This window comes from Prunus avium, chromosome 6, assembly GCF_965620075.1.
Source record: "Prunus avium chromosome 6, drPruAviu1.hap1.1, whole genome shotgun sequence".
Lineage (NCBI taxonomy): Eukaryota > Viridiplantae > Streptophyta > Magnoliopsida > Rosales > Rosaceae > Prunus > Prunus avium.
Window position 1 is genome coordinate 4820042 of NC_142289.1, and position 139697 is coordinate 4959738.

General features: G+C 39.6%; 16 protein-coding genes, 1 long non-coding RNA gene, 1 other non-coding gene and 3 pseudogenes across 32 annotated transcripts; 15 read left to right on the plus strand and 6 right to left on the minus strand.

Annotated features, from left to right (window-relative positions):
- The first annotated feature begins 6277 nt into the window (after positions 1-6277).
- LOC148293520 (uncharacterized) lies at positions 6278-12307 on the plus strand. The gene is made up of 3 exons (XM_088254406.1): positions 6278-6457; positions 9098-11748; positions 11826-12307. The coding sequence occupies exons 2-3, from the start codon at positions 9109-9111 to the stop codon at positions 12048-12050; spliced, it is 2865 nt and encodes a 954-aa protein (XP_088110532.1). The 5' UTR covers positions 6278-6457; positions 9098-9108; the 3' UTR covers positions 12051-12307.
- A 14881-nt stretch (positions 12308-27188) lies between these two features.
- On the minus strand, positions 27189-28519 carry SDR2 (NAD(P)-binding Rossmann-fold superfamily protein). Its single transcript, XM_021970813.2, has 2 exons — positions 28366-28519; positions 27189-28164 (listed from the first exon to the last, which is right to left on the minus strand). The coding sequence occupies exons 1-2, from the start codon at positions 28452-28454 to the stop codon at positions 27330-27332; spliced, it is 924 nt and encodes a 307-aa protein (XP_021826505.1). The 5' UTR covers positions 28455-28519; the 3' UTR covers positions 27189-27329.
- A 5391-nt stretch (positions 28520-33910) lies between these two features.
- Positions 33911-41411, plus strand: SCAR2 (SCAR homolog 2). 3 transcript variants are annotated; one of them, XM_021970764.2, is made up of 10 exons: positions 33911-34355; positions 34988-35151; positions 35367-35490; positions 35597-35723; positions 36316-36380; positions 36494-37992; positions 38080-40373; positions 40455-40541; positions 40657-40776; positions 40893-41411. In XM_021970764.2, exons 1-10 carry the CDS (start codon positions 34201-34203, stop codon positions 40941-40943), a joined length of 4686 nt encoding a protein of 1561 aa, XP_021826456.2. In that variant the 5' UTR covers positions 33911-34200; the 3' UTR covers positions 40944-41411. The 3 variants fall into 3 exon arrangements, with proteins under 3 accessions (XP_021826456.2, XP_021826454.2, XP_021826455.2); XM_021970762.2 differs by having other exon boundaries at positions 36494-40373; XM_021970763.2 differs by having other exon boundaries at positions 36319-36380; positions 36494-40373.
- Positions 41412-41820: 409 nt separating this feature from the next.
- Positions 41821-43988, plus strand: LOC110767260 (putative pentatricopeptide repeat-containing protein At3g08820). The gene has a single exon (XM_021970749.2). It carries the CDS (start codon positions 41891-41893, stop codon positions 43955-43957), a length of 2067 nt encoding a protein of 688 aa, XP_021826441.2. The 5' UTR covers positions 41821-41890; the 3' UTR covers positions 43958-43988.
- Positions 43989-44682: 694 nt separating this feature from the next.
- LOC110767323 (Sel1 repeat protein) lies at positions 44683-47340 on the plus strand. Of its 2 annotated transcripts, XM_021970836.2 has the most exons (5): positions 44683-44862; positions 44960-45283; positions 45699-45768; positions 45858-45949; positions 47191-47340. In XM_021970836.2, the coding sequence occupies exons 2-4, from the start codon at positions 45095-45097 to the stop codon at positions 45905-45907; spliced, it is 309 nt and encodes a 102-aa protein (XP_021826528.1). In that variant the 5' UTR covers positions 44683-44862; positions 44960-45094; the 3' UTR covers positions 45908-45949; positions 47191-47340. The 2 variants fall into 2 exon arrangements, with proteins under 2 accessions (XP_021826528.1, XP_021826527.1); XM_021970835.2 differs by lacking the exon at positions 44683-44862 and having other exon boundaries at positions 44869-45283.
- Positions 47341-54910: 7570 nt separating this feature from the next.
- On the plus strand, positions 54911-58640 carry LOC110767259 (solute carrier family 40 member 2-like). The gene is made up of 8 exons (XM_021970748.2): positions 54911-55268; positions 55849-55999; positions 56098-56294; positions 56468-56959; positions 57043-57214; positions 57349-57486; positions 57610-57720; positions 58185-58640. Exons 1-8 carry the CDS (start codon positions 55135-55137, stop codon positions 58329-58331), a joined length of 1542 nt encoding a protein of 513 aa, XP_021826440.1. The 5' UTR covers positions 54911-55134; the 3' UTR covers positions 58332-58640.
- A 4397-nt stretch (positions 58641-63037) lies between these two features.
- LOC110767256 (RNI-like superfamily protein) lies at positions 63038-66902 on the plus strand. Its single transcript, XM_021970744.2, has 8 exons — positions 63038-63888; positions 64240-64365; positions 64703-64816; positions 64905-65298; positions 65385-65514; positions 65864-66158; positions 66252-66503; positions 66606-66902. The coding sequence occupies exons 1-8, from the start codon at positions 63223-63225 to the stop codon at positions 66663-66665; spliced, it is 2037 nt and encodes a 678-aa protein (XP_021826436.2). The 5' UTR covers positions 63038-63222; the 3' UTR covers positions 66666-66902.
- Positions 66903-67063: 161 nt separating this feature from the next.
- Positions 67064-67135, minus strand: TRNAQ-UUG (transfer RNA glutamine (anticodon UUG)). Its single transcript has one exon. It is a non-coding gene; the product is annotated as a tRNA-Gln (tRNA).
- Positions 67136-69174: 2039 nt separating this feature from the next.
- LOC110767257 (WRKY transcription factor WRKY24) lies at positions 69175-71556 on the plus strand. The gene is made up of 5 exons (XM_021970745.2): positions 69175-69526; positions 69622-69816; positions 69927-70552; positions 70647-70811; positions 70923-71556. The coding sequence occupies exons 1-5, from the start codon at positions 69254-69256 to the stop codon at positions 71272-71274; spliced, it is 1611 nt and encodes a 536-aa protein (XP_021826437.2). The 5' UTR covers positions 69175-69253; the 3' UTR covers positions 71275-71556.
- A 572-nt stretch (positions 71557-72128) lies between these two features.
- Positions 72129-73581, minus strand: LOC110767258 (CASP-like protein 4B1). Its single transcript, XM_021970747.2, has 3 exons — positions 73079-73581; positions 72857-72992; positions 72129-72590 (listed from the first exon to the last, which is right to left on the minus strand). The coding sequence occupies exons 1-3, from the start codon at positions 73381-73383 to the stop codon at positions 72399-72401; spliced, it is 633 nt and encodes a 210-aa protein (XP_021826439.1). The 5' UTR covers positions 73384-73581; the 3' UTR covers positions 72129-72398.
- Positions 73582-77069: 3488 nt separating this feature from the next.
- Positions 77070-80693, minus strand: LOC110767311 (uncharacterized). Of its 3 annotated transcripts, none has more exons than XR_015836662.1 (2): positions 77936-80693; positions 77070-77285 (listed from the first exon to the last, which is right to left on the minus strand). It is a non-coding gene; the product is annotated as an uncharacterized LOC110767311 (long non-coding RNA). The 3 variants fall into 3 exon arrangements; XR_015836664.1 differs by having other exon boundaries at positions 77070-77775; XR_015836663.1 differs by having other exon boundaries at positions 77070-77799.
- A 76-nt stretch (positions 80694-80769) lies between these two features.
- Positions 80770-84530, minus strand: LOC110767286 (CASP-like protein 4B1; annotated as a pseudogene).
- Positions 84531-91286: 6756 nt separating this feature from the next.
- LOC110767296 (methyltransferase) lies at positions 91287-93456 on the plus strand. The gene has a single exon (XM_021970800.2). The coding sequence runs from the start codon at positions 91721-91723 to the stop codon at positions 93281-93283; it is 1563 nt and encodes a 520-aa protein (XP_021826492.2). The 5' UTR covers positions 91287-91720; the 3' UTR covers positions 93284-93456.
- A 1500-nt stretch (positions 93457-94956) lies between these two features.
- On the plus strand, positions 94957-98044 carry LOC110767297 (putative protein phosphatase 2C 65). Its single transcript, XM_021970801.2, has 5 exons — positions 94957-95602; positions 95998-96342; positions 96454-96574; positions 96669-96892; positions 97101-98044. Exons 1-5 carry the CDS (start codon positions 95375-95377, stop codon positions 97602-97604), a joined length of 1422 nt encoding a protein of 473 aa, XP_021826493.1. The 5' UTR covers positions 94957-95374; the 3' UTR covers positions 97605-98044.
- Positions 98045-98051: 7 nt separating this feature from the next.
- Positions 98052-99365, plus strand: LOC110767285 (putative F-box protein At4g17565). Its single transcript, XM_021970787.1, has one exon. The coding sequence runs from the start codon at positions 98052-98054 to the stop codon at positions 99363-99365; it is 1314 nt and encodes a 437-aa protein (XP_021826479.1).
- Positions 99366-100254: 889 nt separating this feature from the next.
- LOC110767291 (putative F-box protein At3g25750) lies at positions 100255-102366 on the plus strand. Of its 2 annotated transcripts, none has more exons than XR_015836274.1 (2): positions 100255-102001; positions 102113-102366. XR_015836274.1 is itself a non-coding variant. In XM_021970795.2 (2 exons), exon 1 carries the CDS (start codon positions 100406-100408, stop codon positions 101576-101578), a length of 1173 nt encoding a protein of 390 aa, XP_021826487.1. In that variant the 5' UTR covers positions 100255-100405; the 3' UTR covers positions 101579-101586; positions 101762-102366. The 2 variants fall into 2 exon arrangements, 1 of the variants encoding a protein (XP_021826487.1); XM_021970795.2 differs by having other exon boundaries at positions 100255-101586; positions 101762-102366.
- A 2502-nt stretch (positions 102367-104868) lies between these two features.
- LOC110767292 (F-box protein At2g26160-like) lies at positions 104869-107708 on the plus strand. 2 transcript variants are annotated; one of them, XM_088253982.1, is made up of 2 exons: positions 104869-106884; positions 107094-107708. In XM_088253982.1, exon 1 carries the CDS (start codon positions 104963-104965, stop codon positions 106133-106135), a length of 1173 nt encoding a protein of 390 aa, XP_088110108.1. In that variant the 5' UTR covers positions 104869-104962; the 3' UTR covers positions 106136-106884; positions 107094-107708. The 2 variants fall into 2 exon arrangements, with proteins under 2 accessions (XP_088110108.1, XP_088110109.1); XM_088253983.1 differs by having other exon boundaries at positions 107099-107708.
- A 3217-nt stretch (positions 107709-110925) lies between these two features.
- On the plus strand, positions 110926-111805 carry LOC148293521 (putative F-box protein At1g44080; annotated as a pseudogene).
- Positions 111806-112610: 805 nt separating this feature from the next.
- On the plus strand, positions 112611-113128 carry LOC148293522 (uncharacterized; annotated as a pseudogene).
- A 494-nt stretch (positions 113129-113622) lies between these two features.
- Positions 113623-116012, minus strand: LOC110767322 (SEC14 cytosolic factor family protein / phosphoglyceride transfer family protein). Its single transcript, XM_021970834.2, has 4 exons — positions 114990-116012; positions 114692-114816; positions 114215-114356; positions 113623-114102 (listed from the first exon to the last, which is right to left on the minus strand). The coding sequence occupies exons 1-4, from the start codon at positions 115695-115697 to the stop codon at positions 113842-113844; spliced, it is 1236 nt and encodes a 411-aa protein (XP_021826526.1). The 5' UTR covers positions 115698-116012; the 3' UTR covers positions 113623-113841.
- A 6305-nt stretch (positions 116013-122317) lies between these two features.
- On the plus strand, positions 122318-125187 carry LOC110767261 (uncharacterized). 8 transcript variants are annotated; one of them, XM_088254156.1, is made up of 8 exons: positions 122318-122437; positions 122545-122620; positions 122703-122780; positions 122992-123190; positions 123470-123651; positions 123774-124526; positions 124635-124712; positions 124871-125187. In XM_088254156.1, exons 4-8 carry the CDS (start codon positions 123028-123030, stop codon positions 124919-124921), a joined length of 1227 nt encoding a protein of 408 aa, XP_088110282.1. In that variant the 5' UTR covers positions 122318-122437; positions 122545-122620; positions 122703-122780; positions 122992-123027; the 3' UTR covers positions 124922-125187. The 8 variants fall into 8 exon arrangements, with proteins under 8 accessions (XP_088110282.1, XP_088110281.1, XP_021826446.1 ...); XM_088254155.1 differs by having other exon boundaries at positions 122707-122780; XM_021970751.2 differs by having other exon boundaries at positions 122319-122437; positions 122703-122765.
- The last annotated feature ends 14510 nt before the right edge of the window (positions 125188-139697 follow it).

The following is a 139697-nucleotide window of genomic DNA, read 5'->3' on the forward strand; positions in this document are numbered from 1 at the left end:
AGTATTATAAATTGTATTTTTATTAGTATGTTTTTATTACGGTACTACCGGCGTACCGACCCGTTCCGAACCGAATGTTAGGTTAACCGATCCGAAGTTTACCGAAGTCTTTGGTTTGGTTAACGGAAGAGAAAATGGTCTACCGAAGTCTTTGGTTTGGTTAACGGAAGAGCCCTCTACCGTTCCAAACCGATCCGCGCCCAGGCCTAGTTCCTTTCATGACATTGAAGATCCAATGGTCAGGATTTGCTCCAACCACTTAGATATATTTACTGTTTAATATGACTACATGAAGTATTCTTCTTTCGGCTCATAAATAATTAATGTATCAACAGGAAAAGCATGCACTTAAGTCAGATTAGATATTTGAATGGATGTATTAAATAATCATAAAACTCTAAGCTTTCCTGGGGACAAACGAGAACGACAAGGGGCTATTGTAGGTATAGAAGTGCCGATGAACACTAAAACTTACTATGGCTTGAATCTAAAAAGTTGGGTTATGTCACTTTACTTGTGCATCATCCTAGAACAATTTTATTTTTATTTTCTTGGTATATTTGTGCTAAAATTGACCCCTTTGAACTCTCATATCTGGATTCTTTTGAATTGGTCATACTCGACCGACTTAATTAATCCAACACCTTCCAAAAACTTGGAGAATCATGAAACATGAACAAAATGATTGCATAGTGAAAGCTAGGATAGGAGGATTTGTGTCGAATATTTGATTAATCTTAATAGGACCTATTTGATTGTTTGTTCGAGATAAACTCAAACTAATCTGACATGTTTATTTTGAGTCATATTTCATATATCTTATGAACTAGAAAACTTGGTATTAGGATGCTCCTATTTCTAAACTAAATATATTATTCACAAAATAAAAACCATATGGTATATAATTCTTCACAAAATGTGATTTGAATTTTCATAACATAATGAAAATTCTCACCCTAACTAGCATATATTAAAAGAAAAGAAAAATATAGGGGGAAAAATAGATCATAAGGATTGAGATTTTTCCGAAAACCCGCAGAAGAAGTTGTTGATTAATGTTTGAATGTATGGGATATACCGTTCGCAATTTGACATACAATAACGTGTGAACGTCCGCATAGGAGAATAACTATGTGTATATATAATATATAATATATAATATAACATATTTATTATCTAACATCGTCTCCTTTTTCCTTTCTTTATAGATGAAAATGAAGGTAGCCAAAAACAGCTCCATGACACATCAATAGTACTGAACATCCCTCTCCTAAAGTGTAAAAGAAGTCATGGACTTAGACGAAAAGATTGCATGTAGCTGATTCAAAAAATTCCTCCCTTGCAATTTGCCTAGTTGTCTTGAAAACGAATTATTTGTTGTCTTTTCACGAGAAATAAAACAAAACAGTGCCTAAGCACAATACTATAATAGAAAGAAATGATGGAGGGAGACTTTTGTAATTTAGAAAGTTAAAATGGGAAACTAGTTGACGGTGGCGGCTCAGGAGATGCCAAGCTGTATGAGTCCGACCGCTTTGACTCCGTTGTGTCGTCGTTTTTTAAGGAAACTATTAACCGGTGAAGGTAGAAACGCCGTAACTTTCAGCGTGAATGTGTCATTGAAATTCCCCAAATACCTTTTCTGTCTTAATTCTCTTGGCTGGACCCCTAACCTTTCAATAATGGAGTTGTGTGTTTTCTTTTTCTTCCATGCACAGTCCCACTCCCCACCCACCCACCTAGCATTGCATGATCTTATTTATGCAATTTGGTAATTAATTTGTGTTCAACAACAAAATTAAGATCACCTAAAACAAAATTAAGGTCAACTTGGTGAATTAGGAGGAGTCATGTTGTATTGTAATCATGTTATTTTTCACTTTTCGAAAAATATATGAAACATTAACACATTTTTCCATTCTATTTACCTTATATATATATATATATACAAACAATATTAGAGAAGAGGGATTCAAATACAGGACTTTGAGTGCAAGGCTTAACCACTTGAGCTACAAGTGAAGCCAATCGACATAAATTTTGCAGCTAGCTAGCACAACCCTTAAATTAAATCCTGTGAATTTTATAGCCCCATATACGGAGGAGAGCCCTCCGTTTCTTCATTTTTAGATCAAACCTAACCCTAACTTGTAAGACAACACAAAAAACAAAAAACAAAAATGTGACAATGATATTGAGTGGCCAAACATTTATGAAGACCAGTTGGATCCAACCCAGAACCCCTCGTGCACAAGAGGATAGAGATTCTTGTAATTTAATCCGAGTGAAGCCCACATAACCAGAATTATTGAATGTACAATGAATTGAGAAACTCATATGGATAGGAAACTGAACCAACCATGCATTATTGTTTTTTTCATTAATGTCTTCGATCCACCACTTCTAATTTTCTAGATTCTAGAATCTCTCTGTCTGATGACTCTGATCATAGAATGTTTGGCAAAGTCGCTTAAATGGGATTTGCATTGATTGTTTTTTATCGTTTTTTTGCATCTGCAAATATAATCCACAAGAACTTCTCATCCACGAAATCCATGTTATCTGATCTTCTTGACAGGTAGGAGGAGGTCCATTTTTGAAGCTTAATGAAGCTTATTCCTTGCTTATTAAGCTTAATTAAATCCGCATTCAAATCAGGGAGACTTAATTAGGCTACAAAAGTTGGGCATCACGTTAAGGGCATTTTTGGATCAAATAATTAGGCTGACAAACTAATTATCTTAAAAGTGGACAATGAACAGAAGTTTACGGTACCTAAAATGTGTATCAAGCTGCTTAACTTAACCTAAATATGGTTTTAGGCTTTTGTGTTTGTTGAATGATTAATGTGTCATTATGGTTTTTGATGGGTTTAAGTTTGGTGTCTCAATCATTAATCCACATTAAGGTTAATGTCTTGTTGACTATTATTATTCTCTTCCACATGAATGGAAATTTGTACTATTTCTGTGTGTGGTAGAGTTTTAGCAATTATAGATGGGCCAACTAGGCTGCTAAAACTATGTGGTGCATGTTCTTAGACTTGGCTCTTCAGAATTTTGTTATTGGGTTGAGATCCTGGTATGTGGTACCCCAACAATCAACATTGAGATGAGGTACTTTCGAAACAATTAAAAGAGGATTGATTGATTGATTGATTGGGATCCAATGTGAGTTAGAATTCTTCAAGCATCAATCGCGCTGAAGTACGTGTGTGTGAAATCTAATGGTTGATGCATTGTGAATTCTATGTAAACTAATAGTTAATAAACATCAAAATGCATGTGCGCTAGTGTCAATTGCTCACACACATAAGTGAAACCTTACCATTGATGCATTGTGAACTACACCGGTATCAACTAGTTAAGAATTAACTACACACGTGAACCGGAGCGAGGTTTAGTAGCAAGTGAGATGGCAAGAGAGTGATCATAGAGTGTGTTAGGTGACGAGTGACAATCCAATTTAGTTGCTCAGTCACACAGTCACACAGAGGCTGTTGGCCATTCTCATTCAGGTTCGATTGGTGAATGGTCAAATAGGTCGCATGCATTGTCACCTTCACCAGTAGACCCTTATGCAGGTGGCAATGGCATTCACGTTAGCTGCTTGTTTGGTTGGCAGTGACAAGTTAAGACAGCTACATGCATATACGGCCCCCTTACAATAGATTGGATGTTAGAAATCACTCTGTAATCTGTATTTGATTTGCTTTCATAATTTATGTTTTTCTATTTTTCTTTTTGTTTCTTTGTTCATTCTATTGTGAAATCAGGGCTTGAGCCTTGAGGCCCAGTAGAAATGAAAAAACCAAACCCACTAACATATATAAATGTGGCCTAACTTGTTTCACCAAACAAAAATGTGACCTAACTTGCAGCACGAGCTTTCTTTCTAAGAGATTTTTTCGCTAAACAGAGCAGACAATGAATGCGTTTCTTCCACGCCAAGCTTAGGCTAAATTGAAACAAAGGCCCACAGCCCAGCTTTCAGTCTCTGATGCCTTCCCAAAAATGGCAATAAAACCAGTAACCTTTTCACTGTTTCCAAACTCCAAATTTGAATGCACTGCAGGACTACCATTAATTGATTCGACCGTTTGAAACGGTCAATGAGCTTTTTTCAACTACTACTATTAAGATTTAAGACCAAGCCACTCTTCTTCAAGTTGAGAGATGGATTGGATTTTACCCTACTTCAGGAAAAGTTTCCGCACTGGATTCACTGTGTAAGGCAAATGTCACATCGAAAAGATACAGGATTTGATTTACCACTCAGCTGTTAGAATTTTCAGAGTTAAATCTGCTCAAAAATAAACCAAATTCAACTGAATTTTCCTTTCATTCAACAAACTAGTAGTAAATTTTTTTAAGGGTACCTTAAATAGTAGCTTAATCCATCAGTCTTTATCCTCTTAGTATGAAGTTAATCACAATAATAATGATCATATTTATGAAGTTAATTACTTAGTGTTTCTAACTAAACCAGTTTATATGAGTTTTATCAGTGTTTTTTTAATATTGGATGGTCAGACCGAATTGTATTTGATACACGATACTTAACATAAATTAGAGCACTAAAAGGAAACAAATACAACATCATCCTCATCATCTAATCTAAGCAGAATATGAAACAGATAGTTGAGGATGAAATACTAGATGTTAAGCTATATATCTATATCCAAATTCCCAAGCTTAGGGAATTTCAACCTCACCCTCATCTTCTGTAGTTGGTAGCATCAACCATTCATCTGGAGAAGGGCTCAGATCATTTGCATCAACCAAAGATGGCTCTTGATCAAGTGCTTTACAACTGTTCTGGTTCTGACCAAACAACCAATTAGAACTTCCCAGTGGCAAAGGATACTTTGATTTTTCAGCACTGTTACTATCCAAGGTATTCAGAAAAGATAACCACCAAGAATAGGAAGAAGCTTGGTTCTCTCCCCACTCAAATTCTAAGGCTTCCATGGTTGCTGCCGCTGCAGATGGTGCATGAGCCAAAACTGATGGTGCAGTTGTAGACCAAACAGGTCCAGGCAGAGGCATGGACTCCACCAATGAATTAAATTGTGAACCAACAACAACATGTGATGAAGATGCTGATGATGATGATGATGATGAAGATGAAGATGAAGATGATGATGATGATGATGATGATGATGCTCTATGGAGTTGCAAGGCTTGAAAAATCTGCCTCCTAATTTCAACAGCATTAATGTCACAAAGCTGGGAAGCCCTTCTGTTTGCCCTTCTTCTCACTGGCTTGGCTGGAGAATTGGATTTCTCAGAGGAAGAGCTCATGTTGGTTTTCAACTGAAATAAAATGAAATTCAAGCAGGCTTTTCTGTGGCAATAAAATATATGGGGAGATAAAGAAGTGAATTGAAGTATAGGGTAGGGGTTGAACTTGAAAGTGTTTGATAAGAGTTGAATTAATGGGAAGGCCAGAGAGGAATAAGTGGCGGAGTTAAGTGAAAAGAAAAGATGGGTCAGAAGTCACTCAGAAGCAATGACATGTATGCTGACACGTAATGGATGCAATGGGACACATCAAATTTAAAAGCTTGGGAGCCTTGGAAGTCACTGTCTCTCAGTCACTCTGTCTGCAAAAGTCTACCCCCTCTTTCCCTATTTCGTACTTTCCTGCTAACATCTTTAAGGCCTTGGATTTTCCTCTAGGCAAAACAGTGTTCGCTTTTGCTAAATTGCAATATTTTCCCTAGAATCCTGCCACAGTAGATGTTTTGACCAAAAACAATTTGCACAGTGGATGTGTATGTTTGTATGTGGCTTTGAGACTAGTGAGGTTGGGAGGAGAAGCAACAAACCGAGCTCCATTTCAAAGTTTTGCATTATTGTTCATATCTGGTCCGATTCCAAAGTGGAAGCAAGCACAGTCCAACTAAATTCTTCCGACTACCTTGAACAGTTGCCATCATGCATGGTCCAAAATGGGTTCACATTTGTCCCTCGCTAACTCGCACAACACGCCTAAAAATTATTGATGTATGTTGAATCTCATAATGCCTTATTGCCTGATGATTATGTGAATTTCACAATGCCTCATTCACTAATAATTATTAAGGGCTCTTAGATATGGGTCCAATTTCAGCAATACAATTTGATTGCATGACAGTAATTGTTACCTATTAATTCCAGTCCTAAAGTCCAGTCGTGCAGCCACCCTAAGCAAATAGTGTGCCCACTAATTTTAATGTTGCATTATATACAAACGGAAAGTAAAGGAGGTAGATCCAAATCGCATATCTAACAGCCCCCAAATCGTAGAAATCCCAAAAGTCATGCTCCATCTTTGCCAATTTTCACTGATTTTTTGGTTCCTTACTGGGAAGATTTTTGGGTTTCTACTTATGATTCACTTTTACATATGGAATAACCTCGAATTTTTTGGATTATCATCAATTGTGGCATCAGTTGAAGTTCTTGTATCCCAGGTAAGCATACGTTCATACTTTTCTGTTACGGTTTGTTCCTGATGCTTTTCGAGAGTATGTTTGGTGTTGCTTTCTTCAATTATTGGTGAATGATTTTCCTGCAAATTTGTTATGGCATATCCAACTTTATTTGTTGGCTTATGAATCTCTAATAGACAAATATCATAACTGGGTTTTCCTCAACTAGAACCCGTTGTATAGCTAATCTCTGAAACTGTACTTATGCTATAAGTACGTTGCAGAACATGAACATCACATCCCACGAAATATATTAGAGAGAGAAATAGAGAGCTGATGAAAATGGGGAAGTTAATGTTAATGGTGGTGGTGTTACTGATTTGTGTTGTTGTGATTTTGGGTGGTGCCAGTGGCCAAAGTGAGAGCAACGTCAGGGCCACGTCCCATAGCTACAACCCAACGCAAATAAATTGGGATTTGAAAGCAGCAGGGGTTTATTGCTCCACTATATCCAACTTCATTTGCTGGCTTATGAATCTCTAATAGACAAATATCATAACTGGGTTTTCCTCAATTAGAACCTGTTGTATAGGTAATCTCTGAAATTGTACCTATGCTATAGTTTTTCTACCACGATCTATCAATGGTAAGAACTATCACTTTGTGACTTGATATGGCACTTCACGTAGAACCTAACCGACAGGTAACCTCTTAAGTGTGTACCTATGGCACAGGTAACTGTTTGGCATATACATGTGATATAGGTATAGTGTTGGCGATTACCTATACGACATGAGGTTACATATACGATAGGTGTTGTAGGTATATAATTGATTGTGGAAGGTATGATTTTTGCGATTTTTTATGTTCTTGCCGTCTGAAGATTGTTTAACGTGATTTTTGCGATTTTTCTGTTTTTAAGGTTACCTGATTTATATCTTAGGGGCAAAATTGGAAGTACAACATAAATTAAAAAATTAAGAAAATAAAATATATACCTCATAAATTAAAAAAAGGTAAGTAATCCTACGTGACACAAAAGTCAAAGGACTTGAATTACTAACAACAATTGTGTAGATTGCACCCAAATTCTGAATTTTGTAGTTTTTTTTATAGATCTTTTTTTAAATTTTAATTTTTTTTTATTGATGATGTCAGCAAACGCATGCAACAGCTCAAACTGTTCTTGCCTTTGGGCTGACCTGATTTGGTGGGGACCCATGTGCTGCCAGGGCTGTAGAAGCCCGCTTGAACTACAATTTGGGGCTTGGGCCTTCTGTTGCTCAGGCTGGGGGGCACCGGTGGAAGTGCCCTTAGGTGCCCCAATCTCCGGATAAACAGTTGGATTAGGCTACCGATTTATGATGCTGATTTTGGATGGGGTCGACCCATTTTCATGGGGCCTGCTGCAATATTTGACGGGATGTGTTTGTTGTTTTAGCAAGTGCAAGTAATGATGGGAGTTTATCTCTCATGATTTCTCTGCCATCTGAGCACATGAAATCATTTTCCAACTTCTTGTATCACATACAGGGGCACAATTTTAAGAATGCCCCCAAATTATAACCTTGTTTTATTATATGATGTTATTTATTTATTTGGCTAAATTGTAGTAATAGTTCTTGAATTATAATCCGGAGTTACAATTCCATCCTTAAACACCAATAATAGTTGTTGTAATCCTCAAATTAGTTTCCCCTCCTTTCTCAGTCACTCACTTTGTCTGCAAAAGTCTACCCTTATCTCCATAGAATCATAGCACAGTGGATGTGTGTGTTTGTATGTGGCTTTGAGACTTGTGAAGTTGTGAGGTTGGGAGGATAAGCATAAAACCGAACCCCATTTTCAAAATTTTGCATAATTGTTCATATTTGGTCCAATTCCAAAGTGGATGCACAGTCGAACTAAATTCTTCCAAGGGTAAATGGCGGAAAACCCCCCTGGACTATTCGGCTTGTCGAAATGTCCACCCTGAATTTTTTTTTTCAGCCAATTTAGCCTTCGTATTAAATTTAATCGCCAATTTCACCCCCGCCGTTAGGTTTTCCCCAATTCCATCCAAATGCCCGTCAAAAAAACCACGTGAGAGGCACGTGAGTCGTCTGTTGAGGGTAATATCGTCCTTTCGCTGCTCAGCCTCACCTCATCCCCTTTTGACCCTTCCTTCGTATGGTCAATTCCCAAAATCAGAGTTAGGGTTCGTTCACTTTTTCGAAAAAGGCTGAGTGAAAGAGAGAAAGCGACTGATTCGAAAAAGGGTGAGAGAGAAAGATAGAGTACGGCGACTGAGAGATTTGAATTGGGAGAAAGAGTACGAGTTCGACAAGGGTGATTTGGTAAACAAACACAATGAAAATCAGAGATGGTGGGAAGCTCCAAAATAATTGTTGTCGGATTTCATTGGTGGACTTCATAAAAAAGCATAAGAAAATTCGAAGAAAGTGGTCCCTATGGATGTTGTTTGTTGACTGAGACTTAGCTTGGGTTGTGAATGTGGTCCCTATGCATGTTATTTGTTTATTGTTTGTCGGGTTCTGTATGAGTTTTGTCTGAGTTTGTATTGTATGGTATTGTATATGGTAATTAGTAAACATATAGTGTACTGTATATGGTAGATAGTAAATATTTATTGTACTGTATAGGGTGCATAGTAAATGAATGAGAAAATTAATTATTTTGCAGCTAATCCTGACATGTTCACACTTGAAGTACACCACGGTGGGTATTTTGCTGATGGTTTATATATGGGAGGTATTGTACAATGGATTGATGGGCAAGATGCAGATGAAGTTTCAATGCTTGAGTTATTTGAAATGGTTAAACACCTTGGGTATGATGAGCAGAACATTCAATACTATTACAAGCACAGGACAAATGGCTGGGTAGAAATTAGGACAGATAAGGATTATTTTGGAGCATTGAAGCTGATGAAACCGAGGCAGCTGTTCGTGTTATACATAACTGCAAATCCAGCACCTAGGCCTCTAAATGTTGAGTCCCCAGTATTCTCTGCAAATGCTGAACATCACGAAGACACTGTTCCTGGGTATGATGCTGATGAAGAAAATGTGCAATATGAGTTCGTGGATGTTGAGATAGAGGAAGAATTTGGTGAGGCAGAGGAAGGTGGGGAGGCAGAGGAAGTTGAGGTAGAAAGTGATGAAGCTGAAGGTGGGGAGGATGACGAAGAAGATGGTGATTTCATAGACAGTGAGTTTGAGCAAAGTGATGAAGAGGACAACATGAATTTTCAGAGGTATGTTGTAAGTGAAGAGCAAGATGATGGAAATCAAGAACCAGGTGAGGGTGACACTGGTGGTTATAATACATCAGACTTAGAGAGTTTGCATGAAGATAGTGAAGGTGAAGATGTCAAGAAAAAAGGTTTGAGGCAGCCAAAATTCAAACAGTATAATAAACATCATGACCTTTTAGATCCGAAATTCCACTTGGGTTTGGAGTTCCCTAATATGCAAGAATGTAGAGAGGCCATAAAGTACTATGCATGCAAGTGTGCTAGAAGAATAAGATATGTGAAGAATAAGCCTAATAGAGTGAGGCTGGTATGTGATGGTAAGGGTGAAAAGGCAAAGAAGCAGAGTGATAAGAGTAAGAGGACTGGTAAGGGTGAAGAGGGTGAAGATGAATCTGCAGATAAACTTGAAGATTGTCCTTGGTTATTGTATGCTGCACATGTTGGGAAAGGACCCACTGTTAGAGTGAAGACATTCCATCCAATTCATACATGCGGCAGATCTCAAAGAACTAAGTTTGCCACTTCACATTGGTTGGCTAAAAGGTTTGATGAGGATCTGAGAACCAATCCTAACATGTCAGTTGCTGACTTCATGGCATTGGTGAGGAAACATTACAGTATAGATGTTACTAGGGACCAATGCTACAAGGCAAAGAATTTCGCAAGGGAGAGGATTCAAGGAAGCATTGAAGAACAATATGCAAAGTTGTGGGATTATTGTGAGGAGCTTAAGAGACAAAACCCAGGAAGCACAGTTTTAGTGAAAACATCATTGCGGGGAGATGGTCCAGTGTTTGAGAGGCTTTATATATGTTTTGCTCAACTGAGGAAGGGGTTTATTGAAGGATGTAGAACCATGGTTGGTTTTGATGGGGCTTTCATCAAAGGACAACATCCAGGACAACTTTTAAGTGCTGTTGGGATTGATGCCAATAATGGCATGTTCCCAATAGCTTTTGCTGTTGTGGAGATAGAAAACAGAGACACATGGACATGGTTTTTAGATATATTCTTCAATGATGTTGGGGTAAGAGGCACTGGAAATGGGTGGGTTTTTATCACTGACAAACAAAAAGGATTGGGGCAGACAATTGAGGCTTTAAAGCCGGATGCTGAACATAGGCATTGTGTAAGGCATCTGCACAATAATTTCAAAGTTGCTGGGCATGGTAGTTTGTCACTTAAACAGAAGCTATGGGCTGCTGCTAGAAGTACAACACTTCCTTGGTGGGAAGCTGAGATGGACAATATTATGGAAATATCTGCCCCAGCTCATGCATGGCTTAAGGATAGGCCTGCAATTCATTGGAGCAGGTCTCACTTTACTACTGGGAGCAAGTGTGATATACTACTGAACAATTTATGTGAATGCTTCAATTCAGCCATTTTGGAGGCAAGAGATAAACCAATCATCACGATGGTGGAAAGGATAAGAACCTATTTGATGTTGAGAGTTGCACGACAAAAGGAAGTGAAATGCCCTCAAAGAGTTGGGCCAAGGATCTTTCAGATTATTGAATTTTTTTTGAAAGAGAGTGGCTCATGCATTGCACAGAATGCAGGTGGAAACAAGTTTCAAGTCACCTATATGCTTGATGGGCAATATGCAGTAGATCTAAATACTCACTCTTGCTCTTGTCGAAAATGGGATCTCTGTGGTATCCCATGTTGCCATGCCATGGCTGCAATATCAAGGCAACAGAGAAGCCCAATGAGTTATGTCAATAAGGTGTATAAAAGAGAAGCTTATGATAGGGCTTATAGCAATTACATTTCACCAATGCCAAGCCAAACCTTATGGAGGAAATCAGGTCATGCGCCAATCAAACCCCCACTGTATCACAAACAGAGTGGTAGGCCAAAGAAGGCAAGGACTAGACCCGTGGATGATATCCCAAAGGGTGCCACCAAGCTTAGGAGATATGGAATTGTAATCCATTGCTCAATCTGTGGAGGAGAGGGCCATAATGCTACTAATTGTGGAAGGGCAGATGGCAGAAGAGGCAGAGGGAGAGGAAGAGGGACAGGAAGAAGAAAATGCGTGGGAAGAGGAACTGGAGCCACAGCTACATTACAGGTAAAGGATGTCAAATTATGATTCAATGTTTTAATTGGACTCATTTCAGTTTTAATTGTGATTATTTTCATTTGTAGGAAATTAGAGGAGGGTTGACAAGGACTGCAGCCACTGCAAGCCAAACAGCTCCAACCAATGTTGCTAGCCAAGCAAGTGGAACCAATCTTGCTTCACAACCAGGTCCAAGCTCACAACCACGTCCAAGCTCACAACCTGAGTCTGCTATTACCACTCAAAACAGTTCCAGGCCAGGAGGGAAAAGGTTCAAATCCCCTGCAAAAAGGGCAAGGCCATGGAGGTAAAAGAGATGATGGCTTTCATGGGTATTTTGAACGGATGCCTTGGTAGTTTGGCTTGAACAGATGGGCTAGTAGATGTTGGAATGTGTATTTTGAACAGATGTGTCTTCTGGATGATGTTTAAGCAATGTTGGAATGTATATTTTATGGTAGAATGTGTATTTTGAACTGATGGCTATTTTTGAAGTTGGAATCTGTATTTTGAACTGATGGCTATTTTTGGGATGTATATCAACAGTTGGAATGTATATTTTGAAGTTTTTGATGTATTGCAGATGATGGAATGTATATTTTTGGCTGTTTTAGGTATATTTTTCAACTGTAAAGGGTATTTCATGGATTTCAAATGTTGGATTTTGAAGTGTTTCACAGATTAAGCTCTGCTTGGATTAGTGTAGGCTTTATGCCTTGCTTTTGTTGTACTGCTTGCAGTTTCTGGGTATTTTGCCTTGGCTTGGGCCAAATGGTAAGTTTCAGTTACCCAAAATACAAACAACCCTTGCATTCAACCAAATTCATTCAGCCAAACCTACATTGAACCTCCAAATCTGCCACAGCCAAAATAATGCACAAGCCACTACATTCAACCAAATGAAAACCTACATTCAACCAAATAAAAAGCTAACTAATACAGTCAACAACAACAAAATTACAACAAAACAACTCAGCAGCCAAAGTCGAAATTTTTTCTCTTTGTCTCTTAGCTCTTGCACAATCTTCTTCTCTTTAGCTCTTTTCTCTTCCAATGACTTGATTCGTCTCAACAATCGACATATGACATGTTTGGCCTGCTCAGACATTATCGGGTCCTTCCAAGCCTTCCAACCACAGCCACCACCATACTTCTCTCTACAACACACATATAACCTCCTCCCTACATTTTCATCAGATCAACAAACAATCGTTTCAGCCTCAAATCCACACCGGCAGATACACACCATATCATCCTCCGTAATAAAAGTGGTTGAACTTGATTCGGTAGAAGCTGCACGTCTGTTCCAATGCATCGTATCTTCGACTGCAATTTCTTCTCTTGTTCTTGAAAAGTGAGGCTGAAACGAAGTAGAAGTGGTGGTTTCAAACACTACAAGTGGTGGTTTCGAAAAGGGGTGGTTTCGAAAAAGCTATCTGTCGAATCTCCATGGCTGCAACCAACAGCCAAAAGGGTTTGATTTTTGTCGAATCCCCTTGGCTGCAACGAAGGAAGGGTCAAAAGGGGATGAGGTGAGGCTGAGCAGCGAAAGGACGATATTACCCTCAGCAGACGACTCACGTGCCTCTCACGTGGTTTTTTTGACGGGCATTTAGATGAAATTGGGAAAAACCTAACGGCGGGGGTGAAATTGGCGATTAAATTTAATACGAAGGCTAAATTGGCTGAAAAAAAAAATTCAGGGTGGACATTTCGACAAGCCGAATAATCCAGGGGGGTTTTCCGCCATTTACCCTTCTTCCAACTACCTTGTACAGTTGCCTTCATGCACGGTCCAAAATGAGTTCACATTTGTCCCAATGCTTTATCAATGGATGGTTATCAATTATTTCATCGATTAATGATTATTAATTATTGATGCATGTAAATCTCACAATATTTCATTAGATAATGAAAACCGTCTCCTAAATGTAAATATGTTTACCTTATCTATTTGTCATTTGAGAAGCAATTGTTTGATTATTTCTCACATCATCAATAGTCTGTCAATAGACATGGACAAGGTAGATTTTGTTCCCTGAGAATTTGAAACGTGCCCAAATTCAGCCCAGTATACTCCCCCATCCTTGGTGAATGTATGTATGTATGTACTGAGCTAGTTGAGGCCTAGTTATTTGCTATACATTGAGCTAAGTTTGAGTTGACTTTTGCATCAACTAGGTCATAAATAAATCATCCATCACATTTCTTCAAGCTCTTCATTTTTTGTGGTGTAAATTTGTGTCCTTTAAGCAAAAGCTATGCCCGGGTAGATTTAAAAATATTGAACTGAATTTGTGTCCTTTAAGCAAAAGCAGCCCATTTCTGTCCAGTCCACGGCCTCTCCGGCTGTCCTCCATAATTTCAGACCCAAAGCAGATCTCCTGTTGTAAATTGTAATTATAGTTTTTGTCTTTCTGGTCAAATAATAATATTTTTTTTGTTGAAATTTCAGTATTATTTAATTTTGGAAATAATGTTTTTAGTTTGTTTGTACCATATCTGACCCTCCACTCGTACAACGACACGTGGATCTCATAAACTCGCCCAAGCACCCAAGGCCTCGGACAATCGGCATAGGCTACTGATGATATTGTCTCAAAGCAGCAAAAGATCATTACAGGGCCCAACACAGCCTACAATCGGTATCCCCTACCGATTCTGCAGAATCAACCTCGAAGCACCCGCCTGAAATATCTAAGGACTCGTGTCAACCTCATAGGGCCCTCCCACGAGTCCCACATCGAAAATGAGCGCTAAGAGCATACTAAATGCCCTCTATAAGTATGCCCCTCCCACTACAATACAGGGGTAAGACTTTTCAGCTTGACTTTCATACTTCTATATGGTCAACAGCAAGAGCTCTTAAAACAACAAACTTACTTCGGCATCGGAGGGTCTTAGGCTGGTTCCACACCGGTTCCATAGACCTTACGAGTCTCGACTTCTTTCTATTCAGGATCAGCATCCAAGGACAGGAAGAATCGGCATCCAATATTCAATCGATCTCTCGATCGTCCATCCCATTTGTAAGTTGCACTCATCTCTATCTGTTCAGATTTAGCGCCAACAGATTGGCGCCGTCTGTGGGAATCGCTTATCGATCAACCCATATCTCAAAACAAAGAACTCTGAGACCAAAAAATGAATCCATCTTCGGCCCTCCCTACCGATGGCCCCATCCTCGGCCTCGTTGGCGAGCCGAATCCAACTCCCTTGCTTCAGACACCTGCTCGACCGACCACCCTGGAGGCTCGGATGGAGACCCTACAGCAGGATATGGCAAGAATGCAGGAGCACAACAATGTTCTCGCTTCCAAACTGGATGACACCCAGAGGCAACTGCATCAACAACAAACACTCTCCGCCCAGTTGCAGAACGATCGGGAACCAGCCACACAGCTTCGGCAGGAGAAATCGTTTAAAAGCGTACGAAAGCCCACTTTCCAGGATAGAGGGAAGCAGCAGGCCGCGAACGGACCAACTGTCTCCCGAAGACTGTTCGTGCCCACTCCGAAGGAACGCCATCCCGAATATCGCGTTTATTCTGATTGCCGCGAGAGGATCAACGATCGGCGCAGGGAACGGCAGTCATCGCCCATCCAGGTCCGGGCGAAGCTAGACGATCCACGCCTGGAGGTACTTGGACCAAAATCCCCCTTACGCCAGAGGTACGGCGCGATCGGCCTGGAAGAGACGGACGAATCAGATTATGTTCCAACATCCCCAGGAACCACAATCTCATCGGCAGGGCCCTCTGCACGACGCCACAGCCACCGATCAAACCAAGACAACGATCGGCGAAAAGGAAATTACGAGAGAAGCCCCAGCCGAACGGCAGACCAAGGAAGGCGAGGTCACAATACTGACCAACGCACAGGGAACCGAGCGATCGAACCCTTTGGTGACGATCTTCCATCTACCGATCCGACTATTCGTCTCCTCCTACAGAAGATGACTCGCATCGAGAAGGAACAAGACCAGGCTCGGACACCAACATGGGGAACGGTACAGCCAGGGCCGTTCACCAATCGAATCCGGACATTCAGACACGAGAAGGAGGTCCAAGCACTCCGCATATCGTTTTATTCGGGGGTCGAAGATCCCGTTACCCACATTCATACCTTCCAATCAGCGCTGGGTTGCAAAGGACTGACGGACGAAGGCCAATGTTTGCTATTCCCCTCCACCCTGACCGGAGCCGCTCTGAATTGGTTCTATCGGATGGAGCCAGACACGGTCGACAATTTCAATCAGTTGAAGCAAACCTTCCTCAACCATTTTATGATTCAGACCGATCGCCTATATTCCGCCGATGATCTATATACCGTTCGGCAGCAAGACGATGAGCCGTTGAGGGAATATGCGGTTAGGTTCAGCCATGAGTACTCCAGATGTCCGGAAACTGACGACAGGGCGGCCTTCGGTGCCTTCAAAAGCGGCCTTCGGTCGTCTCAGTTTCGTTATTTGGTCCACAGCAGCAACTGGACCACCTACTCCGAATTAATGAAACAGGCGGCTATCCACGCCAAGGCTGAGCATTTCAACTCCAAGGGATCGGCTTCGACCCCAATAAACAAAACGGCGTTGACCGATCAGCCTCCAACGCAGAACTACGACCGATTCCCGGTCGACCGATCGGCAAACCAGGCCCCCTACCGAACGGCACCCCCTGTCCCTGCTTTTTCCACTCAGCGAAACAAGCGGAAGGACAACTTCCGGGAACGGCAGGACAACAACAAGAAGGGCAACCACAAGGGGAATCGGCCAGACGAAATCTTCACTTTGCTCAACACCACTTATGAGCAAGTTCTCCTGACCGAAGGGGATATGATACCGAAGCCGAACAATCGGAAACTCCCTCGCCAGAGCGAAAAAGACACCGGTGTCTTCTGCCGGTACCACCAATACAACGGCCATGATACGGAATCATGCATCGCGCTGCGCAAAATCGTTGAACGCCTCATCAATGACGGAAAGCTGGATCAGTATTTAAACACCAAGCCAGCAACGGATAACTCATTGAATCGGCAGATCAATATGATCAGTGGAGGGGCGCCTATTGCCGAAGCCAGCAACCGATCCGTTAAAAACTACGTTCGTGCCGTACGGCATCCACAAATCCTCAGCGTGGCGGGAGGACGCAATGACAAAATTCAACGCAACGGTTGGGAACCTATCACCTTTTCTGAAGAAGAAGAGCGAGGCATCATCTTCCCCCACTCTGATCCTATGATCATACGGGCTGATATATCGGATTTCGACGTAGGCCGAATCCTCATCGACACCGGCAGTTCGGTCAACGTGCTATTCGCCGACGCTTTCAACGCCCTCGGCGTGGACCCTCGGCATCTGAACAAGGATATCACCCCTCTCCTGAGCTTCTCTGGCGACGTGGTTGAACCAATCGGCAGTGTCCAGCTCCCGTTCGCTGTCGGTACCATCCCCAGACGAACGGTCCTCTACACCCATTTTCTAGTGGTCGACTGCCCAACGGCATACAACGCTATCATCGGCAGGACGGCGCTCACAAAAATGAAGGCCATGCTGTCACCACACATGCTCCTCCTCAAGTTCCCCACACACGCTGGCGTCGGCCAAGTGCGAGGGGACCAATTGAGTGCACGGACGTGTTACGTTTCGGCAACCAAGGAATCGGCAAGGGCTGCGCTTCGCGAAACATACTCGGTCGCCACCAGCTTGGGCGTACCGAACGGCAGGGGGACGGACAAACCAGATGACCCCCGAGATGAGACTGTAACCCCGCAAGCGCAACCCGCCGAAGATTTAGAACCAGTCACCCTCTCCGAAGCACAACCGGACAGACAAGTTCGAATCGGTACAACCTTGAGTCCGGCACTCAGGGCCGATTTTATCACCTTCCTGCAAACCAATGCAGAAGTCTTCGCCTGGTCATACGACGATATGCCCGGCATCGCCCCGAGTGTCATCAGCCACAAGCTCAGCATCTGCTCCACTTTCAAACCCATCAGGCAGAAACGGCGGGCCTACGATGCCGAACGGTATGAGGCAATGAGGCTCGAAGTAGACAAACTGAAGACCATCGGCTTCATCCATGAAGTAACCTACCCAATTTGGCTGGCAAATTCGGTTTTAGTCAAAAAATCAAACGGCGCCTGGAGAATGTGTCAAGACTATACCGATTTAAACAAGGCTTGCCCAAAGGACAGCTTTCCTCTGCCACGGATCGATCAGATGGTGGATGCCACGGCAGGCCATGAACTTCTCAGCTTCATGGATGCATACTCAGGCTACAACCAAATATTCATGAGCCCTACCGATCGCGAACACACGGCATTCATCACCGACAAGGGAGTTTACTGCTACAACGTCATGCCGTTCGGCCTGAAGAACGCTGGGGCGACATACCAGCGATTGGTCAACAAAATTTTTTCCGACCTCATTGGCACCTCGATGGAAGTCTATGTGGACGATATGCTGGTCAAGAGCAGAACGGCCGATTCTCATCTCCACAACCTTTCGCTCATGTTCGGCGTCTTAAAAAAGTACAACATGCGCCTCAACCCGAGCAAGTGTGCCTTCGGCGTTTCCTCGGGCAAATTTCTCGGCTTCATGATCAGCCAACGAGGAATCGAGGCCAACCCTGAAAAAATCAAGGCATTACTCGACATGCAGGTCCCGAAGACACAAAAGGACATTCAGAGTCTGACTGGGCGTGTCGCCGCTCTAGCCCGGTTCATCTCCAAGGCTACCGATCGGTGCGCTCCATTCTTCAAAGCCCTCAAAGGAAGCAAACGGCAGATTGTCTGGACTGCCGAATGCGATCGCGCTTTCCAAGATCTTAAGGCCTACATGAGCAGAGCACCCCTATTATCCACTCCTCTCCCCGGCGAAGAACTCATCCTCTACCTCTCGGTTTCGGCAACGGCACTTAGCTCTGTGCTCATTCGCAAGCCGAACGGCATCGAACTCCCCATTTTCTACATTAGCCATGCTTTGCAAGACGCTGAGATTCGGTACCCCGAGCTCGAAAAACTCGCCTACGCTCTCGTCCTTTCAGCACGCAAGCTTCGGCCATACTTTCAGGCTCACAGTGTTACCGTCCTCACCAATCAGCCTCTGCGCCAGATACTCCAGAGACCGGAGACATCCGGCCGGCTAGTCAAATGGGCCATCGAGCTCGGCGAATTCGACATCCGCTACCACCCTCGTCCTGCCGAGAAGGGACAGGCTGTAGCCGATTTCATCTCTGAGTTAACCGCGTCCGAGGGGCCAGTTTCGAAGGACGCCGCATCCGATTCATCTTCGACGGTACCAGTCGCCCACCCGACCGAAGGAATCTTTAATCCGTCAATTCCACTTTGGACTCTCTACGTGGACGGTTCGTCCAACCGACAGGGCAGCGGAGCCGGCTTGGTACTCAAGGCCCCTGACCAGACAACCATCGAATATGCCATCCGATTCCAATTCCGGACTTCCAACAACGAAGCCGAATATGAAGCTCTGTTGGCCGGCCTTCGGCTCGCTAAAGAAATGGGCGCTCAGCAACTCAGGATCTGTAGCGACTCACAACTTGTCGTGAACCAGATACTGACTGAATTTGAAGCCAAGGACACTTCGATGGTTGCCTACTTGACACACGCTCGCCGATTGCTGCACCACTTCACTGCGTACCAAGTTCAACAGATCCCCAGATCCGAGAACAGCCACGCCGATGCTCTATCACGCCTTGCATCAGCGATCGACGACAACATAGGGCGCCGTGTGCCGATCGAGGTCCTCACTCGGCGCAGTACCACCGACCTCGAAGTACATGCCGTTCGGCAGGATCCAAGTTGGATGGATCCTATCCACGCCTACCTCGCCAACGGCACGTTGCCTGGCCCCAAACCTGAAGCAACGACTATCCGCCGCCGATCGGCACGATACCTCCTTCTGAATCAGATTCTCTATCGGCGTGGTCACTCCTTACCATTGCTTCGGTGCATGACCCCGCAGCAGGGAAACTACGTCCTACGAGAGATTCACGAGGGGGCCTGTGGGGACCATTCTGGGGCTAGATCATTGGCTTTCAAGACCATTCGGCAAGGGTACTACTGGCCGACTCTCCATGCCGATGCCACCACCCTGGTCCAGAAGTGCGATCAATGCCAGCGTTTCGGCTCCGTTCCAAAGCTGCCTGCCGAACCACTCTCTCCGATTGTTAGCCCATGGCCCTTTGCCCAATGGGGTTTAGACCTCATCGGCCCTATGCCCCAGGGCAAGGGACAGGTCAAATTCGCCATCGTCGCCGTCGACTACTTTACCAAGTGGACCGAAGCCGAAGCTTTGGCAACAATCACTGCAGCCAGGGTTGAACATTTCGTATGGAAGAATATCATTTGTCGATTCGGCCTCCCGAACGCAATAATCACCGACAACGGAAAACAATTCGACTCCTCTCAGTTCCGGCACCTATGCCACCGATTTGGCATCAACCTGTTCTTCGCCTCCCCAGCACATCCGCAGTCGAACGGCCAAGTCGAAGCAATCAACAAGATCATCAAGAAGACGCTGAAGAAAAAGCTTGGGACAGCTAAAGGAGCTTGGCCCGATCTCCTTCCGGAAGCGCTATGGGCCATTAATACCTCCTATCGACGGTCGACTGGCGAGACGCCATTTTCCCTTGCCTTCGGTTCCGAAGCCGTTGTTCCAGTCGAGATCAACGCACCATCGTGCCGAACGGCATCTTACGAGCCAGAGCAAAACGAAGCCCAGCTCACTCTCAACCTGGACCTCATTGAGGAACACCGTTCCCAGGCTCAGCTTCGGAATGCCGCCTACAAACAACGGACTTCCCGCTACTACGACTCGCGCGTCAGACGCCGATCGTTTAAAGTAGGGGACTGGGTACTACGCAAAATCTCCCTCGCCACCAAGGACTCCAACGACGGCACCCTTGGTCCATCTTGGGAAGGTCCTTACGAAGTTGTCACCATCTGCCGCCCAGGCACTTACCGTTTGCGTGGTACCGATGGTCAAACCCTCGGCCACCCTTGGAATATAGAACATCTCAAATATTACTACAAGTGAACGCCCCTTCGGTCATCACCTCTGTATCATACCTTCGGTCGTCACCTTCGGTCATCAACTTTTGTAATCGGTTTAATTTGGAACTCCCTATTCTATACATACGGCACTACCATTCAGCAATATTATGTCAAACATACTCTACATACGACATGCGCACATACAGAATTAAGGGACATGGCACATTAACCCGAAACAAACTGAACATTGATAAATAAGGGGCCACAGAAGGGCCATCTGTCTTTACAATACGCCGTTCGGCACGCTCAAAAATGTTAAAAACAAAAAGTCTACGAGGTGGGTGGATCGGCTTCGGTCGCTACAACATCGACATCAGCTGATGCAGGCACAGGATCAGTCGACGGCTCGGCAGTAGACGTAACGGCAGCCCTCGGCCCGGGATGACCTTCCTCCCCACTGCTTGAATCGGTGTCGTCGGTTTCCTCGGCCTCGGCATCCTCGCCCTTGTAGGCCTCCACCATCTCTTCGGTCACCCCTTCCGGCAGCGGTGGTGGATCCCGGAGGAAGTTCAGGTTCAGCTTCTTGTCAGCATTATACCGTTTGACTCGATAGAGAAAGTCGTCACATTGCTCCATGACCTCTCTATCCACCAAACGTGTAAACTCCTCCGACGATCGGTAGTCCGCAACAGCCTTCGCCTTCTCCTCTACTAGCTCCTTGGCATGCGACCGCTCGGCCGCATCCATCGCCACCTCTACCGCTGCCTTCGCCTCATGGGCAGCCATCACGTCCAGCTCGGTCGCCGCCAGCTTCGACGCCAGCTCAGCAATTTTCGCCGCATTCTCCTCGGCACGCTGGTCCGCCTCCTGCAGCATCTTTCCGGCATCAGCGATCTTCGAACGGCCCTCTTCAAATCTCTTTTGGTACCGTTCGGCAGCATTCACAGCTCGCTTCGCGCAGAGCCACATGTCCATATTAGCCTGCCACACCAACGGACACATTAATACATGCCGAATCAAAGTATCCTTAAGCTACAAATCCTACACTTACCGCTGCTTGGAGACGGAAGGCCCGACCGGTTTGTTCACGCAACGTCTTCGTTGACAGTTGCTCCAGCTCAGCCAGCTCCATCTGAGCACCGTCAATCATACAGTTGATGAACGGCACAGCCTTCCGAGGACACGCGATGTTAACCGGTCCCTCCTCTCCCTCCACCTCATCATCAGGGATCAACACCGATGTCCCCTCGTTCGGGCCCCTTGGCCATTTCGGCAACGGCGTCACATCGATGGGACCCTCGATCTGCCGTTTGCCCGTCATTTGGAGGTGGGCCTCCCGAACGACCTCTGCCTCCGCCGCCCTCTTCTCCCTCCGGCGGTCAGCCACCGTCTGCTCATCAGCCGACGTCCCTCCCGCTGGCCCTGCCGTCTTTCTCTTCTTCGGCCCGGGGGACTGAACCTTCTTCGTCTTTGGCGCCCCTTGCCCCTCCAGACGCCTCCTCGTCGCCTCGCTCATAGGCCTCCCTCCTGCCACTGCAAAACAGGAAAAGCACGAAGTCAAAAAGGAAACGGCAGCATAGAAAAAAACACCGACCCTGCCGAACGGCATCTCTTACTTTGCCTTTTTTCTTCTTCCTCTTCCTCCTTCACCCTCCGATCGTGTTCGGCCCTACCGATCAGGCCTGCCTTGAACAGATTCCGGAAGTAGAGCAGCTCCTTACAAAACCGATCTTCTTCGGCAATCTTCGCTCTCACCCTCTCGATTGCTTCAATCTCTCTGATCGGTGCGGCCGGCCGTTTCAAGGACACTGAAACCAAAATACCAACGGTCAGTACTCAAAAAAAAAAAAAAAAAAAAAAAAAAAAAAAAAACAACACTATTAACCCTGCCGAACGGCAGGTTCTACCCTACCGACTGTCTGGAAGGACGTAGGAATCCTCCTCTCAACGATAACTCCGGGTGCCGATTCCCAATCACCGGAGACAATCACTCGACGCTTGCGCCACGTCTTTTGAGAGCTCGGCACCCCCACCACAAAGTGCCCACGCTGCCCTGCCGAGAGACAGTTGGACTGAACCCACCCTCCATGATCGGCACTCTTCGCCCTCGTCACACTGTACAGCTGGGCGAACTGTTCGTAGCTTGGCTCCCCCTCACCGGCCAAGCTGAACGCCGTGATCGTCCCGAGCAGCGTAATCCAAAAATTTGGGTTATACTGCCCTGGCGCATAACCGATCGCCGCCAGGATCTTCTGCACCGAATGCTTTAACGGCAGCCGAAGGCCATGCTTAAACACATCTGTGAAGAAGACCACCCCCTTGTCATTGTCACTTAGCGACTCTAAGGGCTCCGGAATTCGCATCCCTACCGATTCCGGAATGTTGTACTCCGACCGAATCTTCGCCAACTCGGATTCGGTCAGTGTGTTCGGCTCTAAGTCATCTACTCCGAACACAGGTTCCGTGGGCTTCGCCATCGGGATCCGTTGCCTACCCCTGACGACCCTCAGCACCCCTTCCCCGGGAACGGCAACAGAGACACCACCCCCATCGGCCTCACGACCCGAGGTCGAAGGCTCATCACCCCCAGGCACCCTCGTTGAAGTACCCCCAGCCTCGGCACGCCCTCCTGCCCCCTCCACTATCTCACAGCTCGAAGAGCTCGCAGATTCAGAACTCCCACTCTCTTCGGCAGAACTCCCCGAGGACGACTCATCCTCGTATGCCCTCGGACTACGCCTACGCTCGGATTCGGTATCTGACATCTACAAACAACACACGAACGTACACTAAGGGCTGTGCTAGAATCCAAATCCTATTCTACCTCCTAAAAACACTACGTTCATACGTGTTCATGCGTGTTCATGCTTGTTCATACATTGTTCAAACATAAATTCTTGCAATTCAACACTTTGATCCATGGGAATACGAAAACACGGCAACATACCTTGTTTGCACGGTGGCTCAAGTTCGTCGGAAATCGCCTCCGCCTTGTTCAAACTTGCCGGAAATCGCCTGCTCAGCCTCAGCACGGTTGCCGGAAATCGCCTCTCACAAGCTCTCTTTGCTCTCAAAATTTCCAAGTATTTGTACTCTCGTCTTCTCCTCACATTTATAAGGCCGATTTAGCATCGGGAAGCGAAGCGACGCATCGGGATACGAAACGACGCGGCTCTTCACAGCCATGCCGACACGTGTCACGCATGCATGGGAGAGACCAAACGTCAGTTGCAACGCTTCCAATCCTCGGAGACGCTTCAACTTCCCGAACGTGGCAGATCTAGCCACCTTCGAGCACAACTCCACTAACCAACGGCAGGCGCACATTGATGAGTTCTCACTCACCTCTCGTGCCGAACGGCAGGCGCACATTGACGAGTTCTCACTCACCTCTCGTGCCGAACGGCAGGCGCACATTGATGAGTTCTCACTCACCTCTCGTGCCGAACGGCAGGCGCACATTGACGAGTTCTCACTCACCTCTCGTGCCGAACGGCAGGCGCACATTGACGAGTTCTCACTCACCTCTCGTGCCGAACGGCAGGCGCACATTGATGAGTTCTCACTCACCTCTCGTGCCGAACGGCAGGCGCACATTGATGAGTTCTCACTCACCTCTCGTGCCGAACGGCAGGCGCACATTGACGAGTTCTCACTCACCTCTCGTGCCGAACGGCAGGCGCACATTGATGAGTTCTCACTCACCTCTCGTGCCGAACGGCAGACGCACATTGATGAGTTCTCACTCACCTCTCGTGCCGAACGGCAGCCGCATATTCATGAGTTTTCACTCGCCCCTTTGCAACAACCGGCACATCATGCCGTCTCCTATCCAAGCTCACTCCCTTGGGCACTTGGGGGACTACATACCACCATCGGCAATTATGGGACCATTGTGTCCGGGTCAGAATGCCGAATACACATTCAAGTCCCCAACCGAGAAGCTTCTCAATCGGCAACTTGGGGGACTACTGTTTGTACCATATCTGACCCTCCACTCGTACAACGACACGTGGATCTCATAAACTCGCCCAAGCACCCAAGGCCTCGGACAATCGGCATAGGCTACTGATGATATTGTCTCAAAGCAGCAAAAGATCATTACAGGGCCCAACACAGCCTACAATCGGTATCCCCTACCGATTCTGCAGAATCAACCTCGAAGCACCCGCCTGAAATATCTAAGGACTCGTGTCAACCTCATAGGGCCCTCCCACGAGTCCCACATCGAAAATGAGCGCTAAGAGCATACTAAATGCCCTCTATAAGTATGCCCCTCCCACTACAATACAGGGGTAAGACTTTTCAGCTTGACTTTCATACTTCTATATGGTCAACAGCAAGAGCTCTTAAAACAACAAACTTACTTCGGCATCGGAGGGTCTTAGGCTGGTTCCACACCGGTTCCATAGACCTTACGAGTCTCGACTTCTTTCTATTCAGGATCAGCATCCAAGGACAGGAAGAATCGGCATCCAATATTCAATCGATCTCTCGATCGTCCATCCCATTTGTAAGTTGCACTCATCTCTATCTGTTCAGATTTAGCGCCAACATAGTTGACGAATATTCTCATGTGAATTTATATCAAATTGGAACACTGGATTAAATTAGAGAACATATATATATATATATATATATATATATATATATATATATATTTGCTGGATAAGGATTAGGAGACTACACATTTAAACAAAAGACCTCTGCCAATGTTCGGTTCAATTTCTGTACTATTTTAGCATAGTTTATGTAGATCATATATGTACATTATATATTGGTGACATGCCACTCCAAGATGCTAGGGGAAATGCATCAGTCTCCCTCCTACCTTTGTACATAATTAATTAAGATGACTAAAAACTTATAATTATAATTAATTAAACACAAGTTGTGGGTTAGAACTTTTACAATGGATAGGCAGGCACTCACCTATTCAGTGGTTGCATCTCATTACCTATCAACTCTTTTTCTTTTTTCTTTTTTCTTTTTTTTTTTTGGTTGAGAGAAAAAATAAAGAAACAAGCGGGAGGCCACTGGGTTTAATTTAGTCCTAGATAGTTGAACAAAGGAAGAAGACAGAAATTGACAACTCATTATGCCGTAATGTTTGAACATTGACAGCTTCCAAAATCTAATTTTTCTGATCAAATGTTGATTTCCAAGGTTTGATTGAGCTGTACAGAATCACCTTTCGGGAATTTATTATTTCTCTATAGCTCTGAAAGGAAGCTATTTTTGAGAGAGAGAGAGAGAGAGAGAGAGAGAGAGAGGCAGTGTTTCTTTCCGAAATGGGTCTATGTGCAGATGCTGAGTATGCTCCTTTATATAGCATGCACGTGGATTCCGTGGAGTATCAAACCCTAGTGGGAATGGGAATCCGGCAAAGGAATTCCAATTATCCTTCAATACTTCTAATTATTCTCATTACTCATTTGTTTGTTTCGATAAATAAGTTAGGTCAATTGGTTAATGCAGTGTGTTCGGCTCTTTTAAGTACAAAATCTTCTTTGTATAACTTGGATTAGAAGAATTAGAATATCGTTTTGTAAAAGTAAAAAAATTGTTTCTATTTTTTGATCGAACTCCAAGTCATTTATTTTCATCAATCGTTTACTTCTAATTATTCCCTAACAAAGTAACTTGTCGTCGTCGGTAGAGAAAGAGAAGAAATAGCAACATTAGGGTCATAGTTTTCTTAAACAAACATTTGATATCGAACTTTGGGCTAAAGCATAGATAGAGGCTACAGATTTCATGTACTTAGTCAAACTTTCCTGCCCGTCTCTTTTCTCCTACTTGCTCTTTCAGAATCAACGACCTTGATTTTTTAATTTGCGTGGGGTTAGTGTTTTTTTTTTTTTTTGAACGAAAGGAATGAACCTTCATTTCCAAAACGAAGATACAAAATACAAGGGGTTAGTTTCATTGGGTCAAATGTGCAGCTCTTCTTTAGATGTCAAAACCATGCCCACATAGCTTTTGATACACCAATGTGCATCTTCCCCTTAAGGCTTTAACCCATATTCTTCATATTCAAATCCTAAAAAGTAATGCTAGTGGATGGCTAGTCTACAATAAGCGAACCCTATTCCATTAGCAGACTTATAGAGTTAATGATGCTTAATTGTTTTAATATAGTTGAGAGTTTTGTTTGGAGAATTGGTGATTCACAAAATTTGTTATGCTAGACTCTTTGTATTCAAAATTTACATTTCTGCATTTAGGCATTTTAGACTAAAATTTATATCAATAAACAGTTATCAGTTATGCATACACATGTAAACAGGTAAATTTCACTTTCATTCTCATCGAAAAGAAAGTTGAAAAATGCATTATAGTGTTGAAGATTAAAAGGGTTCTATTTTGTAAAAACTATATATCTCTACTTAACTAATAGATACCTACCGACACATTAACTTGACACCAGAAGAAAAATTTACACTTGAAAATTCGGATGAATATTTAATTGATAAACGAAACCTATTACAAACCCAAACACAAATGGCAAACCTTTTGGTGATCTATGCATGTACAAAATACCAACACCATGGAATGGGAAAAGCGAAAAAAAAACACTTACAAGCCAACACAATTTCTTGAGGTGGTAATTCCACCATCCACAACAAGGTTATGGCCACTAACATATTTGGATTCATCACTAGCAAGATAAAGAGCAGCCTCAGCTATGTCTTTAGCCCTTAGGGTTTGACCTTTCAAATTAGCAAGCCCTCTCACAAAGTCCTCCATTTTCTCTACTTCTTGCTCACATGGCATCCCCAAATCCATGCACTCTTCTTCTTCTTCTTCATCACCACTCTTCCTCCAAGCGTTCACAAGCATTGACGTGGCAACCCCAAATGGAGAAATGCAATTTACCCTAATCCCATACCGGCCCAATTCACAAGCTGCGTTCTTTGTGAGCCCAACAATGGCATGCTTTGAGGCTGTATAGGCATGCGGCCCAAGCCCACCTGCCACCCCAGCTACACTTGATGTTGAAATTATGCACCCTCCATTTCCTCTAGGCACCATTACTCTTGCAGCATGCTTCATCCCCAATGCTGCTCCTCTCACATTCACCCGCATCACCTGGTCGAATTCGTCGGTGTCAAAATCCATGATGCTCTTGTGTTTCGACTGGTTTCCGAGGATCCCGGCATTGTTGAACATAATGTCGAGCTGCCCGTAACGGGAAATTGTTGATTCAACTAAGTTCTCAATGTCTTCTTCCAAGCTAACATCACAATGAACAAAAGTGACTGAAGGGCTCAAGGAATTGGCTAGGACTACGCCAACTGCGTCCTCCACGTCGGCAATGATTACTTTGGCACCATGCCTTGTAAAAAGCCTCACTGTTGCTTCTCCAATGCCTCTAGCACCACCTGTCACTATAGCAACTTTTCCATCCAACCTGAATATTTTTTTTTCATCAAACAGTTTAATTGGTTTTCTGGTGTGAATCTTGTAATGTATTTGAACAGTGGATATAATGAATTTTTGCATTTTGGCACTGTTCTCATGCAAACTAGGAGATTTTAAAAGGTTCCACATTTATGCATTTTGGGTAATATATTAGTAAAATTGAGAAAAATTGAGTTAAAGGAGAAAGTACCTTTTAGGAGGAGGAGCAGTAGTATTGTTGTCCCTTCCCAACCCATGAATTCCATGGAGGGCTTTTTCAGGCATAACTTGGGCAGGCATGGTTAGTTGGTAGCTAGCTCTAAAGTCTACCTAAACAAAATGTAGAAGAGAGAGAGAGAGAGAGAGAGAGACTTAAGGATGGATGTTGAATGAAGAAGGAAAGGGTTTTATAGACAAGTAGAAGTAGAGACATACACATGCATGCGGTGAGTGGGTTCCAAGAGAGGGCTGTTTGTCTTATTGCAAGGTAGGTTCCTTAGAAATAGATGTCCCTTATCTTTTGTACCTCCTCCTTGGCCTTGCCTTCAATTTGGAATTTAAGAATGGCAACAGATCTGTATAAATTAAAGAAAACATTAATCTTAAAAAACTTACAGCTAGTCTAGCTAACTAAGCCACCAATTATATAATAAAACCTCCCTAGATGATGGAGAAGAAGACATTGTATATTCATGAAATAATCATTTATGTCACTTGTAACACATAGGTGCTGTGAAGATAGAAAACTTTACAAATGTTGTATTTACATTGCCGGATGTGAGACACTCGAAATTTCGAATACTACTATTATTCCGCAAACAACGACATCCTTTCTTAAAAGACATGTATATGAAAGGAAAGTGTATAGTTTTACCACACTTTCTGCGTGCATTTGTCAACTGATTTTGAAATATTAGGTGAATCTACACAAATGGTCAAAAATGTCACAGCTAATAGCACCCGTTAGGTGAATGTGCCCCTATCTGCTCCTTTTCATTGTATAAAGTTAGTCAAACAGTCCATCATCCTTGGTACACATGCACCGTATTCAATCTCCAAATTCTGGTCTCTATGATTGTGACTAAAATTCGACCAAAGAAAGATTGTGACTGAAACATGAATTTACAGTCTTAATTTCAATTTTTGATGTGAAGCAATTGTAACTTAAGTTGTTATAAGCATTTAACCTACGCTCGAGATTCTGTATTCGAATTCCTTGCTCTAATATTATTTGTGTTATAAAAATAAAGAAAAAAACAATTTTGGATTGAAGCAACAATTTGACTTATGAAAGAACCAAAAATAAGAAATAAAATGCTGGTTAAGTTGAACCAGTTGGCAGATGATACCAAGCTTTACACATGGTCCCAGGTCCGAAGTAATGGGTGGGGCCCTGCGGGGCTCTCTGTGCTGGCCTGTGATTAATTACTAGCAAAGATTGATTATGTGCATACCAAACGGAGATTAAAGATAATAAACAAAACCTAAACGCAGAACACAAGCTGCACAAGATCTCATGATTTAAGCAGCGAAGATTTTGATTCTAGCAAAGCCAATCAAGTTTTTTTTGAGGTGAAAAAGCAATAAATTAAATTAAAGGGTCGAAGATGACGTGATTTAAGTAATAAGATTTAGATTTGATCGTTCTATTTTCTGGACCTCGGTCTTCTTTTTGAGCAGCTACCGACTGTACGTGTTCTTGGAGTTTTAACTTTTAGCCTTTAAAATATTTAAATTTTGATAGATATGTAAGCCACTCTGATAATTCTTCACGTCAAGCTTTTGCTTCGATTAGAAAAATGGGGTTTTAATAAAACACCCCATAATACTTTAATGATTTTGGCGTACCTAGTTTGACTGGTTTTTTCACACAGAATTTGAAAGTGGTGGTCACGATGAAGAGAGAAGAGCCCTCAAGTTTATGACCAAAGACTGCAGCTTTCTTCAAGAGTAGTAGGATTTCTTCGATTTCGTATTATGAAAATTTAATCATCATTTAAAATATATTGATATCATACAAAGAGTGTTTTCGTGTCCGATTGCAAGTCTGACTGATGACTTCTGTGGTAGCTAGTAGCTAGACCATCACACCATATGGGGAGGCATAAGATATTTTGATCAATTCAAGACGATCTCGAGTCAGAAAAAAAAGTCAGAAAATTTTGGGGGTTGGTAGGTATACATTGATATCAGGAATTAATACTATATTCTATAATCTCCGTTTTACATACAACATTAAAAAAAATGTTTGTGGATTTGGCTTCTTAATCTCAGCTCAGGAGCTGTGTTTTGCAGCCAAATCAAGAGATTAAACAAACCCTATTTGAAATACCTGATTATTTATTCCTAATTATGATTATGTTGTGGGTCTATGGAAACTTTTGTAGCCAACAAGCAGAGCAAGATAAGATGCTATGGCCCTATGGGCCCATTGTCTTGTTATAAATAGCCTCACTTATTTGCAGTCTCTTTTGGGCCGGCCCTTGACTGTTGTTTAAATGCTATTTCTTTTTGTAAACTAATGTTATTATATTTGGTCCGTCGAAATTAATGGAACAAATCTTCAAGCGACTTTGCATTGTATACATAATTAGTGGGTGCTTGAAGCTACACTTTATGAGTAATCGCTCCTAATAATTGTGTATCTAATGGAAATGGACCACCATTAGTGATTTGTATAAGTTCCCATAAACCAAAAGGAAAAAAGAGGAAGGGATCATTGACTCCATTTGGACATTATGTTACTTTTTTGTAAAGAAAATACGATATTATTTTGAATTATTAACTTGCCATAAAACAAAGATTCACAAAATTATTTGTTGGTATACTTTGGGATTTGGACATCATGATTTGTATGTGAGAATAATGTTCTTTAAATATGTTAATACAATTTCTTCTAGGAGTGGATTCGGTTCAGGAACTGTAAATTTTCCATCCACATACACCAAAGGATAAAAAGAAAAAGGAAAAAAAAAGCCAATTCCAAATGCATCACAAGATTTGTTTTTGTCTGGGTTATGGGGTGTTGGAGGTTTTAGGCCTAAATTAGAGTAATTGGGCTCAAGAAAAGTTTGGGCCAAAAATAAATTTGTTCTTTTTAATTCAACAACTATGATTACGAGATTTGAACTTACGAACTTCGACAAAATAATCTTAAGATTGAGTGCCACTTTACCAATTGATCATTGGCAAATCAAAATAGTTGAAAATGAAACATGTTATTTTTATGGGTACAAGATTGGGTGCCAGTTAACAAATCGTTGGTTGGCAAATCAAAATAGTTCAAAACGAAACTTGTTGTTTTCTTTTCCCATACATGAGTGAGAAGAACCATGTGCTAGCAATTTGTCCCATAATGAGATATAGTTGAGGTAACAAATAAGCGAAGGGCATGGACCATGGTGGGTCTGCCTTTTTTAGGCACGTATGGTGGGTCAAGAACAGCAACCACTAGTCTAATGTTAGCTAGAAATACTATTGTAAGAAAATGGTGGGATATCAGTGCATAAAAGCATAGTTGCAGCATTAAGAAAATACAGTTGTTGGAGTCTTAGAGAGATGTTCTTGTTGGGGAAGTGTATATATTTTTATCTATGCACAGTTGAAAGCGTATCATATGCATCCCACTAAATGAATCAAAACTTTTAAGCAAAGGTTGCATGATTGTAGTTACTCGCCTACTATATGGTTATGCAATACTTAACTCCATTACATTCATAATTTGACAATGAAATATAAAACCTGGGAAATTGATATCGATCTTGATATGCCACGGTTGTGGACCCCAATTCTTTTAATGTTATTTTATTATTTTGTATCTTGACACTTGCAAACGTCAGTCTAGCGTAACCGTAGCCCTTCTTTATTATGTGTCGAAAAACAAAGGAAGTAGTAGTTTTATAGCAGAGGAGAGAGGTGAATGAGAAAGAGAGGCCCAAGAAGAGGAGGACCAAAAGCTAACAACTACTGGTACATCTCATGGAAAATGTTAAAAGGCTTTACCAGAAAGCAAAGACACCTTGAAAACGAGACCCCTTTTACTTTGGTTAAACAACTTCCACACACACCACCAACTTTAACCTTCTCTATCTATCTGTCTCTTTGAAATCAGAAAAAGGCTCCATTTCAAAAGACCGGAAGAATCTGTATATAAGATAAAAAGACTCACGAAGCTTCCATATTCCCATTCATTATATTTTCAGACTGAAAAAGGAAGCAGGAAAAAAAAAACACAGTAATCAGGTGCATCCAAAAGTACAGGAACCCTAAGTCACATCAAAATAGTCATTGGATCACAATCGAACATAAATTCTGGTTCCTTTGATTCCCTTGTGGCTGTGGGCCTTGTGATATGACACTCCGAGTCCTCCCTTTCGTGGCCCCCACCTTGGCTGGTTGCATTTGGTTGGAGGTGCTGCTGCTTGATACAATCGAATCCAGAGTTATCTCATGGAGTCATCAAGGGAGGGAGGAGAGAGGGACAAGACTACTGAATGAGGTTACCTAAAACCTTAAATTTGTCTTTATTTTCTCTATTTTTTCATTTCTTAATATTAACTTTTTTGTTTTTTTCTTCTTCTACGTTTTTTCTTTTTCTACGAAATCATGAATTGTAGTCTGTAACAAGCAATAAGAAATAAAATTTATACTTGTCCTCTGGTATTTAATAACCTCACAATTTGGTGAAGGGTATACTCAATACTCTTATAATTTAGCATCGTGGTAGTGTGTGTGTGAGAAACCTCATTCTCCTGTAATTTAGACTATCGATTGTACTAAAAAAAAAACACAATTAGTGCCATAGCTCATCATAAAAATACGCCATAGCTCCTCTTGTACCCTAATGTGATAAGAACTTAAGCTCATTATTCTTAATCAAGCAGTTAAGATCTTCAAATAATCACAAATATTTTTTTTCCTTTCTATTTTTCAATTTTTGTGTTCGCAATTGTATCACTTTTTTCTTATGAACATGGGAGACTTGTTTGGCAAGCACTACTAAGCAGTAAGTCTGAATGATCTACCAGCCAAAGAAATAAAAAAGCATACTGATTTCGGGGAGGAAAAGCATAATGATTAAGACAAGAATGTGATGTATTTTATTACTCAATGTTGCCAACAAAGAAATTAAAATTGTGTATTTTAAAATATAAACTTTATTGCTCTAGCCCTTTTTGTAGAAAAAACCATATACAAATCGAACCCTAGAGTTGCCTCTCTTGATGTCATCATTCAATGGGGTGTAATCTCATGAATGGTTTGAATTTGCACAATCACTATCATTTTGTCTTAAAACTTTAGAGCTGAATTTGATTCTCAAGGATTTGAATTTCTTCTATTTATTTTATCGGTGCGCAAAATATTAATCGCAAATTCGAATAATAAAACTACTCTAATTTACGGAGTAAAGGATTCGAATATGATTGCAAGAAGGTTAACATAGTCCAGATCAACTGATCTATAATTTTATTTTTGATAAAAAAAATTTGTGAAAGGGTTCGTGGTTATTAAAATTCAGTATAAAAAGTTGAAGAGCCTAATTACCCCCCCAAAAAAATAAAAGAGAAAAGAGCAGCGTAATTTCCAAGCCAATTGTTTCATCATTGGCTAGCTCTCTCTTGAAAGAAGACAAACTTTGGATAGGGAGCATTAAGATGATGTGGTCTGAAAGGCAGGCGATTCCAACCTGAACAAACAAAGATATTGTATTACAGCATAAATAGCATGATCTAATACAACGAGCCCATTATAAGCGGCATGATGCGCGCGCCGAGCAACTCAACTCACTGACTCGCACCGTTGCTTTCATTCCAAAATTCTCAGTTAAAAAAATAATTAATTCCTTCTCTCTCCCTTACTCTCTCTGTCTGTCTCACTCCCTTCACGTCTTTCTGACCACCGCATATTCATTCATTTACTCACTCTCCCTCTCTTCCGCTCTCTGCCTTCTGGAAATGTGAAATCGAGGAGCAGAGGCCAGAGCGATACATAATTATAGCATACGGTTTTTGAAAGATTAGGGTTTCTCGGAGGCGAGAAGTGAAGAATGCCGTTGACGAGGTATCAGATAAGGAACGAGTACGGCTTGGCCGATCCGGAACTCTACGGAGCAGCCGATAGAGATGATCCAGAGGCTCTCTTGGAAGGCGTGGCCATGGCTGGCCTCGTCGGCGTTCTGCGCCAGCTCGGCGACCTTGCTGAGTGAGCCTCTTTGTTCTTTTTACTGTTTTTATGTGGTTTTTTATTTGAATTGTGTTGAAAATCGTGGCCGGGACCAGAATGCTGAACCTTTAGGGTTCGATTTTTGGACTTTTGGAGTTGATGATTGGATAGAATCACTAACTTTATTCCGAATTTTTGGTGTAGATTTAGACTTATTACTTGATTGACCGCGAGTTTTATTTATTTACTTCATTGTGTTGCTGTTTAGGCTCGAGTGCCGAATTATGCTTACTGTCTGGGTTTAAATATGTAGTTCTTGGAGATTACCATTGGATTAGGCTGATTGAAGTGCACTTTAATTGGGAGTATTTGAGGAATTTTGAGTCTGCTATGTGTAATGAATTTTGGCTATACGATCATATTAAATTCAAATGTTCTAGAATTGGGAATTAATTTTGCCACTGCAAATCTAGGCATGTATAAACAAGTAATGCTCTATTCAGGAAATCATGTTTAAAGCCTTTTCGCCTGATATGTAATTTTGCTCTTCTTTTTTTTCAGTTGAATTATATCCCTATATTGTATAATTGAAATTTTATTGTGGAGTTTTAAATAGTTTAATTAGTAGGTTATTGAAAAAAAAAAGTTTATTTGGTTATTTTTGCTTGTAGGTTTGCTGCTGAAATATTTCATGACTTGCATGAAGAAGTAATGGCAACCGCAACAAGAGGCCACGGTCTCGTGGTTCGTGTCCAACAGCTTGAAGCAGACTTTCCTTCAATCGAGAAGGCATTTCTATCTCAAACTAATCATTCATCATTCTTTTCCAATTCAGGTTTGAGTACTTTTTATGTAACTGTTTCTGTTATGCACCTTCATAACAGTTAGATGACAATTGATTGGATCTTTCTGTCATAGTTATTTGTAGCATGATTCATGTGAGTGCTACAAAATTATGATGCATTGATAGCAGACATTTTTCTTTTGGTCATAATTGATACTTGACATTTAATTACAGTGTAGTTATGTAAGTGCATAATTCTGTTGCAGGGGTTGACTGGCATCCTAATCTGCGTTCTGAACAGAATATGATCACCCGTGGGGACTTACCTCGCTTTGTAATGGATTCTTATGAAGAATGCCGTGGTCCTCCTCGGTTATTCCTTTTGGACAAGTATGATTAACTAATTTGTGCTTACTTATGCTACTTTGACCTAAAAACTAAAGGGAATTGATTTTGAAAACTTGGGAAATGAATGGTATCTCTGTGATTCTAACAGGTTCGATGTTGCTGGGGCTGGGGCATGTTTAAAGAGGTACACTGATCCGTCATTCTTTAAAGTGGAACCAGCATCCTCAATAGCGACAGTAGAGATGCAGAGAGAAAAGAAAATCCGTAAAGTGAAGGTATTGCAATGGAATGTTGATTGCCTCATAAACAACTTATACTTTGTGGCGATGGTTAGAATTATACATATTCATGCTCATTAAAATCTATGTCTTTAGGACCAGCCACACATACCTTTTTGTTGAAATATGCAGCCATATGGCTGCATCCCTCAGTTATTTACTATTTTATAAAATTACTTAAAGGTATAAATCTTGAAAGAAAAAAAAAAACCACATGTCACTGCTCCTGTGAGAGGCTCGCTGCAACCCATGGGCAGCGACCATGATTGTTGTGCATGGTCTTGTGTTACCTAGTTCTTTATGACGATCTTACTTAAAAATATGCCACCTGATCTCTTTGAGATCAAAATTATAAACCTGCGCCTTGAGTTCTTTATATGCTACTCCTTTGACTGGAAGTATGTACTAGGCATCCCCTAATCTTGATTTGGAGGGTGTGCCTGCATGCATATTTGTGTGGAACCCATGGAATTTTGCTTTTTTGGACTTCAAGATTTGCAAACTAGGTTCTCTTTTTGCTGTTGGAAAGTCACTTATGTACTATAAAACTTAAGCCATTATAATATTTATATTGTTCTTTTATGTGTAGCAGAAGAAGGGATCACGCTGGAGGAATGGAGAAACCCCAGAAGCTGCACTGACATCACATGCCAAGTGAGAACTCTTTTTTGATATCACTGCATTATCATCATTCAAGTTATTGTTAAATCTGCGTGTTTAAAGGATAGATGGTTGAGTGGTGACTGTTTACTTTTCAAATAATACAGATTGCATGAGTTGTTCCTGGAGGAGCGTATTGAGAATGGTCACAGTGACCCTGCACGTCTTGTGAAATTGAAGAAAAGGCATTTGAATGGATCCATGGTTGACTCAAAAACTGGGAAAAGTTACATGGAGAAATTTCTGGAAACTCCTTCACCAGAGCGTAAACTTGTTTGTGAAACTTCTGTTACTCCACCACTCTTGAGATTGACCTCAGATAATACTGGTGAGCCAGAGCTTAGAATACTTGACATCAGTATTGTGAGTCCTGCTGCAATGTCCCCAGAAACCAAAAGCACTAGCTCTTCACCTAACTCCCAAGAAGCTATATTAGAACTATCCGTGGATGGCTTTAATGGGGAGGCTTATGATGAAGAAGTTGCAAAGGGGTCTGAACCAAACTCTGATGTTGAGACTAATAAAAGTTATTCCAACCTACAGAAGGTGGCAGTTGATAAGCGATTAGCAGGTGATGGAGAACACAAAACTGGAGGCAGCGTAGAGGGGTCCACCCCCTCCAGTTCTGATGATATGACCAGTGAGGTAGACAATTACATGGATGCTCTTGCTACAATGGATTCAGAAATGGAAACTGACAATGAGTATAAACCTAAGAACAATCTGCAGTTCCTGAATGTTGAAAAATACAGGACAGACTCCGATGCAAATGAGGACGGACATCGGGATCTTCCAACTCGATTTTCAGATTCTCAGTCGATTGGGAATTCCTCTACATCAGATGATGGGAAGAATTCGTTCGAAAAAGATAGGGCCAGTATTTCGCACTCTGATACTTTAAGCAATTTGGTTGAGAGTACACCATCGGAGTGTAATGGAGCAGCTAAAGAATTCCCTTCTACTGAAACTTGTGGAGCTGATTATTTTGAGATGTCATCCGACCAGAACTCTGAAATTTTGGAGTCTTTAGAAGCCACATCCCAGGAGCATGTGGTGTCTCAAAATGCATGCATTAAGGAAGAAGTACTTCCTGATAGTGGAGATACATCTTGCAGTGCATTTGTTAGGGAAACAAGTCCTACACTACAACATTCAGACCCTGGAGCAAACTCACAAGTGGTATCATTGGCGGGACTTGTGTTAGATGAAACACCCTCGGATGAAATTAATGTTGGTCATAAATCATTAGACATCAATGAAAATGGGACACATCTGGATGATTCTCTGGCTGTTGTCCCTGACGATTCCTCCCAGACTAAGGATGAATTCACAAATACTTCTTCAAGCCATCCTGTTGATGAATCAGATGATGAAGATTTAGGTGTCAGTTCTGATGCTTTGCTGCATTTGTCAAATGTTGAAGGGCTTGCTTCTGAAGATCAAAGTGGAAATAATGCTGTGAATGAAATGTCTCAGACCCAGTGTGCTAATGAAGATTCTATAGAAAGCTTCGCCAGAAGAAAGAGTGATTCACCATTTTTAAGTATTTCACCCACAGAAGAGCAGGTCTCTTCCTCAGCACTGCCAGAAGTACAAACATCTTCAGGTAATATGGTACGGCCTTATTATAGAGATATTATAAATCCTGATAACATGGCTTCCAAACTTGATGATCCTGTCACACCAACTGCAGTCAATTCTGAAGTTATACCATTTGTTGTGGATGCTGCATGGAGCACAGAAGAGTTATATCCTGTAGTAGATGCTCCACAAACACATGGCCTAATGGAGCAGCAGGATGCTCCACAGACACATGGCCTAACAGAGCAGCAGGATGCCCCGCAGACACATGTCCTAATAGAGCTGCAGGATGCCCTGCAGACACATGGCCTATTAGAGCAGCAATTCTCTGATTTAAGTGAGGATGTTCCCCAACTTGAATCCATCTCAGCAGAAGCGGTTGCTCCACATTATAAGCAGAAACTCGATGTCGAAGAGACATCTGGGACCATGGATGGTGAGGAGTTACGGTTAGTCACCAGTGGTGCTGATGTGGAGGGTGGCGATACAGTTTCTGTGGAACTGCCATCTAATTGTCCCACTTATTCAAGCCATGAGGATCATGCAAAGTCAGATGATGTGGTACCTGAAACACTTCATGTAGAAACTGTGGCTGTGCCCTATACTGCTGTTGCCCAACCTGATGATCATGTCAATGATGTTAGTCATTCATCTCCAAATGCAGTTTCTTCTCCACCATCGAATTTTATAAATTTGCATGAATCTCTTCCTGGATTCGGGGATTCCCATAAGAAAGAATCGGAATTGGATGAGGTAGTTTTTCCAGAATCTGTCACATACTCAGAAGTGCAAAAGGAGGCAAGTAAAAAAGAAGTTTCTCCAGATTCAGAATCAAACTCAAGCAAATCAGTTGCTTATGACCTTTCCAGTTCTACCAATGGTGGTCATCTGGATGAACTGACTGAGAACAGTTTGGCTGTCTGTGATGTCACCGCAGAATCAAACCCAAGCAAATCAACAACTTATGACCATTCCAGTTCAAAAATATCTGATAATGGTCATAATTTTTCCCCGGATCAACAGTCTGAAAACAGTTTGGCTGTCCATGATGTGACCACAGCCTCAACATCTTTAGAAATGAGCCATCCAGAGTCCGAATCACAATCTCTGGATCAGAGTGATAAGGAAGATGTTGTATCTTCACCCACCTGCCACCTCCCAGAGCCTGAAACTAGTTCAGAAAAATCATTGGAGTTGCAAGCTAATCAAGTTGATATGGAATATTTGCCAAGAGATGGAGCAAGGGATTGGCCAGAAGCTGCCTTAGAGCAGTCGCTGGTGTTCCAATCTGATCAACTTGATGTGGAGTGTTTGCAAGAAGATCGAGCAAGTATTAACTCATCAAGTCCTCAATCTACACAGACAGGGGCTCCAAATCACATGGATGAGGTGAGATCCAAAGAGTTACCATCTACAGAAAACATCAATCAGGACGTAGGCTTGGATGCTTCCTCGCAGTCTTGTCCTCGAGACCTCCCAAGTCAACCTTTAACATCAGTGGTCTTACCAGAATCAGCAGTTCAGGAAGTTGATGTCATGAAGCAAACAATGGAACCATTAGAATCTACCCTTCCTAGGTTAGTCCCTGAAGCAACTGCGGTCAGTCTGGAGGACATGCCACCATTGCCACCTCTACCACCTATGCAATGGAGGATAGGAAAGCAACATCTCTCCCTACCCTCATTCCTGCCAATACAGCCATCAGAAGCTGATGAGAAAGCTCAATTTGATATACCAGCACCGCAGAGAGAGGTGCTGCAGCCTCAGAACCCATTTTTGCCTCTCACATATGTGGAAGATGGGAAGTCCCAACATGTTTCTGAACCTTTGATGGGCAATGTGGTGCATCCTGCCCCGTATTCATTGCATTTACCAGCCATGGTTAATGATGCTAATTATCAATACAGTTTCCCTGATTTAGGGGGAACGCAATTCCCAAACCCATTTTTATCATCGTCAGAGATATCTGATGACAGGTCTGGACATAATCACTGTGCTTTAGAGGGAGAAAAAGTTCAGTCTAGTACAAATCCATTCACGGTACCACATACTGAATGTACAACTTTTAGACATGAGCCTGAATCTTCTGATGGAGCAATTATCCTACCTCTGCAGCAGTTAACACCGGAAACAGATTTAGAGTCTAAGGTACTTGAACATTCATTGAAAAATTCAGAATGGGAACACGGAAAACCCCCTCCCACATCTGTGACAGCACCAACAATGGTAGATGAGCAGCCTCAGCATAGTTTGACAACATCAGAGGGAGAAACGACTTGGTCTTCAAATAATTCTGCTGCAGTGTCTGACTATGAAGTTGGAAGGTCCAATGGAATTCCAGTTAGTAAGCTCCCTCGTCCAAGAAATCCCCTGATTGATGCTGTTACTGCTCATGGCCAAAGCAAGGTAAATGATTATCATTTTATGGTGTCTATCTTTCAGAATATGCTCTACAACATACCTTTGTAACATGTTGACATTTTGCAGTTGAGAAAGGTAACTGAACGAATTCGGCCTCAGGTTGAACCTAAGGTAGATGAAAGAGATTCATTGTTGCAACAGATAAGAACTAAGGTTAGAGCTGCCTATTTTTGTTGTATTTTTGCTTTTGCATCACCCACCTTTTCCTGGTCCGGGTTCTATCTATTTTCATGTAGGAAATTATTGAGTGAATATTTTCTTGCCTTAGTCCTTCAACTTGAAGCCTGCATCCGTGACAAGACAAACAGTGACAAGACCCAGCGTTCAGGGTCCGACAACCAACTTGAGGGTTGCTGCCATCTTAGAGAAAGCAAATGCAATTCGCCAGGTCTCTATCTATTTATCTCTCTCTCTCTTTCTCTCTCTCTCTCTCTCTCTCTCTCTCTCTCTCTCAATATTTCCTTGTCAGTTAATAAATTTAATACCATGAGAATTTTGTTACAGGCATTGACAGGAAGCGATGAAGATGATGACGATAGTTGGAGTGATTCTTAAAAGGAATTATTCTACTATAGCCCTTCACCAGTGCCGTTAATGGCTTTGACTGGTGGTGGATGCTCTTTCTTACAGAAATCTGGAATTTTCTGTAGTTTGGTGTATTCTCCTCTTTACTCAAGATTCATGTGTATTATACGACCCCCTTTCTCTTTTTCTCTCTCCTCCCCCCAATGAAAATCTATTTGTTGAAATGTCGCTCAGCTCTATCGACGGAAATCTAGTGTGAGGCAAATGCTTTATACAAGAATGACAGCCGTGGCGCAGCGTGCAAGCGCAGTTCCAATCTACTTCCGCTTATAATCATTTTTAAGATATTGGCAGGTGTAAATTGTTGGAGTGATATAAATGTAGTATGTAGTGAAATTTTGTAATCCTGTATGTAATGGTTCTTACAATGCATATATATATGTATCCATATACTCCATTTTCTGGCTCATATTTCAGTGGCCATTGTTTTTCTGTTCATATGGTTTTGTCGACGTGCGGAACTTCTGCAAGAGTACAAATATTTAGATTCAGTGTTTTTTATTCTTCCATGGCCTCGCATTTTACCTATCCTTTCAAATGTTCTTCTGCAATTTAAAATTCAGGAGAAATATAGCGAAAAAGAAATTTTAGATTGATGCTGCTGTCACCGTTATTTTTCTACCCCTCAGTTTTCCCTATAAGAAAATTTAAGTCAGTCAATTAAAAGAAATACTCGTAACCTAAAAAATTATCCCAAAAGAAAAAGTACCATGTTAATTAAAAAAATTTAATTTTTGTTTTAAAATTTTAATTATTTTTAAAGTAATTTTACACAGACTTTTGGATTTGTAATATAATAATAAGATATTACTGGTGGGAAAATAAGAGCATATTTAACACGACCGCCATTAGCATAACAGCAGCACGACCGTAGAGTCGTTGCTCTCCAAACTTTGCTCCACAGTTGAAACCTGGTTATGACAGTCTTGCCCAACAGAGCCTCCCCTGTACTTTCCAAAGCTTTGGAGACCAAGCAATGCCTTCTTCAAGGTTTCAACTCCTTCAAGCACCTCAAGCATGCCCACGCTCGGCTTCTCCGCCTTGGTCTCGACCAAGACAACTATCTTCTCAACATGGTCTTGCGCTCCGGGTTCGATTTTGGGCACGCCAGCTACTCTCGCCTCGTCTTCCGCCAAACGACGCAACCCAATATATTTCTTTGGAACACCATGATTCGTGGCCTGGTTTCCGAGGACTGCTTCGACGATGCTATCGAATTCTTTAGTTCCATGCGAATAGGGGGGTTCTTGCCCAATAGCTTCACCTTCCCTTTTGTTTTGAAAGCTTGTGCTAGGCGTTCGGATTTTCAATTGGGTTTAAACATTCATACCCTTGTGGTGAAAACGGGGTTCGATTTTGATGTTTATGTTAAAACTAGTTTGCTGTGCTTGTATGCAAAGTGCGGCTATTTGGAACATGCCCATAAGGTTTTCGATGATATTCCCGACAAGAATGTGGTTTCTTGGACTGCCATCATTTGTGGGTACATTGGAGCTGGTCAGTTTAGAGAAGCTATTGATACGTTTCGCAGGTTGCTGGAGATGGGTTTGAGGCCTGATAGTTTTAGCCTTGTTCGGGTTTTATCCGCATGCGGCAAGTTAGGGGATTTAAGCAGTGGGGAGTGGATAGATAGATACATAACTGAGATTGGCATGGGAAAGAATGTATTTGTGGCCACCTCTTTAGTTGATTTGTATGCCAAGTGTGGACAAATGGAGAAGGCGCGGGTTGTCTTCGATGGAATGCTTGAGAAGGATATAGTATCTTGGAGTAGTATGATTCAGGGATATGCATCAAATGGACTTCCAAAAGAAGCAATAGACCTCTTCTTTCAAATGCAAAAGGAAAATTTGAAACCTGATTGTTATGCCATGGTTGGGGTGCTTTCTGCCTGTGCAAGATTAGGAGCCCTGGAGCTAGGGGAGTGGGCTAGCAATTTGATGGATAGACATGAATTTTTTGTGAACCCTGTTCTTGGTACAGCTCTGATTGACATGTATGCCAAATGTGGGAGCATGGTTCAAGCTTGGGAAGTCTTTAAAGGAATGAAGAAAAGAGACCATGTGGTTTGGAATGCTGCAATGTCTGGGCTTGCCATGAATGGACATGTCAAAACTGTGTTCGGACTCTTCGGTCAAGTTGAGAAAAATGGAATTCGACCTGATGGGAACACATTCATGGGGCTGCTTTGTGGGTGTTCTCATGCTGGTCTCGTTGACGAGGGTCGTAGGTATTTCAACAACATGACTAGTGTCTTTTCTTTGGCTCATACAATTGAGCATTATGGATGCATAGTGGATCTTCTTGGTCGTGCTGGCTTGTTGGATGAAGCTTATAACTTAATCAAAACTATGCCGATGAAGGCTAATTCAGTTGTTTGGGGAGCGTTGTTGGGTGGATGCAGGCTACACCGGCAAACCCAATTGGCTGAACTCGTACTGAAACAACTCATTGAGCTAGAACCATGGAACTCAGCACACTATGTTCTCCTATCAAATATTTACTCTGCAAGCCATAAATGGGATGAGGCAGCATACACTAGGTCAAGAATGAATGAGCAAGGGATGAAGAAAATCCCCGGTTGCAGTTGGATCGAAGTAAATGGGGTTGTTCACGAATTCCTTGTCGGAGACAAGTCCCACGCATTGTCACAGAAGATATACGCAAAGTTTGACGAGTTGGCTAAGGAACTGAAAGCAGCAGGTTATGTTCCAACCACAGAGTTTGTGTTGTTTGACATAGAAGAGGAGGAGAAGGAGCACTTCCTTGGTTATCACAGTGAGAAGCTGGCCATTGCATTTGGTCTCATAAGCACTGGTCCAAGAGATACAATTCGAGTTGTGAAGAACCTTCGTGTATGTGGCGATTGCCATGAGGCCATCAAGCTCATATCAAAGATTACAGAGAGACAGATCATTGTCCGGGATAACAACAGATTTCATTGTTTCATTGATGGTTCTTGTTCATGTAAAGATTATTGGTGAAGTTTGATTAAAAAACCCAATTTTGATACCAGCCCCTTGGTGCCAATAATCTAACATGTTTACTTGTATGCTTAACCAGTGTGAAGTGCCGTCCTAATTTAACCCACGTATGCTATTAATCAGAGGTTAAATCAAACTCAAAATCCGATATTTGAGTTGCTAATGACAAAACTTAAACTAGAAAAAGACTGAACATTTCAATGTCGTAGGCGTAAGCTCATCACACACGTCGTGTAAGTTGACAGCTGAGGGGCCACACACGACAATGGAAACGCTGCTATTAGCACAGCGAATTTTTTTTTTTTTTTGGTCTGAATCAGGAGATAGTCCTGGATGGGCCCCAACTATGGGTGTCACCTTTAAGCCTTAACCACAACCCAGACTAATCCCCACTCACACCGGTCGACCCGTAAGGGGTAAAGTGTTGGCCAAAGTGGTGACTCCGTACGAGAGCAGGGATCGAACCCCTGACCTCTCTTAAGGAATGAGTGTGCCAAACCACTCACACCAACCACCTTGGTTGCACAGCGATTTCTTATTAGTGACTGATGAATGATGGTGATAAGATCAAAATCAAATAGCGCCAGAAACCACCACATCTATATAATAAAGACCTCACCCAAAGGAAAAGTCTTTGAAAACAAAACAAAGACCACTCCAAGTCAGCCAGAAACGACGTCGGTCTACTAAGACAAGGCAACGATATAATCGGATGTCATTTTCTCTCTCCTCTTCTGGCTTAACACACACGCTCGCGCAGTCACGAATGGTTGTGTCTTCTGAAAGCTGGCTTGCAATTTCCGCTCCACTTTCTTTAAACAGTTTTTCTCAGTAACCAAACAGAGATAACATGCTATATAGATAATATTCACTATTATCTATTCACTGTATCAAAAAAAATTAAGGTAAGCAAATTCAAAAACCCAAAAGCCCTAAACTTTTCCAATATTTATTAGTTACAAATTACAAGTTCTCTTTGTTTGCAATATTTATATGGGAAAGTCGCTTCCCTCGACGGCCAGGCTGTACCAAGTCGCCAAAACGACGTCGCAGAGTCTCATAACTCCAAAGCATACGAGGTCCGCATCGCCGAACCCAGAAATAGGCCAAAAGTCGAAGCGGCCGCGGTTGAAGGAGATGGAGACTGAGAGCAGCTCAAAGAAGGAGACCAACCATCGTCTGCCGCTCTCGGAGGTCGTATCGGATTGCATAAAGCGGTGGTTTAAAGACACGCTTAAAGAGGCCAAAGCCGGCGATATTAACATGCAGGTCTTGGTGGGTCAGATGTATTATAACGGTTATGGTGTTCCCAGAGATGCCCATATGGTATGCTTTATTGGGTTTGTTTTAATTTCTCGGGTTTTGTTGGTTTCTCGGTGGGGTTTGGGGTTTAGGCTTAAAATTATGAGCTTTTTGTTTTCTGATCTTGCTTTCATGCTCTTATCAAAATTAGATTAGACAGAGTTGTAAGCGTTTTGTTTTAATCTTGTTATGCTAAAGTTGCAAGCTTGTGTTTGGTATCATCTTGACCATATAGTTTTTGTTGGCCAAGTAAGCACCAAGGGCATTACAAATTGGAGTTTGAAAATTTAGAATATGGATTACAATAAGTATATGGTTGTTTTACAAAAGTTTAGAATATTGATTGCAAATTGGACTTGTCTCCCATAATTAAAGCTTTAGTTGTGATTGTATTGTGATTTGTACTTCTACTAATAATTTTTGGACTTTGTGAATGCAGGGAAGAATTTGGATCACAAGAGCGTCAAGGACGCGATCTTCAGTTTGGAAAGTTAGTGATAAGCAGCCAGGTTGACTTCTCTCTTTGCATTTACCATTGTCTCAATCATCGTTTCCATTATTGAATGTGCCTCTGTTTGGTCTTCTGCACCTGTGGCAGGTTATAATGCAAGTGATTCAGATTCAGATGAATTGAAGGGTGATTCTTAGCTGGACCATGTCCGCCTTCATGTCCAATTAAAGTTTGAGCTGGTATATTCTTGGCCTTCTTGTACTTGTTTTGCTTCATCCTGCAAATTGAATAATATACCATCCAGTAAGAGCTAACAATGAGTATGTGATCCAGCATGTCAAAAATTTCAAAATTTTTATAAATCCTATGAACTCTGAAGATGCTGGATTTGTTTCCTTCAACTGGGTCTGCACTTTCTATGCTTTCTTTGCCTTCGTTTGTTTGGAAAACTCCATTTTATGTGTATGTGCATAATTGATCTTACTTGATAGTTAGTATTTTAATTTTGATCGGCACACCATATTCATTGTTGTTTTTCTGCATTATTACTGTTGACACATACAGAATATTGTTTGTTATCCTAGACTTTCAAGCATAGAATTTGCCTCTTCTTTCTCAAGTCTTTTGGGAGTGGAAATAATAAACATATATGATAGAGGGGGAGGATTGATGTCTGCTGTTTTATTGGACGTAGCTTTGTTTTTCCTTCCTCCATACTTCCCTCCTCTTCTAGCCATCAAGAGGAGGGAGAATCACATATTTCCTTCCCTTTATCCTTCATGATTTACCCTTGACTTCCTTCTACTCTTCCATCTTCCCGAATTTCTCTTCAACCACTCACAGGAGGAGTGCCAGATGACATAATATGAGTGATGAAATAGCAGTGCCCTTTCAAAATCCCTTATTGTCGACTTAATATTGATAATGAGTTTATGTTGGCTAGGCTTTTCATTTATTTGCCTCTGGTAAAAATTGTTTGATTTAATCTGTTCAAATTGAATTCTGAAGAAGAGAGAAGTTCAAACTATGCAGTAAGAATGACCTTTCAAGCTCTGTATGCTAAATGCGTGTATGTGTGTGTGTGTGGATTGATGTGTGTGTTAGCTGTCTCACAGAAGATTTGCAATAATCTTTGGTTCTGCCTGTTTACTGATAGATAGTTTAGCATCATGTTTGTATCGGCCTAAAAAACTTGAAATTGATTCAGCACTGTCATCCTTCTTTACCCCTCCACTTATGGCTGTTCATTGATGATCCTCATGAGACTGGGTACATGAAATCGCATAGGAACCATTCCTATGGTGCATGTGCTGGCCGCCAACGAGTGGCAACAAAGGCCTAGAATGATAAATGAATTTCATTTCAACTCAAGACATAACTGTAGTGCTTTGCCAAATAATGTATGGCAAGAAGTAATGCTCTCTTTCTTCAACTTAGCTTATTCGGATAACTTGATCTAATGTCGTGCTTATCGTGGCAGGATGTGCTTGGAAACGTGCCCGACCTCAGTCATTGATGTGCCTGTATCAAGTCTTTATACTTTCTTCTGTTTCCTTGTCGTAATTTTTTTTTTTTGGACCTATCAATGTACCTAAACCTTTATTTTCATGGTAAAACAAGTATTTGTTAATTGCACTTTCATCTCCCAAAGTTCCTTTGGGTTATTGTGAAGAATTGCCAACATGATACTTACATTAAGGGCTCGTTTGGTACTTCGGATTATACTGATTAATTTCTGTCGGATAATATAAATCTGTTTCGGAGAGGACCGACTGTTTATCCATAAAATTATAAGGCGTTTGGTGATGTTCTTGATAAATAGTTTGATTAAGTTATACTGTGTTTGATGCTCTGTCAAATTATTATTTTTATAATTTTTTGGCAAGATTCGTATGACCTTTGTTTTTTTCCTTTTGTTTTTGCCAAGATCTATAAGAAAAGATTACATGAACTAACCCATTATCATAATTGTAGAAATTAGGATTATAAGTTACATATTATATAAGCACACCTTAAAAAAAATCACATCTTGATATAAAAAACTTCTTTTCTTGATATATATATATATATCACATACAAGACATGAAGCATGTCGAACATCATCAATATTTTCTCTCGCGTTCTTATGGAAGTGAAGCATGAAGCGTGTCTGATATCAGACAAAAATAAAGGGGTTAAACGTACGAGAGAACTCTCTAATTTTGCTTGGTTGATGTGCATGAATCGATTTACCCATGGTCATTCTAGTTTTTGCCATCCTAGCTTGCCTTTGTAATTATATTAGTTTTTCCAATACGTGAAAAATTGAAGGATCGATGTGATGGTTATTGCATCTGGACTGGAAAAAAGTTATCACTTCATTTGTTTGAGAACCCAACATGCTTATTTACTCCTATCAAACAGGATTATCTGAAATTCCTTTTTGAGTTTGCTACAGCGGATTCTATTGATCACCAACGGAGACAAAAAACAAATATATTTGAGCTCCTGATCTGTAAGTCCGGATGGGCCTTAAATACATGATTTCTATGCCCCAAATTCATGATCCTATATGAAATTCAAAATTTTTAAAAACTGAGCTCAATTGATAGGAAGCACCACCATCCTATTCATCATCCTAAGGGCTTAGATAAGGCCCTCACTCATGAGGAACTTTGATTGCAATTTCTACGTTGACAGTGAAAAAACATTTATTCCGCTGCCGGGAGTCGAACCCGGATTAACTAATATCCTTTAGTGAGTTTGCTACAGCGGATTCTATTTAGTGTAGGAAAAACAGCTATATATTTTGGTGCACCTGATCTGTAAGTGAGGATACTGTTAGCAATATTGGCTTCTTGTGTGATTGTCCTTTGTGGAACACAAAGACATGAAACACAAGACACCCCTTGTCTCATGGCACTTGTCTCATTCCTTGTTTTAGGGAATACTTTTCTTGAGCAATGTAATCCTTGTTTTAGGGAATGTTTCATGGAATGTCTTAGGGAATGTTTCATGGAATGTTTTAGGGTTATTACATGTATATATGTTTTGATGTGTAATAGAATGAACATATGTTGAAATCAGAAAATATGCATAGCTCCCAAAATTTTCTACACTCTCCATTATCTCTACTCAACCTTCAATATTTCTCCTTAATTTGACATGGTATCAGAGCAGCGATCTTGCTGACTCTAGTCTCGAATCGTTGTTGCAATCATGGGAGAAAACGATTTCTTTCCCACTGAAAGTAGCACCACCGATCCGGCTACTCCTTATCAACCTACCTTCACAGAATTTGCTACTCAAATGGCTGAGTTGATGAAGACACAAGCATCAACATCGACTACGACTCCGACTCCGACAATTACCTACGAAACCTCCTCTGTACAAATTGGCATTAAATTGGATGGCTCCAACTATGCCTTATGGTCTCAAGTTATTGAGATGTATGTTGCTGGCAAAGACAAGCTGGGATATCTCACGGGTGAGCTCCCAGCACCTCCTCAGACAGACTCTACATTCAACCGATGGCGGACAGAAAATGCAATTGTGAAAGGGTGGCTAATCAACTCCATGGAGCCAAGGTTGATTGGCAACTTCATTAGATTCCCGACGGCCAAAGGAGTATGGGATGCAATTACCACAACTTACTTTGATGGCACTGACACCTCCCAGGTGTATGATCTTAAAAGGCGAATCTCCCGTATGCGATAAGGGGGAGGTTCGATTGAAACTTACTACAATGATCTCCAAGGCTTATGGAGAGAAGTCGATTTTCGTCGTCCAAATGAAATGAAGTGTGAGCTGGATATCAAGAAATACTATGATATCATCCAAGAAGATCGAGTTTATATTTTCTTGGATGGTTTGGATGACCGACTTGACAAAGCCCGAAGTGATGTGCTCCAAATGAGTCCATTCCCTACAGTAGAGCAAGCCTATGCTCATGTTCGACGAGAAGATATTCGACAAGCTGTGATGTTAGGAGCTCCAACACCAACCGGAGTAGGATTGGCAACAAAAGGAACATACCGACCCTCTCGCCCAACTACAACCCCAGTTGCTGCTTCTCTCCAACTACAGACCACTACCAACAAGTCGATTACTCCACCATCCTCTCGACCCAAGGCTCCCACAAATGGGAATGGTTGCACTCACTGCGGGAATCCAAAACACACTCGAGAAACCTGTTTTAAACTACATGGCTATCCATAATGGTGGGAGGGTCTCAAGGCTCGTAAACTTGCTACTGGAGGAATGGGTCGTGCTGCCCTTGTCACCATGGACTCTCCGGTAACATTAATTCCTCATGAAGAATCTACCTCAGCACCAGAAAAGAACTCTCCATCTTTTAGTGACTCAGGTAACTGTGGATATGTATTTCATACATCATATACAAGTGACTCCACATGTTGGATTATTGATTCAGGAGCCACAGATCATATGACGTTCGATCCAACTGATTTTCTAAGTACAACTACACCACAACGAACAAGTATTGCCAACGCAAATGGTGTTACCTCTCCCGTGGTCGGTGCTGGAACCATTGGCCTCTCTCCATCCCTTACTCTTCAAAATACTTTGCTTGTCCCATCGTTGTCTAATAAATTGATGTCTGTTGGCCAAGCTACTGAGCAACTAAATTGTTGTGTACTCATGTATCCCGATTTCTGTCTATTTCAGGATATTCTCACGAAGGAGATCATTGGTCGTGGTACTAAGAGAGGGGGGTTGTACTATGCGGATGATTTCAGTATGGGAAAGGCACATAGTGTGAAGCACTCATCGACTTGGAAGGATCGACAACTTTGGCTATGGCACCGACGTTTGGGGCATCCGTCTTTTGGCTATATGAGACATCTATTTCCTGATTTGTTTTCAAATTCCTGTACCACTGATTTCCAATGTGATACTTGTATCTTGGCCAAGAGCCACAGAGCCTCTTATCCATTAAGTACAAATAAAAGTGGTGCTCCATTTGCTTTGATACATTCTGATGTTTGGGGTCCTTCACCTATCTCCACAACTTCTGGCTTCCGATGGTTTATTACCTTTGTGGATGATTGTACTCGCATGACTTGGCTCTTCATGATGAAAAATAAAACTGATGTGTTCCCTATATTTCAGTCATTTCATAAGCAAATTGACACTCAATTCTCTACCAAGATTCAAGTCCTCCGTTCTGACAATGGAGGTGAATATATCAACCATGATTTTCAGACCTACTTCCAAATGCATGGCATCATTCATGAGACCACTTGTCCTCAAACTCCTCAACAGAATGGTGTTGCGGAAAGAAAAAATCGACACCTCCTTGAAACAGCACGAGCTCTTTTGATTGGAGCTCATGTTCCTCGCCATCATTGGGATGATGCTATAGTCACTGCAGTCTACCTCATCAACCGAATGCCTTCCAAAGTTTTAGACTTCCGGACTCCATTACAAGCACTTGCCCAACATGGGCCCTTGCCCTCTGTTCAGATGCTTCCGCCCCGAGTCTTTGGTTGTGTGGCATTCGTACACCTCCATAAGAATCAACGTGGCAAGCTTGATCCATGTGCTATCAGATGTGTCTTTGTAGGCTATGCTGCCCATCAGAAGGGATATCGATGTTATCACCCCTCCAGTCGTCGTACATATGTCACTTTGGATGTCACTTTTATGGAATCGGAAATGTTTTTTCATGATCCGATGTCCAACTCTCCGCCTCACAGAGACATACAAAGAGAACCACTAGGCAAGGAGGCCCTGGAAATTCAAGAACTTGAAGATTGGAGCAAAACGGATCCCAAAAGTCCAGAAGAAAATGTAACCTGCCCAAAAGCGACCGGTCGCCAGGAGCCTAGCGACCGGTCGCTTAGAAGTTCTGAAGGAGTAAATCGAATCTGTACAAAAACGACCGGTCGCCAGGAGCCCAGCGACCGGTCGCCTCCAAGCGCTGAAGCTGAAATACGAACCTGTACAAAAACGACCGGTCGCCAGGAGCCCAGCGACCGGTCGCTTCCAAGAGCTGAAGATGAGTTTCGAATCTGTACAGAAACGACCGGTCGCCAGGAGCCCAGCGACCGGTCGCTTCCAAGCGCTGAAGCTGAGTTTCGAATCTGTCCAGAAACGACCGGTCGCCAGGAGCCCAGCGACCGGTCGCTTCCAAGCGCTGAAGATGAGTTTCGAATCTGTACAAAAGCGACCAGTCGCCAGGAGCCCAGCGACCGGTCGCTCCACAGCAGAGAGCACAATATTTTTTCCTACTTCGCCGACGATAATGATGAAGACCCCCCTCACATCTCAGTACCAGCTGATCAATCTCCTGAGAATACTCCTGAGGTACGTGATTCTACTACATCTAATGTTTTAGTTGATAACACTGTTAGCTATCAATTACCCAATAGACAGAACCGTGGAAAACCACCAATTCGGTATTCACCGGATAATGGCAAAGCATCGAAGTATCCAATTGCAAACTATGTTTCTGCTGAAAAATTATCTGCACCTCTCCAAGGCTTTGTGCACCAATTATCTGCAATTTATATTCCAACCAAAGTGAGTGAGGCATTGAAGGATCCAAAATGGGTTCACGCAATGAAGGAAGAGATGCATGCTCTGGAGAAAAATCACACATGGACACTGGAGAGTTTACCTCGGGGAAAAAGGACTGTCGGATGCAGATGGGTTTACACCTTGAAATACAATGCTGATGGGTCAATTGAACGCTACAAAGCACGACTTGTGGCAAAGGGTTACACGCAAACATATGGTATTGACTATGAAGAAACATTTGCCCCGGTTGCAAAACTTAACACTGTTCGAGTGCTATTGTCCCTTGCAACAAATCTTGATTGGCCTCTCCACCAATTTGATGTGAAGAATGCCTTTCTCCATGGAGAACTCACAGAAGAAGTCTACATGGATATCCCACCAGGATATGTTACATCTACTCCTGCTAATGTGGTGTGCAGATTACGGAAGGCATTATATGGATTGAAACAGTCTCCCCGGGCATGGTTTGGGCGTTTTACCTTGGCAATGAAGAATTATGGTTTTAAGCAGAGTAATTCTGACCATACTCTGTTCTTAAAACACAAGGGAGGAAAGGTAACAGCTCTTATCATTTATGTTGATGATATGATTATTACTGGGAATGATAAGCAGGAAATTTCTCAACTCCAACAACGTTTAGCAAAGGAGTTTGAAATGAAAAATCTTGGTGGACTCAAGTACTTCTTGGGCATTGAAGTTGCTCGATCAAAGCAAGGCATTTTTCTCTCCCAAAGGAAGTATGTTCTAGATTTATTGGCAGAAACGGGAATGTTGGATTGCAAACCTGTGGACACTCCAATCGTTCAGAATCACCGCCTTGGGGAATATCCCAATCAAGTACCCACTAACAAAGAAAGATATCAGAGATTGGTGGGACGACTGATCTACCTATCCCATACCCGACCCGACATTGCGTATGCTGTAAGTGTTGCTAGTCAGTTTATGCATTGTCCGAGTGAAGATCATATGGATGCGGTTCTTAGAATTCTTAAATATTTGAAGTCCGCACCGGGTAAAGGACTTATGTTCTCTAAAAATGGTCATCTAAATATCAGTGGCTATACAGATGCAGATTGGGCAGGGAATGTCACTGATAGACGATCAACTTCAGGGTACTTCACATTTGTTGGTGGTAACTTGGTTACTTGGAGAAGCAAGAAACAGAATGTTGTTGCTTTGTCTAGTGCAGAAGCCGAATTCAGAGGCATGACCAAAGGAATTTGCGAACTCCTTTGGTTAAAGAAATTGCTTACAGAGATTGGATATGCACCTACATTAGGAATGCATCTACAGTGTGATAACAAGGCTTCAATATCCATTGCACACAATCCAGTCCAACATGATCGTACTAAACATGTTGAAGTGGATCGGCACTTCATTAAAGAAAAACTTGACAATAAAGAAATTCAGCTTCCGTTTGTCAGGTCCGAAGACCAGCTGGCCGATATTTTGACAAAAGCAGTTTCTAGCAGGGTATTCCACAACTCACTGGTCAAGTTGGGCATTGGTGATATCTATGCACGAACTTGAGGGGGAGTGTTAGCAATATTGGCTTCTTGTGTGATTGTCCTTTGTGGAACACAAAGACATGAAACACAAGACACCCCTTGTCTCATGGCACTTGTCTCATTCCTTGTTTTAGGGAATACTTTTCTTGAGCAATGTAATCCTTGTTTTAGGGAATGTTTCATGGAATGTCTTAGGGAATGTTTCATGGAATGTTTTAGGGTTATTACATGTATATATGTTTTGATGTGTAATAGAATGAACATATGTTGAAATCAGAAAATATGCATAGCTCCCAAAATTTTCTACACTCTCCATTATCTCTACTCAACCTTCAATATTTCTCCTTAATTTGACAGATACGACCTTACCTAAATGCCGTATATAAGATCCTCATTATAGAATTCTTGCTCTCGTCATGATACTATTTGATAAACAAATATTGAACATGCTACTTATTGCCAAATTAAAACATGGGAGTTGTTGTGGTTGTCAAGCATGACACAGCTAAGTGACAGGAAGATGTGTTTATTTATTCACTGGGAAGCACCTTGTGACTCTAATTACTCACAAAATTACTAAAGTATTAGGTAAACGCTTTCAAAAGTCTATATTTATGGTTTAGCATCCAATACACTTCAATAACTGCTGAGTTAGTATAAACATTTTTTTATATATTATTAATTATGATTGTTTTCTTAATCTTTGTTTTTGAACTTTGTCCATTTGTATTTATCAACTAGCATTGCATCTTTGACTTCTGAAGCTGCTTGGACAAAAGATTGCAAAGCATATGCTAATGGTTCCTTCTCTTGTTGTTTTCGAACCTCGAAAAATAAACATAACTTGAAAGACAAGGTTGGTAGCGTCACGTGGCATACCGTGGTCTACAATTACGATCCTTCTACTAATTAGATTTTTTCATTGGTGGAAAAGTGGGGAAGAAAGGTTGGCAGCGTCCCGTGGCATAATATCAGGTTTAGATAGGGCTTCTGAGCCGCACTGGATAGACACCCAATTTTATATTCCTTCTGAACAGATAAAAACCAGCTGGAGATTTACAGCGTAGTGAGTAATTAGTGTCTTTGTTGTATCAGTAACTAGAGTCCTTCAGTTTTGCACCACGTAATAACAAATATTCACACTGTTTTGTATATATACACGTTTGTTATTTGATATTTTCTAGATGCTGATCCAATTACTACATCATCATCATCATAATTATCTCAAATTTTGAGAGAAATTATGGTATGATGTGATGGCATCATAATGCTCATCATCATGCATGATGCATCACCATCACCTGTGAAATCGTCTTCGTATCTTGACCACCTTAAAAACTGAAATCAGAGTCTGCCATTGTTGTTCAAACAAGCTACAATAAGGATGAGAAGCTGAAATGAAGCAGGCACTGAGAGAGCCCCTTCAAGCCCAAGTGCAAGAAGAGCCTTCCAATTCTCAAGATGATCCTCTTCCTTCTCATCTTATCAAATATTTATACGTTGGACACTTTTTGGCCAGATGGGGTACCAGGTTCACTGCTTTTCTCATCTCTCACTACTTAGCTTAGTGGTTTATTAGTGTTGTTTGAGGTTTTTCCCCAACTAGAATTTGGGTTGTTTTCATTGTGTCAAAGGATGCGTACATATACATTGAAATTAATATTTTTTTTCTTCATACTTTGCTGCTGAAAGTTGTTTCAAACTTCAGCAACTACTAGGAAAATCAGTAAATTAAATTACAGAAACCAAGTTGAAGATTTTGAACATGCTAATTAGTGCTATCACAAGAAATGATTTCAAGGAAGAAATAAGAAAATTAAATTACAGAAACCAAGTCAAATTATTACATTCTTCTTCTTATTTTTCTACATCTGTGGACAGAAATTGTGCTCATGGAAGTAACAAGTTCCCTATAGATCAACCTATCATCTGTTTAAGACACTTATAATTTGACTTCTATTTGTGATTGTGCCTCCTCCATGTGATATTTAATTTGATTACTCTGATTGTTATGATCAATCTCGCCTGTAACTTTGTACAAGGAAGACAAGAAAAAGGCTCCTTGTTTTGTTTTGAGTATTAATTTCCATTGAATTTTCCCTGTTTTGCAGAATGTGGGAATTCTCTGTTGGTCTTTACATGATAAGCATTTGGCCAGATTCTCTACTCTTTGCTGCTATCTATGGTGCAGTGGAATCAGCCTCTACCGCACTTTTCGGACCCTTAATTGGACACTGGGTGGATAGATTTCCGTATGTAAAGGTAGGCTAACTTATGAAACTTACAAGAAAAGAGAGACAGAGAGATAAGAGTTGTAAAATTATGTTACATGATCTTACAACTCTATATAATATGGACAGGTTCTCCGGCTTTGGTTGGTAACACAGAACCTCTCTTTTATGATTGCTGGAGGCACCGTAATGGCATTGCTGGTCTACTCAGATTTGAAGCTCACAAGTTTTACTGCATTCGTCTTGCTTGTAATATTAACCAACATCTCAGGAGCTGTTGGAGTTCTTTCCACTCTTGCTGGCACCATCTTAGTCGAAAGAGACTGGTAAATAGATGTCTAATTACTCACAGACTTTCATTACAATGAAATAGCATATGATCCTTTAAAAAAGTACTTTTTTGTTCTGTGAAAGCTAATTTTTTATCCACACTTACCACCCTTGTCCAATTTATATTTTTCTGCTTTCAATGTATATGTTTCAACTGCTCTTTCTGCAGGGTGGTGGTGATATCAGAATGCCATTCTGATCCAGAAGTACTACTGACCAAGATGAATTCAGTCCTTAGGCGTATTGACCTCTTCTGCAAGCTATGTGCTCCTGTGCTAACTGGCTTCATTATCAGCTTTGTATCACTAAAGGCTTCTGCTTTAACTTTAGTCCTCTGGAACACCATATCTATTTGGCTGGAATATTGGCTCTTCATCTCTGTATATAATGGGATTCCGGCTTTAGGCGAAAGCAGCCAAAGGAAGATATCAAGACTTTCAAGGACTGATGTGGAAGAGAGCACATCTACCTCTGATCAGGAAAGAAGTAGTTTGCTTTCTCATGATGAAAATGATTCACAACCGGCTGAAGAGAGCTGGATAAAGAGAATAACAGAAGCGGTCTCAAGGATCCCTTATGTTGCTGCATGGAAAGTGTATTTGCGGCAAGATGTTGTACTCCCTGGAGTAGCTCTGGCTTTATTATATTTCACTGTCCTCAGGTCACAACCTAACTTCTTCTTTTTTCTTGTGACTTTGGCTTTATATTCTAACTGTTCTTACCAAATTAATCTGTTATTTCCAGCTTTGGGACATTGATGACAGCTACCCTGGAATGGCAAGGCATACCTGCATATGCTATCGGGATAGCTCGTGGAATAAGTGCTGCAATTGGAATTGCTGCTACAATTGTTTATCCTATCTTGCAATCTCATATTTTAACACTCAGAACCGGGCTCTGGTCTATCTGGTCTCAGGTAAAAAAAACTTCAGCATATACATTAGAACATCAAATTCCTTTTCAAGTGACATTTTTCAAATGCCAATCCCTTTTCATGGGAACTTTGGGACCCTCACATTAGTTTCTGGTGTTTGTGGTTTGAATGTGCAGTGGACCTTCCTCCTCCTATGTGTTGCTTCAATTTGGGTCCATAATAGCCTTTTATCAGCATATTTGTTGATGGCAGGAGTGGCTACTTCTCGGCTTGGATTGTGGATGTTTGATTTAGCCGTAATCCAACAAATGCAGGTAAGCAGAACAAGATATCTTGTTATAAATCTTCTTTTGGGATTTCTTTGATTTGTGATGAATGTATTTTCAGCATTTGGTTGATGTCTTACAATATATGTAACATATCTTCATTTTGAACAGGACCAAGTTCCTGAATTCGATCGTTGTATAGTGGGAGGTGTTCAAAACTCCCTTCAGTCTGGCATGGATTTGATGGGTTATGTCATGGGAATAATCATATCTAATCCACAGGTAATTATATACAATTAATGACTTCCCGTAATTCAGTGGAGAAAAACTAGTTTATCACGGGTTCATGTAATTTCTGTTCTCTCTTGTCATGTATCATGTCACATGAAAAAGAAATGCGATACATGAATTTGTTTCATGTAAGTTTTTGTCATCTGAATATAATTTTTGTCAATTTCTTCTAATTTTTGTTTTGCACCTAAAGACCGAAATAGTCCAGTTCATATGTTTGTCAGTGTCTCCCCATGTTCAAGTTTAACCTTATAAATCCATAGTTTGAAAATCCAAGATTCCTAAATATTTGACAAGGCACATTCTGATTATCTAAAGTATGGGCCACATGCACTAGATCATCCTCATCATCATGAGCATCATATATGCATGTGACATTTCTCGGTTACAGAATCTTCAGGTTCAAAATTATATTAAGTTATTAACCCATGTTGTTGTGTTGCATTATTGTTTAGGATTTTTGGAAGTTGAATTTGCTGTCGTTTGCTGCGGTAACATTGGCTGCACTACTCTATACCCTGCACCTTCACCGCATACGAAAGCACCTCCTTCATTTTGAGAAATTACCTCCGTGGCTTAAATGCTTTACAACATCTTCATAATCGCATTGTTGGGCCTTACCACCATGTTCCATCTGTATATTTGATTATATATATATATGTACTAGGTTTTTTTCTCTTCCAATAGGGTGTGACATTACCAAAATGTCATTGCCAATATTTAAATTACGGACCATGTAAATTATTTTAGCATTGTATTATCTTTATAGCGTGTACTTAGCCTAGTCATTCTCTGTTAGTGAGTGATTCAATTTATATATCTTTCTTATAAGAAACTTTTTTTTTTTTCCATAAAAACCATGCACACAATGAAATTTATTTTGATTGTGAATAAATTCAAGTCTTTTTTTCCCTGTGATCCGCAAATATCTTATGCTTTTGTTCCTGATTGACATGTTTGAGTTGTGAATTAACTATTTTGGTTATCCATTGTACACATCTTATGATATTTTTTCAATAAAATATCTTTCTCAACTGAAAAATAAAAATAAAAATAAAGAGTTGTGATTTATGGAGAAGGGAAATGGTAAAATGACCTTTTGTTATACATGGTATGGTTTTGAAAAAGGATATTTTGGATACTCAAATTCTCACTTGTGTTGAAGTTCACGTGGAAGTACAGCAACGCCACGTTTGAGTTTTGACACCAAAAACCCTCAACTTTAATGTCCTATCGTTGGGCCAGTGACCTATTACTTATAGCCCCCGAAAGTCCATTTCCCCTTTGGTCACCTACTAGAAGATGGTTTTTGTTAAATTTTAAGAATCCAGGAAATTTGTCCGTACAATGACTTTTTCTCAAGGAAGAAATTTCTGAAGATTTGAAGAGAGAGAGACGGTAGGTTTGTTTTGTTTTGTTTTGTTTTGTTTTGTTTTGGGCAACAAGAGAAGAGAACATGGAATTAATGCAAGTTGTTCAAACCAAAGTGAAAAAAAACAGAATCATTAAAATGATGACATGGTAATTCTCTGCTGATGGACTTAAAAGAGGGTTTGTTGCCGTACTATGTATATCTAGAAACTTCATCTTCAAAGCAGTAAAACCCAATTCAATCCGAGGAGAGGACTCGAAAGCAGACTTTTACGAATGTCCATGCTTTAGCTTTTTACTTTCTTTAAAAATAAAATAAAAATAAAAATTTACCTGCATGTTTCAGTCATGTTCTAGAATCTAGATGAAATTATAAAAAATTATCTCTAATCTGCGTCATTTACGGAACATAAGGAAAAGTTTAACTTTTTCGAAATGAAATTGTTCAACGAATTGACTGTGAAAATGACGGCAAATTACAAAAACGAAACTGCCAAGACAATTCAATCACGTGGCGGCCTATGACATTGCGTACAAGTTCTCACCAACTCTCTCTCATGACTCATGAGTGAGTCATGTACCTCACCTTTGTACAATTATTCGTATCTATCTGTATAGGCCAAAAAAGTACTGGAAGGTACTGTGACAAGTCTTAGCCGAAAGTTTTCTCATCATGTAATAAAAAGATGAAAAATGCTAGGGAGACTAACTTGTGTACCAACTCTCTAATAATGGATCCCACGCTCTATTAGAGAGTTGGTATCCCAAGTTGGTTTCCCTAGCATGACCCTAAAAAGATATAGATTGAGCACTGGCGTTATCAATGCCATACAATTCAACGGTTGACAATTAATCAGGCATTTGTGTGACGATTGATACTAACTTAATTCGTACGTAATAATATTGTTCGCTCTAGTTGTTTTTATTCGGTGTTTGCTTCAACTGTTTTCCAACCCGCGAAACATTTAATTATGAGGAGATTTTAGCTCCACCTCTATGTTGGTGTGTGTGGGTGTGTTCTATATATATTGAAAGAGACTCTTCTGTGGTGGTTGCAGCCGTAAAGCGAGTAGGACATGATTATTCAAACACTGGTATCATTGTTAAAGATGTAAAGCATCTTCAAAAATAGATTCTTGGCCTTTCTTTTTTTTCCCCACCCAATTTACTCATAGGAAAGCAAATGGTGTTGCACACTAACTTGCTTGATTCGATATGCATAATATAGACAACTTTATTTGATTTGATGTGCTCCTTGATTTTATTCAGGACGTTCTATTATGTGATTTATTAAGTCAGGATCAAGCATGTTGTTCCCCGTTGTAATTCTTACTTTCTCTCATTCCATCTAGCTTCCCTTAAAACCCAAAAAAGGATAGGATTGTGACTTTGAGTCTCTCTTCGGCTCAATCACAGGTAAAGAGGTGGAGAAGGTACCTGGCTGTTTTTATTTTATTTTATATTTTCAAAAGGTTAAAGATTATAGAAAGTGGGTTTGGTTGCATGACAAATATTGTAGTTGGGGAAGTGGTGACTTGGTCATATTCAAATGGTGCAAAAATGACTAATCAAATCTGCGGAAGCTTAGGACTTTGCACATATATATATATATATATTATATATTCAATGTTAGAAAAAAGAAACGGACCTTTGAACATTTCACCACCAAAATCATTGTTAAAATCTATCATAAAAAGTATAATTAGCAGAGTGCAAATTAATTTAAACTCAAATCATTCAGCACAAAAGAGCTTATTTGGTGTTAGAGGAGTTCATTATTATTATTAATAATGTTTTATTTGTTTAATTCACAAGTTAAGTTAGAGCTTTATTTGTGTCTGGTAAGAAAGAGAGGCATACCTAAATGACAACTCGATTGCAGCCATCCATGCCACACATTGCAATGCATAAACATAAAAATAAATATTATTATGGTTCTAATGGGGAGTGATTAAAAATGATTATAAAATATTGTCAACCAGTATTTTGTCTCTGACGACAATCATTTCATGTACGAACAATGTACAATTTCAAATTCTACAATCATTTGAATTCGTCCAAGTACATTTTCATTTATGCATTCGGCCCTCTCTCCATCTTTTTAACCCTTCTATTTATTTATTATATTATTTTTGGGATATTTACTCTCGAATAAATAATATATTAGGTTCTTTTTGCATACAAATTAATCGTAAAACTTCTTAATCACTCTTCTACTTTCTCTAAATCTTCTAGATTAAGTTATGATATTTACTCAATGCTTTTAAAACCCATCCAACGGTTGATATTGTCTACGTACCTAGCACATAGGTGTACCCAAGAAAATCGGAACATTTAAGTGCCTTTTGAAAAATTCATTTTCTAAAGGCAAAGAATAATAAAAATGAATTGATGTAATAATTTATGCTTTTGGGCAGCTTAACCAACACATGGGTAGGTTAGGTTCAGTGGAATCATCCCGCAATAAGATTTTATCTGAAGCACACAATATTCTATATTATTTCTTTATTCATAAATTCTTCTTCTCTGGTTACTGCCTTTTTTTGTTAGGTCTTCTCAAAATACTTTCCTCAGATCATATCATAGTTTTGTGCAAAATATAATATCAGAAAGAAAAATAAAATAAAATATTATTCTGATATTATCTTGTTCAACATGTGAAGTGCAGATGAGCCGCAAATCATCTGCAAATCCAGAATGAAAGCACTAGCTCAAGGGCATGAATGTAATATCGAAGAAACAGTAGGGGCATTTTGGGAACACAAATAGCCCACATAGACCCTGCATGAGTCACGACCTCCCTGAGACCGATATCTGAAAAAGAAAAGAAAAAAAGTATTTATTTTGTTTTTGGAAAATTGACTTTTAAAATTTTCTCTCTCCAACCGTTCTTATCTGAGTAAGGCTAGTACTACGTAAATGAGTCTATATAAGTACGGCAATATCTACTCGAATATCTTTATTTCCATTTGCGTATTTTTATTATTATATATTTTTTTCATTTTTATTTTATTTATTTTGTCAGGTTGTTCGTACTGTCTGCACTTGAATCTGTCCTTCCTCACATAGGTCCTCCACCAAATAAGCTGCTTTCAGAGATAAGAAAACGACTTTTTTAATGCCTAAACTACCCCCGCCTACCTTCCCTAATTACCGCCCGTCCTTGACCGTCCTTCACCGTACGGAGTCTCCTTTGACATCCTAAATGACCGAACTACTCCTTGTTTTTCCATATTACCAAATTTCACCACTTCTCTTATTTTTTTCATCTAATTATCTTTGGCTTGGGTGCATTACAATCAAATATCTAAGGAGAAATTCACAAGTGCCAATCACCATTTGGTGAAATCTTCACTTTTTTTTTTCTTTTGTTGAAAACTTGTTTGTTTAAATCTTATGGAAGAAAAAGTAATAAAAATTGAAGCATTTAGCTTAAATGTTATTTCAATTATAATTTCAATGATGTATTATTTACACTCTCATTCACTCACAATAAGAATATAAAACTTTATGTTTTCAATTCTCAAATCTTATTTTCAAACACTCAAGTGTATTTTTTGTACGAGCTCGTACTAAACAAGAATACAATTCATCATTACTTCATTTTCTAGAATATAAAGACCTAAATAGGAATTCTGGTCGTAGAAAGATCTCATTATAAAACACCAAGTCATTGCAATTCTAGGAAAAATATATGAATACAAATTCTCTAATCTATTCCATGCTTTAGCTCCTCATTGTAGAACTATCATCCTCCCTACGACTTCTATACCCAAAAAAGAGAAGTCTATTTCATTGGATTCTTGATATTTGGGTCATCTGGTAAATACCATTATACTATAGCCAATTGGGATGAAGGGTAAAATAGTCCTTTCAAAGGAAACAAACAAGAATAGAAAGAGCTATAATGAACCAGAGCACAAGGCCATTAGAGTCATTCAGTTCTTCTTCATCTTCACTCCCTCTCCTCAGCTACCCAACTTACCCAAACCGAAAACCAGATTTTCTGCCAACGGTTACTTCAAAGCCTCAAAAACCATCTTCTCCTATAAAAAAAATCCAACCTCTTCAACTCTCATTTTCTCATCCAAATCCCAAAAAGTTTCAGACACCTCCAAAACCATGAAGAGGCAAAGAACCATTGTAACATTCAACAGCAACATGAACAACAACAACAACCATCTGTTCCATTTTCTCTCAGAGGAAATCATATTCATAATCCTAGACTTTCTTAACCAAAACCCAATTGACAAAAAGGCTTTCTCTTTAGCCTGCAAGTCCTTCTACGCCATAGAAGCCAAGCACCGCAAGAAGCTCAAGCCTTTACGCTCAGAGCACATCCCCCAAGTCCTTAACCGATACCCATATGTCTCCCACATCGATCTCACGCTCTGCCCTCGAATCACAGACACTTCTCTCACCACCATCTCAAATGCGTGCATGTCTAGCCTCCGGTCAATCGATCTTTCAGGGTCCAATTGCTTTTCAGGAACTGGGTTGCTGAGTTTGGCCGTGAATTGCAAGAATCTGGTGGAGATCAACTTGTCAAACGCCACTGAGCTCAGAGACTCTGCGGTTGCGGCTTTGGCTGAAGCAAAGAACTTGGAGAACCTTTGGTTGGGGAGATGTAAGCAGATCACAGATATGGGTGTTGGGTGTATAGCAGTTGGGTGTAGGAAGCTGAGATTGATTAGCTTGAAATGGTGTCCTGGTGTTGGTGACTTGGGGGTGGGATTGCTTGCTGTCAAGTGTAAAGATATTCGAAGTTTGGATCTCTCTTACTTGCCGGTAAGTGCTTGTTTTTTGTTGATTTAATTCATGTTTTTAGTGTTAGCTTTATACCCTGAAAGGTAAATTCTTGTTTTCATTCATTTAATTCGTGTTTATACTGATCTAGGTCGTGTTTTTGTTGTTAACTTTATACCCTGAATGGTAATTGTTGTTTTTGTTCGCTTTAATCTTGTTTTGCTTTGAAAAGCACTCTGCTTTTGTGTTATGTTATCCCAAAGACTGGATCTTTGTCTTGGTCAACTTTAATTTTCTTTTCCAATCGTCAAGTCTCATTGTGTGTCAAGATGATCGGTAAGTATGCTTTGATTTTGAGTGGCTTCATAATGATTTGTCTCTCTTGATTTGCAGATCACAGACAAATGCTTACCATCGATCTTCAAGTTACAATATCTTGAAGATTTGGTTCTAGAAGGATGCTTTGGTATCGATGATGACAGCCTTTCAGGCCTCAAACATGGGTGCAAGTCGCTTAAGGTAGTTATTCTTAGCTGGTTCGGTTTCAGATGCCCCTGTTGTTGTCTTAGGCATCTTGTATTAATAACATAACATGTGTATAATTATATTGTGGTTGTCATATGTGCTACTAAAAAGTTAAAACCTTCGACTTTTAATATCTCTTCTATGATTACACGAAATGATTTGGTTTGGACAAAATTAATTTGATGCTAGTTGGTATAGACATGTTTAGCCCCAAGGCTGGAAAAAAAGAGGACCAACAGCCTTTAGACTTTGTACTTCTTGCTTGTTACTTGTCAGAGTGCATTTCTGCTTCTACAAATTTTGACATCTGCACTTGTTTTACTTTTGACAGAAACTTGACATATCAAGTTGTCAGAACATTACTCACGTTGGGTTGTCCTCTCTAACTAGCGGCAGTGGCAGCGGCGGCTTTCTAGAGCAAACCATATTGTCACATGGCTCTCCTGTAAGTCCTGACTTTCTTAGTGTTTTTGTAATAGCTATGTTGTAATTTCTTAGCTCACAATTTGCACTATGGTGGCACTGGTGGTCAGGTGACTCTTGCTCTTGCCGATAGTTTGAAAAAGCTTCCAATGTTGCAGTCAATCAAGTTAGATGATTGCCCGGTTACCTATGCTGGACTAAAAGCCATCGGAAACTGGTGTGCGTCGTTAAGGGAGCTGAGCTTAAGTAAATGTGCAGAGGTGACTGATGAGAGCCTGTCCTCCCTTCTGACAAAACACAAGGATCTGCGGAAGCTGGACATCACATGTTGCCGAAAGATAACTTATGCTTCTATTGACCACATTACAAATTCATGCACCGCACTCACTTCTCTTAGGATGGAGTCATGTACCCTGGTTCCTAGAGAAGCATTTGTCCTCATTGGACAGAGATGCCAATTTCTTGAGGAGATTGACATAACAGATAATGAAGTTGATGATGAAGGTTTTTACCTTACTTAACCTTAGTGTAATTCTTTAAGCGCTACTGTAATTTCCATACTTATGTAGTTATGTTCCTTCTATTTGCAGGTCTGAAGTCCATCTGTAGATGTTCCAATCTCTCCAGCTTAAAACTAGGAATTTGCCTGAACATTACTGATGAGGGAGTTGCAAACATTGGAATGTGCTGCTCGAAGCTTGTAGAGCTCGATCTATACAGGTTTGTAATTCTTGATCCCTGAATGTTTATGATGCAAGGTAATGCGTAGGTCAAGCAAGAGCAACAAGAGATATACAATCTGCTAGAGAAAATGCCTAGTGCTTAATCGAAGGTCTTGTTGATTCTAAAGCATGCTAAAACAAAGAAAATAGAATAGAACTCTCTCTTTCAATATTATTATCTAAAAAGGCTGTGTCTTCAAAAGCCTACATAAATCATATATATAGGAAACAAATCCCATCTTGTCTACAACCTCTTCCAGGTGTTTGCCCAAATACATGTTTGTGTAAAAAAATATTCAGAGACTGATACAAGAAGGAATTAATCTGAATGCGGTTGTTTTGTTCAGGTGCACAGGAATTTCAGATTCAGGCATTTCAGCTGTTGCAAGTGGTTGTCCTGGACTCGAGATGATTAATATAGCCTACTGTAAAGACATTACTGATAGTTCATTAATCTCATTGTCAAAATGCTCAAGCTTGAACACCATTGAAAGTCGAGGATGTCCTCTTATCACATCTTTGGGTCTAGCAGCAATTGCTGTGGGATGCAAGCAGCTGGCCAAGCTGGACATAAAAAAGTGTTCCAGCATTGATGATGCCGGGATGATTCCGCTTGCTCACTTTTCTCAGAACCTTAGACAGGTACGTTTTCTCATTTCTTGCTTTTTCTGGAGCCAAACAGTTCACCGGAGAACGACAGTTTCATTTGACCAGTCCATTCATACTTTCTTGCAGATTAATTTGTCATATAGCTCTGTTACAGATGTGGGGCTGTTATCCTTAGCCAGTATCAGTTGCCTACAGAGCTTAACCATCTTACACTTGAAAGGCTTGAGCCCTAGTGGGCTGGCAGCTGCTTTATTAGCCTGCAGGGGGCTAACAAAAGTAAAGCTCCAGGCAACCTTCAAGACACTGCTACCGCATGCTCTTTTCGAACATTTAGAAGCGCGTGGTTGCGTGTTTCAGTGGAGAGACAAGTTCTTCCGAGTAAGCTTTTAATTTCAAGCTTAATGTAGACATTAAAATTGAAAATGGTTGCTTGTTAGTATACTTGATTATCATATTGACTTCAGTTTGTATGATTGACAGGCTGAACTCGACCCTCAGTGTTGGAAAATACAGTTGGAAGACATCATGCAAATGCAATGAGAGTCAATGACCAATGAGTTTTTCCCACAATCCTTCAGGTTGAGATGCTCAGGCTTTTTAAAGCTCCACATTGTGAAGAAGGCCAAGTTCTTGGCATGAGGATGTCTAGTGTTTTTTTCTTCTCTCTTGAAACTTTGAGAAACAGGGGATTTGTTATGTAATTTTTAACATATATTTGGAAAACATTTGTTACTTATATAATTTCTCGAATGAAAAAGGAAGGGTGGGTTTTATTTACGAACAGTCCAAAATCATCTGAGTCCCATTAAAATGAAGCCGTTCTGATCAATATGTTTGGCACAATTCTACATCTCCATTTAATCGTATGAACCATTTTACTGTCGAAAGCAAAAAAAAACACAGAACGGCTGTCCAAACCACAAAAACAAAACTAAAAAAGGTCCTGCCGGGAGTCGAACCCAGGTCGCTGGATTCAAAGTCCAGAGTGCTAACCACTACACTACAGAACCTTTTTGTTTAAAATACTCCAATTAATGCTATTTCTGTACGGAACTAAGTTATATATATATAAATAATATTTTTTTGAGTACCTTTCCTATTGAGAGGGACGATAACATACTAACCTCACACAAATCACACGGATGCTAGGTTCCTTTCCTGGGAGTGCAATTGCTCCAAACCACTACACTAGTGGGTAATTTTTAAAATTTATTTTTTAAAATACAAGTAAATTACTCTAATCTATAGGAAGGGCGAACTTGACTGCAAAAGCGAGGACTCACTCTCCTAACCAAATGCGCATTACCCACATATGCTTAACCCTCTTTCTCTCTCTCACTTGTGAGATGTTTATTTTAAAAATGATAGAATTTGCATAAATACTACCTAAACTATTAGGCATGTGCACCATTACTACCTGAACTTCTAATTTTTAATTTTTACCACCTAGACTCTGTAAAGTGTTGCAATCCACCACTTATGTCTAACTCCATTATGGTGCGTTTGGATGAGGGAAATAAACTTGGGATTTTGACAAAAGTCGGAATTTCTAAATTGACATGAACCAATTCCCGTGTTTGGATAAAAAAACATAGAAATTTAGAAATTCCGCGTGGGAAAAAACATGAAATTTGGAGATCATAAATCCCAACTTTAAATTCCATCTAAAAGTCGTCATTTCTAAAATCCCAAGAGAGATTGAGTTTTTAAAAAGATAACTTTACAAATAAAGGTTAAATTCCGTGTTTTAAATCCGTCACCCAAACAAGAAACTTTACAAATTCTAGAACATTAATTTCCGTCATTTTAAATTCCGTCATTTATGAAATCCTTTGTATTTTTAAATTTCCTCACCCAAACACACCGTTAAAGTTTCCGTTAAATTTAAGGGCATTTCTGTCAATTCACTTTAACTAAAAATAATCATATATCATCCTTCCCCTACTCCTTTACCATCGACAATTGTCCCTCGCTCTCTGCATACACCATTCAGTATTCCATATTTCTCTTTTCTCTTGGCGTGGATCGCTTAAATTGAAAGGCAAGTTCATACTCCATATAACTACAACCATTAATTTTTTATAAAATAAAAAAAAAGAAAAAAGAAAAAAAAAGAGATGAATAGTGACTTCATATATGCTGGAGACCCTCTAAATTATGGTTAGGGTATTTATACCTTTTATACTGTGAGTTATTGTGTGGTGATTGATAAACTCGATTTTTAAAAAAGCTGTATGGTCAGTTATGATCCTAAATTTTATATTTTTGCATAATTTTGTAGCTTTTTTATGTATAGATTTGTCTATTATGATATATTAATTGCTTAACCCAATCATTAGATTACAACCATTCATCATAACTTTATTTATTTATAATATTATATGTTTTCATCAGAAGAACCCAAATTCAGTAACTTAGGAGGGTTTTGTCCAGATTCAAATCCATTATATTCTCCCTTATATCAAGCAAGAACCAAAATCTAATTTGGTGACATCTCATTGTCAATTAGCAAAGAAAATTGAAAAAAATAATAAAATAAACCAACAAAGACAATATAAAATCTCCATGTTGGCGTATGTGGAAGCATGGGAATGGAATGCGGCTTTATTTAGCACATGACATTTCTGTAGCTATAATTCATAAATAAAAAACCGAAAAAAAAAGTTGTCTCAAATTCATTTGAAGTTTCAGACGTTGCAAGCAGAAAATCATAATGTGCAAATAATTACAATGCTTCAAATTTCTGATTAAAAAAACAAAAACCAGAAATACTATTTATTTAATTTAATGTATCAATTATCACATTGACGAAGATCCCAGCTGCCTCTTCCAACTACAGAGCTTCTGCAAAATGAGCCGCCACTTACGTGGGCACAGGGCAGTCAAAGTCAAACCCACAAGCTTTGACTAGAAAAAAATTTCATTTTCCACGGTCAAACATCTTTTTAGCTTCTCAGAAAGAGCGTGGAGACCCTCACAACACACCAAAGCCCTCGTCTTCTGTCTGCTTCCTCCTCATCGCTGTGCCTCTCTCTCTTACATTTGTCTCTGTCATTCAACACTTTAAATTGTTCTATAAATTATTCTCTCTTCATCTTCTCATTTTCCTCCATTCAAAATCAAAAGCCATGACTTCCTCTTTCACTCACCTCCTCACAAGTAACATGAACAACATGGACAGCAATATTGACCAGGAAAGAACTAATTGGGGACTTTCAGGCTATTCTTCAGACCTTTTAATGGACAGAAATGGGAATGAAATCCCAAAATTCAAGTCACTTCAGCCCCCTTCTCTGCCTATGTCTCCTCCTCCTGTTTCCCCTTCTTCATACTTAGCTTCCACACCAGCTTTTAGCCCAACTGATTTTTTCAGCTCACCCATGTTCCTATCTTCCTCTAATGTAAGTCATGAACTTATTATGTTGTTGGGTTCTTTTGTTCTTTTTTTGTTGTTTACTGATGGGTTTTTTTGTGTTGTGTTATGTTTGTTCTCCAGACTCTTCAATCTCCAACAAGTGGAGCTTTCTCAAGTCAAATCTTTGACTGGATGAGTAATTCTAAAGAAACCCAGCAAGGAATGGAGAGGGAACAGAAAATGTTCTCTGATTTCTCTTTCCAACCAGAAACAAGGCCTGCTGCAACATCATCCTCATCCTTCAACATTCAAGCTTCTTCAAACATGGCTTCAGTGGTAAGACTAAATTAATTCTCTTCATTCTGTTATCTTTACAAGTTAGTTGTGCAGTTGGAAGCCTTATTTTTTGTAATTGTTCTGAGACTTAATCATTCTTATGTGAACAGGAAGAATCGTTGAAAACAGAACAGAAACCATGGGATTTCAACAGAATCTCAAGGCAAGCTGAATCTTTAACAGAGAAGACAGGAGTTAAGTCTGAATTTGAGCCACTACAGATCATCTTCCCAGAGATTGGCACAAACCAAACAAATATGCAGAGCAATGGACCTAGTGGGGCCCCTAAGCCTGATTCAATACATTCCACTCAATCGTCTCAATTTGTCAGAGAACAAAAATCAGATGATGGGTTCAATTGGAGGAAATATGGGCAGAAACAAGTGAAGGGCAGCGAAAATCCGCGGAGTTATTACAAGTGCACGTATCCGAATTGCCCAACAAAGAAAAAGGTTGAGAGATCGTTGGATGGACATATCACTCAAATTGTATACAAGGGAAGTCACAACCATCCCAAGCCTCAGTCTACAAGAAGATCAACCTCTCAGTCAATTCAGGGTTCTACATATGGCATTTCTGATCAATCTGTGCCAACAATATCCAATCCGAAAATCGAATCTGTCACGATGCAGGAGGACTCTTCAGCCTCAATTGGAGAGGATGAGTTTGAACAAAACTCACCAATAAGTAATTCAGGAGGAGCTGAAGATGAAAATGAGCCTGAGGCCAAAAGATGGTAAGTGCAAAGACTTGTGATTTCGATTGTGAATTGTGTATATGTTATAGCCAAAACTGCAGATGATTAAATGTACTTTTTTCATATTTTGCAGGAAGGGAGAAAATGCAAACGATCAGCCCTTTTCAGCTGCTGGAAGTAGAATTGTAAAAGAGCCAAGAATTGTAGTGCAGACAACAAGTGAAATAGATATTCTGGATGATGGGTATAGATGGAGGAAATATGGACAGAAAGTAGTGAAGGGAAATCCAAATCCAAGGTAACCATCCTATAAATTTGTTTAGCTTTCTTGGGTTTTTGAGTTTAATAACTAGCAAACACTTTTTGAACTTTTCTGATTAACCTAATCAATTGTTTTTCCAATCTGTAGGAGCTACTACAAATGCACATCCGTAGGTTGTCCGGTGAGGAAACATGTGGAGCGAGCTTCACATGATACAAGGGCTGTGATCACCACATATGAAGGGAAACACAACCATGATGTTCCTGCAGCGCGCGGCAGCGGCAGTTATAGCAATGCAAATAGACCTGCTTCTGATAATGGCAGCAACAACAACAGCAATGTGTCCATGGCTGTGAGGCCCTTAGCCTTGCCTAATCATTCGAACTTGAGCTACCTCAGCTCTCTTCAGAATACAAGGCAGCCAACAACAGAAAGGCAGTCACCCTATACCCTCAAAATGTTACAGAGTGAAGGAAGTTATGGATTTCCAGAGTTCTAAAAGCGAACGTGCAAATCAGAATCAAATGTTACACATTTTGTGTTTAGAAGTCAAACCAAGACGACAAGATTTAATTAGACTTTAGGTTTTCTTTTTAATGTATAGTTCCTGAGGAAGTAGTTCTCTAAGGGTTAATTATGTAAAGACTGGCGTGTGTTGCATTTGTTTATTTGTTTGAGGATAATGCCTCATTCTTTTTGTTCCATGTTATAATTATTCTAGGAAGAACAGAAAATAACAGGTTGATTGAATAAAGGGTTGCTTGAATTTTTTTTCTGCTAAGCTAATAGGTTCCTCATTCTGTCACAACCCCCCCTTCCTGTTGGCTTTTCCATGGCACAGCAGGTGATTAACACTTGAGATTGCTCAAGTATGTAATTCCAACTTTTTACTTTTCCCAAATGGCTTTTCCAGAGTACTTGACATAAAGAAGAAGCAAAAATAAAGCCTTGCAATGCTTCTGACTCTTCCAATTTTTTTAAACACATGGAGACAACCCAAATCTTTCAACCTCACTCTGAACTGTAGAGTGACTTGGCCAACTTTAGCTCTCTATGCCAAACAATTCATCACCATTTCTATGTTGTTATCTTGTTACTAAAGAAACTCTCTGTGTTTGTTCAACATAATTAAAAACATCAGATATATCCTAACCATGTCAAATTTCTTAACAGATTGAAAAACCAGATTCATTGTATTTGACCTTATTTCTTTAGTTGATCAGTTTCCAATTGGAAGAAATCTAAAGTTCGAACCCCATCCACGATTTATCCCCAAAAAAACAAAAAACTGTCAAATAAAACAGCTCACAACAGCAAAAAGTCTTTTGATAATAAAAAGAGAAAGGCATAATCTCTTTCTAAAACTTTCTTATTGGAGAGAAGAAAAGTATCTATTCATGTGTGAAACAAGATACATCTCATTATCTTATGCACAATAGCCTAATGCCTTCCTTCAAAACCAAACCAAGAATTACATATGGGGCTGTGTACACACACACGCCTAATTACAGGACATTTCCGCAGCTAGCTGATAAATGAAACTATATCACACACAAAAATAAATAAATAAATGAAAACAAAATCCTGCAACATGGAAGAATTATTGCCCTTAATATCAATCTATCAGATGTAAGACTGGGATGACAGTTTGTAACCGGAAATGAGAGCCGATAAGGCAAGAGTAACGAAAGCGAGGAAGGCCATGCTAATCGCGGATGCTGAAGAGTCTGTAAATATGTTGTCTTGCGCTTCTCTCATTCTGTTTGTCAACGGAATTGCCGACGACGATGATGATATCAATAGATATGCCATAATCTGCAGCAAGCAAGCAAGCAAATCAATCCACAATTCAAAGTTTGGCCTTTTTGCTTAGCTGCCACTCATATAAGGCCCTTTTACCAATTTCGTCATCCAAAGCTTCTATACTACAAGAAGCTTCCTTTTTTTATTTATTGCCATAATTGGAAATTTACGCGTATTCATCAGAAAATTATAATTTCCCAAATAAGTTGATATTCTAAATACATTTTACCAAGAAAAAGAAAAAGATCAAAAATTTAAAACAAAATTAATTAATTTACCTGATCGCCGATGAAGTCGGCTAAGGCCGACGTCCGGCGCTGAAACAATTCTCTGCCGGTGGAGAGTTGGTGGACATGTCGCGCTGCTTGCACACCGGTGTACAGCGTCGACAGAATCGCTATTGCCAGGACATACCTACAAATATAGATATAAAATATTAATTCCGATTGCACACAATTCAAATAAACACCAAATTATGAAATGAATTGAGGAATTATTACCTGTATTCTTCATATTTATCGAAGTCTTTCCAATCGCCGTGCTTGTTGCTGGCCATGATGATGAAGGCCAGCAGAGAGAAGACCAGAGACAGTCCCCTCAGAGCCAGAGAGCCTCTTCTCACCAAGTCCTCTCTCTTCCATCGCCGCAGGATCCCCGCCACTCCGAACCCCGTGCCCGTAGTCTGAGCATGGCCCGGAGTCTGGTTCTCCACATCAGCAGCCGGTGGAGCCGTGGGCACCACTGGCGGTGGCGGGGATCCTGCGTGCTCTGGATGTTTGGGCGACGTGCCGTTTTGACCTGTCATGATCGTTTTTTCTTTGTGTTCTGCTAGGAATGAATTGGATTTGGAATTTGGAAGAAGGGAAGGTTTTGAATTGAGTTTGGGGGAGTTTTGGGAGGACAAAGACAGGGTTGGGGAAATGGGAGCGAAATCAAAGTGACAAGTCTGCGTTTGGTTTTGTTGGCAGTTTCGCGTGCCGTGTAGGTTTCACTGCGCGCGCTCACGCCAGAGTGAACCGAACCATTGGCCGCGTGAGTGATTGGAGCACATTGCAATTAGGTTCAACGTGGCAAACAATGATTCGGTGAGTCGTATTTAAGGGATTGTGGGGTATTTTGCATAGGATCCGATAGTTAATTGGTGCACTGTTGAGCGATTGTAACTAACTAACTAACTTCCTGACAGCTTGGCATTTGATTGGAGCTGCAGGCCAATGATTGTAGATTATTCCACTGATCACAAATGTTTATGACAGTCCGTCCCCTCATCATTGAGAGGAGGCATGTGGAATTTGCTAGTCTTTTGTGGATGTACGAACCGCGATTGTTTGGGTGCGCACTAAAGACTTATAGCCGCTTATGTGTCTGTGAACGACTATGAATAGTGTGTCTATAGAACAAACTACAATGCGACAAATGAATAGGCTACAATGCGACATTTAACAACAAACTCTGTTTCGATAGAAAGTCAATAGAAACAATATTTTTCTTCTTTCTTTTTATATATGTTGATAGCCAGTGTTTTATTTATGGTGGTCTACCTTGCAATATATATAGTATAGGGGAAGTACAGCGTGGCACCACCAACCAAACACATTGGTAAGCACATGATGTGTTGAGTTGACATATTCAGCTCCTCCTCCAAGCTTCAGCCACCCAAGGAAACCAAAAAAATAAAAGCAGGTTGACATATGTTGTTTGTGAGTAAATGGTGTCTTATGATATGATGTCTGTTCTTTTGTCGATCTGGCCTGAGTCCCATAAAAACAAATGCGGCCATTTTCAATTTATCAGATGTAACCGGAAATGAGAGCCGATGAGGCAAGAGTAACGAAAGCTAGGAAGGCCATGCTAATGGTGGATGCTGAAGACTCTGTGAATATGTCGATTTGTACTTATCTCATTCTGTTTGTCAACGGAATTGTTGACGATATCAACAGATATGCCATAATCTGCAGCAAGCAAAGCAACCCAAATAAATCAAAAGTTTGGCCTTTTTGCTTAGCCAACTTAGCTGGCACTCACAAGAACCTTTTTTTCCCCCCTTCATTTTATTGACATAATTGGAACTTTATACGCTTATAATATTGATCATAAAATTCTAATTTTCCAACTAAGTTGACAAGACAGCATTTAGTTTTGTTGGCAGTTTGGCATGAGTCGTATTTAAGGGACTGTGTGGGGTGTTTTGCATGGGATCGGATGGTTAGTTGGTGCACGGCTGGGAGATTATAACTAAACTAACCAACTAACTTCCTGCCAGGTTGGCATTATACTGGAGCTGCAGCAGGCCAATGATTGTTGATGATTCCAGTGATCACAAATGTTTAGGACACTCCGTCTCCTTAACAGTAAGAGTGAGAGGCTTGTGGAATTTGCTAGAGCCGCTTGTGGATGTACAAAGCCCAATTGCTAGTATATATACCAAGGACTTATAGCCGTTTATGTTCTTTGTGAACGACTATTGCTAGCCTGTATATAGGTCATAAGTTATTGAAATCTTGTGATACTCATTTACTGCTCTCCCCTTCCTACCTATTGGCAAAAGGAAAAAAGATTTGGTTTATACCATATATGACCGGTCAATTAGAGAACGACATGTGGAAAAGGGATCCACGAGGACCCTCTAAAATAGGTAACCAATTGCACCCCACAAAGTACCATCGGCAAGACATGAGCCTTCGTCTCATAAAGGACATGTGGCGCCTTCTCAGGCAATGCCCACAATCCCATATCAAAACTCCACTAAAGATGCACCTCTCCCAAAGTTTATAAAAAGGGGCACAAGTCCCCAAAACCAGGTAACTGGACATTCGACTACTTAGTTATCACTCTGTCCAGATCAAGGCTCATTCCATACATGATACTAACTTAATTATCGGGGAGTCTTCGGTCGGTATCACACCTGTCCCGAAGGTCTTACTACTTGTCTTTTGTCTTGCAGAACATCTACACTGCCGAAGACTACGCATGGCAGAAGGTGACATCATCGCTAAGTTTGGTCCAAAAGTGTTCGACCATTTTTTAGCATCAACATATTTGTTTGTTGGATTTATTTGATATTAGAGATTACTCATTTTTATCGGAATCTCAATTATTCACTATGTACAAGGATTTCTCTAAGCATTCACAATTGAATGGTTAAAATGACTAATTTGTAATGGCAAAATCCATAGGGCCAATCCATACTAAATTAAAGTTATTGAAATCCTGCAATTAAGTATTTTAAAATTGGTCTTTTCTATCAAGAGAATGTGATCATTCATGTATAATGAATTCGCTTGCACATTCTAACTAAAATGCGACATCCAAATTACAAATTCTTCTTCGATTGAAAGTCCAATTGAAACATTCTTTTTCTTCTGTTTTTTTTAGCAACACAAGAACATGTATCATATGACACAATTTACTCACAAACAATCTGAAAGGACCCGACCCAAATTCCACTTTGGAATCCGTGTTGAAACCCGTGCGTGTCCAACACCTGGCATGTATTGGGCATGAATGACCAAAATACCCTTCTTGCCCTAATCCCAAAAAGTGTTTTAGGGTTTGAATTATACTGAAAAACCGAAAGAGTCTCCCCTGAAAAAGGCTCAAAATCCAGAAATCTACCTGCATAGCAAACTCAATTATTTCTCAAGCGTTCAGCAAGCACAAGGTATAAACCAATTACCAATTAGCAAAAGTTTCAATGGGCTACAGGCCCCCCTTTACCAACATAAGAAAGTCTTCAATTTCAACTTGACAAAACTGAACATAACAAATAAATCATAAACTTGCGGCTGCACTTAGATTAGCCTAGGTTGCCTACATACTCTTATTGAGGGATCAAGCCACACGTAGTTCTTTCTACCATGAATCACAATTAAGATAGTACAAAAATATTCAAAGAGAAACCAACGATGAAATTCTAGAATCATTTTTTACCTTGATTTCAACACACACTACTACAAAAATGGAAATAGACGACGGGGAAAAACCATCGTCTTTATTCTTTGAAAACCGTCGTTAAATCGACCGCCATCTTTTTGAATGTCAAACTACGACGGTTTTTAACCGTCGTTGTTTATCATAAAGACGACGGTTTTGTCAAAACAAGTCGTTGATAGATGTAAAGACGACGGTTTTTTGTTAAGAACCGTCGTTGATAGAGGTAAAGACGACGGTTTATATCAAAAGCGTCGTAAATATTAGTAAAGATGACGGTTTCTACAACAAAACCGTCGTTGATTGTCCTTAAGTATGTAAAGACGACGGTTTTTTGTTAAGAACCGTCGTTGATAGAGGTAAAGACGACCGTTTATATCAAAAGCGTCGTAAATATTAGTAAAGATGATGGTTTCTACAACAAAACCGTCGTTGATTGTCCTTAAGTATGTCGTCAAAATAAGTTCCACCCTAGTACATTTCAATTTGTTTTTGTTTCCTTTGATTCTATACAACGATTTTAACTAGAAAAACAACTATAATGCTTTAATAATGAATATATACAATCAAAACTCATTTCTTTCATAAAACTTGAAGCTTCAATAGTTATTACATAATTAACCAATTTTTATTCCTACGACATACATACCACTTAAATATAAATATTCAATTGATACATGGTAATTAAGTAGTACAACCGTCTCCTAACAAGACCTACATCTAGTACTGCTCATCCAAACATACAAATTATGCACAATTGAAGTCTACTCCATCATCCTTGTAAATAAATCAAAATGACAGAGAAAAAAAAAGCTAAGATTATAAACAAATAAAATTAGGTGAAAGAGAAATTTTACTTCACAAAAGTATGCAGTATTTCTAAGGACCAGGAGATATATGGGTACATAATTTTCAGGTTCTTCAACCATTAGCCTAGAATCTCAGTGACTCGGCCTAGAAAGTATACATGCATTTCACAAGCTACAAATATAATAAACAATTTAAACAGGCCCAGCCTTGTCAGCAGGCCTTGAAATTTCCCAAATTGAACAAATGAAGAAGGTTAGTTTTATCATCTAATCATAGTCCTAGTTCCAAGGTTAATGCTTTACCATTTCTAACTTCTCTGTCATCATATGGAAAAAAAGAACAAGAAAAGAAAAAGCAATTTGTCACATGTCATGAGCAGAATATTTTGCCAACTGAGATGTGTCAAACTTGCACGTATTAGTCTGATGTTGCTTGTTGTTGCATCTCAAGATGAGAGCTGAGCATTTTCAACAAGGAAAAACTATAACAAAATTGAATTTCTAAGTCTGCTGCTGCAATAAATCACTAATTCACTACAATTTTTCATTCAACTTTTTATTTTTCAATTTTAATTTTCTGCAAGTTACTGTCAGAATAAGGCAGCAATAGCAACTGACCTGCTTAGAATGAGGCAAATATTTCCCATCAAATACCAAGGCTACCCGATCCTTGCCATCCACACCTTTAACTTTGTCGACTAAATAGTAGAAATCTATAGCTGACATACTATACGTAAAACAAGAATGAGCAGTTAGAGAAACAAAAACCCAAAATAGATCACATAAGTTATACCTGTAATTTCGTGATGTCCCACCCAATGGCTGCGTTTGGTTCATGGGAAAGGAATCTTGGGGATGGGAAACCAATTGCTTTCCCGTGTTTGGTAAGTCAGGCATGGGAAAGCGTTGCCTAGCACATGGGAAAGTAGGAGGGAAAGTGAATCCTTCCTTCCTACTTGGGTTTCACTTTCCCTTCCCATGGGAAAGTAAGACTAACTTTTTTTTTGACTAATTTGTCCTTACTAACAATTCATAATTACAGTTTTTATCCAACAATTATTGGTATTTTTTTATTATTTTAATAGGGATACAATTGGGAAACTAAACAAAATTTGTTTTCCATTCCTACTCAAAACAAACATGGGAAAGGAAATAAAGTGATATTTCCGGGTCACTTTCCCGGCATTACCAAACATGGGAAAGGAATCACCATTTCCCATCCCTTGGGAAATGACATGGGAAATGATTTCCCATCAAATTCATTCCGTGAACCAAACGGGGCCAAAAAGTAATTCAAGCCTACAATTGGAGATGTACCAAACATTAAGTAGAACTTCATTCAAGGCCATAAACACTTAACAGAAGGAAAAGAAAAGGGAAAGAAAAAAAAAACTTGCATTACAATTTGAAACATTTGCAAACAAAGAACTATCCCAAAATTCTGAAGAGATTGAAGCCCTAAGAGATGCCAGAAACAAACGCTTTCCCACAGATAATCCACCTCCTCACCCCTCACTTGTCAAATATCTTACTCTCATCTCCCCACAAACTACCCAAACAATAGCCATCACCACACATCTTTTAGAACCATACCCTTCTTCCTCCCACCAAAAAACTTATGCCTCTAACAAAAGAAATCCACACTCAACTATGATAACGCAACACAAATTGGCCTCCCTGAATAGCTTTAACCAAAGGGGTAAGACAATTAGACAGTGCAGGAAGAAATAGTTCACAATCTCTGCCCCATTTTGCACTTCACACACCATTGATGAAGAAGAGAAAGAGAAGGTCTTCTCCTTTGAATCATATCAACAGTCCAGAATTCAAACTAAGAGAAGAGTCATGGAATCAATATAACCACAATAAAAAATCCTATGATATGCCCAAAAAAAAAAAAATTCAAGCATCTTTATCCTTCGTAAAGTACTTGAAAACTAGATAAAATTCAAACAAAATACTCCATATCCAAAAATGAAAAACATATGTCAACATCACAAAATTTATTACAACGTTGTACTATAAGTCAAAGTGCATCCTGGAAATCCACCAAGAAAGCACTTTCAAGTTTCTTTTCCCTGTGACAGACCAAAATTTGGACAAAGAAGCATAAACACAAATATAAAAATGGATAACTCAAATTAAAGAATTACACCTGTGTCAAACTCTGTCTTGCCTCCAAATAAACCCTTAAACTAGAGCATGGCATTACTTTAAACAAAAACCCTGCATTTAAGTTTCAAAAATTTGCTTCAAATTCATCACATCCAAAAAACCCTGAAAACCCAAATAACCCAGATCACATGCTAAACAGATTTCTAGAATTTTGCAAAGTAAGAGAACAGGTTATATCTACATGTGCACATACCCACACACAACAAAAGACTCCCCATCCCACTTGCTTTCCCAAATTCATGACCATGCATTCTCACGAGAATTCCATTATTTCCGCTGCAATTGATGCAGTGTGACTGGTAGACAAAGACACAAAAACAGGAGGAAAAAAGCTTCAGACAGAAAAAACAAAAACAAAAACAAAAATCTCAATCAACACCAGCAGAAAGGGGAAAAGGAAAAGATCAACAGATTTTGTGTTACAACCTATGAAGATCTATACTCTTTGAAACAAAAATGGCAGGAAATAGAAAATAATTTAGAAAATAAGCAAAATAGATAGAAATAAATTAAAAACAGAAGCACATATACACTCACAACCCACAACATCGTCAGACTTGGACCTAAGCGCAACGGCTAACAGAATCGTGATTACACAATGATGATCCAACTCGTAACCACCACCGATAAGCGTCGCTTGCAAATCTTTGAAATCGCCCAAACAAAAGTAAGATAAAGACCAAAACGAAACCTCAAATTTACTGAAGAACGGGTCAAAGAAGAGAAGGCGAAGCCTGGAACAGAAGAGACGAGTGGGATCGAGAGAGGCCTCATGAAGGAGATCGCGAAGATTGTGGAGGGTCCTCGTCAAGGGATATGACGACCTTAGTGAACTGGATGCCAAGATCTGTGACTTGGATGGCGAGCTTAGTGACCAAGACGGCGCGATGGAGATGGTGTTTCAGCGATGAGAAAGAGAATTGAGAGAGAGAGGGTTTCTAAAGGTCGCGAGAGAGTGTGGTTTGGGAGAGAGCTGCGAAAACTTAAGTGAATTTTGGGTCCAGCGTGCTATAAAACACGACTGTTTTCATAAGGAACCGTCAGAATTTTTGAGAGCGCCTTTTAAAACACGATGGTTTTAGATTGAACCGTCGTGGTTTTTCGTGGTTTTTAAAAACACGACCCTTTTTAGTTTTATCGTCGTTAAATAGGCGTCGTAGTTTTTCATTTTTGTAGTCGTGACGTTATATAATTGAATATCATGCCATGAAATTATGTACCTAACTGTTCAATTAGTATATCATTGTACATCCAAATACTTGCATAACCAAACCTTTTTACTTGAAAGCCACTGCAACCATCCGCATAGTGCCTATGTCCTGTAATCACCCACAAAGGGGTATATGGGAATACCATCAAATCTAAAGGCAATAGGGGAAGAGGAAACTAGCTAACCACCCATGTAGACAAGTCGGGCAGGTGGCTAGGAATCTTGGCCAACCCTGTGTAGTTAATATGAGCAGGGTTGCGAAGAATGATTGTAGATGTTTCCATTGATCACAAATGTTTATGACAGTCTGTCCCCTCATCATTAAGAAGAGGCATGTGGAATTTGCTAGTCTTTTATGGATGTACGAACCGCGATTGTTAGCGTGTACACTAAAGACTTATAGCCGCTTATGTGTTGTGAACGTATATAGGTTTATGTTCTAAAATTTGAAATGTTTCCATAAACATTTGGGACTCAATGAATTTGCTTGCTGTAATAATTTGATATTAGAGATGACTCATTTTTATAGGAATCTCAATCATTCACTACAGACGAGAATTTCTCTAAGCATTCATGATTGAATGGTTAAAATGCCTAACTCGTAACTGTAAAATCCCTCGGTCCAATCATTATACTAAATTCACGTTATTGGAATCCTCCAATTAAAAGTCTATTGAAATTGGCCTTTTTAATCAAGAGAATATGTTAATTCATGCCAAATGAACATGATTGCACATTCTAACTACAATGCGACATCTAACTACAAATTCTGCTTCGATCGAAAATCAATAGAAACAATATTTTTCTTCTTTATTTTTATTTTTATTTTTTGGTTGGATAGCCATTGTTTTATTAATGGGTGGTCTACCTTGCAATATATATAGTATGGGGGAAGTACAGCGTGGCACCACCAAACACATAGGTAAGCACATGATGTGTTGAGTTGACATATTCAGCTCCTCCTCCAAGCTCCAGCCACCCAAGGAAACCAAAAAAACAAAAGCAGGTTGACTTGTTGTTTGTGAGTAAATGGTGGTGTCATATGATTCTTGTGTCAATGTGGCATGAGGCCCATAAAAACAAACAAATGTAGCCATTTTCAATCTATCAAATTGAGATGACAATTTGTAACCGGAAATGAGAGCAACGAAAGCTAGGAAGGCCACACTAATGGCGGCTGCTGAAGAGTCTGTAAAAACGTCGATTTGTACATCTCTCATTCTGTTTGTCATCGGAATTGCCGACGAGGACGACAATATCAACATATATGCCATAATTTGTAGTAAGCAAAGCAACCCACAAACAAATCAAACGTTTGGCCTTTTTGCTTAGCTAGCTTATCTGGCACTCACAAGAACTTTCTTTTTTCACTTTTTCTTTTTTGGCATAATTGCAACTTAGATACATTTTACGTACCAAGAATAAGAAAAAGGACAAAAACTTAAACTAAATTAACTTGATCGCCGATAAAGTCAGCCAAGGCCGATGTCCGGCGCTGAACCACTTCTCTGCCAGTGGAGAGTTGGTGGACATGTCACGCTGCTTGCATGCTGATCGGTTCATAATTGTATATCATTTTGTACCCTTCTAGCTTATGATTTGGTTATGTTTTTGAGTTAAACTTGTGCTTTTAATCCTTTTTGTGTTTATCTTTTAGTTCATTGAGCTTTAGGTAATAATGAGGGCTTTGGATAGTAAATGATGCAATCCATGCATGTTAGGGCCTAATTTGGATGAATGGATGAAGAGCTTAAAGACAAACTCAATTTTGGCTACAGCCCCCTGCCAGTCCAGTTCCGTAGGTCATATTGCAAGCTTTGTTTCAGCAACCTACACAGCTCGGATGAGGCAGAATTCTTCATGAAAGTTGTTCCAATGGGTGTGTACTATAACATATCCAAAATTCAGCCCCATTGGATAAATCTGGAGTCCGTTACCTAGCAAACACAGAACCATGCTCAGGATGGATCTTATCAGCGCGGAAAATGAGTTAGCAATTTGTTTCGGCCTTAACTTCTTCCTCCGACCTTGGATTGGCCCAAATAACATATGGCTGGAAAGAAGACATTCTGAACTTCAATTTCGAGTGCTTAAAGTCCTAATTTGATTAAGAGAAGCCCAAGTTGTAAGCCCTTGAAGTTTCTGGTCATGCTGACCTCAGCATGTGCTGGTTGGATGCTTGGTCATGGTGAGCTAGGTATGAGCTATCATTTCTGGTTGGAAGCTTGGTCATGGTGACATGAAGATGAGCTAGGGCTGCTGGTGGGATTTATTAGTGAAGTGCATCAACCATTTCAGATTTTATAATGGAAGTGTTGTATGCATTAGTGAAGTGCATCAACCATTTCAGATTTTATAAAACAAAGTGTTGTATGCATTAGCCATACTTAATTCAGATTTTCAGCTTCCTTAGGCCTATATATAGTGAGGTTTCCCAAGCTTGTAAAAACACCCCAAGGGGGGGAGCTCTCAAACACTTCTCTAGAGCTCCCTTCCCTTCTCTCCCTCAAATTCTCTTAGTTTCTCTTTCTAGTTTTCAATTGTTATAATGAGATCTTTGTGCTGAAATTCTCCTTAAGTTTTTCCAAGTTCTACTTAATTTTCATTGTTATGTAAATTCTTTTCTTTAGTTTCAAGTTTGATTAGTTTCCAAGTTTCAATTATGGTTTTTGTTCTTATTCATTATGCTTATAAGTTAATATGCTAGTTTGAATGATTGATCACCATTTAGGCTTGCATGTTAGCTATCTTGGTTTGAATTAAGAGTAGACACCATGCTTTAATTCGAATTGAACTATGAATAGGAAGAGTATGTATGGACATTCGACAACAGGGATTAGATACATACTTGGTTGTTTAAAATGTTCTTCTATGCTTAATGGGTTCCTAATGCTTAATTTTAGGTTAGACAACAAATGATCAAATTAGGGAATTAGGAACACAAGGTTATGACCACACACCATGGCTTAATCATACTTTAGCTAGAATCAATCCATTAATCTAATTGAACTTGGGAACTTATCTGCTTGAGTTAGTTATTTCTTTCTTCCTTGTTTTATTTATTTCCTTTCTTTTTCATTTCTGTTTTGTGTAGGAAAAATGAATTGGATCATTCAATCACCAATCCTCGTGGGATCGACCTCGCACTTATATATGCTATACTACCAAACGGCTCGTGCACTTGCGAGTATCACAAGTTGAGGATGCAACTGAATCCATTTTGGTGCAGCTGTATCTACGCAACACATGCCGCTGTACAACATCGACAGAATAGCTATTGCCAACACATAGCTACAAATATATATATATATATAATATTTAATTCCAATTTCCATGTGTGTACAAAATTCAAATAAACACCAAAATTATGAATTAATTTGTACCTGTATTTTTCATATTGATTGAAGTCTTCCAAATCGCCGTGCTTGTTGCTGGCCATGATGATGAAGGCCAGAAAAGAGAAGACCGTAGACAGTCCCCTCAAAGCCAGAGAGCCTCTTCTCAACGAGTCCTCTCTCTTCCATCGCCGCAGGATCCCCGACACTCCGAATCCCGTGCCCGTAGTCTGGGCGTGGGCTGGAGTCTGGTTCTCCACGTCAGCAGCAGGTGCAGCAGGTGGAGCAGTCTGCACCATTAGCGGCGGCGGGGATCTTGCATGCTCCGGTTGTTTGGGCGACGTGTCGTTTTGACCTGTCATAATCGTTGGAGTGTATGTGTATGTGTTTTTTTTTCTAGTAAGGCGGAGATTCGACCACAAGACCACGTGTTTCTTTTGAAATTCTCTATAGGCTTTCTAATTAAGTTTGGGAGGAGAAGACAGGGGTTAGGGAAATGGGAGGGAAATCGAAGTGACAAGTCAGCGTTTGGTTTTGTGAGTCGTATTTATGGGACTATGTGGGGTGTTTTGCATGGGATCGGATAGTTCGTTGGTGCACAGCTGGGCGATTGTAACTAACTAACTAACTTCCTGCCAAGTTGGCATTATACTGGAGCTGCAACAGGCCAATAATTGTCGATGATTCCACTAATCACAAATGTTTAGGACACTCAATCTCCTCATCAGTGAAAGTGAGAAGCTTGTGGAATTTGCTAGAGCCGCTTGTGGATTTACGAAGCCCAATTGCTAGTATGTATACTAAGGACTTATAGCAGTTTATGTGCTTTGTGAATGACTATTGCTAGCCTGTATATAGATAGGGTCATGAGTTATTGAAATCTTGTGATACCCATTTACTTTACAGTCCCCCTCTCCTTTCTGTCAAGGGGGTGGCTACTCATAAATAAACCTGGGCCCCTTGTGTTGTGCGTTTTTCGCAGGTGTTATGCATAATTCATAAACAACTCACAATTACTTATACGCAACGTAAACGACTAAATTCAGCACAATTTGGTTTCTAATACACACCTTTATCAGTTGAAATTGAAAGGCCCAGTCCCACCATCCAGACACCAACTCATTTGTAGTCATAGACATCTCATCCACACCCAAAAGGGAACCATTTGCTTATTCTTAGCTGTACTTGTTTCGAGCTTAAGGTGGATCTGGATAACAACAAGGGCATCAATCACCACTCATGTGTGTGACCCGATTTCATCCATGTCCAAATTGCTCATGCATGAGAGATGTGAGTTTATAGTTATAACCGCCAAAATAAAATGCAGTGCAGAGGAAAATCCCTTTTTGCTCTCTCTACGAACTGTCACGTTTTATACCTTCGGTTTTGTAACAATTTGCCAAAATACAATGACGCCAAGAACAAACAAATCATATTCCCAAACTCACGTCTTTTTAATGGATCTTTCAAGTTTTTTGTATTTGAACAAATTCTCCATTGCTTTTTGTATATAAAAAAGTAACTAAAGGACCCAACATATATTACACCACATACAAAGCAAAGCACAGAAAACCCCACCTTGCAACTTTCTCCATTTGTTAATTAATTAAGCACAACTTTGTAACTGAATCATCTATCTCCCTGGCAGATAATTGGTAAGGTACAAGAGGAAAGGGGTGACATATATGGCCATGGATAATAAGGCCTTTGAAATTTTGAATTCATTTGGTCTTTCAGAATCATATTCCCAAAACAGGGCCCTTTTTCTTTGGTAAATTTAGATGCTTTGTTTGTTAATTCTCGGTTTTTTTTGTTGCCAAAGTTAGGAAGAGGAGGGGGAAAACTTACACACACAAGTACCATGGGGGTTTGAACCCACAACTACCTACTTGAAAGCACACCAAAAGCTTGGCCAATTCAATTAACAACCAATAGGTGTTCGTTAATTCTTGTTTTAACTCTCTTGATTTGGATTGATCATTGAAAAGGGTTTGGAGAACATTGTAGGGGTCTAGGAGAGGAAGCTCAAGCTGCTGTGATTCGTTGCTACAATACGACTACCAAAGTTCAACGGTATTGTATCACGAGGCAGCTTCATGCAAAACAACAAAACCGAGTAGATATCACACAATACATATACAAACGAAAACTGATATTCGATGCCTGAGTGTGATGTTGACCAATGTTATGAAAAGTGAGGCATTGATGTGAGGTATTTTAGTTGCGCTATGTGAAGTGTGAGTTTTGAAGCAGTGAGGCCAAAGAAGTTTTGAAGCAGTGAGGTGTAAGCTTTTTGAACATCAATTTATTTTAATTAGAAAAATTTATAAATAATACAATACAATTAGGGAGATATATATATATATCTATATATATAAAGCAAAAGGCAGAGAATGGTGAAACATTCAAAATACCAGAAAATGCCCTTGGTTAATACAAACATTAAGAATTAAAATTATTAATTAAATGAGGATAATATGGTAAATTCACACTTTTCATATTTAAAAAATTAAAATTAAAAGAAAAATCAGATAATGGATTCTATTTTTATGGAGCATAACTATCCATTATCTTTTTTAATCTTAAAATAAATTTATTTATTTATTTTTTTAAAAAGCCTCTTGCAGGCGCGGAAGCGCATGCAAAGATGCTAGTATATATAAAGCAAAAGGCAGAGAATGGTGAAACATTCAAAATACCATAAAATACCCTTGGTTAATGCAAACATTAAGAATTGAAATGATTAATTAAATAAGGATAATATGGTAAATTCACACTTTTTCATATTAAACAAATTTAAAATTAAAAGAAAATTCAGATAATAGATTCTCTTTTTATGAAACACAACTACTCATTATCTTTTTTAATTCTAAAATAAATTAAATTTTTTTTTATAAAAAGCCTCTTGCATGCGCGGATCCATTAATTAAATGATAATAATATGGTAAATTCTATTTTTTCATATTAAAAAAGTTTAAATTAAAAGAAAAATCAGATAATGGATCCTATTTTTATGGAACACAACTAACCATTATCTTTTTTAATATAACAAGATATAACGGGTGGCGCAAGTGGTCTTGATCGTTGCATGTCTTCCTCCTATGTGCATATTATGTAAATATTTATATACATAATCTAAAACTACAATGTTGTGTAGAATGAAAAAATTATTTTACTTAAATTATTTGAGATTTTCCTATTAATGTTGACTTCATTCTTGTTGAAACACGGTTATGAAAATGTTTGCCTGGGCTCCATCTCGAGCACATCAATTCCTCCGCCATGTATTGAATTGAAGGACAAAAAAATGAATTGGATTGAATGGACGCTAACAGTGGAAACAATAACTATCAAACAATAACTACCAAAGTTCAACGGTATTGTATCACGAGGCAGCTTCATGCAAAACAACAAAACCGAGTAGATATCACACAATACATATACAAACGAAAACTGATATTCGATGCCTAAGTGTGATGTTGACCAATGTTATGAAAAGTGAGGCATTGATGCGAGGTATTTTAGTCGCGCTATGCGAAGTGTGAGTTTTGAAGCAGTGAGGTATAAGCTTTTTGAACATCAATTTATTTTAATTAGAAAATTTTATAAATAATACAATACAATTAGGGGTCATTTGGTACAACGAACTGTTATGGATTGGACTAAAATTGTGAGAATCTGTATTCTTAAAAGTTAAAAAAAAAAAAAATTTAACGTTTATATATATATATATATATATATATATATATACAGTTATTCTCTTATCCGGATGTCCGCATGTTATTATCGTGCGGATCCTATTGTAAACAAGCTGGAAAACAGAGAGGTGTAGTACGAAATACACGGCGTCCGCACGATAATAACGTCCGGATGTACGCATAAGAGAATTTCTGTATATCAGTTATTCTCTTATCCGGATGTCCGCACGTTATTATCGTGCGGATCCTATTGTAAACATGCAGGAAAACAGAGAGGGGTAGTACAAAATACACGGCGTCCGCACGATAATAATGTCCAGATATATATACAGAAATTCTCTTATGCGGACATCCGGACATTATTATCGTGCGGACGCCGTGTATTTTGTACTACCCCTCTCCGTTTTCCTGCCTGTTTACAATAGGATCCGCACGATAATAACGTGCAGACATCCAGATAAGAGAATAACTGTATATATATATATAAAGCAAAAGGAAGAGAATGATGAAACATTCAAAATACCAAAAAATGCCCTTGGTTAATGCAAACATTAAGAATTGAAATTATTAATTAAATGAGGATAATATGGTAAATTCACACTTTTTAATATTTTAAAAAAATTAAAATTTAAAGAAAAATTAGATGATGAATCCTATTTTTATGGAATACAACTACCCATTATCTTTTTTAATTCTAAAATAAATTTTAAATTTTTTTTAAAAAGCATCTCGCAAGCGCGGAAGCGCATGCAGAGAGGCTAGTATATATATAAAGCAAAAGGCAGAAAATGGTAAAACATTCAAAATACCAGAAAATGCCCTTAGTTAATGCAAACATTAAGAATTGAAATTATTAATTAAATTATGATAATATAGTAAATTCATATTTTTTTCATATTAAAAAAGTTTAAATTAAAAGAAAAATCAGATAATGGATCCTATTTTTATGGAACACAACTAACCATTATCTTTTTTAATATAACAAGATATAACGGGTGGCGCAAGTGGTCTTGATCGTTGCATGTCTTCCTCCTATGTGCATATTATGTAAATATTTATATATATAATCTAAAACTACGATGTTGTGTACAATGAAAATATTATTTTACTTAAATTATTTGAGATTTTCCTATTAATATTGACTTCGTTTTTGTTGAAACACGGTTGTGAAAATGTTTGCCTGGGCTCCATCTCGAGCACATCAATTCCTCCGCCGTGTATTGAATTGAAGGACAAAAAAATGAATTGGATTGAATGGACGCTAACTGTGGAAACAATAACTATCAGATATAGTTGTGCAAACCAAAGATCATAAAGGCTGTGGTTTATGTGCGATCAATTTTCACTATATAATACTTCCACGCAATAAGGATGTCAAGGTGGTGGCATTCTAAATTAATCGTGGTGGAAAAGTTAAAATATATGACGATACATGATTGTCTTAAAATGCTTTTATAGTGACATTCTCGATATAGGTAAGTTTCTTGAAGCATTATATTCTTTGTTTAATTATGAATAGAATCACCTCAATGGAAAGAAAAGAAAGGAACATTGAATGATGTTGTGGCCTAGCTAGCTAATAGGATGATTAGATGCCTTTATCCTTGCAATGTATAATATATGAACCCTATCCAAAACTAGGAAGACATATACCTTCTTCTCCAAGCAATATAACTTTCTCTCTCTTTTTAGTGAAACTCTCTTGGTAATTCTAGAACTTGTTGTATAAAAAAACAACTCGAACGTATTGTCCAATGATAAAAGAAAAAGCTCCAAAGTAACTCAAACATGCTAATTATTTGCAATAATTAGTTGGAAAAAGGGGTTTAATTGATGATGTTGATGATGAGGATGTAAATTTACTAGGATGTGCTCACATACATATGATAAGGAAGGGGGTGTCATGTCAGGAGGAGCTAAAGCAAGGAGTCAATAAGGGCGTTGAATCCGGCGTCGTTTACAACTGCACTTATACATCCCGGGGCATGTGGACCTCCTCGATCTTTGTTCTTTTGGCTCTTTCTTTTTTGGCATTGTCTCACAGCTACACCTACAACACTGAGCTTACATCTTCTTCTCTCAACTACGCCACCATAAACGGTGCCGTCGGAATCCTCCAGACACCCATGTCCCACGCTAATACATCAACACCATGCCAACTCGCATCCATAAATAAAAACTGGAATTTAAAAAGAAATTCCAGAATGATAATTGGCTGTGCCAATTGTCAACCCAACCACTTTACAAACGGTTGTGGACCCGAAGAGGCAAACAAAGCCGCAAGAATGGTCCAAATCGCATAATAGGTAGGGCCTGTGGGCCTTAAAAACAAAAAAAGGCAAAAACCTACAAAAAAGCACAACGGCTACTGCGCGTTCGGTGCGCCCACAGAAGCATATGGTTACCCGTGGGTAGTCCCCCCCAACCCAAGAAGAGCCTTGTGGGCGATGAGGTGACCGGCTGATCCGGTGAACTACATACACCAACCTCCTTTCTTCATTTATTCATAAAATTGCTTTGATTTGCCAATCAGCTTCCCAGAGTTTGACGTGTTTGTTTACTGTTTTGGGCAAATACTAATCTTCTTGGAGATAGATAAGGCTCAAATTGTTATTCTTGCCTGCCACCCACCTTGGAATCTTTTTGGGAAAAACCCTTTACTGGATCACCTTGGAATCCTTTTTTCCTATAATTTAAAAAAAAAAAAAAAAAAAATACTTTGTTGGTTGCATTGCAGTCATAAGATTCTTAACATTATTACTTGTTGTGGGAGTAATCATGGATTAATATATAATAAGCTCGTTTACTAAGAGTCCATTTATTGTCATAACATGCAGCATGGCCCCCAACTTTCCATCTGGCAGTAGTACTTGGTCATTAGCTTAGCGCTTATTGTTGGAGATTAACTTTAGAATCCGGGAATCGTTATTAACACTTCAAAATAGTCAATATATATTTTTGCATAAAACATAAATGATAGATTACATTATAAACTACAAAGAGTGCATAATATCTTTTTTGACATCTAAAATTAATGCATTACTTTATAATCAAACAACTTGCATATAACCGGGCATTATATGCACATTTCTCACTATTCATCCTCACGTGATTTATAATGTTATAGAATCATAGAGAGAAAGCGTAGTTAAATTGCAAAATATGTCAAATAAAATAAATTTTACAATTAACGAAAAATTATAACTAAAATACAAAAAGTGGTTCCAACTAAATTATATTATATTATATTTTCCAATACCGGAAACTGACTCAGCCAGGTCAATACGTTTTAAAACTCAATCCGGACTCGTTTTTTTCCCTGGCAGGTACGTCAACAGCCAATCAGGCCCTACACGAAACCATCTAATACGGCATGTTGTAATGGCAATCTCGAAATTGTCCCATAATCCAAGGGCAATATCACCAAATCATGGCCCATTAAGAAGCTTCGAGCGAATATAGGCCTTCCACGCAGCTTCTTCCCACGCGTGCGAAACCGGCTCTTCCCGGTCTCCTAAACATGTGAGAGCGACCGCGTCATTCTCTAACCCACGCACCGTTTTATCTCTCTACATCTTCTCCAACAGTCTAACGCAGTCTTTTCAGTTTTCTCAGTTTCAGGGAGCCAAAACCTCTCTCAGTCATGGCTTCGAACCGCTCTCCGTTCCCAAACAGAAATAAAATATCTTTCTGCTAACAAAAAACCAACCATGGCTTCTCGCTTTGACCATCCTCCTTCCCCGCACCACAGTTTTAAGATCTGCAACTCTCTTTTAAAAGCACCTGCCTTGATCGGAGCCAACCACACCTCCGCTCGATTCTGCTCTCGCTAAACCAAACACTAAACCCTTCTTCCTCTTCCAATAGGATTATTCAATTTTCAGAAATTCAATTCATTGTTTGATTGATTGTGAGAAAAACCCAGAATTCTCTCTTTTTTTTTTTCTTTTTTTTTTTCTGTGAAAAAGGTGTATATTTGACAGAGATGGAGCCAACCGCAGGCAAGCCAGGCCTTCTGAAGAACGTTCTGGTACGCTGCTTCTTATTCGGCGTTTTGATCGTACTGTGCCGTTTTGCCTACGTCGTCACCGTCACCGGCGAGTCGTGCAAGCTCGGCAACTTCTGCTTCTTGTCTCTGCCTGAAAATCTCAACTTCGTTATTGCGCGAACCGGTGGTCCGGCCATAGCCGCCAAAAACGGCGTCGTACCTTCTACTTCGGCGGGGTCCTCGCGACCGGATCTCTACACCAGCAAGGACTGGATCAAGGCCGTCCATTTTTACTCCTCCGTCTTCCAAGATCTCATGGCGCAAGGCTTCCTCTCTCGGAAGGCCAAGTCTCTGTGCGTAGAGACCCCGACCGGGCATGACGTGTACGCTCTGAGAGAGTCCGGGGTCAAGGGCGCCGTCGGTATTTTCAAGAAAGCCTCGAGGCCTCTGGTAATTCCAGGCGACCCGCACCGTTTACCGTTCGGTGACAATAGCTTTGACTTCGTTTTCTCGGGCGGAGGCAGATTCGATAAGTCGCCAAAGCCGTCGGATTTCGCCGCAGAGATCGTACGGACACTGAAGCCTGAAGGGATTGCGGTGGTCCATATCGGCGCGAAAGACACCTACAGCTTCCATTCGTTTATTGATTTGTTCAATTGCTGCAAGCTCGTGACTTCGCGCGACGTCGAGGGTTTCGATGATTCCATGCCCAAAATTCGCGAGATGGTGTTAAAGAAGGAGTGTGGTGATGGTGAGATTGAGCTTCTGAGCAATACTAGGGCTGAGAACGGTGGTGGCAATTTGGGTAATAAATGCTCGGTTCCTGGGCATAAGCTAGAGTTGGTCAGGAAAGCCGAGCCTTTGATTGAAACAGAGCCGTTGAAGCCGTGGATTACTTTGAAGAAGAATATACAGAAGGTCAAGTACCTTCCAGCAATGGTGGATATAAGCTTTAAGAAGCGGTATGCTTATGTGGATGTTGGAGCTAGAGGCTATGGCTCCAGCATTGGCAGCTGGTTCAAGAAGCAATACCCAAAACAGAACAAGACTTTCGAAGTGTTTGCCATCGAGGCCGATAAAACTTTTCATGAGCAGTACAAGTTGAAGAAGAGGGTTACTTTGCTGCCTTATGCAGCTTGGGTGAGGAACGAAACACTGTCGTTTGAGATTAACGGTGACCCGGGCGAGAAGGTGAAGGAGAAAGGCAGAGGTATGGGGAGAATTCAGCCGGCGAAGTCTGCTGATGGCGGGTTTAATGGGGAGGTGGATCGAATTCAGGGGTTTGATTTCGCAAATTGGTTGAAGAACACCTTTTCGGAGAAGGATTTCGTGGTGATGAAGATGGATGTGGAAGGGACCGAATTCGATTTGATCCCGAGGCTGTTTGAGACAGGAGCCATTTGTTTGATCGATGAGATTTTTCTGGAGTGCCATTACAATAGGTGGCAGAGGTGTTGCCCTGGTGAGAGGAGCTCAAAGTATGAGAAAACTTATGGTCAATGCATGGACCTCTTCACTTCACTGAGGCAAAGTGGAGTTCTTGTTCACCAATGGTGGTGACATTTACAGGTTTCTTTGATTATAGTCCAGACATGTTTTTCTTTTATAGTTTTGTAATTTCGTTTCACAAAGAAAAACTTTAGATTCCCAGAAATTGTCTGTTGTAAGAATTGCAGCTGAAAAATGAAAATTTAATTTACTTCATATCATATAGAAAAGCTCTGTTTCTTCCATTGGATTTATCTTCTATTTGGTTACATGAATATGGGCGCATTTGATTGTTTCTGTTTTAGACAAATCTACTTCTTCTGATTTTAAGGAAAGATTCATAAGATTGATTGAGCAGTTGAAAGGCCCAAAATGGTAGGACAGCTGTGATAATGCCTCACTTGTTTTTGTTGGTAAATTCCACCAAACTTTCTAAATTCATTTGAGATGCTTTAAATGTTTTTAGCACCGTATAAGGTAATTAGTAAATAATATTGCTCGTTAAGTTTCAAAGTATTTGGAAACACAATCAATCATTGCAATAGGATCTTGATAAGATAATTAAGAGAATAATCTATGGAGCCTGTAGGGAAGACTATGTTTGCGGCTCAAACAGGGAAAGCTCCATCATGTTGACTTGTTTGCACATGGGTTTAGCATTTTAGCACATGTTTTGTTCCTCATCACCCTTTGTTGTCAGCCCAAATTCTGCATCGCTGTCACCTTACATTTCCATCACCAATATATCAAAGCAATCCTTAACAATCAATTTCATCCAACACTTGAGCAGTGAAAAAAACATGAAGATATTTAAAATTAAAAACCCAGAGGTCTAAGCATACGTGAATTAGGCTAGTCGATTAGAGTACTTAGTCCGCCCTCTTGTACCCTAGTTCAAGTTCTCCAACTCATAATAAAACATGGACTTAAACAAACGTGCCATCTAATCCATTTCAGCCCAAAACAAGTTCTTGGGCTTGTGTAACTTATTTATACCCATACAACTACAATTGGGCTTATCCCAATCTTCTTCTTCACCATAAACTGTCCACCTCTCGTGTGTTTTCTAGATTTAAAAATATATATATTTGACAATGGATGCATCTAGAAACTAAGAGTCGTACAGATTAGAAGAAAGGTTTTGTTTTAGTTCAAGTGTTTGTAGTTGTTGGTATGTGTATATAAGTTGTTAGTTATATAGGAAGTGTGTTTCAATAGGATAGTTGTAAGTGAAAGTCAAACTACAATTTTTTTTTGTTTCGAACCATCTAATTGACCAAATCAATAAACCATCTAGTTTACTTAACCAGTTATCATAGAGAAGACTTTCTAGTTTACCGCCAAAAGAAAAAGGATTAGGTTTTGATTAGTTGAACAGAACAGTGGTCTTCCAAAAACTGTTTAGGGGTATATATGTAGTTTGTACATAGTTTGTCTTATTAACAACTGGATTTTCATCTAATTGCTTAAAAATAAGGTAATTAAATTCCTAATCAAAATAATAACTGATAAAGAAGATACATGAAACGATACGAAATCGCGTAACATATATAATTTAGTGTGAATGCCACTATTTTAGTGAGAAAGATATCACATTGGGATTTACATGAAACACGTGACGATTTCGTGTTGGTTAACCAACTACGATATAGGGAAGATTATATTGCTAATTATAGTTTCTGTATTTTTGATTAATTTAGACATTAATAGGGAGATGCAAATTTAGCATTTCTATCCTCCGAGCAAGACCGAGGATATTCTTGTCATTATCGTTTTAACAATTTTTGACAGCGGAAAAATAGCTATTTGACTTGAATATGGATTGAGATTAGCACGTCGAAAATTCAGAGAACAGCCCACAATATTGCAAAACAAGGAGGAAGGAGCTTGCGACTTTTTTCCTTCTTTAATTTTGATCGCATAATTGCATGCTGTTGATGCTCAACCAAAAGATTCATGCATGATTGAGTCATTTCCATAATTGCATGCACATACCAATAAACACCATCGTCTTTCAATTCTCTTTCTCTTCTTGCCTCTTCACCCATTTCTGCCATTTGGGAAGTGGTTGGTTTTTGTTGGGTCTTTCAAAGTTTTTTTTCTCTTTTTCTTTTCTTCTTTGGAGAATTATCATTTGTGAGGGGTTGGCTTGTACAGAGAGACATGGGAGCTTGTTGTTCCAAGGAAGGGTTGTATGGAGGCGGGTACATAGAGGATGATCGTACGAACAATCGGCATTTTAACGAATTTGAGGGTAATGATGAGGAGGACAATGTAAGGCACGGGGACGACGGGGCTCGCATACGGTTGCAAGGGTGTTCTAGGTTCACATCAATGTACACCCAGCAAGGAAGAAAAGGGATCAATCAAGATGCCATGACAATTTGGGAGGTATGATTATTCAACACAACATGTATTTCCTGAAGAGTTCATCTGTGTTCGTTTTTTCATCTTTGATAAATAATTCTTGCATTTTTCTTTTTCTTTTTTCCTTTAAGCTTTCATTTCATTGTCACTGTGGTTTGCTTTTTTGTTGGGTTTTCTTCAGTTTTGGTGATTTACATCTGCTCTGTTTCCTAATCTCATGCCTTCAAATCTTATTGTTATCCTGTGTTCTGCAAAATTGGTTCTTCAACATTTCCTAGTTTGTTAATTGCTTCATGTAATTTCAATAATGATATGTCCTTCAGCCTATAGAATCCTCTTTTTCCCCTTTGCTATTATTTTCTTTTGTTTATGAAAGCAATGTGCATTTAAACGAAGTTTTTATCTCATCAATCCTTCAGGACTTTACTGAGAAAGGCATGTACTTCTGTGGTGTGTTTGATGGTCATGGCCCTGAAGGTCACAAAGTTGCAAGATGTGTACGTGACAATTTGCCCTCGAAGCTCTCCCAAGTGATCAAAATTTACCAACTTAACACCGGAATATTCAGTGACATTGATGTTGGAAGTGAGCTCTATGAAAATGTTGGTCACAGACACAACAAGAAAGCCAGTCAGGATCTGCCCCTTCCTTCATGGGAAGCCAGTTGTGTTAAATCATTCAAGGAAATGGACGAAGAACTTAGCCTCGATAACACCATCGATAGCTTCTGCAGTGGTTCAACAGCTGTAACTGTAGTTAAGCAGGTATTGTATATATTGGTTTGCACTTAAATTTGGATTAAAAAGTAAATGGTGGGATCAAAGCGCAATTCAAAAAGTTCATCTTTATTAATTTGTATGGGGTTTCATTTTCAGGGTGATCACTTGGTAATTGCCAACTTGGGGGATTCTCGTGCCGTTCTTGGCACTAGATCAGGAGAGAAAAACCAGATATGTTCTGTCCAACTCACAGTTGACTTGAAACCGGATACTCCAGGTCGGTTGAGTACTTGTGCTCTTAAGATTTTACTTGAAGCATGATGATCAAAGTTGTATTGATCTTCTTATTTTTCCCTACTGGTATGACTCAGGTGAAGCTGAGAGAATAAAGAATTGCAAAGGCAGAATTTTATCAGTGGATGAAGAACCAGAAGTGTATAGATTATGGATGCCCGATGAAGATTGCCCTGGTCTAGCAATGTCAAGGGCTTTTGGAGATTTCTGTGTCAAAGATTGTGGCCTAATCTCAATCCCTGAAGTTTCATATAGAAGGATCTCAAGCAGTGATGAATTTGTGGTCTTGGCAACTGATGGGGTAGGAAAACAACACATTTTGTTTACTAATATTTGAATTGCTAAACAGGCAAACTTGATGGTTAAAAAAGCATACCAAATTGTGAAATGAGTGCAGATAAATGGTTGTGAAACCTGAAAATCCTTGAACTAAGCCTGAAGTTTCCTAGCTCTAAATTGTATTCATCACATCATTTGATGAACAGATTTGGTGACCATGCTTTGTGCAGGTGTGGGATGCATTGACAAATACTGATGTGGTAAAGATAGTTGCTTCAGCAAAGAGGCGATCCATTGCAGCCGAATTGGTGGTAAAGCGTGCTGTTAGAGCATGGAAAAGAAAGTTCCCAGAATCGAAAATCGACGACTGCGCAGTCATATGCTTGTACCTGAAAGACCAACCATCGTTAACACAAACCGCATCTAACTTGAGTCGTGGAGGCAAACCAAATGATACAGAGCTTTCATTGTCTTACTATAGCACAAGATCCAACATTGTAAGTGACGTGGGATGCCCTGCATCTGAGATCAGTAGCAAGATCACAGAAGACATGAATGAATCTGTGGTGAGTAGCAAGATCACAGAAGACTCAAAGGAAGAGTGGAATGCGCTTGATGGAGTTGAAAGAGTAAATACCATGTTGAAGCTTCCTCGGTTTTCTAATGGTTTGAATCGGCAGAAATCACAAAAGGATGATGAAGATGGTGAAAATCAGCAATTAGTTCAATCATGAGGTCTTAAACAGAATGATTTGCAAATCTCTAATCCGGGTTAGAGATTATCAAGGTTCTTGTGACAACCAACAATCTTAAACCCAGTTCAGAACAATGGATATTTCATCAAACATGTCTCAATAGATGCAGATCAGCTTCCTGCCAAATATGAAAGATAAAAGTGCAACCATAAATTCTGCCTTTAGAATTGTTTAGGGGAAAAAGATGTAAATATTTTGTTTTACTAAATTAATAATATATATTTGACTATATTTATATATAAAAAGAAATCCCAATCCTACAGGGAAAACCAAGACTCTTTCCTTCCCTGGTCAAGTTAGTAATTGATGGCTGAAATAAGTTTCCTAATTCAACCTGGATTGCTGCATTGCCTATAAATGGAGCTGAGAGCAGATTCTTTTCCTTCCTTCCCTTCCTTCCTTCCCACGCCATCTAACACTGCCACAATGGTCACCAAAAGGAGAAGAACAGCATCATCATCTAACACTGCCACAATGGTCACCAAAAAGAAAAGAACAACATCATCACCAAATTGGTCTGAGCTCCAGACTCAACTGTTAAACCTGATCATGAAAAATCTTTCTATCACCGACTTGCTTCGGTTCAAAGCAGTTTGTTCCTCCTGGAACCACGCCATGGAATCCTACTTTTCGGGTTCTGCTTCGGGGCCCCAAACACCATGGCTCATGCTCCCTCCTATCCAACAAAACAGGACTCATAACTACAACGACACCACTCGCTGCTTTTATAGTTTCCAAGAGAAAAAACTTTACACCATCGAGAGCGCGTTTCAAGAATTTGACAATGCTTGGTGTGTGGGTTCATCACACGGCTGGCTGGTGATTTTGGACAAAAGAGCAAACCCGCATCTCTTGAATCCGATTTCTGGAAACAGAATTCAACTCCCGCTGTTTTGGCCTGTTGATCGCTCAATCGACGAAAACCTGCGCAAGACTTATATTGCCAAGGCCATCCTTTCCTCTGCCCCCACTGGCAAATACAACAACTTTGTTGTAGTGATCATCTACGGCAGGCCTCTAGACCTACCAGCACCATTGAAACTTGCCTTCTGTAAGTATGGGGGGGCATGGACTAGCTTGGAGGGCAAGCATAGAGCATATAGTGACATTATATTCCACAATAACCAGCTATTTGCATTTGCTGAACATGGCTCGGTTGAAGTTTGGGACTTCAAGAACACCTCTTTTCCCATCAGAATCATCAATCTCCATCGACCTTCCTTAGGTTCTTTGCAAGACCGCTCGAATATTTTGAAGTTTCGGAGCTGGGAATTTTCTACTCAGACTTATTTGGTGGAGTCATTGGGTGAGATTTTGTTCGTGGGGCGAGTTAAAGGGAACTTTCTTGATTGTCAAGGCAGAGCTGTTGATCCGTTGAGCCCTGGTGATGAGGATTGTTTTCCGTACAGAACAATGCAGTTTTATATCTTTAAGTTGAATTTGAGTGCCAAAAAGTGGGAGAAAGTGGAATGTTTGCCTGATCGGGCTTTGTTTTTGGGTGGAAACCAGTCGATATCATTATCCACCATTGATTTCCCAGAGTTTGAAGAAAACTCAATTTACTTCACAGATGACAAGTGGGATGAGATCAGTTTTAAGTTCCACGGTTTTGCTAATGATTATGGTGGCCATGACAATGGAATTTACAGCATACAAGACAAAGTTGTGAAGCCGTTTGATCAATTTGGTAAGTGGAGAATCGACCCACCACCCTTTTGGATTGTTCCTAATCCATGGTGATGCTGAGCTATATGTTTTTTTTGGGGGGCTCAAAAGAGGTATATGTTCTTATACCATGTTTTCCTTGTACAAGATTAGTTGGAACACTTTGTGGTTTGATATTTGTATTAATTTTGTTCCCTCTAATTTCTAAAGGTGAAACTCTTCGTTGTTTTGTGTACATGTTTTCTTTTGTTTAATTTGCTTGTTTTATGATACAATCTTTATCTTGGACGATATTTCTTTTCTATCTAGTGGAGATTACTTAAAGTAATGAATATATATTGGTTGAATGACTGCAAAAAGAATGAGAAAATAATTAGTAAATTTACATATGATACATATATACATATGTATTTTTCACAAATACTTCTATTTCTCGTATACATCTCAAAGGCACGGTAAAATACCAATTTTTTATTATAAAAAATTAAACATACAATATAAGTATTATACATATATGTATTTTTAACAAACTTTTCAACAATACATGAAAAATTAATGTAATATACACGTATGTTACACATAATATTGAATAAAAAGATATACACTACAAAGTTTCAATAAATAATATTAAAATATTATATAATGATCGAATTTGTCAACTTTTTTATATTTTTTTTTACCAATATACATATGTATTTCATTCGTATTTTTATGGTTCCTTAGTTTATTAACTATAAGTGAGAACTATGCCACCATGTAATCGTTAACCATATTTAGTCACAGGAACGTTATCTACCTTTCCTATTTACCTTTCTCAATTTGCATTTCTCTATTGACACGTGGACTTAACTTGCACAGTACATGTCAACAGAAGAATGGGAGTGACAACTTGAAGAATGTCGTAAAAGAAGTCTAGTATAAAAGGACCTTGACTTGCAAATTCGAACCCCATCCATAACATCTTTGTTGCGTGAGTGAAATAGGAAATGTAGATAGCATTTCTCCACATTTAGTTAAGTAAGGAATCCCAATCCTAAAGTGAAACGCAAAATCTCCGCCTCTCTATACACAAACAAAGCTGTTAGGGTAGGGCAACAGTAACTGACATTAACTCGATGGCTCAAACCAGTCCAAACAGAAAAGTTCACGACTGGTCGAGTCTTCATCAAGATGTCGTCGACTCGATCGCCAAACGAATAGTCTCTCCGGCGGATTTGATTGCTTTTGCCGCAGTTTGTAAAGCATGGAGATCAGCCGCCATCAAAGAATACTTTACCAGCCAATCAACACTGAAATCTCCAGTGCTTATGATCCAAGCCAACAACAAGGAGAAGGGCACTCTCACCCCTGAATTCTATAACAGCTCAAAGAGTACGTGGTCAAAGGGTACGTTTCACAAACTTGGTCTGCTCGCAACCAAGAAAACAAAGCAGTCTTTTTATTCTTCTCTAGGCTGGCTGGTGGCTGTGTCTGAGGATTTGAAGGTTGATCTGCTGCACCCTTTAAGCCATGCCCAGATTGAACTTCCAGATATTAACAAAGTCAGAAACCATCACCAGCAACAGAGCTTTTCCGGCGTGCCGTACGAGTTCATAGCTAGTAAGTTTGTCTTGTCATCAAGCCCTTCTTGGACGTGTGATTATATAGTGACTGTTATTTATAGGATTTTGGGAGGCTGGGGGTTTTGGAGACCAGGAGAAGATGAATGGACCAGTGTGGGGAGGAATATAATGGATCTTGCTTATTATAAAGGGCAGTTTTATGCTGTGGACTTTGATGGGAATATAATGGTTTGTGAGATTGCAGAGCCTGAGCAACCAAAAATGAGGATTGTTGTTCCGAAAGTGCCAATGGAACCCATGTGTGCTTCTGTTGATCAAAGCCTTTATCTGGTGGAATCACAAGGGGCCTTGTTGGTGGTTCTGCGTCTTAGGCAATGGTTCAGTTCAACAACTGAGTTTAGGGTTTTCAATGTGCCATTGGAGGGTTGTGGCAAGTGCTGGTGCCATTGGTCGGATTTGCAGGTAAAGAACTTGGGTGACAATACCCTATTTCTGGGACGCCATAATTCTTCCTTCTCTATCGAATGCAAGAAGAACAAGAACTTTGTATGTTTGGGGAATAGCATTTGCTTCACGGTTGATTTTTGTGAGTGTCTCGCACTTACCAATGGAGATATGGACGCCAGTTATTTTGTTTTCAATATGACAGATGGGAAAATCAAGCCTTGCTTGGGCAAACGCCTCAATTTAAGAGCGCCATATTTATGGATTCAAGCACCATTTTAAAGCCTTAGGTGATTGTTGTATTTTAAAATCTCATCTTCAGAGTTCTGTGTTTGTGTTTATTTGTTGGTATTTGTGGAAATGGAGAAACCAATTTATTTGTTGGTATTTGTGTATTTTAAAAGCTCCTAGGCAGACTATTCTCTCTGCTGTTTCTGAGTGGAGCAAGGCATCTTGTGGTTGTAGGGCAGTTGAGGTGAAAGTGCAAACTCTTTTGGCTTGGGATTTTCCTGGGACTGGAGTGGTCAAAACTTAATGTGGATGGGTCTCATAAAGCAGCTTTTGGGAATATTGGTGCTGGAGGCGTTCTTCATGATTGCAAAGGGGGATGACTTGGGGGATTTGCTGTGAATCTGGGGAAGGGTCAAATCCTTGAAGCTGAGCTTTGGGGTTTATTTTTTGATCTTAAACTGGTCCTGGATAAAGGTATTGTAGGATTGTCATTGAGTTGGACTCGGCTCTAGTTGTTATTCTTATTCAGCAAATGGATTCCTATTGTTTTCATCCCCTTGTGTATAACTGCTGTGATTTTCTTAGGCAGTTTGAGACTTACAAGATTCACCATATTTTTAGAGAGAAGAATTGCCTTGCTGACTGCCTAGCAAACTGGAGTTACAATCTGGATTTTGGTATTTGTTTCTTTGACACTGCTCCTGTTTGGGCTAGTGATGCCTTGGTTGATGATTTGTTAGGCGTTTCTCGTGCACATTGGATTGGTATTGAAAGAGTGTAGCTGTTTTGGGGGTCTTCCCCCCTATTTCATAAAAAATGATTCTCATCTTTGGATCAAATTATTTCATGTTGCCTATTTCTTAAGTGGTGGAGTTTAAGGTAATCAATATTTGGTTGAACATTTTGTCTAAAAGGATGAGAATCTGCTTCCTTTTGTTAGTAAAAAACAGAACACCCTCCGTCCTTGGAAAACGAGTGACTGAAAAATCAAAAACAGATTTTGACCATTAATAATCAATCCCTTTCAAGTTCCAAGCCACAGACATACATAATACTGAGGTCACTATACTATTGTTCAAAAGGCTCTCTGTTCTTCCATCACCAAATCACCATCAATATATAATCTTAAGCAGACAAACAGTATTTGAGATGGTATAAAACCAAGGTCAATAGATATGCATTTCCTCTATATTAAGCAATAATATTTATCATACTACCACCATTTTTATTTATTGCAGTACTAAAACAAGTTCACAACCACTGATTAATTACATCCCCTTTAATTTCATAGTCGAAGTTAGCTTAGATAGAGGCTGATTTGCAGACAATATGTAGCGATATGCGACGACCTTTTTCCTGCGAGAGGCACTGTAGCGCCTAGAGTAGTAAATTGAAGAATAAAAAAATAAAGCTTAAAGTGGGCGTAAATACCTAAGTGAGCAATCTGGAGCTGGAATTGGTGGAGTTGGTAGAGGGAGGAATTGTCATAGTTGTCGTTGGTGTGGTGAGGTGAACATGTCATTTGGGAGAGAGCGCAGAGAGAAGAGAATAAGCTGCGCGGTTCATCTGCTATAATGCTTTCTTGGCAACTTAGTACATCCAATATCATATCAAATTTCTTGTCCTTAAGGTGGAAATTTGTGGATTTTATATTCATGAACATATGGGTAGAAATTTGCACGATATTTCAAAGCAACATCATATATTTTAATTAGCGAATTTCATTTTCATCATTAGGCTCCTTGCTTAGATTATATATAAGGTGCCCCAATACCGTATCTTCTTCTGCTGTTTGATTTATTGATAAGGATTTTGGTTCTTCTGTCTAATGACTCATTTGTCATAAATTCTTTTGTGAAAAGACAATCGTGATCAGCAAAATTCGAAAACTGGCAAAGGACTGACAAGAGAGTGGGCCTCATGAACGAAATTTTGGCAGCCATGGACAATGTGAAGTATGATAGGACACCACTGACAGTAATTGTTCTGACATTACTGAAAATAAAATGTTTCAGAACAGCATCCCAGTTGTTGTGACACTAACATCATTTGGGGGTGTTCACTTTCCTTGGCGGCGATTTGACACCTGCGAGGGCATTCACATGGCTTTCTCTTTTTGCAGGCTACGGTTTCCTTTAAACATGCTGCCCTAACTTATTAAGTCAGGTAACATTAGTTTCTTATCAGTTCACTTATCTGTCATCTTGCATTTGGCTCAACATCCTTTACTTGTATTATCTCATCTACAACATCTAGATTATGTTTCATCCATACTTAACGAAATGTTACATAGTTTCTCCTTGTCTTGGTCAGTTTCTAACTCCGGCCGCTTTAATTGAACAGGTTGTAAATGCAAATGTATCCTTACAGTGTTTGGATATTTTTAACCGACGAGAGAATTCTTGTGCCGAACCAGCCTCTTGAACCAGGCTTCCAGCCATCTCAATTAAGGATGGTTACTTTTCATGGGATTCAAAGGTCAACGCTTGACAATAATGACTCTCTTCTTTTAGAAATATATAGTTCATTCTTAGTTACATAGTCTTTTCATAGACCCACACAATGCCATTTAAATTATGTGGAAATTTTGCAAGAAAGTAGTTACATAGAAATTCCAGGAACTTTTCAAATGTACTTGATGATGCTAGTTGCATGTTGAGTGTCAAACATATTGAACAACACCCCTCTCCTTCTTTCTTTTTGCTGGCAGAGAAGCCCACCTTATCAAACATCAACTTAGATATACCGGTTGGAAGCTTAGTGGCAGTTGTTGGTGGCACTGGAGAAGGGAAGACGTCGCTTGTATCAGCCATGCTTGGATAGCTGCCTCCCAGAGCAGATTCTGGTGTTGTAATCAGGTGGACTGTTGCTTATGTTCCCCAAGTTTCATGGATTTCAATGCTACTGTGAGTCGCAGCATCTCTTCTTTGAATGCCTACAATGTTCAATCTTGGCTTTCTAGCTGATTCAAAGCCATCTCCTACCCCCTATGTGCACTTTCTGAGCTTTCAAAGTTTTCTTCTAGGTACGCAAAAATGTTTTATTTGGATCTAACTTCCAGTAAGTGAATATATGAGGTTTTAGCTTTGAAATTGGTGATCATTACACTATAAAGATTTCCAGTCACCTAAAAAATATTTAAACCGTATAGCCGGGCGGCTATACTATTCAAATATATCCGTACTTTTTAAAAATAGTATAGCCGCGCGGCTATACATGTTAAAAAAAATAGTATAACCGCGCGGCTATGCTTTTTTAAAAATAGTATAGCCGCCCGGCTATACTGTTTTTGCTATACTTGTTTTTTTCCTGACTTTAAAGAAAATGCAGATAGCATTCCTTCTCTTTTAGTTAAGTAAGGAATCCAAGAAACGCAGAATCTCCGCCTCTCTACAAAGCTGTTGGGGTAGGGCAACAGTAACTGACATTAACTCGATGGCTCAAACCAGTCCAAACAGAAAAGTTCACGACTGGTCGAGTCTTCATCAAGATATCGTCGACTCGATCGCCAAACGAATAGTCTCTCCGGCGGATTTGATTGCTTTTGCCGCAGTTTGTAAAGCGTGGAGATCAGCCGCCATCAAAGAATACTTTACCAGCCAATCAACACTGAAATCTCCAGTGCTTATGATCCAAGCCAACAACAAGGAGAAGGGAACTCTCATCCCTGATTTCTACAACAGCTCAGAGAGTACGTGGTCAAAGGGTACGTTTCACAAACTTGGTCTGCTCGCACCCAAGAAAACAAAGCAGTCTTTTTATTCTTCTCTAGGCTGGCTGGTGGCTGTGTCTGAGGATTTGAAGGTTGATCTGCTGCACCCTTTAAGCCATGCCCAGATTGAACTTCCAGATATTAACAAAGTCAGAAACCATCACCAGCAACAGAGCTTTTCCGGCGTGCCGTACGAGTTCATAGCTAGTAAGTTTGTCTTGTCATCAAGCCCTTCTTGGACGTGTGATTATATAGTGACTGTTATTTATAGGATTTTGGGAGGCTGGGGGTTTTGGAGACCAGGAGAAGATGAATGGACCAGAGTGGGGAGGAATATAATGGATCTTGCTCATTATAAAGGGCAGTTTTATGCTGTGGACTTTGATGGGAATATAATGGTTTGTGAGATTGCAGAGCCTGAGCAACCAAAAATGAGGATTGTTGTTCCGAAAGTGCCAATGGAACCCATGTGTGCTTCTGTTGATCAAAGCCTTTATCTGGTGGAATCACAAGGGGCCTTGTTGGTGGTTCTGCGTCTTAGGCAATGGTTCAGTTCAACAACTGAGTTTAGGGTTTTCAATGTGCCATTGGAGGGTTGTGGCAAGTGCTGGTGCCATTGGTCGGATTTGCAGGTAAAGAACTTGGGTGACAATACCCTATTTCTGGGACGCCATAATTCTTCCTTCTCTATCGAATGCAAGAAGAACAAGAACTTTGTATGTTTGGGGAATAGCATTTGCTTCACGGTTGATTTTTGTGAGTGTCTCGCACTTACCAATGGAGATATGGACGCCAGTTATTTTGTTTTTAATATGACAGATGGGAAAATCAAGCCTTGCTTGGGCAAACGCCTCAATTTAAGAGCGCCATATTTATGGATTCAAGCACCATTTTAAAGCCTTAGGTGATTGTTGTATTTTAAAATCTCATCTTTGGATAATCAAGCCATGTTGGGTAAAATTGGTTGGAGATTACATGCTAAAGATAAGGGTTTGTGGGCTAAATTTTTTTAGGATAAGTATCTGAAAGGCTGCTCTATTTTGGATAATTCTCTGGAGGTTAGGAAGGATTGTTCTGCCACTTGGAAGGGAATTTTACATGGCTCTAAGCGTCTTTTGCAGGGGATGACTTGGAGAATTGGTATGGGGGATAAGGTGAAGTTTTGGACTGATAAATGGTTGTCTGATGTGCCTTTGATACATTATGAGGAGGTGGGGGAGTTGTTGGACCTTGATTGTCCTGTGTCAAGTTTCTTTAAGCAGGGATGGTGGGATATTAAGAAGCTGAGAGCTACTGTGCCTGAAGAGGTGGTGCAAAAGGTTATTAGTTTCTCTTCTGGGTTTAATAGTAATTTGTAGGATTCTCATATTTGGAAGCCTAATGCCAATGGGAGTTTTACCGTAAAATCTGCTTATCAATTGCTTTTGGGAGACTCTTCTTGGACTGATGCTTTTTGGAAGGCTTCGTGGCAGTTGACACTTCCCCCAAGTTGTAAGTTTTTATCTGGCTTGCGTACCAGGATAAAATTATTTCTAATGATCAGAGAGTTGGGAGGCATTTATCTATGGATTCTTCTTGTTCTTTAAATGATTGGCCTTCCGAAGCTGCTGTCCATATTCTCAGAGATTGTAGTAAAGCCAAAGAGGTTTGGAGCTATTTTTTGCATCACAGTCAACACACTCATTTCTTCTCTGCTGATTTAAAATCTCATCTTCGGAGTTCTGTGTTTGTGTTTATTTGTTGGTATTTGTGGAAATGGAGAAACCAATTTATTTTTAATGCTGAGGAGGTTGTCCCTTCTAATCCTATTCTCTCTGCTGTTTCTGAGTGGAACAAGGCTTCTTGTGGTTGTAGGGCAGTTGGGGAGAAAGTGCAATCTCTTTTGGCTTGGGATTTTCCTGGGACTGCAGTGGTCAAACTCAATGTGGATGGGTCTCATAAAGCGGCTTTTGGGAATGTTGGTGCTGGAGGCGTTCTTCATGATAGCAAAGGGGAATGGCTTGGGGGATTTTCTGTGAATCTGGGGAAGGGTCAAATCCTTGAAGCTGAGCTTTGGGTTTTATTTTTTGATCTTACACTGGCCCTGGATAAAGGTGTTAGTAGGATTGTCATTGAGTTGGACTTGGCTCTAGCTGTTATTCTTATTCAGCAAATGGATTCCTATTGTTTTCATCCCCTTGCTGGTCTGCTGTATAATTGCTGTGATTTTCTTAGGCAGTTTGAGACTTACAAGATTCACCATATTTTTAGAGAGAAGAATTGCCTTGCTGACTGCCTAGCAAACTGGAGTTACAATCTGGATTTTGGTATTTGTTTCTTTGACACTGCTCCTGTTTGAGCTAGTGATGCCTTGGTTGATGATTTATTAGGTGTTTCTCGTGCTCGTTTGATTGGTATTGAAAGAGTGTAGCTGTTTTGGGGGTCTTCCCCCCTATTTCATTTTAAAAAAAATCTCATCTTTGGATCAAATTATTTCATTTTGCCTATTTCTTAAGTGGTGGAGTTTAAGGTAATCAATATTTGGTTGAACATTTTGTCTAAAAGGATGAGAATCTGCTTCCTTTTGTTAGTAAAAAACAGAACACCCTCCGTCCTTGGAAAACAAGTGACAGAAAGATCAAAAACAGATTTTGACCATTAATAATCAATCCCTTTCAAGTTCCAAGCCCCAGACATACATAATGCTGCAGTCACTATACGGTTATTCAAAAGGCTCTCTGTTCTTCCATCACCAAATCACCATCAATATATAATCTTAAGCAGACAAACAGTATTTGAGATGGTATAAAACCAAGGTCAATAGATATGCATTTCCTCTATATTAAGCAATAATATATATCATACTACCACCATTTTTATACATTGCAGTACTAAAACAAGTTCACAACCACTGATTAAATAAACCCCTCAAAAAGAACATAGCAAGCAAAATGCAAAAAGGAGAACCTTACAAGTTCAGCTAATTAAATCCCCTTTCATAGTCGAAGTTAGCTTAGATAGAGGCTGATTTGCGGACAATGTATCGATACAGCGACGACCTTTTTCCTGCGAGAGGCACTTTAGTGCCTAGAGGAGTAATCTTGGGTAACAAATTGAAGGATAAAAAAATAAAGCTTGAAGTGGGCGTAAATACCTAAGTGAGCAATCTGGAGCTGGAATTGGTGGAGTTGGCAGAGGGAGGAATTGTCATAGTTGTCGGTGTGGTGAGGTGAACATGTCATTTGGAAGAGAGTGAAGAAAGAAGAGAAAAAGGCGGGAGAGGAAAACAGACTTGGGGCTATAATATTTAAAGAGTGTAGCCAGAAGAAAAAAAATATATTATAGCCGCTCGGCTATACTTTTTAAATATATTCGAATATTTAAATAGTATAGCCGCCCGGCTATACGTATTATTTTATTTTTATAATAGGTTTTATGCCTAACTACAAACAAGTACATACTAATCTAAAATCTTGAAATAGTCAGAATCCTTTCTTTCGAATTTCCTCTCTTTCTTCCTCTCAATGCAACGAGGTGACGCAGCTTGGATTGGATGTTCCTCTTCAATCTCCAAGTGTGATCTCCCTGAAGCCTAATATGTTACCACCTTACCAGCTCCTGGTTTTCAACCCCTGTATCAAGGAAGAGTTGCAAGGGAAAACTAGGGTGCTGATCACAAATCAGCTACATTTTCTTCCTCAAGTGGATCAAATTATTCTAGTCTGTGAACAGATGTCAACAGATGCTAATGCCCTTCAGGTATGCTCTAGAGATCAAGTAGATTGGGTATCATCATACATTAAGAGATACAGTTTTATTCTTGTCTTGTTTTCCATTAAATGAAAATGCCATCTCTAATTCTTTGAAATGCTTTAAGTCATTTGATTGAATTATAACTAGTATGGTCTTTCTCATGATTTAGCAAATATGTCAACAACTTCATGGACTATGGTCAGCTCCTTTTCGTAACTGTAGCCATGGTTCTTCTTTACGAGCAATTAGGTGTTGCATCAATTATTGGATCGATGATGCTAATTTGATTACAGCTGCCAGTACATTTCTAGATAGAACACCACTGACAGTAATTGTTCTGACATTACTGAAAGGAGAATAAAATGTTTCAGATGTTATGCCCGGGAGACAAGTTTCCAACAACGAGTTCAAAGTACAAGGAATGATGAACTATCAAGGTTCCGTAAAGCGCAATTACTATCTGCTGTAAGGCACAACACGTGATCCTGAAAATTACTTTCTACCTATTTTTCAAGACCAGTTTGTCGAATTTATAATTTGCCAAGATTTTTTTGTTTGCATATGGATAAGCAACTGTTTATTCCTTGATAGATTTTATATAAATAATATATGATAGCACATTTGCTGTGGACTAGCTCTGAGTTTCTCTGACCAGTTGCCTCTATTTTTGCAGTTTAACAGTTTTATACTGAACAGCATCCCTGTTGTCGTGACACTAATATCATTTGGGATGTTCACTTTTCTTGGCGGCGATTTGACACCTGCAAGGGCATTCACATGGCTTTCTCTTTTTGCAGTGCTACGGTTTCCTTTGGGGTTAAACATGCTGCCCTAACTTATTAAGTCAGGTAGCATTAGTTTCTTATCAGTTCACTTATCTGTCATCTTGCATTTGGCTTAACACCTTTACCTGTATTATCTTATCTACAACATGGAGATTATGTTTCATCCGTACTTAACGAAATGTTACGTAGTTTCTCCTTGTCTTTGTCAGTTTCTAACTCTGCTTTAATTTAACAGGTTGTAAATGCAACTGTATCCTTACAGCCGTTTGACGGGAAGACGTCGCTTGTATCAGCCATGCTTGGAGAGTTGCCTCCAAGAGCAGATTCTGGTGTTGTAATCAGGAGGACTATTGCTTATGTTCCCCAAGTTTCATGGATTTTCAATGCTACTGTGAGTTGCAGCATCTCTTCTTTGAATGCCTACAATGTTCAATCTTGGCTTTCTAGCCGATTCAAAGCTATCTCCTACCCCTATGTGCACTTTCTGAGCTTTCAAAGTTTTCTTCTAGGTACTCAAAAATGTTTTATTTGGATCTAAATTCGAGCCTGCAAGATATTGGAAGGCTATTGATTTAACTGAGTTACAGCATGATCTATACATACTTCCAGTAAGTGAATTTATGAAGTTTTAGCTTTGAAATTGGTGATCATTACACTTTGTAAAGATTTCCAGTTACTTAAAAAGTATATATATTTTTAAATGGATTCAGCCACTATTATTCAGTGCAGGGAAAGTCTTGAGGTTCATCCCCTTGCTGAGTTACTGGATTCTTGTAGAGAGATGTTGACTCAACTGGATTGTGTGGAGGTGCATCATATTTTTCGAATTTTGCTGCTGATTGCCTTGCTAACTTGAGCTATAATATGGGGTTGTGTGTTTGGTTTTTAGATGAGGCTCCTAGTTGTCTTGGTTCCATTTTGATTGATGACTCTTTAGGAGTTCGCCACCCTCTTGGTTCGAGTTGTGTAGTTATTGGTTTGGGTTTTGGGGTTCTTTCCCCCATGTTTCATAAATAAATAAAAATTATATATATATATAACGTATAGCCGCGCGGCTATACTATTTTTTTTTAATATAATTTTTTTTCCTGACTTTAAAGAACAGAGAGAGAGAGAGAGAGAGAGAGAGAGAGAGAGAGAGAACTAGTCAAGTAAGGAATCCTCTCCAATCCTACAGGGAAACGCAGAATCTCCGCCTCTGTATACACAGAAATAAACATAGCTGTTAGGGTAGGGCAACAGTAAGTAACTGATATTAACTCGATGGCTCAAACCAGCCCAAACAGAAAAGTTCATGACTGGTCGAGTCTTCATGAAGATATTGTCGACTCGATCGCCCAACGAATAGTGTCTCCGGCGGGTTTGATTGCTTTTGCCGCAGTTTGTAAAGCATGGAGATCAGTCGCCATCAAACAATACTTTACCAGCCGATCAACACTGAAATCTCTATTGCTTATGATCCAAGCCAAGAACAAGGAGAAGGGCACTCACCCTTGAATTCTACAACAGGTCATGGGGTACGTCGTCAAAGGGTTATTTTTCACAAACTTGGTCTGCTAGCACCCAAGAAAACAAAGCAGTCTTTTTATGCTTCTCTAGGCTGGCTGGTGGCTGTGTCTGAGGATTTGAAGGTTAATTTGCTGCACCCTGTAAGCCATGCCCAGATTGAACTTCCAGATACTAACAAAGTCAGAACCCATCACCAGCAACAGAGCTTTTCACGCGTGCCTTAATATAATGGATCTTGCTTATTAATAGTGTAAATAACTCTTTGCGAAATCACCAATTCATTCAATTCATACATTAGTCGTGTCGTGAAAGGAAATGTATCATACAATTACTACTTTCATCAAAGTCATGCTTTTGGTCTTTCAATCACATTATTCAACCACATTACACACTTTAATTGAAACCATATATATTGTATCCACTGAAAGGTATCGTATCCTTTGTGGATAGATAGTATATTATATTAAGGGATGAAATATAAAAGGATTCTTATATGTGGGATGTTGGAGTCAATTAAATTTGTGGGGTAAATAATATGCAGCCAGAGAATACCGCAGCTTATCCGATTTTTCATCACACTGTAGCTTATTCTATGTAATGGACTTTATGAGCAACTAGACTACTTGTATATAAAAGCAAGCATTCTTTTCTCGTTGTCCTATTTTTGTTAAGCTGAATTTTAGACCAGATATAGAACGAGACAGCAAATGGTCCGTACATATCTTTGAACCTGGCCATAGTCCTCAATTCAAACTTTACTCTATTGTGATCCTCGATCAAAACTCCCAATTAAGCAGCCCTTCATTACTATCATTGTATACACTGGGATAATTGGAGAAGGCTGATCATTAGCAGATAGACTCCTGAGATCATTTTTAACAAAGGATGATGTTTAGGTAGGTGCATATAAAATTATAAATGATCCCAAAAAAAAAAAAGAATCAAAATTATGTTTCGCTAGCCTACCTGGGGAATCCAATGAATATAGTCTCTTGAATATTTGGCCCACCATTGGCAGCAACGATATTAATATCCTTCGGAATCATTTTGTATTTCTAGAACAATAAAATAAGTAAATAAATAAATAAAAATTCAGAAATGTTTTTCATGATATTTAAACCTACTACCTTCTACTTCCACCATTTTTACTCCCTCCTGCACATTTAGATTGCACCAAGTTTAGATGGCCTCCTTAAATATTAATTCATTTCTTTCTATGTATATTTCTTAAACCAATTAATATTATGGTTATATTTCATATTACAGTTTCATGGATTACAATTTTATACTAAAAAATGATGGCTACTCTAAACAATATGAAAGGGATAAAAAAGGATGATACTATAAAAGGCAGTTTTATGCTGTGGACTTTGATGGGAATGTAATGGTTTGTGAGATTGCAGAGCCTGAGCAAATATGAGGATTGTTGTTCCAAAAGTGCCAATGGAACCGACCATGTATGCTTCCATTGATCAAAGCCCTTATCTTGTAGAATCACAAGGGGCCTCGTTGGTGGTTCTGCGTCTTAGGCAATGGTTCAGTTGAACAACTAAGTTTAGGGTTTTCAATGTGCCATTGGAGGAGGGTTGCCATGGGTCAGATTTGTTGCAGGAAAACAGTATCCTATTTCTGGGATGCCATAATTCTTCCTTCTCTATCAGATGCAGCAACAAGAACTTCCAATGTGTGGGGAATAGCATTTGCTTCACGGTTGATTTTTGTGAGTGTCTTGCACTTACCAAAGGAAACATGGACGCCAGTTTTTTTAATTATAATACGGAAGATGGGAAAATCATGTCCTGCTTGGGTAAAAGCCTCAACGTAATAGCGCCATATTTATGGATTCAAGCTCCAAGCTTTTAGATCCATGTGTAGGAATAGGATGATGCCTCAAAATTATTTCATGTTGCTTATTTTTTTAGTAGAGGACTTTAACTAAGGTAATCAATATTTGGTAGAACATTTTATCTACAAAAATTACAACTTTTCTGCTAACCTTTGTATAGCATTATTGGTCGGTATAACCATTGCAACTAAGTTCTTCTCGTATGTGTGAGATTTTTTCTACAACCCCGGCCCCAGATTGTGGTGATCATTATATTTCAACCCCCACTTCTGCTTCCTTTTGTTAGTGAAAAACAGAACACCCACCATCCTTGTCAAACAAGTGACAGAAAAATCAAAAACAGATTGGGACCATTAATAACCAAAATCTCTTTCAAGCTCCAAGCCCCAGACATAAACATATTGCAGCAGTCACTATCATTCAAAAAGCTCTCTCTTCTTCCATCACCAAATCACCATCAAGATCTAATCTTAAGTAGACAAGCAGTATTTGAGATGGTATGAAACCAAGGTTCAATAGATATGTTTTTTCCTCTATATTAAGCAATAATATATATCATACTACCACCATTTTTTATACATTGCAGTACTAATACTTCTTAGTAGACTAAAAAAACAGGTTCACAACCATTGATTAAATAAACCCCTCAAAAAGAACAAGGCAAGCAAAATGCAAAAAGGAGAACCTTACAAGTTTAGCTAATCAAACCCCCTTCATAGTCGAAGTTAGCTTAGATAGAGGCCGATTTGCGGACAATGTAACGATAGGCAGCGACCTTTTTCCTGCGGGAGGCGCTGTTGTCAACCGAGAAAACCATCTTGCCTGCTTCACGAGGAGTGAAGGAGTTGTGGATTGCTTCTTCAGAGGGCATCACCTTTCTTGGCTTGTCCACTTGGATTATGTAGCTGCCTTCTGCATTGGGCACAAACTCTGCACTGTACTCCAAGTCCCACCCTCCAACTACTATATCCCATGTGATTGTAGCATCAGCCTGATCAAAATTCCAACAAGAACGAGAGAAATTAACCACCACTAATCTCTTTTAGATCACTAATTAAAGAAAATTAACATTACGACATAATAATTTTAGAGGGTTAATGAACCTCAATCCCCTCAATCTGTATGTTCACTTTCTCTCCTCCTTTGACAGTGAACTCGGAAGCTGGTTTTGGCGGACCATTTTGCAGATCACTGAGACGGCTCAGGCCACCATACTGAACTGGAACGTCCTCAGGCCGTATAAACCTGTTTCAGAATGACAACAGACCAATTTCGAGTAAGTGTCCAGCAATCAACTTAAAATAGCAAGGTGACATAGCAACAGGGGTTTTACAGAGTACAGAAGAGAAGGAACTGGTTGAGTTTAAATTCAAGAAATGAACAAAAACACACCCAAAAAAAAAAAGGAAAAACAGTGAAGGAATCAAAAGGCAACAGGGAAACTATAAACCCAAATAAAGAATCAGCAGAGAGTGGGGACCAAAAACCCAATTAAAGAATCTCAATAAGAACATCAGTTTTCACAAAAATCATATAAGAACAAAACAGAGTGAAATAATGTTTGATGGTAGGGAACTCACTTGTATAGTGTTTCTGCAACATTTCCTTCCTTGGATATCACAAACTTGCTCTTAGTTCGTTGGGTCAGAAACGGACTGAAGATAGAATACAACGCGCTGAAGTACCACGGCACATTGATGAAAATCTGAAAACAACCCCAAATTAAAAACCAATATCAGAATTACCTCAAAAAAATACACCCTACCCACAAATCAATCATTTTGTTCTTAAAAAACCCTACTAGAGAATCAACTCAAAAATACAGTCCACTAATTCAAATTCAAAACCCACAAGAAATCAATTGAAAATTTTAGGTACCTTGCGAGCAACCATTTCAGGGTAGTTGTCTTGAAACAGAGAGAGGATCTGGTTAGAGGCAACCCTGAGCTCTCTTTTGGGCATGTCTTTGAGATCAGTGACTTGGATGATGGAGTTAATCCCACCAGGCTTAAAATGCAAGGCATTGATGCCCTTCTCAAGAACCTGAACTCTCCACCTCAGAAACTTCTTGAGCTTCTCGTCATCCCCAAAAATCCTCTCGTACATATCTCTGTCCTTGAAAACTCCATAGGCGTTGTAGCAAACAGGGTGGCCCTGTTTGTCAAAGCCGTGCATATAAGCCACAACTCCTTCAAGCTCCTTGAACCCCAGGTCCTCCTCAACGACGCCATCTGCTCCAAACTCTTTTCTCCAAGCCAGGCACTTGAGCAGCATGGCGAAAGCGTCAGGGACCCTGAAGTCTCTGGCTCTGAGAAACTTCAAGAGAATCACATCGGCCTTTTCGTCGTTGCCCAACAGGGGAACCCCCCACATGGACCCGTCGGAGGCTTCAGAGCCCATGAGCTTGTCCTTGAGCTCTTGAAGCGCTTTCTTCTCTGAGGATTTTAGCTGTGAGACGAAGTACGTGTCCTCTTTGAAAGATGGGGTGCGGAGAGTGGTGGCTTCCATGAAAGTGGTGACGAAGCTTTTCTTGTTGGGCTTTGGAGAGGCTTCTGGGTGGGTTTGGAGAGGGGTTTTCTGGTCCATTTTTGGGGTTTTTGAGCGAGACCCAGACGGAATCTGTGTGAGGAAATGCAGGTAGCTTGGTTAATTTGAGTCTGGGTTGTGTAGATATGTATAGTAAGAAGGTTTGGGGTTTTGGGTTTGGTGGGGGGGGTCAGAGGAAGGTCTGGTTTCGATTCTGAAAGCTCAGAGACTTCTGGGAGTATGATTGCAGTGAACGAGGGAAAGAGACAAACAAACAAACAAAAGAGAGGTTGAAAAAGACACAGATTGAAAAAAGAGAGAGAGAAAGAGAGCCGCGGTTTTAGTTTTGAACTTTCAAAAGCGCCTTCTCAACAACAAGAACAGAGGAAGGTCTACTTGTAATAAAACTCTGTCAAAATTTGAATGGAGAGCATGAGGAACACGCGCCCTTTGAGCGCGGGGGTTAAGTTATCGAGGGAACCTAGCCGAGCCAAGCCCAGCCGAGCGGTGGGGTGGAGTGCAGAGAAGGTGATAATAATTGAGGATTTGAGGGGGGTGGGGATGTACAATGGGCACGGGATTGTTTGCGTAGGGAAGTGGGGCCCAGTGGGGACAGTGGGCCTGTTTTTTAAGCTCCTCTTTTCCTTTTTTAGTTTTCTCGGTCTCTTCTTGTGGGCCCAATCTCCTTCCCACGCCTCAAAGCTGCAAAGCACTTGTTTGGTCCTTTGATCTTGTACGACCCATTCTTCTTCTTCTTTTATAATTCAGCCTATCAAATTTATGTCATTTTAAAAATAATTAAATCCTATTTTAAATGCAATATTCAGACAATCTGTTTATTAAATTATTTACTTTTTAGGGCATAGCACGTCATAAATTATTCAATAATACATGAATCAGAATGTTTATAGTAAATAAATATTAGCAAAAACACGTGACAATCCATAAAATATAATTCGATCTTTTAATTAATTAATTAATTAATTAATTTTAGAGACGTACTTTACTTTATTTTTCTATTAACGATAATTTTTCAAGGAGACGTACGTAAATATGGTACCTTGATTAATAAATTTATAATCCACCAAAGGGTTGCAGATTAATGGAAAGGTAATTTTTAATCAGAGGTAACTATTAATTATGTGTGTAGAAATGCACATGAGTGCGTCTTGGTTGCATTCAACTTTGTCATCAAAGCTGTCATCTTTACTAAGAGCTAATCAATTACATTAATCTTATGGTTAGGGCTTCAATATCTTAAAGTTATCAAGAAAAAAGAAATAAAAAAATGCCAAAATTACTCAAAGCAGTAAATAAGATTTTCCACTAAATTTCCCTTTCCTGTGAAATTTTAATAATGATGCAAATTTTTGAGCCAAAGTTTTTGCAGGTAGCCTTTTACAACAAGTTTGCATGAAAATGTGAAAGCATGGAGTGATAGGGAAAGACCTTTCGGCCCCACTTTTAAAGAAACCCGGAATATTTGCATCGATTTCTGAAAAAAAACAAAACGACTTGAAAATTGAAGCCAAATTTAATTAATTAATCATTTAGGAAAAAGGAGGTTAATGAGAATATTTAGGGATCTTAATGAAAATTACCCATCATTATTAGGCATGGTTTTCTGTCGATGAAACCACAGGACCCATTTTCATCATTTTATCCACCAAAGCAGCCTAATTTAGAAATTTTACACCCAAATTCAAATGCGGATCATATTGTAATAGTAATATGTACAAAAATACCATGATCCATGAACTTGTACAAAGCACCAAATGGACCACGTACCTGCTTTTCAAAATAACCCAAATCAAGCAATTGCTGTATATAACAAACTTGTCAAACGATAGAAATATCATTGATAAAAGTCGAAATGTTCGATTACAATAACCACAAAGGCAAACAATCATTTGATCTTATATTCAGACTCGAACAAGGACCCAAATAAAGACAAGCAATTGTTGTATTTGAAGTACATGGTTAAGATTTAGGAAAGAAAAATAGTAATGAATTTTGCATTCATAGAAAGAGTACAAGAAGTTAAAAGATGAGTGTTAGAATCATTTAGTGACGAGAAAAGGAAGAACAACATTTTGGATAAACTATATTCTAAAGTTAGTTCACATTACATTGGTGTGAAAATTCGGGAAAGTTAAATGTTTAATTCAAAAAAGAAAAAAAGATCAAAGTAATTCATTCTTTTTACTTTTCCGGAGCTGAATCAAATCACTTTTGACCTGTGCACCATCCCACTTGATTAACAAAACCCTTTAATCATCGCTCTCCAAAAAGACAAGAACTGTCCTAATTATACTCAATTACCATCCTAATTATGCCTCCAAACATCTAAAATTAAACGCAAAATTTTTATAAAAAAAAAAAGTTAAAGAAATGTGTTCAGAATATAGATGATGTTGGTGTTTTCTGCAAATTCACATATGATTTCATTCAGTACAAATTTTTTATTTAGGTCACATCTCACATGCACACCAATAATAACGAAAACTAGAGTGAGAAATGTGCACTAGAAGTTCAAATATGCTTTTAAGCCAAAACAAAAAACTCTGTCACACCTGGAAAGAACATCGCCTTAATCAGAGGAAATTAAGCCACAGCTCAATCCAACCAAAGATTCTTCCAAAGATATGATCATTTTTCTCACTTTGGCACCCAAGTCAAGTCACCAAGACAACCAAACATATTTTATCAGGGCTACAGCTCATGCAGGTTCAGAGAGTGAGCAGACACAGCAGCACAGACAAAGAAGAAACAAAAGCCATTAAAGTAAAGCTTTGAATAAGTGGACACATTTTTTTACCATCTTCTTCATTTTGTCTGTTCCTCATGTTTCAGTAGGAAAGCACACTACCACCCAAGAAAAAAAAAAAATCAGAATTCAGATTGTGCAGATGAAGGTTTTTGGGTTAAATGCATCCTCTAAACTTGGCTTTACTTGATTAAATGCAAACATAAAGTTTTGCTTCTGAAACTCAATATAAAGTTGAAACCCAACTGAATTTTTTATATAGGCAGAAGCAGTACTTGACTTATGGTCTTTGTGGTGACTCATTGGAGAAGAACTTGTATACCATGGGGTGGGGATATTACTGTTTTGCTATCTCCAATTAAGTGTGTTCCGTCATGCGTGATAAAAATTTCACATAAAAGAGCATGGTTGGATGTGAATAGCAAAACAATGTTTATCGCTGTAAATCATTCTCCACCCATTTATTGAACTCTGAGTTAGATATGAAAATAGTAGGGTTTTGCAGAGCTGCAGGGAACCTCAAAACCAAGGAGCTTTCTTTGTGGTGAAATATTGTATGGGAACTGTGTTTTACACCAATTGGGGCATGCCTGATTTGCTGTGGATAAAAGTAGTTTATGATAGGAGGAGGTACCAGTGTACCACTCTTGTTGCACAAATTTATTGCTCTCTTTAAGAAATGGCACCAATGAATTTGAGAAAATTATTTTCCATTTCTAAAGTCTTAATAAATAACTTTGGCTAAAGTAGATTGTCCACACATGTACAAACAACAACTGACAACCTTGTGACCCTAGCATTCAGTAATCTTGATGAACTTTTTTTTTTTTTTGTTCGTATCTTGATGAACTCATAAGTTGTATGTTTTGAGTTATGCTTGCCAATTAAATAGTTTTTCTTTTCTTTTTCAGTGAGATGTCTTTTTCTTTTTTAGTAAATAGTACCGATAATAAAGTTGAAATAAATGAGAGTATGGGTTAGTCAAGGCCTTAGGAGACAGAATTTCAGACTCTTTCGTACGAAGTGTTGAATTAGGAGAGTTCTTGGCCTGTTTGCGTGTGAAAACATTGCAGAAAAAATGGACAAAGCAGAGAAGTCTGAAGCCTAGTTGTTTGTATTTTACACACTGATAATTATCTTATAATTAACTCAGTATTATCAACGGGGTCTAGTCTAATGAAAAACTATTTAAACTTACAGATCAGTAATCTCATATTCGAACCCCGTAATGGAAAAGTCTTTTAACAGTATTCCTAAAAAGAGTCTAATAGCATGATGAGTGTATTGTCTAGGCTACAAAGTGGGTTGGCTTACTCTGTTTGGTAAATTAAAATGAAACAGGGGATGGGCCTAAATTCTGTGAGCAAGCCACTGACTGATTGATTGATTGATAGATGGAAGGACTGATTGAAATTGAAGTAACCCTGCCACTCTCTTACTTACTTACCCTCACATGACCATTGGGAAACATAGGATTGACTGGACTCTTCAGCCCAATTATGCAAGTACATGAATTGATAAAAATATTCCTTTGGGTTTTTTTTGCCTTTTCTCCTTTTTTATTATGCTTACATGCATTACCCAAAAGCTCAACCATCCTAGTCTGGATTGTGGTTAAGGCTTAAAGGTGCCATCCATAGTTGGCGCCCATCCAGAACCACCTCGTGGTTCAGACCACAAAAAAAAAGCTCAACCATCAACACCAAGAAACCAAGCCAAAAACAAAATTGATGATAAAAAGAGCAAAGAAAGAAGGTGAAAATGAGAAAAAAAAACATACAAGAAAGAAACACATCGACGACCCATATAGGAGTTTGTGGGCTGACCAGAGGGCCAAGAATTGGCTTTATCTTGTTCCTAGGGATAGCCCACCTCCAACCCATCGGCCCTCACTTCATGCCACTGTTTATTATATGCTCCCCTTTGCTTTGGGTTTTGGGCTCTTAAGGCCCCATGAAATTTCTTGAGGAGGAATTCTTTTGGGATATACTAAGGTTAGAAAAAAAAAAAAAGAGAAGAAGAATATGAGGACAACTTGATCCAATTGTAAAATGACTTTAATAGCCTACCTCCACCACCTTTGCCGATGATGGTCGTGCTTTTTTTTTTTTGGTCTGAATCATGAGGTGGTCCTGAATGGGCCCCAACTAATGGTCGTGCTCTTTCACTCTCCTCTTCCCTCTATTTTATTTTTCCTTCTCTCTTTCTCTTCCCAACTATCACTTTACCTTTGGATGGAAATCTGGCTAACAAAGAAAGCATACATTAGACATTGGCAACTACATTTGCAATTCCAAATATGTAATCTAAAAGAAGCCATTTCCTTTTGTTGGTTGAATTTAACAACAATGGTTGGAGAGTATATTACATCTCTCTCTCTCTCTCTCTCTCTCTCTCTCTCTCTCTCTCGTTACATGAAATTTGAATTTGGGTACTTTAGAGCCATAAGGTCTTTAATTTAATTTAAGCCAAGTGCCAACTCAAAACTTCATCCCACCTTTCATGTTCCTCTCCTGTTTTCACATGCTCACCATCATAACATTTTGGCCTAGTTGCGGTTCGATTATTGCAACTTTTCAATAAAATCGTGAACCAACCGACATATTGTGGTATGGTAAAAAGACGAATCATGAACCGACCGACGTATTGCGGTATACCATAATTGTCTGTATATTGCGGTTCGATTATTCCTTCTCTCTTTCTCTTCCCAACTATCACTTTACCTTTGGATGGAAATCTGGCTAACAAAGAAAGCATACATTAGACATTGGCAACTACATTTGCAATTCCAAATATGTAATCTAGAAGAAGCCAATTCCTTTTGTTGGTTGAATTTAGCAACAATGGTTGGAGAGTATATTACATCACTCTCTCTCTCTCTCTCTATATATTCCCATTAATGTTACATACTTCTCATGCTTCATGTTACATGAAATTTTTTATCCCCAAAAAAAAAAAAAAAAGAGTTACATGAAATTTGAATTTGGGTACTTTAAAGCCATAAGGTCTTTAATTTAATTTAAGCCAAGTGCCAACTCAAAACTTCATCCCACCTTTCATGTTCCTCTCTTGTTTTCACAAATTTTGTATGCGTGCATCATAACATTTTGGCCTAGTTGCGGTTCGATTTTCGCAACTTTTCAATAAAATCGTGAACCGACTAACATATTGTGGTATGGTAAAAAGATAAATCATGAACCGACCGATATATTGCGGTATACCATAATTACAGAACTTTCTATCAACAAAAAAAAGAGTATGCTCATGCTTAAAAATATTGTTGAAATAAGCATAACTTTCTATCAACAGAAAAAGAGTATGCTCATGCTTAAAATATTGTTGAAATAAGCAAAACTTTCTATCATTGTCAATTATTCTTTAACTCATATGCGGAGAGAATGAACTTTATTATTAAAAACAAACCAATACAATCCACAATCCTGCTAATGCACAATTAATCAACTAAATAGTTGATTGCAAGCTAGGGATTATCTCAGCTAACCCACTAATAACAACCTAACAAAATTTCCAACACAACCGATGAGTTTGCAATACTAATTGAAACTGAGGTTCCTACTAGATAAAAGTATAATTATTTATTAATTAAGTTATATTAATTCACTAAATATTCAAATGATATTTCTTCAAGGCCGATATTTAAAAAAAAAAACAATAGAGGGAACTTCAAGAGATTGGTAGAGAATACATTTCATTAGTAATGCATTCAACCAAAAACTGCTGTTGTTTCTTTTCAATCCAAAACACATACAAACAAAAACTGTCCTGATAATAATTGACACATATTCCATTTTCTGTACGACTGCTGCTAACATACACAATTTGTGAATTTTCCATAATTGGAAAAAGAAAAGGCATCCGCGACTAACGTGCGCCGGGGTGTGTAGTATAGTTGGCTCATTTAGTGTGTTCTTTATGAAGGTAATATTAAGAAGAAACTAGTCCCATTTCGCGCTCTCTCCTTCCCTTTTCCGGCAAAGCCTCTTCATTTCTCTTAAACCCTTGTCAGAGTACAGTACGCTCTCTCTCTCTCTCTCTCTCAGATTATTTTATCTTGATTCATGTTCTACATGGAAATAGATACAGACTGTAATGGCTATCTGAATCATATGGGTTCATCAGGATAATCAGCTTGGCGTTTGCTAGTTAGTTGCAGAGTTTCAGGAATTCTTAGGGTTCTAAGAAAGACTCTGTTTTGGTGAGTTTGGTTTGGCCAAGAAAGAATTTTTTTGGTTATTTTCATATGGTTTGATCAAGATGACGAACTTGGATTTTGTTAGTCAGGTGCAGAGTATCATGGATCTAGTGCAAGAAACTGTTTTGATGAGCTTGGTTTAGTCAAGGTTGAATCTTTTTGGGTATTTAGATAAGAAAAAAGTGGTTTGTGCATATCTTTTGTTTTCTTTCTCATGTACCCGAGTTTTCAAAACTGGCGTTTTTATTTGTTTCTGGTTCTGAAAGTGCGGATGCTTGTAGCTTTTGCACAGAAATATGATGAATTGGGTTTTTTTTTTCCTTCTTCTTCTCTACAAGCCTGTTTATAATTATTTATTTATTTGCTTGATTCAGGTTTGTGATATATTTTCATCGTGTTTGTCTCTGAAAATGGGGGCCGGAAGGAAAACAGAGACCTTTACTGCACCGCCTTATCAAGGCCTGGCAACCTACACTACATCCATGAGAAATTTGATCAAGAAACACCTTGGTGGAGTCATATTTGGTTGCAAGGACATCACAATCAATGAATGTCTATCTAAACAACTCTTTGGTCAGTGTTCTGAACTTCTTTGCACGTTTTGGTATTGAACTTCATGTCATGTGCACCAATTTGTTCTTATCTATGTTGTTCCCAGTGCATTGCCATCTTCACCTTAAATTCCCTTTTAATGAGCCCCAAAGTATTGTCGCCAGATTTATCGAGTACACAAAACTTTCTGCAAATAATGAATTTTTTGTCTGTTGATTTTGTGCACTACTACTGCTCATTTCATGTTATAGTTTTAGTTTTGGTGCCACGAACTCATGACATGAATTTATTTTCTTTCAGGCTTACCAGCTGCACACTTTCTATATGTACAGAACATTTCTCCTGGCTTGCCACTTTTTCTCTTCAATTACACTGATAGGAAACTTCATGGAATCTATGAGGCTGCTGGCTATGGGCAAATGAATATCAATCCCTGTGGATGGACCACTGATGGTTCAAATACTACGCCATTTCCTGCACAGGTATTAAATAATTTTTTCTTCAAAATTGGTATAATTGTCCTGATTTATAATATCATCTTAGGAAAACAGGTTCTTAGTCAAGAAAAGGATTTTATACTGATATATTCTGTTTCTACATTAAGGTTAAGTTCTGTGCTCGGCTGCACTGCCGGCCACTGCCTGAAAGTCAGTTTAGAGAGATAATTGCCGACAACTACTACAATGAGTTTCATTTCTGGTTTGAGCTTGATCACGCTCAAACAAGTAAGCTCACATCTAAGTTAGCATCTGGAGCAGTTGCTCCAAGTACTCCTGCACCACAGAGATATAAGGGAGCATCTTTAGCAGTTTCTCCAAGTCCTTCTGTACCTCAGAAATCTAAGTTAGCATCTGTAGAAGTTGCTCCAAGGACTTCTGCACCTCAGATATCTAAGTTAGCATCTGTAGAAGTTGCTCCAAGGACTTCTGAACCACAGAAAACACTGAATTGGAGAAGTTGTTTTGTGGCTCTTCCCTCGCATGACACAATAGAGGAACCTGAGTGGCTTGAAGAACTTACATCAGAGGCTGAGGATTTGAGTAATTCATGTCAGAATTTGGATGTCCCAATTTCGTTTGGAAGATACGATCCATTCAAACCCCAATTAGATGTGAAGGATGCTGAACAAGTGGGGCAGGAACATGTATACAAAAAACTGAAAGATTTAGCGATCCATGATAATCTTAACAATGAATGTCAAGACATGTCTTTGTCAGGAGATGTTGAAGATAGTGTTGCAGGAAGTTCTCACTCCTCGTTTGATCAAAGAAGCAGAGAGAGTCCTTGCTCCTTGTCTGCACAGAAGAGTGGAGAGATCCCCCTATCCTTGTTTGAGCATCAGGCACTCATAGCTAAGGTACATGATGATTTAGTAGTTTCATGAAATATAAGTTCTAATGCTAGGTATCCCTGTTTGTTTTCTTTTTAACTACCACAATCTTATGTGTTATATTATTCGTATCAGTTGATTGAAGAGGTGGGAGAGCTAAAGGCTTTTAAGACAGAACAATCTCAGAAGATTAGCTATTTGGAGTACAAGCTGGTACTTAATACAATGCTAAACATTGCTATATCTCTGTTTCCTTAATTTATGTATTGGCACTGAATTGGTCCAAGTCATTTTGATTCAAACATGAAGAAATAAAGCCTTTTTCTCTTCATTGATCTTGCTTCTTGTTTCTTCTTACTTTGGCATTTCAGGAGCACGCAGAGACTGAAATTCAACGCTTGAAAGTTTGGTTTGAAGATTGAATCTGAGTTAGTGCACTACTTGTGAGCATTAAGTTGTATGCTTTGAGCTATGCTTGTGGATGCATAGTATACCACTGTAAAGTTTCATTCTCTCTTGGGCTGTATGAGTTAATTAGTAGCAATGATAGAGTTGACATTAAATGCTGTATGAGTTAGTCGAGGAAGAAATGTGCTTTGCTCTGGGGCCTTTGGTAGACATGGCAGGCCACGTACGTACAATTAGAATTCTTATTAACCCATTGATACTATGAGCTTTTGCTTGTCTACGAGTGCCTAAGCTTTGATTAACGTTTTTTCTTTTGGTCAAAAAAGCTTTGATTAACTTGATCAACAAGTTAATCGACTTCTTATCGTGGGTGAAATTTTTGAGAAGAGTGTGGGCCGTACAAAGTTTAAAATGAGATAATTGAAGGGCTCTCTGGTCCCAGAAATGTGCTGGTTTGCGATAAGTTGATTGGTTTATGATTCTTACTCGTGTCCAATAATATTCCAGTTATATTCCAAGTTGGCATTGCTGCTGTTTGGCTGTAATTTAACCTTTAACCTAACCCGGACGGGCCACCATCCATGTACTTCACCTAGCTAGTTGGGGTTGAAGCCTCAACACTTGGGGACACTGTACCCTACTTATAAACAAAACCCACCTAGCAAGGAAAGCGACCACTACTTACGCTAATATGGCAATGTTGGAAAAACTTATGTGGGGTTGTTTTTATTACGGGAAATTGAATAGTCATAGAATAATTCCGTTGAAAATGAAGGCATGTATGTTTAGTAAGTAAGAACTCATCATCAACTTTGCACATGTGTTATATTTTAACGGAAATGTTCCGCCATTATATACGTACTGTACTGTCACGTGATAAGAATAATCTCACATAAGTTTCAAATAATTTTTTATCCGATTCTAACATGTTCTCGTATCAAATGATTTGGTATCATATGTATTCAAATCATCAAATTGAATTTCGATTAGTTTTAATTGAATTAAGTTCAAAATTAGATTGGATTGGACTATGATTTACTAATTGAATTGCAAACTTTCTGAAGATTAATGGTTTACAAACAAGCTCATTTAGATTTTTTGTTGTAACTTTTACAGAAGTTGAATTGGGTAATTTGAAGATATATCATCATTATTAACCAAATGTAATCTACTTTAGCACAAGTAAAACTAGAGCAAAACACATTCATCTGCTTTACAACTGGGTGCATTTTTGCTCACCACTTTAACCATAGGTGTACATTCACCACCATCCTCAATGCTTGACACGTGTCCATAGACATAACCATAGTTAACTTTTGCTTTGTATTTATGGAATCATGATTACACCTATGGACACGTGTCAAGCATTGAGGATGGTGGTGAGGGTACACTTATGGTTAAAGTGGTGAGCAAAAATGCTCCCATTTACAACCTAACGTTATATTTCCTTCCGCTCTTCCTTTCTCTCTCTCTCTCTCTTCACACTCTCCTCCTCGCATGCACCTTTTTCTTTTTCTCCCTTCCTCTTTTGTGAATGAAGTTTTTCATGTGCCATGGAAAGTGTTTGTATTGTAGTGTTAAGCCAAATACAAATTTGGGTATATCCCCTTCTGATTCTCACCTCAAAACCCACCCCATATCCCGAACTCTTTCTTTCTCAGGACCCACAAAAAACTTACCTTTGATTGTTCAAAATTTCAAACCTCTTATAGGACAATATACAAACAAAGTGAAGTTCCCTCCTCAACTCTTTATACAATTTGATTGTAGTCTAGGGAAAGTTTCTCCAAACGCATCTCTGGTAAACTCCCTCGTTAGTCGTGGACTCAAAATTTTGTCTACATAAGGGCATGGTGGGTTGTGGACTAAATTACATAAAAGAATATTTTGTTTCCATATAGTAGGCTAAGTGGGACTTTGTGAGGCTGAAGCTATTAATAAGTAGTAAAACGGGCAATCATATATCTATCTCTATCTCTATCTCTCTAATCATGCGACATAATCACGGGAGAAGAGAGATTGACGCATATATGCGTTACACTTGTAACATGGAAGTTAAAAATAACAATAATTAAAATTTCAGATTTTGATCACATATAAAATTATCCAAATATGGCAAAGGATGTGTACTTACTAGAGAAGGCTTATCCAGGCACGAAAGAAACAAAATTTCCTGAGAATTCCTCTGAGCAATAAATTATCAAATTGAAAATTTCCTGAGGATCGTAAAGTTTTAATAAGAGTGCATAGCACGTGTATTTAGTGGACTAGATTCAAAAATTCAAACAAACTTGAAGGAAAAAAATAAATTATCACAGTCAACTCTATCTCTTTCTCATGGAAGATATTTTGTAAAATTTCCTACGGAGGATGTTCATCCTAAGAATGCCTTCAAACAGGTCAATTTTAGGCAAATATTTGTTTCGCAAATTTCGTTTTGTTTTGGAAATGTCATTTTCATTCTTTTAAAGAAGAATCAAAATGAATGAGGGATTCTCATTTCCCTGTTCGAAAATGCTGAAGATTCATTATTTATAAACCTTTTGGAATATAGATGGATGACAAACCCAATAAGGTGTTGAAACCAATTGTGTCCCACATCGGAGAGAGGGAAGGAGAAAGAGTACTTTAAATAGAATTACCTCACTCCAACTAATACCGAGGCCTTTTGTGATAAAACCCCACACCTGAGGATTGTGCAGGTGGTAAAGTGGGGACAGTATCAGTGTTGTTGGAGTGGGCCTTTGGCCCGTTAACCTGGAAAATTTGACATGGTATCAGAGCCAGGTTGCAGGCCCGTAATTGCCATGTGATGGGTGGGTCCCCGTTTGGCCCCGCGCGATGGGTGAGTCCCCATTTGGCTCCACGTAGGCCAAAGGTGCCACGTGAATCGTGATGGGTGGGTCCCCGTTTGGCCCCGCACGATGGGTGAGTCCCTACATGGCTCCATGTGGTTGCCGATGTGTGGATCTCCACGTGTGACCCACAAAATGGGGTCTCACGTGTTGGGGAGTGTTGAAACCAATTGTGTCCCACATCGGAGAGAGGGAAGGAGAAAGAGTACTTTAAATAGAATTACCCCACTCCAACTAATACCGAGACCTTTTGTGATAAAACCCCACACTTGAGGATTGTGCAGGTGGTAAAGTGGGGACAGTATCGGTGTTGTTGGAGTGGGCCTTCGGCCCGTTAACCTGGAAAATTTGACATAAGGCTCTGGGGTTTTTCATTCTCAAATTTCATGTTCAAACTAGCTCATTTATAAAGTGTTCATACCAAACATCGAAAAGAAATCTTGTATATGAATTCTCAAAGTTCAAATTCTCACAAAACTAATATTATCTTACGGTTGATGTTTCGACTTGTTGGAAGAATGGGGTCATAACCTATGCTCTAGAAGAAATTATAGACTAGTACAAATACATGTATGTGTTTTCCTTCGGTGTTTTATGCAAAGCGAAAGTAGAAATGCTTCCCCTTTAACTGGACGCAACCGCAAATTGCGCAGGAAATGCAAAGTGGTGTCGGCTCCCTTATGAGCATATGTCTATTTAAACCACTTCTCGGTTGAAAGAAGGAGTACCCTGCATTTCATCCTGCAAACTCAAGAAAAACCATCAAAAAGTCCAGACAGAAAAATCAATGGCATCCCCAGATATGCATATTGATGACCTTAACCTTGAGTTGTCCCTTGCACCACCAAATGCCCAGACACGGGCTCCTCCAAACCCTATCTTCCCAAACTCCTCATACCACCATGGCTCGGCCTCAAACTTCTCTGAGGTGGTGCCGCGTAGGGCAGTATTGCCGGAGGGCATGACTGTCAGCAGACTGACAGTTGCAGATCATCTGCATGTGGCGCAGAGGTCTGACCAGATGGCAGTGGACGAGTCCCACAATCTAACCGTGCTCAACGCGGTCTCGGCCACAAATTTGGGCATGCGCCTACTGGCGAGAACACGAGAGTGCGGGGCACTGAGTGCGGAGGTGGCGGCCCTGAAAGCTCTGGTGGCGGACTTGCAGAAACGGCTCTACAGCGCCAACCAGCATGTAGAGATGCTGCAGAAAAGGAACGAATATCATGTAGAGCTGCTGCAGATTCTACAAGCAAGAACAGACAGAGGCAATTAGCAGAAGCCTCAGGTGGCGCAGAATGCAACAAAGAACATGTGATTAGGAATTTTATGTACGCATTTTCACGTTTGTGTATGTAATCACATGTTATGAAATGAAAAAGCATTCACGCCCAATTCCTGATTGTGCATTAATGAATTGAAAACACTTCCCAAACTTATATGAAACACTGTTTATAACTGATGGAGATTTAAGATTAAACAATGCCATATAGAGAAACTGGGATTGATAATCACACAAGAAAAGAAAGAGTAAACAAAAGTTGAACTAACAGTAAAAGTTGAAATAAACAAACTAACAACCGTCTGAAAATAAAACCCAAAAAACAAAATAAACGAAAAGTTCAAGAGGGTACAAAACTCAAAGGACTACTGAACATCATCATCCTCATCACCATCATCATCAACAACATCATCAGAGGTCCCGGGTTGACCTGGCATCTGGAGGTGCGTCCAAATGGCGTCAATGGAGGTGCTCATATGTTGCATCTGCTGGTGGTGAAGCATCTGCAAGTCCCAAATGGCTCGGAGAGAGGGCTCCCAAGCAGAAGTGTCGACAGTGGGAGCAGGTGGGAATGGCTGTGCTGGGGCCGGCCCATGTGGTGGTGGTGGCATATGGGGCGGCACTGGAGCCGGTGCCGGTGCATGGCGCCTCTGAGAGATACTCTTGGACACAGAAGTGTCCGAAACGGGACCCATGGGCTCAACAAATATATCAGTAGGGCGAGCCCGAACACCTGAGCACTCACAAATCATGCTAACAAGGCAAGGATAATATATGATGTTTTTCTTACGTGCACAAGCCGTTAAGCGTTCAAAAATAATGTCATCAATAGGTAGGGAAAAAGTTCCCTCATGCAAAACTTTCAGGATCTTGACCCCTACTATGGGAATTTCCGACCGTTGGCCGGATGGGTAGATGTTGTGGCGCACAAAGCTCCACAGGATGGCGAAGTAGGGTGTCAACTTACCCTGAATGAGGACATTCTTTTTGGTTTGAGATGCAAAGTCAGCAGGGTCAGCATAAAAAGTCTTTCAGCTGCACCTTGCATATCAAAATCTCTATTTACATATTGGTTCCACTCCTCAGTATCCCCCTCAGGCAAGGGAAGAACGTCAGAGATAATGGAGGTGGATAGTTCAAAATTTTTGCCCCGAACCGTAAGGGGCACCTCTTCATTATCTATAAAGTTCCCCCTAGGGAAAGCAGCATAAAACTCTCGCACAATTGATTCATTGTATTTTGTATAGATACGAGCTAAAGGTAAGAGGTTTCGGTCCCTAAGAAGGTGCTGGACTTGAATAAGTCCAGCGGTTTGGATGGAGGGACTAAGATCTAGGTTACGCTCAGTAACCACAGTGGCAGTGAGCATTGCCTCTTCCGATTGAGGTGCACTTCCGGAAGAAGATGCACCCCCTCTGGTACCTTTTCTAGCTCTAGACATCTAAGGAAAATAAACCAATATGCACAAAGCAAGACAACAACAAAATTCATGCCACAATTCAATTATGCACCAATTCGAACGATTCAACAATTTAATCACAATGCAAAAATACCACAATGCCACAATATAACCATAATGACAAAATTTCCAAAATGTAGACCACATTCCGAAAATTCAACCATAACGACAAAATTTCAATAATAAACACAAATGACAACAACAATGATCAAATAAGAGAATGAGAGTGAGAAAAACATACCCAATTGAGCAAAATCACACCAAATGATAATCACAATCCAAACCCAAAACAAAAACAAGAGAAACAACAAATTAGATACAAAACAACTATAGGAATGCATTAGAGTAAGAAAATCAAAGAGAAAACACCAAGAAAAATTCGAAAATTACCTTGGTGCTACAGTAACCCTAACTGCAAATCTCTCTAGAATGGATGAAATACTTGAAATTTCAAGGAATAGATGCCAAAAACGGATTCTACTAGAAAAAAACAAGTGAGAAAAGTGTGATTTGAGTAAGGATTAGGGTGGGTTTTGAAGGTTGTAGAGGGAGGGAGAAGAGAGAAGTCGAAGGGGAAGAAGAGAGGTCTGGAAAAATAAGAAGAAAGTGAAGAGAGAGAAGAGAGAAAAGAAAGAAAAAGAACCTGTTTTAAAAAAAAAATCGCGACGAGCGACCGGTCGCAAGTGAAAAGCGACCGGTCGCTTTGAAACAGATTCAAATTAAGGGAAATTACGCGAAGAGCGACCGGTCGCTAGATAAAAGCGACCGGTCGTTTCTTCACAGATTCAAAATTTTTAAAATACCAAATGAGCGACCGGTCGCAGGCAAAAGCGACCGGTCGTTTGGAGGCAGATTCAAATCTTCTAAAACACCAAACGAGCGACCGGTCGCAAGGCAAAAGCGACCGGTCGTTTTTAGGCAGAAGCTAAAAAATTTATTTGCGCGACTCGCGACCGGTCGCAAAGCATGTACGACCGGTCGTTTTCCGGTTTTTTTTTATTTTTTTTTTTTTTTTTTTTTTTTTATTTTATTTTTATTAAGGACTTACCTTCCCAACTCAGTTTTGCACCATAGCAGGTACATCAATGAAGTGGAGCACTTCATCTTCTTGATGCAGAACATTTTCGTGGTAGACTTTCAACCTATGCCCATTAACCTTCGATTTATTTCCCGTGCTAATATGACGGATATCAACTGCACCATAAGGGTAGACATTAGTAATAATATACGGGCCCGTCCAACGGGATCGAAGCTTACCTGGAAAAAGCTTGAACTTAGAGGTAAAGAGTAATACTCTTTGCCCTATTTCAAACGACTTCCTAATGATATGCCTATCATGAAACGCCTTTGTTTTTTCCTTGTAAATTTTTGCGTTCTCATAAGCATCATTGCGAAGCTCGTCCAGTTCGCTCAGTTGTAACCTTCTGATATTTCCTGCTTCCTTCATGTCGAAGTTGTACTTCTTAATTGCCCAAAGGGCCTTGTGTTCAAGCTCGACAGGTAAATGACAAGGTTTACCAAAGATTAAGCGAAATGGAGACATACCGATTGGAGTTTTGTAAGCAGTTCGGTAGGCCCAAAGAGCATCGTTAAGGCGCAAAGACCAATCCTTTCGAGTAGGACCAACAGTCTTCTCTAATATATGCTTCACCTCTCTGTTAGAAATATCCACTTGTCCACTAGTTTGAGGGTGATAGGGGGTGGACACCTTGTGAGTTATGCCATACTTCTTGAGTAGGGTCTCAAATGATCGGTTGCAAAAATGGGTTCCCCCATCACTAATGATGGCCCTCGGTGTTCCAAACCTACAAAAGATATTGGCTCGAAGAAAGCTAAGAACAACTTTCGCATCATTAGTCTTGGTTGGAATTGCTTCCACCCATTTTGAAACATAATCAACCGCAAGTAGAATAAATAGATTTCCAAAAGATGAAGGAAATGGTCCCATGAAATCTATTCCCCATACATCAAATATTTCAACAATTAGAATTGGATTTAAAGGCATTTGATTTCGAGATGAAATGTTACCCATCCGTTGACACCTATCACAAGATAGACAGAATTGTGAGGCATCTTTGAACAAGCTTGGCCAATAGAATCCACTTTGCAAAAATTTTAATGCTGTCTTCTTGGCTCCAAAGTGGCCACCACATGCGTTCGAGTGACAGAATGTGAGTATAGACTGATATTCGGTCTCGGGAACACATCGCCTAATCACGGAGTCTGAACAATACTTCCACAAATATGGGTCATCCCAAACATAGGACTTGGTGGTTTTCAGCAATTTGTCCTTTTGACCTCTTGACAAGTCCCTTGGTATATTTCCTGTAGCAAGAAAATTGATAATGTCAGCAAACCATGGGTCAGAAATTTGCAATGCAAAAAGTTGCTCATCAGGAAAGGATTCACGAAGAGGAAGAGTGTCTTCTTCGGTATTGGAGTTAGTGATCAATCGGCTAAGGTGGTCAGCTACCACATTCTCCGATCCCTTCTTATCTCTGATTTCTATATCAAACTCTTGGAGCAACAAAACCCATCGTATCAATCTTGGTTTTGCTTCTTTCTTTGCCAAGAGATATTTCAAAGCTGCATGATCAGTAAAAACAATTACTTTAGAGCCTATCAAATACGAACGAAATTTCTCTAAAGCAAAAATTACAGCTAAAAGCTCTTTCTCAGTAGTTGAATAGTTCAACTGAGCATCATTAAGGGTACGGCTTGCATAATATATGGCATGCAATCTCTTCTCAACTCTTTGTCCCAATACAGCTCCAACTGCAAAATCAGATGCATCACACATTAATTCAAAAGGTAAATTCCAATTTGGAGGCATAATGATAGGTGCAGTTGTGAGAAGAGTTTTGAGCTTTTGAAAAGCTGCCAAGCATTCATCATTAAAATCAAAATTTGCATCTTTGGCAAGCAAGCTACACAATGGTCGAGAGATCTTAGAAAAATCTTTTATGAATCTTCTATAGAACCCGGCATGTCCTAAGAAGGATCGGATCTCTTTTACTGATGTGGGAGGTGGCAAACCGCTTATCACGTCTACTTTGGCTTTGTCAACCTCAATGCCTTGACTGGAGATCACATGACCTAAAACAATTCCCTGTTGTACCATGAAATGACACTTTTCCCAATTGAGAATTAAGTTGCATTCCCGGCATCTTTGCAAAACCAAAGATAAGTTGTTAAGGCATGAATCAAATGAATGACCAAACACACTAAAATCATCCATGAATACTTCAATAAATTTTTCTACCATACCGGAGAAAATACTCATCATGCATCGTTGGAAGGTGGCCGGGGCATTACACAATCCAAATGGCATACGCCGGTAGGCGAAGGTACCATAAGGACATGTGAATGTCGTCTTGTGTTGGTCTTCAGGAGTGATGGCAATTTGGTTGTATCCTGAATAGCCATCCAAGAAGCAGTAGTAACTGTGACCTGCAAGACGTTCAAGCATTTGGTCAATAAATGGTAATGGAAAATGATCTTTTCGGGTGGTGGTATTTAATTTTCTATAATCAATACAAACACGCCATCCCGTTTTGACACGAGAAGGAATAAGTTCATTTTCCTCATTTCTTACAACAGTTATTCCTGACTTTTTAGGAACCACTTGGACCGGGCTTACCCACTTGCTATCGGAAATAGGATAAATTATACCCACATCCAATAGCTTCAGAATTTCTTTTTGGACTACCTCTGTCATGATTGGATTTAACCTGCGTTGAGCATCTTTTGTGGGTTTGGAATCAATTTCCAATAAAATTCTGTGCATGCATCTTGTTGGGCTTATTCCCTTGATGTCCGCAATACTCCAACCAATTGCTCCCTTGTGTTCTCTTAACACTCGCATCAACTTCTGTTCATTTGCCACATTGAGATTGCCAGCAATAATCACGGGCAATGTCTCTGTTTCACCTAAATAAACATACTTCAAGTGGGATGGCAATGGTTTGAGCTCTAACTCGGGTGCCCTGTCAAGAGAAGGAACAAGCTTTTCAGTATTGACTGGCAAATGACTGGCAAAGGTATAAAATTTGGAGTGTACTTACGTGGTATGGCTGGACATGCATCAAGGAATTTCACAGCCTCATGTAACTCATTATCAACAATTTCAGTAACTTGAGGATTTTGTATCAACACCTTTTCTAATGAATCTGTACCATGAGTACTATTAAATGTATTTTGCACAATATGACACAATGTATCAATACGAAAACATTCATGTTCATCATTGGGGAGTTTGAAGGCATCATATACTTTGAACTTTATTGTTTCCCCTTGAACTGTCATTGTCAATGTTCCTTGTCGAACATTGATCACAGTATCTGCAGTGGCCATGAAAGGGCGGCCAAGAATCAATGGAAGATCTGCACCCGGAATAGGAGCTTCTTCCATTTCTAGCACCAAAAAGTCAGCTGGTAAGATGAGATCATTTACTTTCACAAGTACATCTTCCAAGATTCCTCTTGGATATCTCACTGAACGATCCGCCAATTGAATGCTGACAGAAGTTGGTTTAAGATCACCTAAGTTAAGGGCTTCAAAAACAGAATAAGGCATCAGATTAATTGAAGCACCTAAATCAAGTAAAGCTTTTTCAAACAATTTATCTCCAATAATGCAAGGAATTGTAAAACTTCCTGGATCTTTCAATTTGGGAGGGAGCTTCCTTTGCAAAACAGCAGAAGCTTCTTCCGTTAGTGCAACCGTTTCATGATCTTGGAATCTCCTCTTGTTGGTACAAAGGTCCTTCAAAAACTTTGCATAACTCGGAATTTGCTTGATTGCATCCAAGAGAGGAATATTGACTTGCACTTTTCTGAAGGTTTCCAATATTTCCTTGGCTTGTTGGATTTTTTTGGAACTCATAAGCCTGTGAGGAAAAGGAGCACGTAGGAGCACGTAAGATATCTTCATCAGTAGGTTCACGACTTACCTTCTCTTTTCTTGCCCTTCTTGCAAGTTCATGCTTTGGGATCCACTCGGATGAAGAAGCTGCTTGTTTATCTTTCTCTTTGTTGCTTTCATCCTTTTCTTTAGGCTTAGTCACTTGTTCAACCTGCATGTCATCAACATTATGAATCAAATTTTTAGAACCAACAATTTCACCAATTACCTTACCAGTTCTCAAGGTAACTGCTTGAACATGCTCATGCCCAGTTGGATTAATCACTGGTTGGCTAGGCATCATACCAGGTTCCCTTTGACTCAAAGCTGTAGCAATTTGCCCCACTTGATTTTCTAGATTGGTAATGGCCTTATCCGTTTTCTGCATGTGGGTGTCATTCCTCTGCATGTAGCTTTTTGTCTCAGTGATGAAACTATCTGTGTTTCTAGCCATTGAAGCAACAAGTTCTTCCAAAGATTTTCCTGTAGATTGTGGGTGAGATTGATTTGAACTTGATTGGTTAGGTGGTGGTTGTGGTGGATTGTAATAGTGCATTTGACCATGAGGTGGGCGAGTATGTTGTTGGCCTTGAGGTGGTTGAGTTGGCCCTTGTTGAACATTCGAATTGTCACTCCACCTGAAATTCGGATGATTTCTCCACCCCGGATTGTATGTTTGTGAGAAAGGATCATTCTTAGGCCACTGGTTTCTCTGAAATGAGCCCACTGCATTCGCTTCCTCATGTGCCAAGGGACAATCTTCAGTGTCATGACCAGTTGTGGAGCAAAATGCACAAACCTTGGATGATCCTGGTGCCAATTTCTTCACCATGTTGGTTAGGTTTGCAATCTGAGCTTCCATACTAGAAAGGGTACTTACATCATAGGATTCCCCTTTTCTGACTGGTTTTTGCCTTTAATTATATTGGCGAGCATTTGCAGCAACAAGATCAAATATTGCTCGCACTTCTGTTGGAGTCTTGGTCATTATAGTTCCTCCTGCAGCTGCATTCACATTATTTTGATCCGCTTCAAAAAGTCCTTCATAGAAGTGTTCCATTAGAAGCCAAGCTTGTACGTTATGGTGCGGACAAGTGATTAGAAGTTTCTTGAAACGGTCCCAATAATCCTGGAAGCTTTCTCCCGGCCTTTGCAGAATTCCTGTAATCTGACTTCGGAGTTCATTTGTCCTTTGTGCTGGGAAAAAATGTTGCAAGAACTTTGTAGCAAGATCCGTCCACGTTGTGATGGAATTTGGAGGTAGATAGTGAAGCCATTCCTTTGCTGTATTCTTCAAACTAAATGAGAAAAGTCTCATTCTTATCTCATCACTACTCATGCCTTCGATCTTTATTGTGGAACACACTTCCTCGAAGTCTAGGATATGTGCATTAGGATTTTCTCCGGGATTTCCCAAGAACTTAGGCAATATGTGTATCATGCCCGATCTCAACTCAAAGTTTTCCAAAGTGGTTGCGGGATATACTATGCAAGATGGTTGTCCAGCTGCTGGCGGTGAAGAGTATTCTTGCATAGTAAGTTCCACAATTGCGGCTGCGGCCGCCATTGGTGACGGTGGAGGTGACTCGACTATTGGTGAGCTTGGTGATGATGAAAACGGTGAGAATGAAATAGGCAATGGAGTAGACACAGCTAGTCGGATGTTCCTTTCTCTCAAAGCTTGAGCTTGGATATCTTCTATTGTGCAATCAAATGAAATATCCAAATTCAAAAGGGACATAAGCAGAATGTTCCTGCAATAAGAAGAAACAAAAACAAACTCAAATAAAATGAAACGACAAACAAAGAAAAATGAAAATAAAATTAAGTACTCTAAATATACTCAAACAAAACATATAAGCAACCGTGCCAGTTCCCCGGCAACGGCGCCAAAAATTGTTGCATTCCTAAGAGGACACAAATTAATGTGCAAACAACCAATTAAAAATACCCGCAAGTGCACGAATCTATTGAAGTATAGATTATGTAAGTACGGGGTCGATCCCACGAAGAACTTGTCGGCTTCCTATAAGTTCTAATTTGAGTACGTAAAGAACACTTAATTGACACACCACAAATGCACAAATGCAAAATGGAAACTAAAAATAAGTAAGGAAGTGTAAAAGAAATGAAACAACACAAGAAAACTAAAGAAAAACACAAACAGCACTTTCTATCGCCCTTTTATCACCTGTGAACAGTGTTGTGAATAGTATCGTGAACAGTGAAAAATGAACAGTGACGACCGGTCGCATGAACAGTGACGACCGGTCGCATGAACAGTGACGACCGGTCGTTTTTGGCAGAGTCGAAACTCAAATTTGGACGTGATGAGCGACCGGTCGTTTTTCACAGAGTCGTTTTCTCTGTTTTTCAGTTTCGACCTCTGTCCAGTGTTTTGCCTATAACTTTCCAACCGTTTGTCCAAAATTCACGTTCTTTATACGGTTGGATTCAGCACACAAAAACAAAGAACACATTGCGGACCAAAAGTCCAAAACAATTATGGAAACAAATAAAATCAGTGACAAAGACACATAACGTGTCAAACACGCACACACACACACACATTTGGGGGGGGGGGGGGGGGGGTTTGGTTTTGGTTCAAGTGACCTAATTCTAATGCATGAAAGTAAATGGACTTTGAATTTAAATGAGAATGGCAGAGATGAATTATCAAAATGTGAAAGTACCAAGTAACAAACACTAGGGTTTCGGAATCCACCCTAAACAATTCTACCAATGTTCATGAATACTCAAGTGATGAACTCTAAACGTGTTGTTGAAGATGTTCGCAATCAAGACCAGTACGAGTGGCTCAAGACGCATTGATTCTCTCTAATGTACGTAAAGTACAGTACGAGTGCTACAATACTTGTGCCTTCCCTATAATCGAATCTAGGTGTGCTTAGTACTTTGATTCAATTACACGAAAAACCCATTAAGTTCAAAGAGAATATGAACATCACAAGAATCCTAATAGCATGGTGTTTACATTAGGTATTCAAGAAACCAATTCACATGGATGGTTCTTACTCCATCCATTTATTGCTTAGGAAAACATGAAGATACACATAATCCCAACAATCTCAAGAAGCATGCTTTCAAAGATGGCCAACCAAGGAAAAACACACATCAAGGATAGATTAATTTGGTGAATTGGAATTCATCAACAATATCTAGAAATTCATACACTCAAGTATCAAAACAATAAGGTAATCATGTTTAGGGCTTCAACCTAAGCCCTAGCTATGGAGTTTAGTTGCTCATACTTATTCCAAATACAAGCTCTAAATAAAATTAGAAAGAGTTTACAGATTTTGAGAAAATGATGAAAGCTTCAAGGTCATCAATGGTGGAAGCTTTCTTCTCCACTTTGCTTGGCTGCACCTTGGCTTTCTCCTAGCTCCAAGCTCTCCAAAATCTGCTCTCAATTGTAGAAATAATAGAATGAATTTAATCCCCCACGTTCTATATTGTAGAATGAAGGAATTGTCATCAGCTTTGCAGATTGCACATTCATCTTCCTTTAGCCCATGATTTCCAGCTCTCTTTTAATATATAAAACTCCACCTTTTGTTAAAGCTTCAAACTTTGTCCCCTTGCCATGATGAAGCTTTGTCATTGAAAATATGCTCTTTGCCTCTGAAAATATCTCTTAACCAAGGTAATTTCTTGTTACCAAGTGTTATGGTAACAAGAAGAATCAAGATAACAATATGGAGGTAAAAGCTGGAGCACTTCGGATTTCCAGAGCTGTGGTAACATGCTGGATTGGTTGGATAGGCAATACTTGTCCAATGAAGCTCAAATTTGGATATGTTGTAGTTAACATCCATTGGAACAAGTTTCATGAAGATCTTCACCCCATCCGAGCACCAGAGCATGTTGATCCCAGTCCAAGAAGTTGACCTACGAAAATGAACAAAAACAGAATTTATAACCAATAATGCATTTTTAGCTCATTTTCATTATAACCAAGGTAAAATCTAAGAAAACACAAAAAGGAAGTAAAAAGCTATAAAATGTCAAGAACTAACTCAAAATAATAGGTGAATAACATGAAAAATCATGTGTAAAAATGAACCGAACACATTCTCGGCCCATTTTTCTCCGCCTATCCGGAGGAGGTGACAAGGGTATGGGTGACGCAGCCGAGGAATGGCCCAATTTATTTTTCAGACTTCACATGGGCAACCGTTTGGGAGAGCTTCAAACCATTCAAAGGTTGGCCAACGGGAGGCCCCATCAAAAAGGATTCCGCCCCAAGCAAAGAAGCCCCATCAAAGAAG

Excerpts from the sequence above, each read along its gene's own strand:
- SCAR2 (XM_021970762.2), top strand. The coding sequence starts at position 34,201 with ATGCCGTTGACGAGGTATCAGATAAGGAACGAGTACGGCTTGGCCGAT. Across the intron at positions 35,491-35,596 it reads CGGTTATTCCTTTTGGACAA|GTTCGATGTTGCTGGGGCTG; the intron begins GTATGATTAACT and ends TGATTCTAACAG. Across the intron at positions 40,777-40,892 it reads AAGCAAATGCAATTCGCCAG|GCATTGACAGGAAGCGATGA; the intron begins GTCTCTATCTAT and ends ATTTTGTTACAG.
- LOC110767258 (XM_021970747.2), bottom strand. The coding sequence starts at position 73,383 with ATGACAGGTCAAAACGGCACGTCGCCCAAACATCCAGAGCACGCAGGA. Across the intron at positions 72,993-73,078 it reads GATAAATATGAAGAATACAG|GTATGTCCTGGCAATAGCGA; the intron begins GTAATAATTCCT and ends CTATATTTGTAG. Across the intron at positions 72,591-72,856 it reads CCGACTTCATCGGCGATCAG|ATTATGGCATATCTATTGAT; the intron begins GTAAATTAATTA and ends TGCTTGCTGCAG.
- LOC110767285 (XM_021970787.1), top strand. The coding sequence starts at position 98,052 with ATGGTCACCAAAAGGAGAAGAACAGCATCATCATCTAACACTGCCACA.
- LOC110767261 (XM_088254156.1), top strand. The coding sequence starts at position 123,028 with ATGGGGGCCGGAAGGAAAACAGAGACCTTTACTGCACCGCCTTATCAA. Across the intron at positions 123,191-123,469 it reads TCTATCTAAACAACTCTTTG|GCTTACCAGCTGCACACTTT; the intron begins GTCAGTGTTCTG and ends ATTTTCTTTCAG. Across the intron at positions 124,713-124,870 it reads GCTATTTGGAGTACAAGCTG|GAGCACGCAGAGACTGAAAT; the intron begins GTACTTAATACA and ends TTGGCATTTCAG.
- LOC110767322 (XM_021970834.2), bottom strand. The coding sequence starts at position 115,697 with ATGGACCAGAAAACCCCTCTCCAAACCCACCCAGAAGCCTCTCCAAAG. Across the intron at positions 114,817-114,989 it reads CTGAAATGGTTGCTCGCAAG|ATTTTCATCAATGTGCCGTG; the intron begins GTACCTAAAATT and ends GGTTGTTTTCAG. Across the intron at positions 114,357-114,691 it reads GTTGCAGAAACACTATACAA|GTTTATACGGCCTGAGGACG; the intron begins GTGAGTTCCCTA and ends ATTCTGAAACAG.
- LOC110767291 (XM_021970795.2), top strand. The coding sequence starts at position 100,406 with ATGGCTCAAACCAGTCCAAACAGAAAAGTTCACGACTGGTCGAGTCTT.
- LOC110767256 (XM_021970744.2), top strand. The coding sequence starts at position 63,223 with ATGAAGAGGCAAAGAACCATTGTAACATTCAACAGCAACATGAACAAC. Across the intron at positions 64,817-64,904 it reads TATTGTCACATGGCTCTCCT|GTGACTCTTGCTCTTGCCGA; the intron begins GTAAGTCCTGAC and ends ACTGGTGGTCAG. Across the intron at positions 66,504-66,605 it reads GGAGAGACAAGTTCTTCCGA|GCTGAACTCGACCCTCAGTG; the intron begins GTAAGCTTTTAA and ends TATGATTGACAG.
- LOC110767323 (XM_021970835.2), top strand. The coding sequence starts at position 44,951 with ATGGGAAAGTCGCTTCCCTCGACGGCCAGGCTGTACCAAGTCGCCAAA. Across the intron at positions 45,284-45,698 it reads TTCCCAGAGATGCCCATATG|GGAAGAATTTGGATCACAAG; the intron begins GTATGCTTTATT and ends TTGTGAATGCAG. Across the intron at positions 45,769-45,857 it reads AGTTAGTGATAAGCAGCCAG|GTTATAATGCAAGTGATTCA; the intron begins GTTGACTTCTCT and ends CACCTGTGGCAG.
- LOC110767292 (XM_088253982.1), top strand. The coding sequence starts at position 104,963 with ATGGCTCAAACCAGTCCAAACAGAAAAGTTCACGACTGGTCGAGTCTT.
- LOC148293520 (XM_088254406.1), top strand. The coding sequence starts at position 9,109 with ATGTTCACACTTGAAGTACACCACGGTGGGTATTTTGCTGATGGTTTA. Across the intron at positions 11,749-11,825 it reads GAGCCACAGCTACATTACAG|GAAATTAGAGGAGGGTTGAC; the intron begins GTAAAGGATGTC and ends TTTCATTTGTAG.
- LOC110767297 (XM_021970801.2), top strand. The coding sequence starts at position 95,375 with ATGGGAGCTTGTTGTTCCAAGGAAGGGTTGTATGGAGGCGGGTACATA. Across the intron at positions 95,603-95,997 it reads ATGCCATGACAATTTGGGAG|GACTTTACTGAGAAAGGCAT; the intron begins GTATGATTATTC and ends TCAATCCTTCAG. Across the intron at positions 96,343-96,453 it reads CTGTAACTGTAGTTAAGCAG|GGTGATCACTTGGTAATTGC; the intron begins GTATTGTATATA and ends TTTCATTTTCAG.
- LOC110767257 (XM_021970745.2), top strand. The coding sequence starts at position 69,254 with ATGACTTCCTCTTTCACTCACCTCCTCACAAGTAACATGAACAACATG. Across the intron at positions 69,817-69,926 it reads CTTCAAACATGGCTTCAGTG|GAAGAATCGTTGAAAACAGA; the intron begins GTAAGACTAAAT and ends TTATGTGAACAG. Across the intron at positions 70,553-70,646 it reads GAGCCTGAGGCCAAAAGATG|GAAGGGAGAAAATGCAAACG; the intron begins GTAAGTGCAAAG and ends CATATTTTGCAG.
- SDR2 (XM_021970813.2), bottom strand. The coding sequence starts at position 28,454 with ATGCCTGCCCAAGTTATGCCTGAAAAAGCCCTCCATGGAATTCATGGG. Across the intron at positions 28,165-28,365 it reads ACTGCTCCTCCTCCTAAAAG|GTTGGATGGAAAAGTTGCTA; the intron begins GTACTTTCTCCT and ends AAAAATATTCAG.
- LOC110767296 (XM_021970800.2), top strand. The coding sequence starts at position 91,721 with ATGGAGCCAACCGCAGGCAAGCCAGGCCTTCTGAAGAACGTTCTGGTA.
- LOC110767259 (XM_021970748.2), top strand. The coding sequence starts at position 55,135 with ATGAAGCAGGCACTGAGAGAGCCCCTTCAAGCCCAAGTGCAAGAAGAG. Across the intron at positions 57,215-57,348 it reads TCTGGTCTATCTGGTCTCAG|TGGACCTTCCTCCTCCTATG; the intron begins GTAAAAAAAACT and ends TTGAATGTGCAG. Across the intron at positions 57,487-57,609 it reads CCGTAATCCAACAAATGCAG|GACCAAGTTCCTGAATTCGA; the intron begins GTAAGCAGAACA and ends CATTTTGAACAG.
- LOC110767260 (XM_021970749.2), top strand. The coding sequence starts at position 41,891 with ATGACAGTCTTGCCCAACAGAGCCTCCCCTGTACTTTCCAAAGCTTTG.